At 41.1% G+C, this 144179-nt stretch overlaps 5 protein-coding genes and 4 pseudogenes across 5 annotated transcripts; 1 reads left to right on the top strand and 8 right to left on the bottom strand.

Annotated features, from left to right (window-relative positions):
- Positions 1-23118: 23118 nt before the first annotated feature.
- On the top strand, positions 23119-81173 carry IFNE (interferon epsilon). Its single transcript, XM_060411002.1, has 2 exons — positions 23119-68964; positions 79618-81173. The coding sequence occupies exon 1, from the start codon at positions 53883-53885 to the stop codon at positions 54462-54464; it is 582 nt and encodes a 193-aa protein (XP_060266985.1). The 5' UTR covers positions 23119-53882; the 3' UTR covers positions 54465-68964; positions 79618-81173.
- Positions 79448-80088, bottom strand: LOC121818658 (interferon tau-like; annotated as a pseudogene).
- An 8099-nt stretch (positions 81174-89272) lies between the features above and the next one.
- On the bottom strand, positions 89273-90232 carry TP-1 (trophoblast protein-1). The gene is given in 1 exon segment (NM_001123399.1): positions 89273-90232. A coding segment is annotated over 1 exon segment (588 nt). The 5' UTR covers positions 90164-90232; the 3' UTR covers positions 89273-89575.
- Positions 90233-98445: 8213 nt separating this feature from the next.
- Positions 98446-99033, bottom strand: LOC101106658 (interferon tau). Its single transcript, XM_012127113.4, is given in 1 exon segment — positions 98446-99033. A coding segment is annotated over 1 exon segment (588 nt).
- Positions 99034-103970: 4937 nt separating this feature from the next.
- On the bottom strand, positions 103971-104558 carry LOC114112850 (interferon tau-like; annotated as a pseudogene).
- A 9167-nt stretch (positions 104559-113725) lies between these two features.
- IFNT5 (ovine trophoblast protein-1 p5) lies at positions 113726-114675 on the bottom strand. Its single transcript, NM_001123401.1, is given in 1 exon segment — positions 113726-114675. A coding segment is annotated over 1 exon segment (588 nt). The 5' UTR covers positions 114620-114675; the 3' UTR covers positions 113726-114031.
- An 8215-nt stretch (positions 114676-122890) lies between these two features.
- On the bottom strand, positions 122891-123478 carry LOC121818540 (interferon tau-like; annotated as a pseudogene).
- Positions 123479-128412: 4934 nt separating this feature from the next.
- Positions 128413-129000, bottom strand: LOC114112848 (interferon tau-like; annotated as a pseudogene).
- A 9210-nt stretch (positions 129001-138210) lies between these two features.
- Positions 138211-139170, bottom strand: IFNT6 (ovine trophoblast protein-1 p12). The gene is given in 1 exon segment (NM_001101735.1): positions 138211-139170. A coding segment is annotated over 1 exon segment (588 nt). The 5' UTR covers positions 139101-139170; the 3' UTR covers positions 138211-138512.
- Between the last annotated feature and the right edge of the window lie 5009 nt (positions 139171-144179).

The raw sequence follows: 144179 nt of genomic DNA, 5'->3' as shown, positions 1-144179 counted from the left end.
GTATAGACAGTTTTTTGTGGCTGTTTTCTGAAACCATGGCCCTGGAATTGCAATATAGTTAAAACCTCTGGAACCCTGAATCCATAATAGGTGTTCAGTGAATATTGTTTGAAACAATGAATGTAGGGAATGAGTGAAAAGAAGACATTTCCTTGTCCAGGAAAGTTGTAATATGCGTTTGCGTGTTGAACTGTGGTAGACAGGTTGTGGGTAGTTTACCATTAATTGTGCAGCTGGTGCTGCACCTTCTTGAACCTCGGTTTCCTCATTTGGGAAATGGGAATAATTACATCTTCTTCAGTTATTGATGTGAACGCTAAGTAAATGATCGTTCACTCTTCTTTGTTGTTACACCTGACCTTTTGTGTGGTTACAAACCCTATAGGAGATGTGAGGATTAAGGAAAATCTGCCAGAGCCTGCCATAATTAAGGCATGAGTTTAGACCAGAGTTCCTGTAACTGAACCCACCAGAGAAGGAGTAAAGGAATGAGGTGAAAAGTGGGCTTGAGCAGTAAAGGAAGGGACTTGTGTTCCAGCGCTGCGTCTTTATAGTATTGACTTGTGGCTTTAGGTAAGCCACCTGAGCTGTCGATGTGTAAACTGCGGGCACACCTCAGAGCTGCCTAAGACTCTCTGAAGTGTGGTCCATCTTAACAGCTCTGCTTGCAAAGTTTGGAGTGCCTCCTGCCACAGTACCTCTTCTAAGGAACTTACGGGAACTCTCCTTGGGAGGACACTACCATTCCATATACACAGCCTCCACACCCTCCTCTCTTTCTCTCTCTTCCTCGCTTCGTTTTACAGGTTCGTACTACTTGGACCTAAGCTTTTCCTTTAGCACCATTCTCCATTGCCCTTGGCTTCTTCCACTGCTCTCTATGATGGCAAAAGAGATAGGGACTTGTTAATTTTTTATTTTGTAAAAGTTAAAGGTCCTGTACTCCTGAGCAGGATAATTGCAAAGGCCCCTTTCACGCCAGCAATTTGTGGTATCTGAAATTCAGTGTTGGGACTCAGGAAAAGAGCAAAAAGATCAGGCTAAAGAGTGGACTGAGTCAGTTTGCAGGCTGAACAAAACAGGGATTAAAACGCAGAGAAACAAAGACAACTTTAATTTTAAAAAAAAGAGTTCAGAGGTCAAAACAAAAATGTTAAGGACAAAATTAGACAAATTAAATTTATGTGAAAAGAAAGTAAAAATATAATGGAATTGAATGGAAACTAATGGGGAAATGACATTTAAATAGTAAAAATAATTAAAACTCTATTTTTTTTCATCAGAATTCCTCTTTTGAGACCCATTGGAACAGAGTGGTTATAATCCAGAAAAGCAGACCTTTTATGTGCATGGGAAAAAAGAGGTTATGAGGCAAATGATATAAAAAACATTCTGGGACACCGCCAAATCCAAGCATTTCAAGTGAGATTTTTGACAAAAGAAATTCTAAAGTAAAGCTATTTAAAAGTAGGAAATCATTTTCTGCTTTTGTGCCTGAAATGAAAAACAGGGACTACACACACAGATAGACAGTCACCTGAAATTTAAAGTATTAAAAAAAAAAAAAAAGCCAAAACAGACAAGTTTGTCACCAGAGATACTTCAAAAAAATCTTTGGGATCCAAAAGCTAGTGTAATAGAAACAGTATGACAAGAACAAAAGAAACTTACAGAAATAATAGCAGATGATTCTGTTTGGGTCAGTGGGAACCAACGTAGCTGCTAGAACCTGTGCTACTTTAGAAAATGATACTGCTGCTACTGCTAAGTCACTTCAGTTGTGTCCGACTCTGTGCGACCCCATAGACGGCAGCCCACCAGGCTCCCCTGGCCCTGGGCTTCTCCAGGCAAGAACACTGGAGTGGGTTGCCATTTCCTTCTCCAATGCATGAAAGTGAAAAGTGAAAGTGAAGTCGCTCAGTCATGTCCGACTCCTAGCGACCCCATGGACTGCAGCCGTATAGGTTGCATAATCATGTATGAGAGTGAACACACAGGAAATTAGTGAATGTTACTTACTAGTTACCTGCTCAATCTAGCAGTAACTTAGTTAAGTAGGTTACTGTGGATAGAAGACTCTTTACATTGGTTTTTGTTGTTTCCCTCCTCCACCCCCACTTACAAATACCACTCAGGGGAATGGACTTGGACTTTAATGTTGGGAACCTTGTGTTTGAGTCTCAGCTCAGCACTTAATTTCTGGTTCTGTGATTTGAACAGGTCTTTTAAAAGCTCTCTGCCTCACTTTTTACATTCGTTAAATTGTGCTGTGTGCTTAGTCACTTAGTCGTGTCTCTGACTCCTTTCGACCCCATGAACCATAGCCCGCCAGGCTCCTCTGTCCATGGGGATTCTTCAGGCAAGAATACTGGAGCGGGTTGCCATGCCCTCCTCCAGGAGCTCTTCCCGACCCAGGGATCGAACCTAGGTCTCCCGCATTGCAGGCAGATTCTTTATCATCTGAGCCACCAGGTTAATACTAATCTAATACCTTCCTCACGAGGCTGTGGTGAGAATCAAATGAGCTCATGTATTTTGTAAGTATGATTGGATGATTTACTATAATAGAGATCTTTCTGAAATTATTTCCAATGAGAAAGTGTAAGTTGCTCAGCTGTGTCCGACTCTTTGCGACTCCATGGACTATACAGTCCATGGAATTCTCCAGCCCAGACTACTGGATTGGGTAGCCTTTCTTTTCTCCAGGGGATCTTCCCAACCCAGGGATCGAATCCAGGTCTCCCACATTGCAGGCGGATTCTTTACCAACTGAGCCACAGGGGAAGCCCAAGGATACTGGAGTGGGGAGCCTATTCCTTCTCTAGGGGATCTTCCCAATCCAGGAATTGAACCGGTTCTCCTGCCTGCACAGTGATGAGTTTTGATAGTAGTCAAGATGCTTGTGGTGATGAAAAACATTTCGTGAGCACTCCCTGTGCCACAGGCACTGTCCTACATGCTTTACATAATAAGACTCTAATCCTCACAACAACCCCATGAAACGAGTACTGTTATTATCTCCGTTTTACAGATGAGGAGACTGAGGCCAGAGAGGCAGCTGCAGTATCGTAGTTGGGTTGCCCAGATAACCATGTCACCTGTAAACCAAGTTTTCCCAACCTTGGCGCTCTTGACATTTTGACCATATAATTTGTTGCTGTGGGTGCCTGTCCAAGCCTTGTAGGATCTGTAACAGCACCCTGTGCCTTTACTCAGTTGTGTCAACCAAAACTGTGTCTCCAGACATTGCCAAATGTTCCCTAAATTGCTTCTGGTTAGGAACCACTGTTGTAAACTTATAGCAGAAATTACTTTTTCAAATGACCTTCTTAGTAACTCTTACAGTGACTCATGATTATGATTGGGCAAATTACACATTGTAGATTTTGTGACTTTATCAAGCTGTGTACACTTGTGTGGGGGTGAATGTGAGTTAAACTTGACCCATGCTGCTCTCTCCTACTCCCTTTCTTTATACTGCCTCTGCTGCTGCTGCTAAGTCTCCTCAGCCGTGTCTGACTCTGTGCAACCCCATAGACGGCAGCCCACCAGCCTCCTCCATCCCTGGGATTCTCCAGGCAAGAACACTGGAGTGGGTTGCCATTTCCTTCTCCATAACTGCCTCTGATGAGAGCCCGAAGGCTAAAATTGTGGTTCTGCCTGTAACATCTTTTAACTGCCCTACACACCCCCAAATCATATATTGTTTCCCCTTGCACTTGACCCACATAAACACACACAGAATCTTGTTTTTTTCTCTCTGTTAGAGGACTTAACACATTTGAATTAGTCTGCAGTAAGAATTTATGTCTGAGCCAAGATTAACAGCTGCCAAGAAAAACATACCCAGCAATGAAAAACAGAGATTCAGTGAAGAAAAAATAATGTTATATGATGAAGTATATTACTAAGGTATTGGGTTTTATTTTTGCAGTATGATAACATGTTACATTCACATACTTCAAGTGGATTCAAGGCTTCTGGTCATTGTTTCTTTGTAACTTAATATACCATTTTCAGGAGTAGCTGAGGTGTAATGAAAAGAGCAATGAAATACCTTGGTTTCAGTACTGTCTCTGCCAGACACTTACTGTGTGACCTCACCTCTTTTTCTAAGACCTCACCTCTCTTGTTACTTTACCCCACAAGTAAGATGGGGTAATGCTATGAAACTGATCATATTGAAAGGTTGAAGTGAGAGCATAGATGTACTGATATCCAGCCCAGGTCCTGACCTGTCAAGTTTTCTCCTTCCTTCCAGGACCAGTTTAACAAGGAACTTTGCCATGGTTTTCAACTTTATAATCCATGGTTTTCAACTTCCAAAAAATTGGTAATTCTTTCATTGTGAACCAGTTGTCTTTGAAAGTAATAGAGATAACATCAACTAGCCTATTGCAGATTACTATTACAAGATGGGATTTGGAAAGAAGGGAGGGTACATACAGTATTCTAAACCACTGAATCATGAAAACTTTACATTTTCAAGGTTGCCAAGAGAGGGAGAGAAAAGATTCACAGAGGAACTCTTGGAGCCAAACCTTACCCTCTTAATCCTAGTGACCATTTACTGACCATTTCATCTTTTTAGGGGATATTTGTGTGCCAGTTACAAAGCAAGTACTAAGTATATGAAGAGAGCAAGTAACTAAAAGAGCTACTCTAGCTCTATACCCTGTCCGTTTGGAACTTAGATAGTGAACGTGTCATGTCTTTGTCCCAATTCCAGTTGATATTTTCTGCCTAGAACATGAGTTTGGAAAGGGTCCTGAGACTTGACTCATTGGAAAGAATGCTGTGATCCATTAATATTGTCTCCCTCGAACAAGATAAAGGCAGTGGCAGCACAGAATTTGACAGTCCTCTGGCAGAGAGGTTTTTGAAGTGCGGGCCTGACCCCTTTATGTATCATGAGATCAATTACGTGCGTCACCATAAGGATTATTCAAGAAAGGAAGTAGTGAAATAAAAAAGTGCATTGCACATAGTGATTCTAAGTATTGCTTTGTAAAACTTTTGTTTTTGTAACGTGTCATGCATTGTGTAACAGGTGGTGATGTGAAATGCATTTCCTACAGTGGGTCACATAAAAATGTAATTCTCATGGTTTCATGAACGCCTACTCCTTTTTCTCTGTGTTTCATATTATTTTATTTTTCTGAAATTACCTCATCTGTTTGATAATTTATGTCTGATTAAAAGCAGAACAACTCATAGATTCTAGTACTCATTCTTCAAAACATGGCTTATCCTTTGATTCTGCTCTTACTAGACTCTTCGTATTTTGTCTAAGGTGATTAATGATTTTATTTATAGTCAGTTCTGGTGGGACCCAAAATAGCCAAGTAGTTAGAAGCATAGGCCCTGGAATGAAGCTTGCTTAGTAATATAGATTGTGCCCCTTTGAAGCTTTGTGAACTGGAGAAGCTACTTGAATTCTGTGACCATCACACATTATACTTATTTTTTATACACATGCAGATCTTGTTTCAGAATTCTTTGGTTACTACTTAGGGAAAAAGATATATACTCTCTTATTGCATGGCCAGATCATCATATCACAGGGCAAGAATTTGTAGAAACAGCATCAGAGTTAAACTGGAGAAGTAAAAATGCTGCTATTTATCACATACTGAGAGCATGTCCACCATGAATGATCACAAACTACCAACACCATTTTGGTACTTGAGCCAGCATTGTTTGGTTCTGTTTAATTCCGAGAGTGGAGGGAGATAAATGGAAGTCTGTATGAAAGATAGCAGAATATGGAAGGAAAGTATTGGAAGCCTTGGGGGAAAAGGATTGAGAACAAGAAGGTAACAAGCAGGCTAATCTGAAAGACCACACTTTTCCTCTCTTCCAATAATAGTTTCAAGCACAAAATCATCACTTGAAAGTCCCACAGTAATGCTATAGTAAGAGAAAACCCTGCTGCATGGCTTACCTGCCTACTCCTAGAACAAGAATTAGACATTTAAAACGTGCTTTTAAAATAAGTTCATTGAAAGCACCTGAGCCGGAGCAAGACAGAACTGAGTTTGAATCCTGATTTTGCCATTTCCCAGCTCTTTGGCCCTTGGCAGATCGCTTCAGCCTCTGGAGCCTCAGTTCTATCGCATGTGAAATGGATATAATACCATATTTCACAGGGTGATGATCAAGATTAACTGAGAGTGGTTATGTAAAATTCCAAGCGTGCGATGAGTAGCCAAGAAAACGTTTTCCCCAACCTCCTACCCTCTCAGAAAAAGTCAGATTTACTCTAGTATTCTTTCTGGAAAATTCCATGTCCATGTGAATACGTAGAGATTACAGACAGGAACAGTGTTTGAGGACATAGGGCAAAATGTTCCAAAAGAAATTTTAATTGCAAACTAATAGAGCCTTTGACATCCTTCTGTGCATGGACTGCCGGCTTTGTCACAGTTGTCAGGAACAGAGGAAACAGAGTACTCAGGCTGTCCCCTCTACAGCCTGGCTTACTCTGTTGTATCTCCTAACACACACTAGATAAGCAAATCGTATCATGCACGTTTAATGTGAATTTGGCATTTCTTGTAGGTTAAGCGGTCTCACAGACGACTTCTTTTTACTTCTCTAAATTTGTTAACTAAGGAAATTAGACTATCCCCAATCTAGTCCAATAAAGGTTCCATCTAAGTTTTCACATCCTAAGAATCCTGTGATTCTTCCTTTAATTGAATCATAATCTACAGTATCCCTATTAGCTTTTCTTCTAGTTAATATCTTCAAGACTTTTCAGCTTCCAGTTGGCTCGAGTGGTAACTATACCTATGATTAGAACATTAACAAGAGAAATTATGTTGCCCTTGACTCTTCTGTGGCCCATCTCCTAAAAATTGTTCTTATATCTCAGTAATTTCTGATGGCAGGGCTTCTTTTTAAGAAGTCCGCCAAGTGACAAGACACACTTGCCTGTGAGCACTAAAAGATGGTGTATTCGTCAAAACAGGCACTGTTATGCTTGCATTTTATAAAACCTCCTGAGAAAATGCACCTCAGGGAACGGGCACTTTAAAAAGTAAGTGTTCATTCAGCTTCCTGGGAAGGAAGCACCCAGGACCTTGTTTGCCAGGGCAAAATATGCTACACCAGGATTTTTCTCACCATTCCAGGAATTTTCTACCCTCCATCCATGAATGACTTTGGTGTGTATTTTATTTTCTGCTGGCTCCTCTATAGATCGGTATTAACTTGTTGAACCTTTCATAGCTTTGCAGGACTTTTAATATGAAAATATTCTGCTTGGTTAGTTACTAGCTTGAAAGACACGGGAATACTAACTTTATGAGAAGGTTTTGCAATTACCACCCTTAGTATTGTGGAATACTTCATCATCACAGGTAAAATTCTAGTGGGACTGATGGAGGAAGAAACCCAGTGTTACTCCAGTAACACAGAAGATAGCTATTTTACCATCTTCCTGGACTGGGGAATATATTTAGTAATTAAATTCAAATCTACAATGTTTTATACTATTTAAATTTATGAATTAATTTAATTTTACTTTTTAAGGGTTGCTAATTCAGAAGCGTAATCTTTAATACAGATGATATGAAATTTTTATAGATTTACTAGTAAAATACTGCAGTTATGAGTCCTAAAGGAGTGAATGCTTTTTAAAATTTTGTTCACTTAGCCAACTTCTCTCAGATCATTACAAGCAATGTGCTTTTCACTGAATTTTGGTTTTAACTTTAGGAAATGCCTGCTTGGTACAGATGAAAGCTAAGTAAATGCTAATATACAAAAACATTATTTTCTAAGTAGACCTGAGAATTTAAAAATTTTTAAGTTTCTTTAAACCTGTTGACCATCCTTTAAAATCTTAAAAAAAAATTTTTTTTGACAGCATCAGAGTGAGAGAAGATTTAAACAGTTTGGTTTTTGCTTTTGCCAGTGGGCATTTTATGCTAATCAAGTTAGTAGATTGGAAGGCTGTCAGGAGTTTGACAAACTGAATGCAGTGAGCCATTTTCTATAGAAATCAAGCCTCGCAAGTAATTTTCTATTGATAGGTTTTCTGATGTGCTCAGTCTCAGTAATGCTCACACTTCCTCTGCCAAGGGCCCCTGACCTCCATAAACAGCTACCATGTACTCACTTTATAAATCGTATGTGTGCACACACACAAACATGAGTTGTATGAAGGCTACACAGTGCGAAGGCTTAATGTGCAGAGGTACCACCAAGAGGGCAGGCATCTAACCTCAGCGTCATCACAGTTTATAACTTCCTGCGAGGAAATCAATGGGTTCTAACTTCCTCCAAGGAAATCAATGGGTTCTTCTAAATTATTAGATTTCCACTATTAAATACACGAGGAGTTTATCTTTTGAGAGAGCATTTTTTTAAAGTCTATTAAAGTATTAAAAATTTAATTATATAATTTATCAAATGTCCACAGCCAGTCTGAATCATGGTGTTTGACACATAGAGAAAATAGGCTGAATTCTAGCACTTCGTTATTTGGGGTAACACAGATGCCGTGCTGTGGCTGGGAGGAGGGTCTGAACAGACGACACAGTCCATGTCTCCAGGTTTGGATGAATGGGAGTTGTGGCCTGTGGTCCCAGGGCCTTGAGAGTCAGAGCTGGGGCTTAAAGCTGGTCCGACTCTTCATGCGGCTTTTGGATGCAGTGGTTCTTTCACACCCAAAATAGTGCTTTCAGATGGGCTTCATGCCTGAAAGTTCTGGAGAGCAAAATGTGGTGTGAACAGTGCATTTTTATTTTGGCCTGACTTTGCATTTACTTGAAAGAAAATACAGACTATATGCTTATATCTGTACCGCCTCCTCACTTTGAGGGATATTGAACTGTGGATTAAAAAAATAATGAAGATGCACCAAAATTATAGAATGGTAGCTCCCTGTGGTTTTATTTTTAAAAAATAATTACTACTTGCGACACATTTTATCTTCAAAGTGCTTGGCAAATGTTAATTAACTTTCTAAAAGTTTAAAGGAACTCAAGTCAGCTTGCTTTTTTATAGAGAATATTCCATTGAAGTCAGGTGGCATAAGATTGAGCTATAATTGAGCTATAATAGAATTATTGAAAGATTCTTAATAGGATGCCTGGGCTTCAAAGACAGAAGATCTAAGTGGAGTAAAGTAATAAACATCTAAGAAAGTAATTTGGTTTGTACTGAAGAAAAACTGAATTTATTCTTTTGGCCAAATAAATTTATGCCCAAGTGAAATCCCCTAATAGGTGAGAGACAGACTGAACTTAGCTTGATTCGTGCATTGTCCAGGAGGCTGTAGAGTGACCCTTGACCTGATACCTATATTAAACATTTTTAGATTTTGGTCCACATAGGCATATTATTAAAGAATTACTTTTTTCATACTTAGGAAGTAGCAAAAATTAATAACCCCAGAATTAACCCATCCTCATAAAAATAAGTGGTCTAAAATGGTTAATGTTGGAAAATATTTTCAAAACAACAAATACAAGTATTTGTCAATAGTTACGATAAATTCTATAAGATCCAGAGTTCAGAACATCCTGTAGTTTTAAAAGAATTTAATTCCTTTGTTGAATTTCCTTGCTTTCATTGACAGTTTCACCTTTAAGGTGGTTATTCCAATATGGCACACATTATTTTCTGATTACTTGCTCCCCAAACTGCTTGCTTTTATGGCATGCCCCATTCCTACTTGCCCCATACACACGCGCATGCGCACACACACAGTCACGCACACACTGCCGCACCCCCATCTCTGGACAGATAAAAGCAGAGAGTTAATATTTAATTCTTGTTAGGAAGAGGGAAGTTCTGTGGTAGATAAATAAATCCAAAACCCTGGACACCATAATTCATCTTAATCCTTTCCATGTAATGAGAGCAACTGATAGAATTCAATATGAAAAAAGGGAAGGAAAGATTTCATATAAACATAACAATATAAAATTAATTAACCTTGAAGGTGTAATTTCAGAGATGTCTAAAATAGCCGTTACTTCTCTGGGCCTCAGTTTTCTTATTTGTGATGTGGTCTTGGTTGGGAGGGGAAAAAAAAAAAAACAGAACTAACTCAATTCTTGTCATATAGTATGTTTTTCATAAATGTTTATTCCCTGCCCTCAAAGTCAAGATCCTTGCAAGTTTCTATTTTAGGAGGAGCAGAGCTAATTCCCGTTAGCTCCTGACTGTTTCATGCCAGAGATCATTTGCATGAACTGTTTCTCTCCTAGAAAAGTTCTATCCTGCCTTATCTGGTGTTTGAACTGTTGTTTAGTCTTCGCAGCCCTGCTCAGTGATTACTTCCTCTGTGAAGCTCAACGTGACCTCCTTCCAGACAAAAGTCATCTCTCCTTTCCCTGCATTCTAAAATCTTCAGCTGTTTTTGTTCTTGCCTGTATTAGTGTGATATGTTATTGTTATTTTTATTTTTAGTCTGTCCACCTTCTCCACTTGATGGTTAGCTCATCAGTGCTGAGGTGGGTCAGTTCTTTAAACTGGTCTATAAAGGTTAAGCAATAAATCTTAGTTGAGATGGAATGAAGTGAAAATGTTCACCATAATCACTAAAATGGCTTTCAGATTCAATATAAAATGTAATGTTTCAAGTTTTTTTTTTTCACTGTACCCCATTTTTTAAAAGTTATTTTGTCTATAATAATTAAATTTATTTGCAAAAATTTTGGAAAAAATATTTTTAAAGAAGAAAATGAAAATAACTTATTATTCCTCTACTCATATAAACATTATTAACATTTTTTCATATATCCTCACTCTTTGTACTCTAATTTAAATGTATGTAAACACACATATTTAACCAAAATTGGAATTTTACAGCCTGTGCTATTTGTAACTGCTTTCTTTTCTCCAAGTAGTTTGTAATTATCTGCACGTATTAGTAACTGTTCTTTGAAAACATGAATCTACTATAATTTGTTGTTGGCAATATAAATTTTGTCCATTTATTTTTGGTTTGTCTGTTTGCTGTCATAATCCATTCTACAATGAACAGCATTATATATAGGACTCACGACCGTTCAGCTGGTTTGGCTATACTTGCTGAGATACTGGAATATTTCATTAGTGATGAAAAGGTAGTCACTACCCTATCCATCCTGAGTCCCCTTTCTGTTGACTCCTCATGATCCAGTTTAATGCCTCTCCTGGCCCAGTAGCAGGCCTCTGGGACACAGGTGATGTCCATTCTGATTAGTCTTGTCTCTGGTATATCTCTTCAAAATAGTTCCTGACACCCCTGAATCTTTGCATACATCTCTCATATTTCTTGAAAAACTGGAAAGTGAAAATCTATGGCCAACAAATACGTCAGGACTCTGTCTGGAAACAGATCACTCAAATTAGGGTAATTCTTGTTGGGTTCAGTAAAGGAATTGTTTAAAAAAGAGGGGGCAGAGTAAGAAGGGCTTGTAAGAACAGAGACTGTTTGTAGTCCTAGACAGGAAGGTGAGGGGTGGGAATAACTGGAACCTGCCAGAAGAGAGCCACTTTGAGAGGACCTCTGTCTTTGCACCAACCTGTGGCTTTGGGCCGAGGTGCACAGTTGATCTGTGGCAGCCTGACAGCGAGCAAGCCAGGGGAATGTACATCCCAGTTTCCCTCTCTTCCTTCCCTCTGATCTCCTTTCAGGGCCCGTCAGTGCGTCCCCAAACAGGAAATCAGAGGACAGGAAAATTGTTTGTATAGTCTGTTACAGGTCAGCCTGGGCAAGAGGGTAGGGTGGAGAGGTGATTTGGAGAGGTAAACCCAGAAGACAGCTGGAACATGTATAGCCTCTTTATTTCCATAATATACATTTGTCTCCAGAAAATAGTGATGTTTTAAGGGCCTCAAATGTAGGCTGTAATCTGAGCATGAGTTGATTACATTTACTTTAGATAATCTGAATTGGCTCATAAAGGAGTGAAATCTGGTGCAATGGTGGGAGGGAAGAACCACAGGGATATTATGTACCTGGGAGATGCAGGGAGAGGAAAGACCAGTGAGGCTGAGGGAGCATCTTGAATAAACTCCTCCTGCCCCCAGAGTTGACCTGTGTTCTGCTCTGCTTTCTGCCTCCAGTTCTGCCCCTCAGGGGACTCAGAGGATTTGCCTAACATCACCAATCATTATCAGTTCTTTGTGGAACCGTCCCTCTTTTTTTCTCCACTCAGAATCATTGGTTCACCAGCTTGTTAAGCTGACCGTGATGTAACCATCCATCTGTCTTAAAGCCTTCTGTCTGTGGTTCTCTCCCTGCCCGCACATGATAATCACATATGGAGCTTTTATAAATATACCAGTGCTCCAGCCCTATCTCTAGAAAGTCTGATTTATTCATTGTGCTCTGAGGTCCAAGAGTCAGCTTTTTCAAGTTCAAAAGATTATAGTAAACTGCAAGGGCTTGTGAACCCATGTTCTGTTGGAAGCTCTGAAATCCCTAAGATTCCCAGAAAGGAGAAGAATTTTCTTAGCATGAATTCCAGGCTTGTACTCTCACTGATCATGAAATGCGGAGGAAATGAAAAGTTAGCTTCTTCTCTGGAAGATTGGAGTCTAATGTTCTGATATAGAAATTGGGACAAAATTGCTCATAGTTATGCTGCTTTTAAGACATTTTGTAAATCAAAAGTTGAGTGATAAAGCTCTGTGTGTGTTGTGTGCTAAGTTGCTTCAGTCACATCTGACTCATTGTGACCCCATGGGCTGTATAGCCCACCAGGTTCCTCTGTCCATGTCTCAACTCTATTGAGAAGCAATTATCTGTGCTTACAAATGTGATTGGAGACAAAGAGTTGTATTTTCACAGGTTATATTCATTGATATTCTGTCGTATACTCTAAGTGGTTACTATATATGAAAAATAAATGTAGTTCTTAACATTTAAATTTATTGGGAAGATACACATTTTTCCAAGTGCTTGTGGCTTTAATGTTTCTGATATAGCTCAGTAGAATTGTCTTAAGTTACAGAGTAAATTTTTAGTAAGATTTCTAAGGCATAATGTAAATAGAATGCTATTTCTAAAAATAGACATTTCATTCAAGAAATATTATGAAGGTCTAAATGTGAAACTGTATTTATTATATGAAGACATTTTCGTTATTCATTATCTCCTGTGTTAAATGAAGACCAATGAGTTGTATTTTTGGTTCGTGTTTTCTTTTTACCAACTTTTCTTTTGAAATCCTTGTGCCCCTGGCTCTATTCTAACCATCCTATTGTGTTTAAAAAGTGCATTGTCACCTGTTTGCTTCTTTTCAGAACAGTCCAGCCTAATTCTTTGTTCTTTAAAAAGTCGTCATCCTTGCAGTAGCAGATACTTTGCAATAATAGAATAGTTTGCATTTTCTTCTGGATATCAAACACAGTAGAAACAAAGTTGAAATTACCTAGTTAAATTGTCCCTCCCTTTTAAAGTATTTATTAATTATGTCTCTGGGAAAGAAAGCTAATTGTAGATTAACAAGGCAAAGGCTCTTTTCTTTCTGTCTTAAAAGTGTAATGTGTTTATTTACCTTAGAATGCCACATACTAGTTAATAACTGTCATCAGAAAATGAAATTATTTTGATTTTGCGTTTAAGTTTCTGAGTAAACGGTCATCACAGGCTGACATCAGTTACAAGATATACATAGGTCTTTTAGTAAAAATAATTTCTGTAAATATGAGCAGAAACATAATTAGAAATATGTAAGTGGATCTTCACTGTAATAAAAGATAAATATATTTGTAGTATTATACCCAGTTCTATGAAAAACAAAAATGTCAAGGGCAAGGACTTCCTCACCTTCTGGGGGGTAAGCACTTTTTCCTGTGGTTATATCGGATTACCAAATGCTGGCAGAAAGAGCAGCATAAAAGTCTAGTGGTGACAATTAAAGTATGATGTTGCTTCTGTGGCCTAGAGGGCAGCCCCTTCAGTACACAGCCAAGTTCTTTACTGTTTGGACTTGCCTCCTCTTCACTGAAACTGGTCTTGTGTCTTTGGTTCTCCAGGTTTTCTTTTGTTCTCCTTTTTTTTTTTTTTCTTTTTTCTTGACTTATTTGAGTTTTTTATAGACATTTACTGGGAAAATAACATACACTTTAATAAGCATTTCCAGAACACCTCGAGTTGTTTAGAGGAAATGTCTGAAAATATACATATTTACTCTGATTCTTGTTTAACACCTATTAATATTTATCTTCCCTAGGTAGGTGTTTATGGGAAAGTAGGTATTCGGAGAAGGCGATGGCACCCCACTCCAGTACTCTTGCCTGGAAAATCCCGTGGACGGGGGAGCCTGGTAGGCTGCAGTCCATAGGGTGGCTAAGAGTCGGACACGACTGAGCGACTTCCCTTTCACTTTTCACTTTCATGCATTGGAGAAGGAAATGGCAGCCCACTCCAGTGTTCTTGACTGGAGAATCCCAGGGACGGGGGAGCCTGGTGGGCTGCTGTCTATGGGGTTGCACAGAGTCGGACACGACTGAAGCGACTTAGTAGCAGCAGCAAGTAGGTATTAAAATGAAAATTTTAACCCTAAACAAGAAACAGGAGATACATTTAGCAAAAGGGCAGTACAGCTGGAAAAAGTACAAAGGAAAAACATATTATATTGTCTTATTCAAAACAGAACTCCTTTTCATGAATTAGAGTTAGGTTAGAAGGCATCAGTATTATGTATTCTCTGTAAAGAGAATGAAAAGGGAATGTTGATGTTACCTTGCAGGGCTTTTAGGAGGATTGGAAATAATCCAATGACATATATAAAAGCTGAGCATGGTGTCCGAATAGAGCAGAAGCAAATGACAAGCACGGTTGTTGTTATCACTGCTGTTCTTCCCTACGACTGATCACCTTGCCACCCACTACCCCACATTACTTGTGGCCCATGCTGTATGAGCTTCACTCCAGTCTCCCTGATGTTCATTTCAGTTCAGTCACTCAGTCGTGTCCGACTCTGCGACTCCATGGACTGCACCATCCCAGGCTTCCCTGTCCATCACCAACTCCTGGAGCTTGTTCAAACTCATGTCCATTGAGTCGGTGATGCCGACCAACCATCTCCTCCTCTGTCGTCCTGTTTTCCTCCTGCCTTCAATCTTTTCCAGCATCAGGATCTTTTCCAAGGAGTCAGTTCTTTGCATCAGGTGGCCAAAGTATTGGAGTTTTAAGCTTCAGTGTCAGTCCTTCCAATGAGTATTCAGGACTGATTTCCTTTAGGATTAACTGGTTTGATCTCCTTGCAATCCAGGGGACTGTCAAGAGTCTTCTCCAACACCACAGTTCAAAAACATCAATTCTTTGGCACTCAGCTTTCTTTATAGTCCAACTCTCACATCCATACATGACCACTGGAAAAACCATAGCCTTGACTAGACGGACCTTTGTTGGCAAAGTAATGTCTGCTTTTTAAAATGCTGTCTAGGTTGGACATAGCTTTTCTTCCAAGGAGCAAGCGTCTTTTAATTTCATGGCTGCAGTCACCATCTGTAGTGATTTTGGAGCCCAAGAAAATCAAGTCTGTCACAGTCTCCATTGTTTCCCATCTATTTGCCATGAAGTGATGGGACCGGATGCAATGACTCCATGATGTACTCAGGCCACATTCCTTCCTAAAGCCCCCTTCTGGAATCCAGCTCTTCTTGGAGCCTTGGTAATCTCTGGATCTGAAAACTTCCCTGTCATCCTTAGTGGTTTAGGGCATTGGATTTTAATTACAGCAGAAGTATACACAGATTGGGCCCAGTTTGTCAACCTTCCAGTAGCACCAAAATCACCTGCAAGAGACCGTTAAAAACAAAAACAAAGGAACCCTCCGGTGAATATGTGTAACTTGGCATTCCTTAGTCTATTCCTTTGTTAGAATAGGGCATTTATCGTGACACGCAGCAGCAGCAGCAGTATGGCACTACCTAAGCAGTCTTAAGGATGAATTCTGGTTTTCCAGGTAAACCAAGAGGCGAGTTAGGAGGGTGCAAAGAGCTGGAGACTTAGCATCTAAGGCTCAGCATTCTCCAACACTTATAGATGACGGAGATACTTAAGAGCCCTTGGTTTTTGGTTTACTTGGAAGAGTTTCCTGTAATGTGTTCTTTATGTCTGAATTTGGTGGTAGTTGGCTCACAGGTAACCATCTAGCATATTTTATATTTTTATTATATTTAGCTGGTATCCCAAAGATGACTGACAAGAAGACTGAGTCATTTGTAGATACGCTGTGAATCAACTTGGTGGATCATTTCTTTGAGTTCAGAGTGCTCCCTTTTGGGTGGATCCTTTTTTAACTGTGAAGCAGAATGATCATTTAGAAGAATATTTCAGAGACAGATGAAATAGTATGAGCACAGTGGCGCTGGAGGTGTCTCTGACATGCTAGGGAGATAGTGAGATAAATCTAGCTGCAAAAGGAGAGCCATGCTGGTAGGTGGGAAATAAAGCTGGTGAAGTTGGAATTCAGTATGGGAGCACAGATACAGTGCATGGGGGAAGACTTGCTGATTCTGGCTATAACATTTACTGGCAATGTGATTATAAACTAGTTACTTAACCTTTCTGAGGTTTGGTTTCCTCATACATAAAATGGAGATAACTTACTCAACTATTCTTCAGTTTGGAGTTAGGATTGAATCACAGAATAGATGTAAAGTATTTGATACTTAGTATACTCGGGATTGGGGGCAGGAGGAGAAGGGGACAACAGAGGATGAGATGGCTGGATGGCATCACTGACTCAATGGACATGAGTCTGAGTGAACTCCGGGAGTTGGTGATGGACGGGGAGGCCTGGCATGCTGCGATTTATGGGGTCGCAAAGAGTTGGACACGACTGAGTGACTGAACTGAACTGAACTGAACTGAACTGATACTCTAAATTCATCCTCCCTTTGGGAAACTCAACATTATAAAGATTTTTTAATTGATTTACAATAGTATATTGATTTCAGGTATACAACACAATGATTCAATATTTTTGTAAGTTTTTTTTTTTTTTTAAGATATGCACTGTACCATATTTTTAAGGGTGGGGGCTATCCAGTGGTCAAAAGGTTCCCCTTGGCTGGGCTTCAGCAGGTACCCTCTGTCACTGGTAAATCACTCATCCCCACTGTAACTCAGAACAGATCCACAGTCTCTATATTTTCATATTTTCACACATGAAAATAATAGCTCACCCACCATCAAAATGCTCCAGCCTGTTTCTAGAAGTGTTGGTAGGTTTATATGGGTCTGTCCCTAGTCTCTTATAACCCCAGCCCTTGTAAGACCAACAGCACACAATTTTAGGTAGCTGGGATTGGGGTAGCAGTCCATGGCCATGAAATCAAGAAAAAGTAGAATGACTCATACTCACGTAAAGTAATGACCAGTTGTAAAAATAAACACTTTAATTTAATAAAGGACATGTTTTAAGGGCTTGGTTAAGGACTGAAATCTTTAGGAAAAGATGCCATTTATCAGTTCAAGCCAGTGGTTTTACACTGGTGTAGACCACAGTGTGGTGGCTTTTGCAGTGCTCAAAAGGATAACTGAATCATGGCCTTAAATGATTAGATTAAAAAAATAATAATTGCATTAAATGAAATTCTAGGAGTATGGAGTTTAAGGTGACTGTAAGGAAGCAAAGCAAGAGTGCCTAACTTCCTGTATGTTCTAAAGTCTCCTTCAAGTTTTAGGTCTATGGAAAATTTGTTAAGCAAGAAAGGATTCATCCTTAGTCTCTTAAAACTGATTTCAAATATGTCACATACACTCTTTACTTCCTTAAGCCTAATTTCTTTTAAAGGTTTAATGTAGTTCAGGAAATTTCTATAGCAGAGCTGTATTTTGTCCTCTAACAAAGACCCAGCATGGCCTTCCTTCAGATTGCTTTGGCCCACAGAAGGTAAATGAACTTTTCTAGTGCAACAGATAACAATTTACCATTCAAGGAACATCAGTCTTGGAGTAATTGATACCACAGATTCTTTACATTGAAGTTCCAGATGGTGGCTTTATACTGGATTAACTCATGATCTCTGTAATTAGGAGTCTACGTTTTTTAAATATTTGTCCTCTTTCAGCATTCCCAATCTCAGTGAAAGTCACCGCTTCCCATCAGGAGCACAGACTAGGACTCTGGGTTTTTCTTGGTTCTTCTATTTCCTTAGGCCCTCAAGTCCTCAAGCAAGTTTTCCCTGTTCCGCCTCCCAAATATAGCTGGGATCTATGTTCTTATTGATTGATTGATTGGATTCATTGATTATTTATTCTTATTGATTATTGGATTCATTTAATCCAATAATCTTACTGGATTATTTCTTCTAATCCAAGCTGACAACATCTCTGACTGGACAACCTTGGTGGCTCCTAGCTGGTCCCTGTGCCCCGATTCTGGCCCCTTCCATCCATTCACCATTTATGAGCAGCCAGAGGCATCTTGACAAATCACAAGTCTGGAAAATAAAGACATAAAAGGTGTTAAAACTTAGAGAAAAAAGACTTCCAATTTTAAAACAAGTCTACTACTGTTGCTTCCTTACAGCTCTTGGGCAGCTTCCCATTGATCTGATAATATTACTTATATTCTTACTATTCTCTTATTCAACAAATACTGACTGACCTTTCTGCTAAAGGCGTTTTATCACGTTGTGTTCTGGGTATGCAGAGATAAATGAGAGTTGCCTCCTACCCCCAAGGAGCCCATCATCTAGCAAAACAGTGCTCGATCAAAGTTTACTCATTTATTAATAAATATTCACTGAAATCCTACAATTGACCAGCAGAGTGCTAGAAGGAACTTGGGTGTCAGTTGACTTTGCTATGCCTTTAGTGAAATGAACCGTTCAAAGAAATGTGGCATGCACTGCTCTCAGGATAATTTTGACCCAGACACATAATCATTATTTATGTCACTTGTCATCAGACAATACTACCACCTAGCAAACAACCAAAAAAAAAAAAAACCCAGAGGAGTTCAGCAGAAGTGTTTATTTGCTGTCGTATCAGGGATGGTCACCTAAGCACCTCTGTTCATCTTGGTTGCGCATGCCCACATGTCAGGGTTGGCAGGCTGTTGGCTGATCTTAGCTGCCCTTGGCTGGAACAGCCAGGGAGGCTTTGCTCTATGTTCCTGATTTTTCAGTTGAGCAGCCTGGGTATGTTTTCATGGGGATGGCTAAGGCTCAAGAGAGAGCAAGCAAGCCTAGTCTCACAGTACTTTTTAAGCTCTATTGCATCCTATCTTGTTAACGTAGCTTGAGTCAGAATGGGGTACTGCAGAGTTACATGGCCAGGATGTGAATACAGGGAGAATTGGGGCCATGATTGTAATCTGTCACAATGCCGTGTTTTCTCTTAGTATACTCTGTGTGTAGCTTGATCATAGGACTTAGCAAACTAAGTTGAAATATATAAAGTTTTGCCCCTCCCCCAACTTCAGAAACTCACTGTGGACAAACACTCTGTCTTTAGCATATGGCTTGGCATATAATAGATGCCCAACAAATGTTTAAGTAACGGAATTACTGGTAGATTCACTTTGGGCTGTTTATTTAAGATAGTTAAACTTTCTCAGCCTCAGCTCAGTCTTTTATAGAGGTTAATAATACCCACTACAACCCACCTTTCTGAGGATTAAATAGGGGAACAATGTAAAAGTACATACCATTTCCTCAGGAGAGTTGTTTCTTTCCTCCTCCCCACACCTTCCTTTCTCACTGTGTTTATATGAATTTGGGAGAAGAGTAATTGATTTAATCTTGGCCTACTTTATACAAGAAGTTGTAGGATAATGATCCCCCTATTAAAACCATCTTCCATATCTTCTAAAAACTAATTTTGTATAATACTCATCTCCTAAAGAAGTTTGGTCCCCTTGAAAGCTTAAGCCTTTGAACCATTTGCAGTATAAGGAAGGGACAGATTTCTTCTTATTCCCACAGAGAACTTACACAAAGAGGAAAGGCAGTTTGGAGTGGATGGAGGACTATAATTGGGGGAGGTGGAGAACAAGCCTGGTAGGTGCCACAGTCTGTGTGTGTGTGGTGGGAGGGGATGGCAGAGGAGTGAATGAGATCTCCCAGCAGGAAAGCCAGAGGCTGGTGGGGAGGGCAAGCAATAAAAACCCAACAGTTTCTGCCAGTTCCTCTTTAATTTAGTGGTTACATCTTGGGGGTTGTTTCTGATGCTTGATAGAGATATTCAGTTGTGTTTTATTAATATTTCTAAATTAAAATATATGCTTTTATTTATATTTAGTTACATATTTTTATATAGTCTGGTTTTTATATATCATTATATATAATCATATATAATTAAATATATATAACTATAAATGTATATGTAATTATATATATGTATGACTTTTCCCCAGATGCAGGGCAGACACACATCTGGCTTCTATCAATTGGGGAGTAGCTTTAAGCACATCCTGTCAAGTTGTCTGTTCCCAAAAGCAATACCAACACATTCACTGAATGTTATTTTTTCTCCACAGTGATGTTCTTGATTGGACCACAAATTTTTCCATAATACTGTACTTGAAAAATAGGACATTCTAGCTCTTTATACATAATCAGCCCTCCACCTCCAGCCATTTTTAGAAAACTTTTTTTTTCTTTTAATGAAGCATTAAGTAGACTGTATTCCAGCTCTGGAAAAGAAAAAAACCACATTGAGTATTAGTTATACAATTTTCTTTTGGTTTCTGTGATTGAGTTGTTCTCATTTTTTTATATCTGAGTACTAATTGGAGCTGGTATAGCTAACTGCCTCCTGTCCCCCTCATGTCTGAGACGTGCTGGATCTGCTGCCAGAGTGCTTGTAAATCAGTTATTTACAAAATCAAATCAGATTATTCATTTAAATGAATTTAAAGTTAGTTAAAATAGTTTGAAAATTCCATAATTTAAACTTTTATTTTGTTAATTTTACTACTGAAAGGTTTAGGAGGTTTGAGGTGTTTTTAAACATTATTTTTTTTTCTTTTTTTAGGGGAAAAAATGAACAGGGCCTGCATTTTCTCCAGGGTATTTTATTGACAGTATTTTTCAGAGTTTAACCTTAACTGCTAAAGGCTATAATCAGGTACCCATGATATTTTTCCTGCTTTCCAGTTGTAACATAATACATGGTTAGGCTGTATTTTTGCAAGAAATTTGTCTAAGGTGTATGTGGTGAGGAGGTACCTGTTACCTGTGTTTGATGGAAGCCGTATTCCCTGGATACATCAGAGAAATTAGCAAAAGGACCCAACTTTTAAAAACAGCAGCTTCTTTAACAGGAGAAGGACATACCCATGTTCTGGACTTTTAAATTATAAATTGAGCAATTATTTGAGAACTTACAGAAGTAAATTTCTTCCTGTTTTAAAAAAATGCAGGTAAATAAGGAAGAGGAACTAGGACAAGTTATTATATCATCCTGTCTTTCCCTTGAAGTGATCTTCATTTAAAGCAGCCTGTATGAATTCTCAGGTATCTGCTGGATGTGACTGGTACATCAGATAGTTACTGACATTCAGTTTTCTTTTGCATGTGCAGGATGACTCTGAAGAAGTCACAGGGAATTATTGTTTTCAAATGCATTGTGTGTTCCTTCTAAAATGATTAATCTATATCTGCCTCTGAATTATGAGTATTAGGAATATTCTTTAAAAAACTAAGCTTTGGGGAGAAAATTGATTTAATTAAATCTTCTTGATTCAGTGGTACATTTTGTAACCTAATCTGTATTGTATTTACCATTAATTTTGAACTAATGTTCTGTGCTTGATGAACCAAAAATCCCTAAATACCTTTACATTAATAGATCATAGTCAACTTGAATTGTAATCTAGAATTTCAGAATTTCAGTTAGTACCTCTTCCACCAGTTCCCTAGCCCCAGGACAGTTTTTACAGGGTCTTGTGCAATAGAACCCTCATTACCTCCTGTCCTCCCACTAGAAATGCATACCACAGAGCGCACATGTGTGAGAGACCATGTGTATATATACACCTAGCTTCAGACTTAGGAAACAGTGAGCTTTGTTTCTGGCAAATGCAATAGATATTGATCAAGTTTAAGTGAGCATGGTTCTTTCTTAGCTGTACCTTGGTAGCACTGTGCAGTTGAATGTTTTATCTTTACGTGGGTGTAGCTTAGGTTCATTTTTTGGTAAATAATATTAGAAATGTATATAAAGAAGAAAACTAAATAATGCTGTCATCTGATTACTTTTAAAATAATAAACATTATTTAAAATAATAAAGCATTCATGTACCCTTCAAGAAGAAATTTATATGTACACCCCAGACTATGTATGTGATTATGCATACTTTTTCACGTACACAAAAGTTCTCATATACCGCATCATTATTTTTGCGCTATGATCTTTTGTAAGAATGATAAAATACGTGATTGTGAGACTATGTCATAATATAAGTCATAATTTAGCTAATATCAATCATGTTGATGGACATTCAGGTTGTTTCTAGTTCTTTGGCTATTTAAAACAGTGTTTCAGTGAACATCTTTGCACATAGAGTGGTGCTTTTGCAAATACACTACTGGATTACGTTCCCAGCTGGTAGTTATTGGCTCAGAGCGGCCGTTTTTCAGAGTACATAAAGCAGTAAGCTACACATCGCATGGTGACAGTTTGTTATTGTTTGAGTACATCTAAGTGGCAGGAATTGACCAATAGAGTTATTAGAGTGAAAAATAAAACTGTACTGAGAGCCACTGGAATGTACCTTGGGCTGTAGATAGAGTGGTAATCACCTATAATTAACTGTCATCAACTTTAGACTTTACTGGCTTAAAATTTTTGTCAGAATTCCTCCCCACCACCCCTGTTGTCTCATAAGCAGTCAGTAAATATTCTCAGGGCTCATTTTAGATCAAAGGCCTTGGAAAAGAAACGAGGCCACAACCTTCCTATGCTTAAACTATATCTTCAAAATTGGATGCTTTAAGACTTGTGCTGTAATATTCAGAAACCAGTTTGCATTTTCGATTAACAGGTGTGCTTTGCCTCCCTCAGGTGGAAGGGAAGATTTTGGAAAAGCAAAACGCCGAAGAGTCTTGGTGTTGCTCCTGTAACTTGGAACTGGAGAGGAGGCAAGATGCTGGCATAGCTGTTGCACTGTGAACCTGCTATGCCAACATATTGCCATCTCTCTTGTCCGAAAGCAGCCATGGCCATCTGCATGCCGCTCTCCACCCCCCAATGCAGTGCTCTGGAGGCGTGCCCTTCCCTGGATGTGGGTTGCCAGGATGCAGCCCCACTCACCTCCCTGACCCCACCTGCCATGCTCTGAGTCTCTTCATTTTAGCCTCGCTGGCCTTTCTGGCTGATCTCTGAACACATCCAGGATGTTCCTGCCTTTTCCTCTTCACTTGGGTCTTAACAAGAACATTGCTTCCTCAGGGAAGCCTGCCTTGACCACACTCTTCAACAGCTGTCACATTCCTGTTATCCAACTTGCCTGCATCCTGCCCTATGTTTTCAAAACATTGATCACTATCTGAAACACACTTGTTGGCTGGTTAAGTGTCTTTATCTCCCTCATTAGATTGTAAGCTCCTTGAGAGTTAGGGACCCTGTGTCTTGATCAACCACAGTATTCCCAGACCCTGACACATGGTAAGCCCTTAATACATATATTTGAGACTCCATCCTGACTTTCTTTGCAGGAAAGATGTTAATCTCTTCCCATTATGAATGCTTTTGGTAAAACCCTTCTGGGCTTGCAAATCTAACTCCTTTAAACAGTCCCAGCATAGAGTCAGTCCTCCATATTCAGACTGAAATTTGATCCAAAGTTGCTTAAACATGAAAATGCAGAGCACTAACTGTATTACATCATTTTATATAAGGGACTTGAGTATCCATGGAGTTTGGAATCAGTCCCTGCCCCCCATATACTGAGGGATGACTGTGTCTATCATTGGGTCCATAGACTTGTGGAAGTCAGCACATGATAGTGGGGAAAGCATGGGCTTCAGAATAAAACTTAGGTTCGAATCTCACCACTCGTGTTCTCGGACAGTCATTTAACCTTTGAATTAGAATTTTCTCAATTATAAATTGAAGATAATATTACTAACCCTTCAGGATTCCTAAGACAAAGAAATGAGATGTTTTAGCCAGATGGTTCTTTCTTTGTGTCTGAAAAGTGACTGTCTAAAACTCCTGACGTATATGTAGTAGTTGTAGTAGACACGCAACAAATTTTATTTTACTACTAAGAAAAGTTAACTTTTCTCTAGCTAGAAGCAGGTGGCCAGCCATGGGATGTGTGGAAGTGTTCTGCCAAAACCCGAGGGCTTTTCTCTTGAGAGACAGAGGTTCTGAAAAGCCAGGGAATTCATTGTCCAGTGTCTCAGATTCTTCTCCTCTCTGGTTTGGTTCTCACTCCTCTAACTTCTTGTATTTCTAGAGTTGCTCATTGGCTGTGGATCTCTTTTAAAAGCAACTTTCACAGATTCACTTAACAGAATAAAAATATGTGGTAAATGCTGCTTGGTGATCCTGTTTTTAAGCATTGAAGTTTTAGTAAAAAAAAAAAGTTCTGCTTTTAATAAACTTAATTTTATTTTGATTTTGATGCTTTTCCAAGAAATAAAATAACAGTCACTACTTGTGACTTATTTATCGTTACTCTTGGTATTATAACTACAACATCCAGAAAGTGTTTATTATACGTTTTTGTCTTGCCACCTCAAAGTATATTAATCTCAGCTGTGAATTTAACAAAAATATACAAAGTATGGCAATTTTAGTCTTCAAGTCTTGTAAAAGTTCTGTTGATACGTGAAGATGATGAGAGACATTTTATAAATTCAGTATGATAAGTAACTTAAGTAATAATATGCTGCTTTCCTAACCTGAACTATGTACGGATTTATCATCTCAGTATTGATGGTTTGTGTGTTTATCACCTCTTTTTGTTCTTTGAATTCTTCAAGTTATCAGCCAGAAATAAATGCACAGAGCAGCCAGCCCTCGAGGATCATTATGTAAGCTACTATTGCCCATGACTTATTTTACCCCCAAACTTAGAATGTTTACTTACACTGCACCTGGAATAAAAATAGATACGATGGACAACTACCCATTCATTCTTTTAAGAATCCACACAATAGCTGTAGCTAAAATCAGAGATCCACCTCACCTTATTCATTCTTTATCTTGCTAGTAAAGAAAATGGATGTAGAATCAATAGGCTAAGACATTCTGTCTATTCTAGGAACTGCTGTTGTATAATACTTTTTTCTTTTAACCCATAACTCAGTTCTCAAAACTTGTTTTGTGAGCTTGTTTGGGCTGTTTCTACCTTTCTCAGAGTTCTGTTATACTCATCTACATCCATTGAAAGATATCCACTACCCCCTTGATGTGAATACTGTTGATGAGCTGGATCTGTGATGGAAATGAACCCTAAGCTCACTGAGATGACTCCTCAACATCTTAGGGTGTTTTACTGTAATTCAATAAACACCCAAACTTGATTGATTTTAAGTGATCATGGTGGGGGCCGGGGGCGGGGGACAAAACTTGGGCTCTAGGAACATCAAAATGAGAGGCAAAAAAATTAATTTTCTGAAGTATCCAATATCTCCTCAAATCAGTGGTTTTTAAACTTTAGTGTTATATTATCAATCACTGGGAGAGCTTGTTTAAAAAAAAAAAAAAAAAAAACGGGTCCCAAACCATCCCCTGAACATTCTGATTTAATAAGTCTTCATTGAGACTCAGGAATCTTCATTTTTAACAAGCACCTTTTCTTGATGCAGTTTGACAGTGTACCATATTTCGAGAACATTTGTTTTAAATCCTGAACCACAGGGCAGATTTTTTAAAATATATGCAGTTTCCAGCATGGAACTTGGGCATGGTCATGAAAGCAGCCTGCTTTCCCACTGCATCTGTGCTTATGGAAAACTGGAGCAGTGTTTTGTAATTGTGCTTCATACCCTGAGGTTTCTTACATAAACAGGCCATATAACTGCGTACAGGAGCACCGTCGGCTGCAGATGTGCTTCTGTGGGCTTGTTTTTAACTTCAATTATTTTTTCTCCGCTGGATCTCGTTACAGTTTCCAAGATGTTTTTTTCTTTTCCAATTGACTTGATATTGACCAAAATCCTATGCCTCTAAATATACATTCTTCTCTAAGATTTCTGTTACATTGCAAATGATATGTGAGCTCCTGGAGGCTAGAGACTAAGTCTGATAATGCAGAGGGGAAATTTTCAACATTTATAGGACTTCTATGGTGGTAATCTTTCTATAAACTAAAGGATTACATCTTAATTGACCTATTGCTTAAATTTAGACTTTTGCGGACTCTTTTTTTAAAATGGAGACCTCTTTTTCTCTCTGAGACAATATGGTGTAATAGAACTTCATAATATGAGAAAAGACCTTGGTTCTAATCTCAGTTCTGTTATTTTCTAACTGTATATATGAATTTGGACAGATCATTTGATCTGTTACCTTATTTGTAAATTGGGGTAATCGTAGAAGACTATATGATACAGTAGAAAGAAAAAAGAAAAATACAGCTGTGCAAGCTAAGCATGTAGGCAAGTTGGAAGACAGTCTACAAAAAGAAAGTAGTTGATTTTCAGTAGTAATTTAGACTTCGTTAAATGTTTTGTTGCTTTATGTCATTACTGTCCAATTTAAAAATCATCTAAAAATTGTGATTTTGAGTTAAAAGGCAGAAGTTTGTTCTCATTTAGTCTGAATCACTTATTTGCTAACGAATTCCAATCAAAAAAGAAAAAAAAGGTGATATTGTAGTTAGTTTTATCTTAAAGAAAGATCCAGCTTCTCTTACTGTGTTTTAACACTGGTTTATCTTACCAACCTTCAAATAATAATAATAATAATTCTATGACTCCTATACATTTCTCTTATCTCATTGGCTTATTATGAAGTTCAAATTAAGAAACTGCTTCAGAAATGGGATGAAGTCATATGAAGTCCTAAGATACTGTTTATAAATTCTTTCCAACATTCCCTTTCTCCCTTTATCCATGTAAAAGTTTGCTTTTGAAATGATTGAAATTTTAATAAAATTGAAACATTTTGTTATAAACCTGGCTATAACATTTTAAATCATAGGGTCTCATTATTTGTCAGTATATCTATAGCAGCAAAACTAACAGCTCTGCTCACCTGGGAATGCAGAAGCAAAAAAGACAGCTAGAGCACCCACTGCAGTGGCTTTCCTGTTCTGGTCACATGTGTCTCGAAACAGACCAGAGTACTACTTTTAGTTTCACTGACACTTAGATAATGTGTTTTATTTTCATATAAACATTTTATGTACTTATTTAATGTATATTAGAAAAATACATGTTAGAGTTTCCTTTTGAAAGTAAATTTGTTTTAACATTTTAAGAATTTTAAAATGTTATATTTATGATGATAAGTGTATATAGCAAAGATTGTGGAAGAGTTGCCTGCATACCCAGATTTTGGAAAATGGAAGTGTAGGTAAGCAAATACCTGTTCTGGAGCAGCAGGGGAGAACTTTATGGATTGGGTCAGATGTTTCCTAAAGTCTCCTCAAAGCGTGGTCCAAACTGAGAAATTTGTGTATTATTCATAGATGAAGAAAATTTTAGTTTTGAGTGTTAATAGACTTTGCCAGTGCATTGCATATATGATTGTATACTTAGTTATTGTCAGGAACTACTACTGTTTCCCTGATCTAAAGATAATATATGTTGTGTCTTTGAAAGCAAAGCCCAACTGGTAACTTATTTAAATTATATGCAGAATACATCATGAGAAATACTGGGCTGGAAGAAGCACAAGCTGGAATCAAGATTTCTGGGAGAAATATCAATAACCTCAGATATGCAGATAACACAACCGTTATGGCAGAAAGCGAGGAAGAACTAAAGAGCCTCTTGATGAAAGTGAAAGAGAGTGGGAAAGTTGGCTTAAAGCTCAACATTCAGAAAATGAAGATCATGGCATCTCCTATCACTTCATGGGAAATAGATGGAGAAACAGTGGAAAGAGTGGCAGGCTTTATTTTCAGGGGCTCTAAAATCACTGCAGATGGTGACTGCAGCCATGAAATGAAAAGACACTTACTCCTTGCAAGAAAAGTTATGACCAACCTAGACAGCATATTAAAAAGCAAAGACATTACTTTGCCAACAAAAGTCAATCTAGTCAAAGCTATGGTTTTTCCAGTGGTCATGTATGGATGTGAGAGTTGGACTATAAAGAAAGCTGAGCACCGAAGAACTGATGCTCTTGAACTGTGGTGTTGGAGAAGACTCTGGAGAGTCCCTTGGACTGCAAGGAGATCCAACCAGTCCATCGTAAAGGAAATCAGTCCTGAATATTCATTAGAAGGACTGAAGCTGAAACTCCAATACTTTGGCCACCTGATGCTAAGAACTGACACATTTGAAAAAACCCTGATCCTGGGAAAGATTGAAGGCGGAAAGAGAAAAGGGGACAACAAAGGATGAGATCATTGGATGGTATCACGAACTTGATGGACATGAGTTTGAGTAAGCTCTGGGAGTTGGTGATGGACAGGGAAGCCTGGTGTGCTGCAGTCCATGAGGTCACAAAGAGTTGGACACGACTGAGTGACTGAACTGAGTTGAAGAAAGTCCATTTATATGTTGAATATCCAATTGAGCAAATATTTGAGGCTAGGTGTGTGGTCTTTTTTTCAGATAAAAGGGTTCTTAGTGCCCAAAGGTGGCAGTTTCCATTGACAGAGCAGGCACATCACCTGTGTTTATGCAACAAAAGCAGATACCCTTTCTTAAATAGTCTGGAGAGCCTTCAAAGTCTTAAATCAGAAGATGCCACTGGGAGATTTGCCTTACAGTGCCTGTGTATGTCATGAGAATTGCAAATTAGAAAATGTCAGCAAAGATAATTAGCTTAATTTGAGATTAAAATTCTAGCGGTCCAAAGAGATGTGTCCTGAGGAGATCATCAAGCGTGTGTGAGGAAACAAAACTGGGATGGCATTACAGGAAGATGATGTATTACTGGGAAGCAGGCCACCTTCATAGTTTGCATTTTTTGGAAATATGTTCTATCTAATTGCTGAAAAATGAATTACTTGACATGCTGATTCCAAATTAATTACCTGGCTGTTAAAAGAATTTCTAGAGGAGCACTTGGAATTTCTGTGACCAAGATGGTATCTGCCCGTGTTTTCTCACCTGCCTTTTCACTTGCAAATCTTTCCTGATTTCTGAAACTGTGTAAGATATCCATATAGTAGACTTCAGTGACTAGCCGTTAAAAAATATGTTGACTCTATCGCCGTATTTTGGGGAGAGAGGTGAGGAGAAAGAGCAAGGAAGTAATTTGAGGAAGATCAGTTTTTTAATCTTAGAAGAATCAGCACTTCAGAATGAAAAAGAAAAAAATGACGGTAAAAATTTAACTGGTAACAAGGCCACAGACTAAAAAATTAAACCAGTTTAAAAAGAATACAGTTCGTTTACAGTGTTCTGTTAGTTTTAGGTATATAGCAAAGTGATTCATTTTATCTGTGTATATATAATCAGTTATATATATATATATTTATCAAATTATTTCCCATTATAGGTTATTACAAGATTGTTTCCTGTGCCATATTGTAGGTCTTTTTGTTCATTATTTTATATATAGTAGTGTGTATCTGATAATCCCAAACTCCTAATTTATTCCCCACCCTCTCCCTGCTATATCATTTGGAAAAAGCAAGAAAGTTCCAGAAAGACACCTATTTCTGCTTTATTGACTATGCCAAAACCTTTGACTGTGTGGTTCACAATAAACTGTGGGAAATTCTGAAAGAGATGCGAATACAGACCACCTGACCTGCCTCTTGAGAAATTTGTGTGCAGGTCAGGAAGCAACAGTTAGAACTGGACATGGATGGAGAAGGGAATGGCAACCCACTCCAGTATTCTTGCCTGGAGAACCCCATGGACAAAGAAGGCTGGCAGGCTACAGTCTATGGGGTTGGAAAAAAAAAAAAAAAAAGAACTGGACATGGAACAACAGACTGGTTTCAAATAGGAAAAGGAGTCCATCGAGGCTGTATATTGTCACCCTGCCTATTTAACTTACATGCAGAGTACATCATGAGAAACGCTGGGCTGGAGGAAGCACAAGCTTGAATCAAGATTGAATCAATCACCTCAGATATGCAGATGACACCACCCTTATGGCAGAAAGTGAAGAAGAACTAAAGAGCCTCTTGATGAAAATGAAAGAGGAGAGTGAAAAAAGTTGGCTTAAAGCTCAATGTTCAGAAAACTAAGATCATGGTATCTGGTCCCATCACTTCATGGCAAATAGATGGGGAAACAGTGGCTGACTTTATTTTTCTGGGCTCCAAAATCACTCGAGATGGTGATGGCAGACATGAAATTAAAAGATGCTTACTCCTTGGAAGGAAAGTTATGACCAACCTAGACAGCATATTGAAAAGCAGAGACATTACTTTGCCATTAAAGGTCCATCTAGTCAAGGCTATGGTTTTTCCAGTGGTCATGTATGGATGTGAGAGTTGGTCTATAAAGAAAGCTGAGTGCAGAAGAATTGATGCTTTTGAACTGTGTTGTTGGAGAAGACTCTTGAGAGTCCCTTGGTCTGCAAGGAGATCCAACCAGTCCATCCTAAAGGAGATCAGTCCTGGGTGTTCATTGGAAGGACTGATGTTGAAGCTGAAATTCCAATACTTTGGCTACCTGATGCGAAGAGCTGACTCATTGGAAAAGACCTGATGTTGGGAAAGATAGAGGGCAGGAGGAGAAGGGGATGACAGAGGATGAGATGGTTGGATGGCATCACTGATTCGATGGACATGGTTTTGGGTGGGTTTTGGGAGTTGGTGATGGATAGGGAGGCCTGGCATGCTGCGGTTCATGGGGTCACAAAGAGTCGGACACCACTGAGCAACTGAACTGAACTGAAGCATAAATTTGTTTCCTATCTAAGTCTATTTCTGGAAAACCCATCTTTTATAATTAAAATCACTAGCATCTATAGATGAATAGTTTCCCTAAATTTAATGATTCTGCATCACTGCCTTCAGTGAGTATAAAAACTCTAGCAGTTTTTTGAGAATTACAGAAGTCTGGTACCCAACCTTCTGTGTCTTAGCCTAGACTTTCTCAGTTTTTATTCATCATTTAGTACTTATTAACCACATATCATGTACCAGATACATAGTCAGTACCTTGCCATGGCTTGGAGTTTAAGGAAAGAGATAACCTGTTACAAGTTTGATTATGATGTGTGCTTAGTCACCCAGACATGTCCTACTCTTTGTGAGCCCTTGGACTGTAGCCTGCCATCTCTGTCCATGAGGATTCTCTAGACAAAAATACTGGAGGGGTTGCCATGCCCTCCTCCAGGGGATCTTCCCAACCCAGGGATCGAACCCAGGTCTCCTGCATTGCAGGATTCTTTACTGTCTGAGCCACCAGGGAAGCGCAAGAATACTGGAGTGCCCAACCCAGGAATCGAACCAGAGTCTCCTGCATTGTTGGCAGATTCTTTACCAGCTGAGCTACCAGGGAAACTGATAGGGTAGTACTTTTTTGCATATGGAAACATGACAAGGGAACCTGATTTAGATAGAAAATGATCAAAGAATTACATTCCAAGGTAGAGGTGTTATATGTTTAGTCAGAGACTCCTAAGAGTGCTTTGTGAAGGGAGAATGCCTGTGTTACTTCGTGTATGTCTTCACATTACCTAGTACAAAACCTTACACATTTAATACGTTTGATGAATTTGCCATGATAGTTATCAATTGTTGTGTAATGTACAAAGTACTTCCAAGGGATCACGTTTTATTAAGTTATAAAACACACATATGGAAGCACTACAGTTGCTGCAGGCCGTCTGCTCAGTGAGAGCTCATTTCCTTGCCCAGGCGTTTGGGGAGTGCTTTATTATATAAGCTACTGATGTGGTTAAGCTCTACCGATTTCAAGGGTCAGAGTCTCAGGTTACCTCAGGGAGAAGGGGTCCAGTGTAAGGGTTCATGACTGCAACTAGACAATGTCAAAGAGTCAAAGCAGCTATAAGGGAATGCCGTTTTCTTCACCTGTCGTATCCTGTGTGTATTGCTCATGGCTTCCTGTTCCCTCTGAAAGTCTACTCCCATTTTCTTCTTCAGTACACTTTTCGCAGTTTAGTCAGTTCAGTCACTCAGTCATGTCTGACTCTTTGTGACCCCATGGACTGTAGCACACCAGGCCTCCCTGTCCATCACCAACTCCCGGAGCTTACCCAGACTCATGTCCATTGAGTCAGTAATGCCATCCAACCATCTCATCCTCTGTCCTCCCCTTCTCCTCCTGCCTTCAGTCTTTCCCAGCATCAGGGTCTTTTCCATTGAGTCAGTTCTTTGCATTAAATGGCCAAAGTATTGGAGTTTCATCTTCAGCATCAGTCCTTCCAATGAATAATCAGGACTGATTTCCTTTAGGATGGACTGGTTGGATCTGCTTGCAGTCCAAGGGACTCTTCAAGAGTCTGCTCCAACACTTTTCTAATTACTCATTTTTCTCTTTCTCATAGCTTTGGTTTAGAAGGGGCTGCTATGTGAGTGCCACCACCTGCTCCTACACTGTCTGCATCACAACCTTTTAGCTTCCCCTCCCACTGTTAATTGTAACAGGGTCTTCAGTATCCCAGTTCTAATTCCCAAGAGTGAGAAGCTGATGGGTTCAGCTCTTCTTGTACCTGACCACAACATAGGGTTCTAGTGGAGGCAGTTCTTGTGTCACATACCACCTCTGATCCAATCATCTCTAAATAAACACACGTGGCTACCTAGGACATAGACATTGTGGGCAGAGGGTCTCTTCATAAAGGGTGTGAGGAATGTCTGCTTATACTCACCAGATGCCAGGACTGAATATTATTAATGTATCTACATATGCTTAAAAGTTGAGAATTATTTTCCCCTACTCTAATATATCCTAATCACACTGACAGAAACACTAAAATAATTTTATTGGTTAACATATCCCTTGGCTTTCCCTTCCACTATTTCTCCTCTATGTCATAATGAACTTTGTTCATCAAACCACCCATTTATGGGACTTCTTCACACACTTGCAAGATTTAAGTATGCAGATACTCCAAAAAGTCTTAACCCTTAAAGATTCCTTGTCTTTCCTTTTCCTCATCTTTTTGTGATATAACCCACATCAATTCCCATTTTCTGGTGTTTGTCCTCTCTCTTACCATCCTTCATCATTGCTGTCAAGAATTTTGAATAAACTCTGAAGTACGTGTGAGACTGGAACTCTTCATGTTCTGCTTTAGATCAGATCTTTTAATGCTAAACTCAAAAATACTGTTCAGTGATTGAGTTAAAGAAATCATAGGAAGAAAAGGCTTTTCTAGATTAAAGAAGTCAAGTCTAATATCTTGTGAATTTCCAAAACCTTTCAACCTTGATTTAATTCTGAAGTTATGTAATACAGAGTATTACATACATATCAGCAAATGGTATGCCCCATAGAAAAATAGCCTGTTTCTAATTTAATCTCATCTTCCACTTTTCTTCATGTGCTGAAAACATCCTTTTATGGCTATAGCCAGAAAGAGTTTAGCATTCCTTTAATTTTTTTAAGCATTAATGGACTGAGTGTAATCAAGTAGTGTGCTGATACGCAAAATCTTCTATGGCATTTCTCTTGCCTTTAGCTAATATTTGTAATTCCTTGTTGATGTATGTTGGTTTGGGGGTTTAATTCTCCAGTTGCTCTTAAAAGATGGCAAAATTACAAGAGAATCTGAAAGCTAACAACTTAATTTTTCTCACAGGAAGGCCAAGAGGAGTGATGATTTAGAAAAACACTGATGTAAAAATCAAAACCAGTCTCTTAGGAATCAAGTGAAGAGTATCTAAATATCACTGCTGTTATTGACAGGCAGTCAATAAATATTTGTTAAAGTGACAATTTTCAGTAAGTAGGTCATATCAAACCCTCACTGTCTAGATTTTGAAGAAGTAACAAGTACTTTAAAAACAAGTTCCTTTTAGGAGGAACATCAAGAGTGATTAATGACAGCACTGCCTTCCAGAAAAGTCTCAAAATTAACTGTGTAGTACTTACTGATACTTCATCCTTTGAAAAGATGGCCAAGGATATCAACTTTGCCTAATGGGCCAGCCTCTTCTTTTCCACAGACAACAGCCAGAGTCCTCATTTTGTTTGAAGCACAGAAAGATGCCTGGGTACCTTTCTCTTTATTTATTTAAGCTCAATGGTCTTAGGCTATTGTTTTCTAATGTCTTTAAGGGAGAGAACATGTAGAGGAGTCATGGTGTTATTATAAGAACTTAATGAATTATTGCTATGACAACCTTAATTATACATTATGGACAAATCAGAAACCACCTTGAGATATCAAGATAAATGGCTGCCCACACTACTGGTTTAAGACCAATTTATGATGAAGATGCTTACAATTTAGAAAACTCTGTTCATTAACTTATTGTATATGCATTGAGAAATGCTTGCCATTATTTCATTTTAGCAGTAGCTCTCCTAGCTTTAACTTGCAAAATCTTTGTTCCATTGAGTCCAAGAACCAGTGGTCTTCTTTAGCTTGAAAATAAAAGTGGAAGCCACTCACTCGTGTCCAACTCTTTGCAACCCCATGGACTGCAGCCTGCCAGGCTCCTCTCTCCATGGAATTTCTCCAGGTCAGAATGTTGGAGTGGGTAGTCATTCTCTTCTCCAGGGGATCTTCCCGACCCAGGGATCGAGCCCAGGTCTCTCACGTTGCAGGCGGATTCTTTACCATCTGAGCCATCAGGGAAGTCCTTAATTATTAATAATTTTAAAATTAATAAGTCTAATATAAAATGTTTAGGCTTTCAGAAAATTGATTGCTTTTCTTATTTAGAAGAGTGGTTGTGCCTATACTTAGTGAATTACAAAATGCTTTGTACCTATTGCCCATCTTCATGCCCTTGGTCTCCTGCCTTACTTCTCCCCCACCATACATATCTGCAATTTTTCTTTTCACATCAGTGTGTGATTTTCTAATTATGGCTAAGTAGACATGAATTAGAGATGGAAAAGTTCAATTTTACTAAAATCTAAAATTAAGTACTATAGTTTTTAGCCTCATACCCTTCTCTGGGGATAAAAAAAGCAATATTTTTCGTAAACTGTGTGGGATGGTAATGTGAAAATACAAAAAATGTGGCCATGAGCTATGATACAAAATTATATGTTTTTTAAAAGTCCATGTGATGAATATAAAATAATGTGTTTCCTTGGTTTCTGAAATTCCTCCAAATAACCTCAAAGTTGTAGTAGTACAATATGTTATATTCAACTCTATCCCCGTAACAGCTGACTAGCAGTATTTCATAGTGTCCATTTTCCCCCTTCTATGATATAAGATGCTTTCTTTTAAAATGCTGTTTTCTGCCTTGTACATAGTATTATGAGTCCTGAGAAGGAAATCTAAAAGAGAGGCAATATACATATAAACATATAGCTGATTCACTTCGCTGTACAACAGAAACTAACACAACATTGCAAAGCAACTATAGTCCAATAAAATTTAATTTTAGAAAGTGAAAAAACATATTATGCATACTGATGCATACCAAAAAGAACCCCTAAGGACGTCAGGAACTGGTGTAACTGAACCATTTTGAAAGTATCAGTACACCGCCAGCAGGGGAGTCAGTTCATTTCAGGGTGATCTTAGTCTTGTTCTGACTTTCAGGATGGGTGAGATGAGCAGGAAGAGTCTCCATTTATATTCCCAAGGCTAATCAGTGGTTTCATTTTATGACCTGGCTGTATTTGCTACCCAGTCACAGTGACAAAGAGGACATTTGTTTCTGAGTCTGAAGACTTTTTATAAAACCTTTATTTCTACCCCAAAGGGGAGAACTGTCGCCACACAAGATGCTTATCAAAGACCCTGTCATTGTTCCAGTTTGCTCCACCCACGCCCCAGTTGCTACCTGTTGTTGGCTCTGTGTTGCCATTTCTAAGGGATCTCGTCTTGAATTCCAGAGGGGCCACTCTGGGGAAGCAGTCTCCCTGTTTTACATCTTTAGAATGACCTTCCTCAGCTTGCATTCACATGTGACCCAAGGCCACACAGATTCGCTTTCCTGACTTACCAGGTTGCTTCCCTGGTGGCTTGGCTGGTAAACAATCCACGTGCAATGCAATGCAGTTTGACAGTGATAGATGGATGAAACTGAGATGCCCTCAGGAAGTTGATTACGAAGATAAATTGACCCAATGTTAATAAGAACTTAAGCCTAGAAAATTGAAACTGAATTTAAGTAAATCTGTTCAGTGTTTCTGCCTCCATGTTCTAGGCATAAATTTTCAGCCTTCATAAAGAACTTTGCAAATCTACTACTACACCTTTAGTGAGATTTTTAAGTTGCAATATCTTGTCTTAGTTTTTAGTTTATTTATTTAGAGGAGCACATTGTTTACTTGAGGCAACACTTCTTATCTTAGCCTACAAAGAGTATTTTTACCTAAATTTCAGGTGAATTTGTGTTCCTGGCATGGCAGTTTATAGACCGCTTAGATACCCTACCAACTCATTGGTCTTTTGATAATACTCTCACCAATCTAAGAATTTCCTGGAACCACTTTAGGTCATAACCTCTGCACTCATCATCCTTCCAGTCCTATACCAAAAGAAATGTATGGCTAGGTGGTCAGACTACATTACTCGGCAAACTCATTGATCTCTGGGCCAGGTAGGCACCAGTCTTCATTATCTGCTTTTGGGTGGCTATATAAGGTAGTAGTATTGATTTCAGACAACTCTGTCTCTTGATAGTTGCTTAGAGCCTTGAAAAAATGTAGGCTGGGTTAAGAAGTCAAAGGGCAAATGTTCCACCTCTTTAGTATTTTATAGTCTCCTGGTTTATTTTTCTCTTTGCTCTACCAAGGAGTGAAGCCGACCAAGGTCTTCTTGAGACTCTGAGATTAATGAACCCCAAATGTGATAAAGCTCTGTGAGGTTACAGTGACTTCTCTGGTGTTTGTCTCTTTTAATCCTTCAAATGTTGCTTCAGGAAAGGAAGAATTGATAAGCCTAAACTGAGATATTTGACATCAGAGGCCAGTGATACGGAATCTTAGTTCAGTTTCGATCTGAGGAAGAATTCATAATATTAGGTAAATATGAACTGAAGGGGGAAGAGGACTTCAGAAGGGCAAGAAATAAGTAAATATTAAATTGCTAATACTAGGCAATTTATGTATGTTACCTTATTTTAACTCTTACAACTTCCATGTTATTATTAGCATGCCAGTTTAACAAAAGTGGAGACTTACTAAGGTTAACTAACTCACCACGGACTGTACCTCTAGTTTGCTGGATTTCAGAAGCAGTACTATTTCAGGGTGGGGCCTGACTCCACTATTTCTCTGTCTGACTCATTAACTCATTATTCTCCTAGGTATGGGTCAGACTATTTCCTTATATGTGCAGTATTTTTAATTGAATGCCAGACATGGTGATTTTATATTTTAGTATGCTGGATTTTTATGTATTTCTTATGTAAGCGTCTTGGCTTTTGCTCTGTCAGGCAGTCATATTGATTGCAGATGAGTTTGGCTTTTTCTAGTCTTATTCTTAAGCTCTCTTGACAGGTCTAGAGTAGTCTTTACTTTAGGACTAATTTAGTTCCACATATAAAAGTGGCTCTTTAAGGGGACTCTAATAGAATGCCTGATGTATTCTATGTGGCTGGTAGAAACTTGAATGCTTTCCAATCCTGAATATGCTCTTTAGCTTGAAAGTTCATGGTAATTATTTTCTTCTGAAGATTGTACTTGTTGTGCTTTATAAGGTTTTACCTAACATATACACCCATTAGTAACCCCCGAAGGCTCAAGAATATACCTCTCAAATTTTAGACAGTTCCACCCTGGTGGCTACTGTGCCCTGCTAATTCTAGCTCTGTTGAGCGCTACAAACTCTGATATCTCTTTCTTCAATTCAGATTGTCCAGAGAGGTTTCTCCTCCCTGCAGTCTAGTCTAGAAATTGCCTCCAAGCAAAAAGCGTCATTTGTTTCTCATCTCAAGGATCACAGTCTTCCACTACCTGTTATCCAATGACCAAAAATTGTTGTTGCCTGTGTTTTGTCTAATTTTCTAGTTGTTTCTGATGGGAGGGTAATTCTTGACCCTGTTATTTCTTCATAACAGGAAATACAAGTTCATGGGATTGGAAATGTAATTTAATTATTTAAATCAAAAGTATTTTTTCCTTTTCATTTTTAAGTGGAGATAATAAGACCTCCCTCTGAAGCATATTATAAAAATTAGAATTTTTCTTTTAAAATTATATATACTTTTTAAATTTTTTCCCATTATATATTATTATAAGATACTGAGTATAGATAGAGTTCCCTGTGCTATACAGTATGTCCGTGTTATTTACCTGTTTTGTGTAGTGTGTATATGTTAATCCCCAAATCCTAAACAAAATTTAGAAATAATATTAATGCATTTTCTTAGTGATGTACAGCATTTGTATTTAATATATCTTTGAACATCCTTGTTTGTACAGTGGGGATAATAATAATACTTCATTGAATAGTGTGGATTAAATGGATTAATATTGGTAGTTTGCCTAGAACAATGTCTCCCTCAAAGTAAGAGGTATAGTTGTTAGTTAAGTAAATGATTTTGAAAAATTGTGGTTGTGTTGCCTACTACTGGAAAGGAAATTGTCTTACCATTAATCAGCAGTGAACCCACTTGGCAGTCAGAGAAAATACAAGCCATTTCTTTACTTTTCCCTTTGAGATGCTTTTCAGTCCGTAGAGACCATCTTGGACAGCTGTCCAGGGTCCCATCCCATTCATTGCCCTCCTTCATTTTCCCTCGGGTTAAACCTCTCTTCCCTTTCCTGCCTAATTTCCTGGTTCACTTCTGGCCACAAGATGAAATGTCCTCAAGATTATGCCTCATACTTGCCTTTTTAAAGCTTTTCTCTTTGAAGAGCTTTGGGTACCTTTTACTGTTTATCTTATAAAAGCTTAGGTCATTTAATTTGTCAGAACATACACAGGACAAATTTCTCTCTTGTTATCTGGACCGCTTTTCATAACTTTGATGTGTTATAATACTGAGATTCTCTTCATATTATTTTACCAAAAAATCCTGCTGAGGTTTGAAAGGGAGAGAAAGGAAGAAGATTAAAGACTTGACTACGTAAAGCGTTTTCAGAAGTGTTTCCTAGACAGTGTATATTCAGTAAGCAGTGGCTATTATTTGGATATTGCCTTATGTATGGACACACAAGTAACAATGTTATCTAACCAAGTATTCAAACTAGAGAAAATCAGAAGTCAGTTGTGAAATAGGATCAGAGGGTTTTAGGAGAACTGTCCCACTCCTGAAGTTGATCACTTAGGTATATAGTCCGTACTCACCTATTAACAGTTCCAGGGTCCAACACTTCCACTACTCTCTTACTAATATCTTGAAATTATTTCATTATCATTCAGTGGAATATCACCTGGCAAAACCCCAATCCTGGGTGGACTGTGGACATTCTCTGCTTCTGCTCAAAGCAAGGTAAAATTGATGCCATTATTAACTTAGGTTCAGCAGTCTACCTAGTGTAATAGTCAACTAATGGGATGTGTGTATGTACACAGTGACATACACATTTGGAGGCTGGCAGATCCGAAATCTGTACAGTGGCCTGTACAAGGCAAGTTGCTGACTCAATTCAAGTCACTGTGGAATTCTTTCTTGCTTGGAGGAGATTGATTTTTTGTTTTATTTAGACCTCTGGCTGATTAGATGAGGGCCATCCACAATATGAAGGACAGTCAGTCTCACTCAGAGTCCATTGATTAACGTGTAAGTCTCATCCAGAAATTCTCTCACAGAAACGTCAAGGATAATGTTTGCCAAGTATCTAAATTCTGTTGCCCAGTGAAGTTAACACATAAATGACCGCCACACCAGGTCAGTATTACTCTCGTACCTGATCAGCCATCTCTTCCTCACATTCTTTGCTATCACAACCCTAAATCTTGTTCCTTCTCTGAAACCTAGAATAGCTCTCCTTTTTTTGAATTAAAAACACTTACACATCCAATTTTTAATTGAATCCCTACTATATTCAGAGCTAGAAATATAATGTGCCAGACTTTTTCAATGTAAGCAAAACAAAGACTTGGCTAGTGCCTTCTTAGGAGAGAAAGAAATTAATAAAATAATCACAAATCTTACAGACCATGATGAGAACAATGAATGGGGCCATAAAAGCATGTATATGGTGTGTGCATGCTCAGTCGTATCTGACTCTTTTCAACCACGTGGACTATAGCCCGCCAGTCTTCTCTGTCATTGGATTCTCCAGGCAAGTATACTAGAGTGGATTGCCATTTCCTTCAGGGCATCTTCCCAACCCAGGGATCAAATTCGTGTCTGTTGTGTCTCCTGCCTTGACAGCCAGATTCTTTATTGCTAGAGCCCTCTGGGAGGCATATAAGCCCAGAGAAGAGGGGTTGGCAAATAAGAGGAACTTTTGAAGGCAGAAGAAATAGCATGTGCCAAGGCAAATATTGATCCCAAAGATGGCCCTTCAAGTGATCTAACCTCCCACTTCACCAAGAAACCAAATTAAACCATCAGAATAAAACCCTGAACTTCCCCTTCCACACCTGCACACCTGTGTCAATGCCTATGCTTTCCTCTTTCCTTCCTGCTAAAGACCAAGCCTGCCTTGAGTTCCATTTCCTCTCTCTCTACTGACTTCTAGCCAACCACTAGTCTTTCTCACTTTAAAAGCAAGTCAAAAGTTAGAAATTAACAAAACTTTTCAAGATTTAACATCCTACTCCTGCTTGTTTGTTGGCATTGCTTACATTGTTTTTCCACTTCTTAAAAGCATTGAAATCTGGCTCCCACCCAGAATACCCTATTGAAAAATTCTGTTTATTAAAGTCACTGATGACTTCCAAGGCATTAACTCCAACATATTCTTTCCAGTACTTTATTTTGCTTATCCAGTCAGCAGCACTGGACACTGTTAGACTGTCCTTCTTTCCTGAAAAGTGGCCTTCCTTCTACCAGTGTAGTAGTCACTCTTTAGTTCCCTCGTGGTGTCCTCTTGTACTCATTTCTTAAACACTGGTTCTCTTCAGGGGTTGATCTTAGGCTGCTTGCTCTCCTCACTCTATCTACTGAGGTTCTATAAACAGGAGGTCAGTAGATGGGAACAAAAGATGCTCCCAACTGATTTTATTCTGATCTAAACTCTTAATTATTTTCTATTGTACTATATAATTTGATTATTGTTTCTCCCTCCTCAGCCATCCTAATCCAATTAAACCACATTCTGATGATCTTTATCTCTGCCTCACTGAATAATAGGTCTAAAGCAGTGATAGGAAGGCAAGCAATCAATAAAAATAAATTGAATAAATTAGTATTGTGAGGAACAGTACATGTTATGTAAGTGCTTCTAGAACATGCAACCACTTGGTCCTTCTTTGGATTAATCGACATTTACTGAAAAACCATCCATGGAAGATAGATAGCATCTTATTTGCAGCTGTGATCGATTAATAGGGGTCTACTTGGAGAGCTATATTGAAAGCAATTACCTAGGGATCAGTGGAGAAGAGTGCTATAATCTATTAATCATGTCTAATACAAATACCATATTAATATTATTAATTTAGCACAGACCATGTGCCATACATTGAGACAAACACATTAATTGGATTATATCAATTAGATCTTACAAAAGCTCCATGGGTTGTCTTTACATTAATGTAACAGACACAGAAATGCTAATAGTTTGTCCAAGACCAACAGACAAATTAGATAAAGTTGGGATTAAATCTAATATGCCACATGTTAGAGTTCATGGGCTAAAACATCATGCTATATTGATATATTTATAGTGGTGAGTATAGCCCTTTTTTACCCTGCATTTTTGCCATTCTTGGCCTAAATTAAACTATGAAGAGGTGAAGAAAGAACAGTAAAGGTGATAATAATGTGTAAAAAGAAGGGTACTCTCCCCTATGATGCCTCAGTTACCACATTTCAAAAATGGGTTATTTAAGCTGGGGCTTTCCTGATAGCTCAGTTGGTAAAGAATCTGCCTGCAGTGCAGGAGACCCCAGTTTGATTCCTGGGTTGGGAAGATATGCTGGAGAAGGAATAGGCTACCCTCTCCAGCATTCTTGGGCTTTCCTTGTAGCTCAGCTGGTAAAGAATCCACCTGCAATGCAGGAGACCTGGGTTGGGAAAGTCCTCTGGAGAAGGGAATGGCTACCCATTCCATTATTCTTGCCTGGAGAATTCCATGGGCTGTATAGCCCATGGGATCACAAAGATTTGAATACAACTGAGCAACTGAACTGAAGTTGCCAGTCTGATGCGCTAATACTCTCAAATACTTAAACGTGTATTTCCTACAAACAAGAATGTTTCTCCAATATAACCACAATACCATCATCAAAACTGAGAAATCAGCATTGTTACATTAGTACCATGTAATACTCAGCCTTCATATTTAGATTTGTCCAGTTGTACATTAAAAGATGCTTACTTCTTGGAAGAAAAGTTATGATCAACCTAGATAGCATATTCAAAAGCAGAGACATTACTTTGCTGACTTAGGTCCATCTAGTCAAGGCTATGGTTTTCCAGTGGTCGTGTATGGATGTGAGAGTTGGACTGTGAAGAAAGCTGAGTGCTGAAGAATTGATGCTTTTGAACTGTGGTGTTGGAGAAGACTCTTGAGAGTCCCTTGGAGTGCAAGGAGACCCAACCAGTCCATTCTGAAGGAGATCAGCCCTGGGATTTCTTTGGAAGGAATGATGCTAAAGCTGAAACTCCAGTACTTTGGCCACCTCATGTGAAGAGTTGACTCATTGGAAAAGACTGTGATGCTGGGAGGGATTGGGGTCAGGAGGAGAAGGGGACGACAGAGGATGAGATGGCTGGATGGCATCACTGACTCGATGGACGTGAGTCTGAGTGAACTCTGGGAGTTGGTGATGGACAGGGAGGCCTGGTGTGCTGCAATTCAAGGGGTCTCAAAGAGTCGGAAACGACTGAGCAACTGAACTGAACAATAATATTGTTAATTGCAAATAAAGACTGTTCAGAATCATGCTGCGTATTCAGTTGCGATATCCTTTCATCTCACTGAGCATTCAACAACTCATCAATAACAGTTCAGGTTTTCCTACCCTGTACTGGTTCCCACAGTGGTTTCCTCCTGTGAGTCTCTGCTCTGGTGAACTCTTATTCCTTGTATTCTCCTGTCTTTCTCCATAATTTGAGGGATAGCAATTTACCCTGTGTCTTCCCTTGTATGGCTTCTAAAAGAGTTATTGATTTATTGGTGTGTTCAGCTTTTTACTTACTATTGAGACATAATCACTACTTCCTTGCTCCTTACATGCAGAATTGAAAACTAGAAGTCCCTTTAGTTTCTTTCATTCTGTAGCAGTTCTGTGGGCTTTTTGACTTGTTTTGTTTTGTGCGGTGTTCCTCAGTTTGGTTTAAGTAATGGTGCTTCATGATTAAAGTTATTTACACTTGGCAGTAAGAGCACAAAGGGAATGTTGCATTGTTTGAGTTGCATCTTTTCTGGTCATCTATGATTTCAGTTTGTCCCATTTGGGGTTCACTTTGATCCTGTGAGTGAGGTTGTGGCTGCTGGGCTTTTCCACTGCAAAGTTATTCTTTCACTTTTTAAAACTAGTAAGTATTTACGTAATTATGTGAGGTAACGTTCATTAGCTTGAGTGTCGTAATCATTTCATGATGTACATGTGTATTAAAACCACTTAAATCTATACAACTTTTACAAATAAAGAATAAAATTTTGTAGTACAGTACTGTGAAACTTTTTCCTTTGGAAACTTTGCTTTTCTCACCCGACTCAGCCTATGGCTTTTCATAGCAGCTGCCCTGCCCACTCCCTGCAGATATTCAGTCTTCTCAGGCTCCAACATCTCATGCCAGGTAATCTCTCCATTTGAAGACATGCCCCACCCTCTTTGAACTCTGCCACCCCACCATGCGATCTGGACCACCAGCGGTCCCTGCCCCCTTCCAGCGCAATGCTTCCTTTTTTCTACCCATTTTTTGGCTTCAGAACGAGTTTTTTTCAGGAAGAGAAAGGGAAGCAGAGATTACATGCTATTTAAGGTCATTTCCAACTCTTACATTCTATGATAGATAAAGTAATATGGTTAACTTAATTTGCAAGTTTATGCTCAGAAAATAGGGGTAGAGCTCGGGTCCCCAGCCTGCAGGCCAAGGACCAATACCTGCTGCAGAGGAGCAGTGGCATTAGATTAGAAATAAAGCGTACAATTTTCCATTCTTGTGGTGAGAATGGTCCTACTAAAACCACTTAAGAATCCATTAACTATTACATTCAAATAGTACAAAATCTCTGAAAAAGCTATTTGATCCTCACAGTATTAAGCATAATAATGACTGAGTAGGTTGTGAATCCCATAACTACATGTGAAAATGAAGGTGGGGAAATAATTGTTTTTGCTTTATCACAGGATTCTCTTCATATGTGTTCATATTCTGATATTACATATGTTAAAATTTCCTTTCTTATTGCTTCACAATAAACTATTCCCAAAAATTAAAAAAAAAGAGAGCAATAAATGTAATGCACTTGAATCACCCTTAAACTATCCCCTCTACACCTGATCTATGGAAAAATTATCTTCCAGGAAATCAGTCCCTGGTTCTGAAAAGTTTGGGGACTGCTGAGAAATCACTGAGACATAGACCTTTCCTGAAATCACCACTGAAACCAGAGCAAAGTGAGCCAGTGAGTAGTCTGGATCAGGACTACATGTGTCATGTTGAGTCTGGTCAAAAGCGCAAGAACAAACTGTAGGCAGAGAAGTCAGGATGTGTTTACCCATAGTCCCCAGAAAGGTGATGGCAGTGAATAGGCAGAAAGCAATAAATGTCCATTGTAGTAATCAAGGCAAAACAGGGAAGTATTTAACACTAACCAGTAAGTATCTCAATATAAGCTTATGCATTATGGGAACAATTCAGTTGGTCAAAGCAATAATGTGTTGTTGACCATAGTTATTAGACTACTAGATGCTGCAAACTTTATTTCTCTTGAAAACAGTACAAGTTGATACTAGGCTACAAGTAATTGATCTTATACTGCCATGCTTTGGTTTAAATACCTTCCTTACTAATGAACTGTTTTGGTGTATTTTTAACTCAGAGAGGTAGTCAGGATTCTAATACAGCATAAATTTTTTCTTATTTTTTAGGCTCATTTGCATTGGAGGATAGAAGCTTTACAGTGTTGTGTGAGTTTCTACTATACAGGAAAATGAATCAGCTATACATACACATATATCCTCTCCCTTTTGGACCTCCTTCCCATTCGGGTCACCACAGTGCATTAAGTAGAGCTCCCCATGCTTTACAACATGTTCTAATTAATGATCTGTTTTATACACAGTATCAGTAATATACATGTGTCAATCCAGTCTCCCAGTTCTGCCCCCTCACTTTTCCCCTTGGTATCCATACATTTGTTCTCTGTGTCTGTGTCTCTATTTCTGCTTTGCAAATAATATCATCTATATTATTTTTCTAGATTCCACAGATATGCATTACTACACTATATTTGATTTTCTCTGACTTCACTCTGTATGACATTCTCTGTGTCCATCCACATCTCTGCGAATGAACCAATTTCATCCCTTTTTATGGCTGAGTAATATTCCATTGTATGTATGTACCACATCTTCTTTGTCCATTCCGCTGTGGATGGACATGTAGGTTGCTTCCATGTCCTGGCTATTGTAAATAACGCTGCAGTGAACACTGGGGTGCATATATCTTTTTGAATTATGGTTTTCTCTGGGTATATGGCCAGTTGTGGAATTTATGGGTTATATGGTAGTTCTATTTTTAGTTTAAGGTATGTCCATACTGTTTTCCATAGTGACTGTATCAATTTACATTCCAGCAACAGTGCATGAAGGTTCCCTTTTCTCCACACTTTCTCCAGCATGTATTGTTGGCAGGTTTTTTGATGCTGGCCATTCTGACTGATGTGAGGTGATACCTTATTGTATTTTTATTTATATTTCTCTAATAATTAGTGATGTTGAGCATCTTTTCATGTGTTTATTGGCCATCTATATGTTTTCTTTGGAGAAATGTCACATTAGATCTTTAATCTATGGAAAAAGTGAATAAACAGAAACATACATTCAGATGAAAAACTAAGAAGTCACTGACAAAGCCTATTTTTGTCACAACTACTCAAGTCTCCAGTTAGAGCATGAAAGTGTTATATGCGATACATAATTGAATGGGCACAGTTGTGCTCTAATAAAACTTTATTTATGAAAACGAGTAGCAAACTGGATTTGACCCATGGGTTGTAGTCTGCTAGCTTCTAATTTGGATCATTAATGTTGAGAGAACTTCAACTTCCAGGCATGATAGATGACTCAATGCACCCTCCCACTTTAAACTGAAAAACAAAATAAAACATATGATACAATAGCTTTCAGATACTGAGTAACAGGAAACATAGAATAATGATCCTTGAGAAAAAGGAAATAAATATAGTTAGCCCTGTTACTGCTCCTGCTTACTGTGTAGAAAATTTCTAGGCTGCAGCACGAGGAGGAGGAGGAGGAGAAAACCCAAACATGTCAGTGATCTCATTGAGTTGATTGTCAGAATTTGAAATTCAGAGAAGAAGAAAATATAGATGAACTTAAAGTTATAGCCATTGAACTATCAAAAATAAAAGAGAAAAAGACTAAAAATAAATGAACAAAACATCATTGGCCCGTATGATACTACTGAATGGTCTGACATATCTACAACAGTCCTAAAAAAAAGATGAAAAATATTGGGAAAAGTAAGGTCTAAAACTTTTCTGATTTTGATGAAAATTATAGAAGCACAGATTCAAGAAACTCCCAAGTAGAAGACACAAGAAGAAAATTACCTCAAGGCACATCATAATAAAATTGCTGAAAATAATTACAGAGAGAAAATCTTAAAAGCTGTCAGAGAACAAGGAGTAACATTATGTACAGGGAAATAAAATTAAGAATGATAGCAATCTTCTCTTCAGAAATTATACAAACTAAAAGACAGTGGGACAATACCTTTAATATAGTTCTGAAAGGAAAAAAACCTGTCATCTTAAAATTCTATACCTAGTAAAAAGTGTTTCAAAAATGAAAAAAATGTTTCAGACAAACAAAAGCCAAGAGAATTTATTGCTAGTCAAACTGAAATACAAGAAATATTAAAGGAAGTTATTCAAGAAGAAAGAAAATAATACCACATAGATTTTAGATCTGTAAGAAGGAATGAAGGACAAAAAACAAGGTCATCATGCATAGCACAGGGAACTATATTTCAGTATCCTGTGATAAACCATATTGAAAAAAATAAAAAAGATTGCATGCATGTGTACAACTTAATCATTTTGCTATACAGCAGAAGTTAACACAGCATTCTAAATCAACTATAGTTCAATATAATTTTTTTAAAAAGGAATGAAGACCACTAGGAATGGTATCTATGTAGGTAAATATGTGATAATGGTAGGTATGGTTGGTTAGATAGTGAATATGTGAGTAAATATAGAAAACAGATATCCAGAATCTCTCTACTATGTAATTGACTAATTTAAAGGACCAATATCAATGCATTTGAGGTTTAAAACATATGAAAATGTCTGACAACAATAGTACAAAGGGTGTAAGGGAGGAGATAGACATACATTGTAACATCCTTACTGCTGCTGCTAAGTCACTTCAGTCATGTCTGACTCTGTGTGACCCCATAGACGGCAGCCCACCAGGCTCTCCCATCCCTGGGATTCTCCAGGCAAGAACACCTTACAGTATACTTTAAATGGTATATAGACTATAAACTGTAGAGAAGCTATTGTAAAAATAAAATGGCTAATAAACCAATGGTAGAGATAAAGTGGAATCACTTTTTAAAAATTAATCTAAAGGAAAAAGAACATATAGGCAATTAGAAAATAAATAGCAAAATGGTAGATGTAAACCCAGACACATTGATAATCACATTAAATGAAAATGGCCCAGACACTACAATAAAAAACTAAGATTGTTAGACTGGATAAAAAGTAAGATCCAACTATATACCATATATAAGAAACTCATTTTTTTATTTATTTATTTTTTACCTTTCAATATTGTATTGGTTTTCCCATACATCAACATGAATCCATCACGGGTATACATGTCTTCCCAATCCTGAACCCTCCTCCCTCCTCCCTCTCCATACCGTCCCTCTGGGTCATCCCAGTGCACCAGCCCCAAGCATCGTATATCCTGCATTGAACGTAGACTGGCGATTTGTTTCTTATATGATATTATACATGTTTCAATGCCATTCTCTCAAATCATCCCACCCTCTCCCTCTCCCACAGAGTCCAAAACTCATTTTAAATGTGAAAAAAAAAAAGTGTATAGGTTAAAAGTAAAAGGATACAACAAGATATACTATGAAAACACTAATTTAAAAAAAGCACAAGTATATAATATACGAAGTTGATTTAAGAATAAGGAATATTACTAGGGAAAAGAGGGACATTTTAAAATAACAGTCAATTCATCAAGTGGACATGATAATTCTAAATGTGATGTACCTAACAGAAGAGTTTAAAGATATATGAAGCAAAAACTAATAGAAATAATAACAGTAGGTAGACAAGTCTCCTTTTGATTGAGATTTCAAGGTGTCACTTAATAGTTGATGGAGCAAACAATAGAGCGAGCATAGAAAATGTCAACAACACTGTCAACCAAGTTGACCTAATTACCGTTTACAGAACAGTTCAGCCAACAAAAGCAGAATATAATTATTTTGAGTTCTCATGGGACGATCGCCAAGATAGAACATATTCTGAGCTATAAAATACATCTCAATCAATTTAAATTTCTTTAACCACAAGAAATTCAAGTTAGAAATCAATAACAGAATGATACCTGGCAAATCCTCTAGCATTTGGAAATTAAACAACACAGGTTTACATTATTATAGTCAATTGGATGAAAATAATGTGAAAGTCTTGAGTGCAGATTAGCAATTTTTCTCAACTCTCCTTACAGTTTTCCTGAAGCTCTGCATTAAAGATTTATAGATTTATCTTGAGATCAGGTCAAAAATTTATTGTCTTGATGAAGTAACTGGAGTGTTATCAAAACAGGTATTATTCTTTTTATATGTTATAAATTACCATAGGTCCTTGTTGAGCGAGAGAAAGACCAAGACATAGAGATAGAGAAAGAAGGGGGAGAGGGGAGAGAAAGAAGATGAAGAGAAAGAGAAGAAGTGGGAGAAGAAGAAATTTTTTAAAAACACTAGTGGAGTTATTGCCACAATAAAAAATATTCAGATATAGTGAGATCAGACCCTTTCAGAAGCCCAGAGCAACTCAGCTCAAAAGAGCCACAAGAAGATAAAAATGTTTCACTTTTAATTCTTCTGTTCTATCTATAAAAATATTTTACCATAACTTTGAATCCCTAGGAAGAATGTGGCTGATTTAGTATTTGTTAAGTGGAAGTCCAGTACTTTGGCCACCTCATGTGAAGAGTTGACGCATTGGAAAAGACTCTGATGCTGGGAGGGATTGGGGGCAGGAGGAGAAGGGGACGACAGAGGATGAGATGGCTGGATGGCATCACTGACTCGATGGACGTGAGTCTGAGTGAACTCCGGGAGTTGGTGATGGACAGGGAGTCCTGGCGTGCTGCGATTCATGGGGTCGCAAAGAGTCAGACATGACTGAGCGACTGAACTGAACTGAACTGAGGTGGAAGTCAACAAATATGTATTAGTTATTTATCATAATTTAGGCACCATGCTGTTGCTACTGTTTGATCGCTAAGCTGTGTCTGACTCTTTTGCCACCCTGTGAACTGTAGCCTGCCAGTCTCCTCTGTCCATGGAATTTCCCAGGCAAGAATACTGGAGTGGGTTGCCATTTCCTTCTCCAGGGGCTTTTCCCAACCCAGGGATCAAACCCATGAATCCTGCATCGGCAGATGGATTTTTTACCACTAAGCCACCAGGGGAACCCTTAGGCACCATACTATATTTTTACTTATAATATTTTATCTGCTAATCCTCAAAACTGTTTTATAAATTAGAGATGAGAAAGCTGAGGCAGATAGAGATTAAGTAATTTGCACAAAGTCACACAACCAGCAGTTGGTAGAGAGAATATTCCATTCCAGGTCTTTGTGACTTCAAAATCCAAATTCCATAATTCAGCTGATAATACGTGACAGATTTCTTCTTTTTCTCTACCATTTCCTTAAGCACTTGGCTTCTGTATCAGCCAGTGGGAAGGAGCAGAGCCCTTTGGCCACTAAATCCCTTTATAAAGTTACTAGTTGCCCTGAATGTGAAAACATGAATTAAGTATTCAAACATTTGTCATCCTGATGACACCAGCAAGCAGAGAAACACAAGGTACAGATGTCAAACAACTAATAACTATAATGGAATTGGAGAAGGAAACGGCAACCCACTCCAGTGTTCTTGCCTGGAGAATCCCAGGGACGGGGGAGCCTGGTGGGCTGCCGTCTATGGGGTCGCATAGAGTTGGACATGACTGAAATGACTTAGCAGCAGCAGCACTAATGGAATTACTAGATAATTCTTGATCCCGTGAAGAGTTTAAAAACTTTTCAAAGAGAACATGCTTTACAGAACAATATTCAGTGCAAACTATACATGACTTGGATGTTAAGTTTAAAGTCATGGGCACAAAGTTTAACATGACATAACTACCTTTGAATGGTTTCTACTCTGTCCAGTTCAGTGTGAAGTTTTCTTTTCTTCCCAACTCCCACTCCTTGACATCAGCTTAAAGCCTGTTTACCTTGTTAGCTCAGATAAGAGATTTCTGTAATTTGACTCTCATGGACCTGGATCTGAAAGTTCAAATTCCACAGCACCCAAAATGTTTGAAACCTTTTGATTGATGTAGTTGAACTTTTGAACAGGAAAAGATTCCTCCATGGAGCATGTTGACTTAATTTATTAAGATCAGACTGACTAAATGACACCAACATATAATTGAGCTGGTGGATAATGAGGCCACGCATGTTTATATTCTCTTTCCAGCGTTTGTGATCTCACTCAATGACCTGCAAAAAAAAAAAAAAAAGGTCAAATATGAGATGTAACATCTTGTATTTCTTTGTGGTAGAGCACATTGTCAGTCCAAGACAACATGGGTTTATTAAGCTCCTACTATAGTTGTATAGCAGAGAAGGCAATGGCACCCCACTTTAGTACTCTCCTGGAAAATGTCATGGGCAGAGGAGCCTGTTAGGCTGTAGTCCATGGGGTTGCTAAGAGTCAGACATGACTGAGCGACTTCACTTCCACTTTTCACTTTCATGCATTGGAGAAGGAAATGGCAACCCACTCCAGTGTTCTGGCCTGGAGAATCCCAGGGACAGGGGAGCCTGGTGGGCTGCTGTCTGTGGGGCCACACAGAGTCGGACACGACTGAAGTGACTTAGCAGCAGTAGCACATAGTTGTATAGACAGTAAAAATAGGAGTGTTTATTACACATTCATAAGAGGTCTTAATGTTAGAAGGTTGTAAGACAATTAAATGAATAACCATTTATAAGACAGACCAAGAAAAGTGTCTTAAAAGGTGCAAAGTTCTGTGAGGATCCGGAGAAGAAATTATAGCTCCCTGGGAGCAGTCTAGGCCCCAAAGGAGAAGTAGTCCTAGTCCTTGGACAGACAGGTACTGGGAATGAAGGAGGCAACAAGTGATGTTTTAGGGAAAGAAAATATTACTAAACACACACACACAAGTCCAGACAATCCCATGGACAGAGGAGCCTGGCAGGCTACAACCCATAGAGTCACAAAGAGTCAGACTCGACTGAAGCAACTGAGCGTGCACAAATATACCACATTTGGAGCAACAGTGAGAGATAAGATTGGAATGGTTGATTGGGGGTTTATTCTGAAGAATTTAGAATATGGAACTGGAGACTTCCTGGTGGTACAGTGAGTGAGAATCTGCTTGTCTGCCAATGCAGGGGACACAGGTTCAACTCCTGATTGGGGAAATTCCACATGCCATGGAGCAACTAAACCCGTGCCCCACAACTACTGCGCTCACGTGCTGTGACTGCTGGACCCAGGGGCTGCAACGTGTAAAGACTGTGCACCGAGAGCCCGTGCTCTCTAACAGGAGAGTCCGCCACAGTGAGAACCCCACGCACCAACAAAGAGGAGCCCCAACTTACCTCACCTAGGGAAAGCCTGCATGTAGCAACAGAAGCCAGCACAATCAAAAAATGGATTAATTTAAAAGGGAATTATTTAAAAAAGGAATATGGGACTTGTAATTCAAGAAGCATTACTGACGTAAACTAGTCACATTGATTTTCTTTAGTTATTGGCACCCTAGGGAATATAGACTAACCAACTGCCCCCAAACTCTTTCCACATATGATGTTATTTATAATGTTTGCATGGCATTTCATTACATGGATTTCCCAACATTTATTTAACCATTCCACTGTTGTTGGACCTATATGGTGTTATGGTATATACCTATATGGTATATACTTCAGTTGCAGTAATTTTATAACAATCTTCCTTTGCTAATATTTTCCTTTTTATATTACTTCCATAGGCTAGAATCTTAGATATTGAACTGCTTGGCTAAGACACAAAGCAATTTAAGATTGCTGATACATATCTTAAGGTTAATCTGTTCAAGCATTTGTGCAAAGATACAGTTCTACTTGAGGTTTTAAATTTAGTAGTGTAAAAAGGACACAACAGACCCAAAATGGAATTACTTATGCTAAACTCCATGCCAGTAAACCAAGACTTAATATTTAACTTAATTGCAATTTCAACACCCCAGGAATGTAACCTTTAACCAGTCAACCTAGAATTACCTGGTTAGCAGTAGTGAAGTAATCTGCGTATAGGCACCTCCATCCCCCTTAGGAGGGCAACTTTGCCTGAAACAGTACTTTTTTTGTTAATAATTTTCTTTTTTCTGCCCGGTTTCTACTTTAAAAACCTTTCCTTTTCTATAGCTTGGTGGAACCAATTTGACCTTTAAATTTACTCAGTTAAATTTTTCTTGTTTAATTTTTGCCTGACTGTGTTATGGCTTCCCAGGTGGTGTTAGTGGTAAAGAACCCACCAGCTAATGCAGCAGATGTAAGGGATCTGGGTTCGATCCCTGGGTTAGGAAGGTCCCCTGGAGAAGGGCATGGCAACCCACTCCAGTATTCTTGCCTAGAGATTTCCATGGACAAGAGGAACTTGGCAGGCCCCAGTCCATAGGGTCACAAAAAGTAGGACATGGCTGAAGTGACTTAGCACACTCACACACACGCCATATAGGTGCTGTTAAGCCTCTGATAAACATAACTCCATGAAAGACCATTCCTTTAAAAAGAAAAACTTACTCTCAGTAAAAGAACTTTAATAAGCTTGACTAAATATTTAGAAAGCATATTGTGTTGAGTGAAACTTTGTGTATAATAAATAATGAGAGTAATAGAAGATCATTTTGCATGACTGGCCTATTATTGTCTCAAGGAACACATGCAAAGAAAACAAATTCTTTGGATTACTTCCTCAAATAAGCCAACACAATGGAAAGTGGAAAAAAAAAGTCCCGTAAACCTTGTGAAAAGGGAACCAGAAAGCTTAACATGTAAACTTGGAGAAATGACAACATTAGAAAACAAAACTACAAAAGAGAATACTTTCCAGAATAAGATGCACAAAACAAATAATCACTAGAGACGGAGCTTTATCCAGTCTGCACAGAGATAAGTGGAATATTTGACCTTCACCATGATTAACAAGGCTTTCTTTGAAATTGTGTTGGTTCTGTTGGCTTCTTCCACTGTTTGCTCCCAAGAGCTGAAACTGGTTCTTTGCCAGCAAAGGAGAGTGAACCAAGAGAGTTTAAAACTTTTGAATAAACTGCAGACCTCGTCAATTCAGCAGTGTCTACTGCACAGGAAAAACTTCCTGCTTCCCCAGAAGTCTGTGAATCCTCACCAGTATCAGAAAGGACAAGTACTGGCCATCCTTCATGAGATGCTTCAACAGATCTTCAACCTCTTCAGGGCAACCTCTTCTCTTGATGGTTGGGAGGAAAGTCACACAGAAAAGTTCCTTGTTGAACTTCTTCAACAGCTGGAATACCTAGAAGCACTCATGAGACTGCAAGCAAAGAAGAAAAGTGACACCTTGGGCAGTGAGAACCTTAGATTACAGGTTAAAATGTATTTCCAAAGGATCCATGATTACCTGGAAAGCCAGGACTATAGCAGCTGTGCCTGGACCATTGTCAAAGTAGAAATCAACCGGTGTCTGTTCTTGGTGTTCCGACTCACAAGAAAGCTGAGTGAACAGGGCATGGAAACTTGAACCATTTGAAGGAAGAGCCAACTGCAGGCTTTAAAAGCATAGCACGGAGGAGGAGTAGGATTTCTCCAGGCACTATTATTTCTTTTTGTTTTAAAGTAGTACTATTCTTTGTTTTTTGTTTTTTGTTTTTTGTGTGTGTGTGTGTGTGTGTATGTATATATATATATGTATGTGTGTATGTATATATATATACATATATGTATCTTTGCTTTAAAGATGATGCGCATTGACTACAGTTGTTTTTATTCTGTAATGTCACTTTGTATTTTCTGTCCATCTGAAATTTTTATGAGTTGAAGCGATTCATTAATATTTCATAATTGTTCTTCAGATTGGTATATTTTCATAAAAACTGGCCAAGTAGATATAATGAACTTTATCTTCACTGTCATACTTTGCTTATCATTGAATATTCATCCCAGTGATTTCTTTTTCTTAAATTAACTTGTATTGGAGTATAATTGCTTTAAAATGTTGTGTTAGCTTCTGCTGTACAGCAAAGTGAATCAACTATATGTATACATATATTCCCTCTTAGATTTCCTTCCCATTTAGGTCACCACAGAGCATTGAGTAGAGTTCCCTGTGCTATAGAGTAGGTTCTTATTAGTTATGTATTTTATACCTGAAAGTGAAAGTGTTAGTTGTTCAGTCATGTCCGACTCTTTTGCAACCCCATGGACTGTAGCCCACCAGGCTCCTCTGTCCATGGAATTCTCCAGGCAAGAATATTGGAGTGGGTACCCATTCCCTTCTCCAGGGGATCTTCCTGACCCAGGGATTGAACCCAGGTCTCCTGCATTGTAAGCAGATGCTTTACCATCTGATCCACCTCCCTTTCCCTATTGATATCACATCATATATTTATTCTTTACGTCTGTGTCTCTATTTCTGTTGTGCAAATAAGTTCATCTGTATCATTTTCTAGATTCCACATGTAGGTGACAATTATATAATGTTTGTTTTGTCTTTCTGACTTACTCCACTCTGTATGACAGTCTCTAGGTCCATCTATGTCTCCGCAAGTGGCACAATTTCATTCCTTTTTCTGGCTGAGTAATATTATGTAATTATATATATAATGGAATATTATCCTCTTTATCCATTCCTCTGCTGATGGACAGTTAAGTTGCTTCTATGTCCTGCTATTGTAAATAGTGCTACAGTGAACATTGGGGTGCATGTATTTTTTTGAATTATAGTTTTCTCCAGTTGTATGCCCTGGAGTGGGATTGCTGAGCCATATGGTAATTCTATTTTTAATTTTTGAAGGCACTTCCATACTGTTCTCCATAGTCCCTGTGTCAGCTTACACCCCACCAACAATGTAAAAGGTTTCTTTTTTCTCCAGACTCTGTCTAGAATTCATTATTTGTAGGTTCTTTGATAATGGTTAGTCTGACTGGTATGAGGTGATACCACACTATAGTTTTGATTCCTCTACTTAGTGAATGTTGAGCATCTTTTTGTGTGTTTGTTAGCCATCTGTATGTCTTTGTTATCCATCTGTATGTGTCTACTCATGTTTTGATTGGGTGGTTTGTTTTTTTTTATACTGAGCTGCATGAGCTGTTTGTATATTTTTGAGGTTAATGCCTTGTCATTTGCTTCATTTGTAAATATTTTTTTCCCATTCTGAGTGCTGTCCAGTGATTTCTTTGCCAGAAATTGCTAGCAACAATGAGAAATATTAGGAATAATTTATATTGCAAGTTCTGAAAATAACATCACACACTGATTATTTATTATAGGCAACACAATAGAAGTAAGGCCAAAGGACATGAATAAGCAGTTTGCAGAAGAAAAAAAAAATGCGTGAAAAGAGGTTCAACCTCACACATAATAAAAAATAGAAATTAAAAGTGAATAATATGCTATTTATAACCTATCAGATAGATTAGACTGTAGAATTCAATTTTTTAAACACTATCATGGAGATTTTGGAAGAGGGATGCTTTTATAATTTTCCAGAGCACCAGAAATTGGCACAATCACTGTGAAGGCAAATTGGTGAACTCTGTTAAAATCACAGATGCATGTATTCCTTTATTCATCAAGTGCAGGTCTGCAGTATGTCCTGTAAAAATATTTGCATCCATGTGAAGTGACTTACATACAGCATTATTCATTGCAACATTATATATGATATCAAAAGAGGAAAACACCCATATCCTTCCAGTTAGAGACAGTTAAGGCATATTCACACAAAGGAAAACTATTCAGCTGGAGGAAAGAATGAAGTGCTGTTACCATACTGGGAAAAAAAAACAAAACAAAACATAAAAATAGGCAAGAGGCAGACTTTAAAAAAATACATAAAAAATAGGCATGATACAGACTGTATATAAAATGCTGCATTTGAGATTAAAGTGTAATACAAATTTTTTATATTTGACCTTACTTATATATGAATAAATCACGAATATACAAGCAATAAATTACAATGATGTTAACGTGTATTTTGTGGAGTGGGTTGGGGAGAGAAACTAAGGGAAGAGGACAGGGTAGAAGAGGCTTTACCACATATTTTTGTATTTTGATTTTTAGTCGTTTGAAAGATACAAATTAAAAAAATATATCTAACAAGTCACAGTTATCAGAAATGTACATGGAGGAGTCCTGTTGGTGAAAGGAAGTGTTAGATGAAGGCTAGAAGAAACAGGAATGAGCCAGCCTGCCCTTGGGTTGGCCCGGAGCAAGGGCTGGGTGGGAGGAGAGCTAGAAAGAAGGGTACTAATGCCAAAGGAGAGGAGATGCTGATGAGGAAGGGGTTCTAGCTCTTCCACCCAGGAGCTCCCCAAAATCATCATGGAACAAATGTGAGGCTGGAGAAACTGAAGGTCACTAAGGCTTGGTGACTTTCCCACAGTCATCAATGTGAGACGCATAGCTGTGGCCCAGAAATTTGGTGCTCATTCTATCACTTTATGTCATTCTCTGCTTTAGGTTCATCGTATAATTCTAGTTAAAAGTCATCGCTGGCTGTAAAAGCTTGCTGAGGAGCATATTCCTTTTCAGTTTAATTCCTGTGGTCATGTATGGATGTGAGAGTTGGACTGTGAAGAAGGCTGAGCGCCGAAGAATTGATGCTTTTGAACTGTGGTGTTGGAGAGGACTATTGAGAGTCCCTTGGACTGCAAGGAGATCCAACCAGTCCATTCTGAAGGAGATCAGCCCTGGGATTTCTTTTGGAAGGAATGATGCTGAAGCTAAAACTCCGGTACTTTGGCCACCTCATGTGAAGAGTTGACTCATTGGAAAAGACTGATGCTGAGAGGGATTAGGAGTAGGAGAAGGGGACGACTGAGGATGAGATGGCTGGATGGCATCATGGACTCGATGGACGTGAGTCTGAGTGAACTCCGGGAGATGGTGATGGACTGGGAGGCCTGGTGTGCTGCGATTCATGGGGTCGCAAAGAGTTGGGCACAACTGAGCGACTGAACTGAACTGAACTGAACATGTGTTAACTGTCGGCCAGTGCATCCAGATTTGGCTTGAAAGGAACGAGGAAGGACCAAATAGGATCCTGAGACCTAGGCAGGGTGAGCTGCAGCAGTGGCAGAGGGCAAGGAAGCAGAGGCTGGGCAGTCAGGAGGAAGTCTGTCAGCTTCATATTTCAGCCCAGTTACCTTCAAGTTCATGCAGAGATAGGGAAGTGGAGAAAGAAGAAGTATTTATCAATTCAACTGTCCTTACAGGTTATTTGCTTCTCATGTCTATAGAATTTTTGTTGTTTTCTTTAATCCAGGAACTTTTTCAAAACCAAATCCATTATTTAACATGTTATTCAATTCTCCAGTTAATCTTGCAAGGTAGTTTCTGATATTATCTTCTTTCCTCAGGTGAGAACAAGACTTTAAAAGTCAAGTATATAACTGATTCAAAGTAATGTAGCAAGCCACAGAGTGAGCAAATGCCAGAGCAAAGATGGCCTCTCAAGTCTGCCTGACTCAAAAGCTTGCACTGTATTCTAGACACTACAGACCTGAACAGAATTATATAATATTACTGGCAAATATAAAGATGACAATAATGATAATAATTTTCTTTTGGATTTCCTTATTCAAGTTCCCGTACTGTCAAAATCTTGAATTACTTGATTATAGTGTATCTTCACCCCTAGACATTTCTTTCCTCAGAACTAAGGTGAACAGAACACTTCTCCATTTGGAAGCTGCCACGTGGAAACTTATAGCAGATAACATTTAGAAGCTAAAACCAATACTTTACGTACTAATGTTTCCCCAGACATTTAGCTTAAGTTGACATCCTGCTTGTATAACTGCCTTAGCTGCCTAATACAAACTAATCATGAGAAATGCTGGGCTGGAGAAAGCACAAGCTTGAATCAAGATTGCCGGGAGAATTATCAATAACTTCAGATATGCAGATGACACCACCCTTATGGCAGAAAGTGAGGAAGAACTAAAAAGCCTCTTGATGAAAGTGAAAGAGCAGAGTGAAAAAGTTGGCTTAAAGCTCAACGTTCAGAAAACTAAGATCATGGCATCTGGTCCCATCACTTCATGGGAAATAGATGGGGAAACAGTGTCAGACTTTATTTTTGTGGGCTCCAAAATCACTGCAGATGGTGATTGTAGCCATGAAATTAAAAGACGCTTGCTCCTTGGAAGGAAAGTTGTGACCAACCTAGATAGCATATTGAAAAGCAGAGACATTACTTTGCCAACAAAGGTCCGTCTAGTCAAGGCTATGGTTTTTCCTGTGGTCATGTATGGATGTGAGAGTTGGACTGTGAAGAAAGCTGAGTGCTGAAGAATTGATGCTTTTGAACTGTGGTGTTGGAGAAGACTCTTGAGAGTCCCTTGGACTACAAGGAGATCCAACCTGTCCATCCTAAAGGAGATCAGTCCTGGGTGTTCTTTGGAAGGAATGATGCTAAAGCTGAAACTCCAGTACTTTGGCCACCTCATCAAAGAGTTGACTCATTGGAAAAGACTCTGATGCTGGGAGGGATTGGGGGCAGGAGGAGAAGGGGATGACAGAGGATGAGATGGCTAGATGGCATCACGGACTCGATGGACTTGAGTTTGAGTGAACTCCGGGAGCTGGTGATGGACAGGGAGGCCTGGAGTGCTGCAGTTCATGGGGTTCCAAAGAGTCGGATACAACTGAGCGACTGAACTGAACTGAAATATGTGTACCGTTTTAAAACTTTAAATCCGAAGTTCTAAGTTTAGAGATATTGAGAAAGCAAAATACTTTTAAAAAAACTAGATACCCTTCTAGCAATACATGAGTGAGCTCAGAGTAAAGGTAAGTTCATTCATTCAGTGAGTCATCTGAATTATTGTTACATCTACATGTCCTGAGCTAAATAGATTACTAAATCAAATAAAAATTGGTTACAAAGTAATAAGTACAGTAGCATCACATTTTTAAAAAATATGTGTGAAAAATGTCTGAAAAGAAATTACACTATAATGTTCATAGCAGTGCCATCTGGGTGATAGAATTTCCATTCTCATCAGTTCAGTTCAGTCGCTCAGTTGTGTCCAACTCTTTGCGACCCCATGAATTGCAGCACGCCAACACTTTTCTAATTAAATAGTTCTCTCATAAATATGGATTCATTTTAGATCCAAGACAAATAAAGTTATTTTATTTTTGAGATTTAAACAAAGAACAAATAGGAAATTCCCAGGTTGTCCAGTGGTTAGGACTCTGCACTCCCACTGCAGAGGGGTATGAGTTCAGTCCCTAATTGGGGAACTACGGATACTAAGATCCAAAATGCCATGTGGTGTAGACAGAAGATAAGTTAATTAGTTAATTAAAATAATTAAATTTAAAAAAAGAAGTTGGCCCCTTGTAGAGATTTGGCTTAGAAAACTCATCACATGCAGTAAATTAAACACCACCTCTGGCACATCAGAATCCTGCGAAGGACTCGTTAAAACACAGATCACATGGCTCCATTCCCACTGTTTCTGATCCGATAGGTCTGTGGTGGGGACTGAGTATTGGCATTTCTAACAATTCCTAGATGAAGCTGATGCTGTTGATCCTGTGACTACACATTATTAACCACATTCCTATTTCTTGATGGCCGTGGTAGACTTTTAACAGATGAAGGCATGTTCTCCTTGAAATTCCTGACCTCACGTTTTCCTGCAGTACCTGGAGAGAAGTGAGCACCCTATAGATGGTAAGGTAGTTGTTAGATAGTAGTTGGTTTTTTTGTCATTACCTTTTCACAGCAGCAGATTAGATAGTCTTTTTCTCTCTTAAAGAAGCTGTATTTAGAGACTTCAGTACCCCAGTTACACCCCATAGTAATAACTGCCTTTTAAGGAAAATGGTCCAAACCACATTTCTTTCTGTAAGAGTTTCTGATTCTCATGCCTGTGGTTGAGTGAAATAAAAATGACAACTATAGCACTCATTACAGTTGGACAAAGTATATTCTGCAGACACAAAAGAAACCAAACTTCTAAAAGATAGAGGATTCCAAGGGGAAAGATGGCAAGTGGTTCAGTAATCTCTGTTGAGGTGTGTAGATGTTTGGTAAATAAAGAGATCAGGGGTTCATTCCTGGAATTGCTTTTGGCATTTAGCCCAAGTTTTCTCTCCCTTCCTGAGGTCTGCCTATATTCAGTGACTGGCTGATGTGGAGGTATAAAGGCTCAGACCCCTCACTCCATCTCTGAAGGGTCATCTCGCCTTCAGAGCTCCTCACTGTAATTGGCCAAGGCCACTTTGTGACTACATGGCAAGTCAGCATTCCCTGTCTCCATCCTCCTGGTTTTTCTTCCCTGAAGTGCTCCCTAGTAAACTCCTTGCATGGTAAACTGTGTCTCAAAGTCTGCCTTCTCAGCACCTGACCTCCAGTGCCATAGCATATAGAACTTCCCTTTGGGCCATAGAAAACCCAAACTCACATTCTGTTTCCTTGACTTGGTGCATATTCTTTTCCTAATATGTGTTAATGTCTCATTTTTGCTATTCATGACTCACTTAAAACTTTTTCCTTCACTGAAAGCCCTAATAGTCTGATTTCTCTGAATCTATCTGTGCCCCTCCAGATCACAACTTTTACCGTGTCCCAAACTACATTGTAGTGTAATCAGTTACTTCTCTTTCTTCCAACTGGAGTGTGAACAATTAACGCTTCACAGTAGGCAAATGAAATCTTATCTCTTTACCTGAGCACCTAACAGGGTCAATCTAAATATTGAATGGATGAAGAAATTTAAAATATAGTATTAAAAGAAAGAAGGAATATCAATACCATATTATCATGGGCATTTCTATATGTAAGGGGATTCTGTCTAGAGATAAGGCTCAGCGGTAAAGAATCTGCCTGCAGTTCAGGAGACCCAGGTTCGATCCCTGGTCAGGAAGTCCCCTGGAGGAGGAAATAGCAACCCACTCCAGTACTCTTGCCTGGGGAATCCCATGGACAGAGAAGCCTGGCAGGCTGTAGTCCATAAGGTTGCACAGAGTTGGACACAACTGAAGTGACTCAGCAGCAGCTAAGGGGTAAAGTTTTTCATTTTGGTTTTTCAATTTCTCTATTTTTCCTAGATGGGATATTGGATAAACTGCTTCTTGGAGTAAGAAGTGAAGTATCTATCTTTCTCTGATGAAAGAGTGGTTTCTGTCCTTGTATATTTAGGGCACAGTAAAATAATGGCACGATATGTAAGGCAGAAATCCAGGTCGGAGCCTCTCTTCTGGTTGCTCTGATCTTCTTAGACAATCCTTTTCTGAATTCACTCTTTCTGGGCCTTTGACCCCGTCAATCTGGTGATGGTTAGTCATGTTTTCAATTGCCAAGTAATATAGAAACCACTGGTACCAGCTTGAAATTATTGTTCAGTTTATAGAAGGCTTAATATGTTAGAAAAATTATGAAAACAATACACGCAAATGGTGTACATGGCTCAGTTTTATAGTTGTTGTGTAACACTTTTTCCCATTGTTCTTTTCAAAAGCTAGCTTGTTGTCCAAAATGGAGGGCTACTGGATCGGTTTTTCTGCCAACTATTAGTGAAGACTTGATGGCAGTTTTCCTCATCTCTTTGGATTGTATACATAAACATTATGGGTAGACAGGAAATAGCCAGCATGTAATGAGTATTTAGAGACAAATAGCCAGAGTCACATTACAGGTATGCAGGGAAAGGATCATAACGCAGAAACAGTCCCATGGATTTTCATTAAATGGAAGAGGAATCCAGTTTCTTAAAAGTATGGAAACCTGTTCAGCTAAGTTCTCATCACTGAAGGAGGAGATTATGTACTCTTGGTATGGGTGGAGCAAGGTTTGAGTAAAGCAAAAGGCAGGTTCCCTTGACTCATAAATCATGTAACTTTTTCTGTGTAAGAGAGCTAAGTGCACGTTGTTTTAGTAAAATTTATTCCAAGTTAAGTTTCAGTATAAGCATTGTACTAAACAAAGCATAGACCCCTGGGGAAATTTATTTATTTGTTCTCAATAACAGATTCATCTGGTTTCACGTCAGATGAACAAAGTGATCATAAATCTGACCAAAACAGTTAATTTGAGAGCATTAAGAACCAAAGTCTTAGCTGTGTATTATTCCATATAACTGACATTTTAAAGTAACATCTTCTAAACTATTCTCATTGCTTGGGAGGGAGAAACTGGTGGAGGAGAAAAAGGACGGATGGAACTGGGAAAGAAAGAGGCATAGTTCCAGAGCAAATTGTGTAGTTACAGGAAAAATACCTTAAAGGACCCATTTGTGTCTAGTAGAAAGACTAGAGATCTCTTCAAGAAAATTAGAGATATCAAGGGAACATTTCATGCAAAGATGGGCTCAATAAAGGACAAAAATGTTATGGACCTAACAGAAGCAGAAGATATTAAGAAGAGGTGGCAAGAATACACAGAAGAACTGTACAAAAACAATCTTCATGACCCAGATAATCACGATGGTGTGATCACTCACCTAGAGCCAGATATCCTGGAATGTGAAGTCAAGTGCACCTTAGGAAGTATCACTATGAATAAAGCTAGTGTAGGTGATGGCATTCCAATTGAGCTATTTTAAATCCTAAAAGATGATGCTATGAAAGTGCTGCACTCAATATGTCAGCAATTTTGGAAAACTCAGCAGTGGCCACAGGACTGGAAAAGGTCAGTGTTCATTCCAATCTCAAAAAAAGGCAATGCCAAAGCCTTTGACTGTGTGGATCACAATAAACTGTGGAAAATTCTGAAGGAGATGGGAATACCAGGCCACCTAACCTGCCTTTTGAGAAACCTGTATGCAGGTCAGGAAGCAACATTTAGAACTGGGCATGGAACAACAGACTGGTTCCAAATAGGAAAAGGAGCACGTCAAGGCTGTATATTGTCACCCTGCTTATTTAGCTTATATGCAGAGTACATCATGAGAAACCCTGGACTGGAAGAAACACAAGCTGGAATCAAGATTGCCGGGAGAAATATCAATAACCTCAGATAATGCAGATGACACCACCCTTATGGCAGAAAGTGAAGAAGAACTAAAGAACCTCTTGAGGAAAGTGAAAGAGGAGAGTGAAAAAGTTGGCTTAAAGTTCAACATTCAGAAAACTAAGACCATGGCATCTGTTCTCATCACTTCCTGGCAAATAGATGGGGAAACAGTGGAAACAGTGGCTGACTTTATTTTTCTGGGCTCCAAAATCACTGCAGATGGTGTTTGCCACCAAGTAATTAAAAGATGCTTACTCCTTGGAAGAAAAGTTATGATGAACCTAGACAGCATATTAAAAGCAGAGACATTACTTTGCCAACAAAGGTCCAACTAGTCAAGGCTATCATTTTTCCAGTAGTTGTATATGGATGTGAGAGTTGGACTGTGAAGAAAGCTGAGTGCCAAAGAATTGATGCTTTTGAACTGTGGTATTGGAGAAGACTCTTGAGAGTCCCTTGGACTGCGAGGAGACCCAAGCAGTCCATCCTAAAGGAGATCAGTCCTGGGTGTTCATTGGAAGGACTGATGTTGAAGCTGAGACTCCCCAATACTTTGACCACCTGATGCGAAGATCTGATTCATTTGAAAAGCCCCTAATTCTGGGAAAGATTGAAGGCAGCAGGAGAAGGGGATGACAGAGGATGAGATGGTTGGATGGCATCACAGACTCAATGGACATGAGTTTGGGTAAACTGTGGGAGTTGGTGATGGACAGGGAGGCCTGGCATGCTGCGGTTCATGGGGTCACAAAGATTTGGACACGACTGAGCAACTGAACTGAACTGAAGAAGAGGAAAGGAGAGAGAACACACTCTTGTGGGTGGGATAGCATTCAGGAGCTAAAATAAACAAGAAAAGTGTCCCCAAAATGCCTCTAGCTAGGCAGATTTCTACCATAGATTGAAGTTAGAAGGACAAAGAGATGAGTTTGGACATATCAAGGATTCAGTTGTAGCATTCTATAGGGAAAAATCTGATAAAGAACAAAATAGCTTGCTGGTGGTTGGGATAAGAGCTGACACCTATACATAGTAGAAACAAAAAATTTTTCAAATATCAGTAATTAATTTGGTAAAAATTACCAGCATTTTTGAACCACTGGACTCACCAAATGCAGTTCTAGGTACTTACATTCCCTACTCAAAAGGGAATACAAATTTATTTTTTGCAGCCCTACTTATATAAAGGGTAATTTTAGTCAAATGTGCTATTATAGAGGATTTGGTTAAGTAAATACTGACCCCATCATACTGTGGAATACTACACAGCAATTAAATTCTCTAGGTAAAGAGTATTCACCTAAATCCAAGCTCGTTCATAACATGTTGAATGATATTACAAGGATTACACTGGGGAAAACTGATGTCTCATTATTTCTAGGGAGTAGAATTTGAGGGAATGGAGGATAAGAAATGAGATCTTTAAACTCCCTTTTAATTTTTGGAACATACGTACCATTCCATTTTTTTTCTTCTTAGCTATGTGCTTAAAATTGACTCTTTTAAATTGTGTCCGGTATTTCCATTTTTCTGAAGAAAAGGAAGCTTGTCTTAGCTCAATCTCCCAGAGTTGGTACTGGAAGATGATGACTCCTGCCTTTGTATCACCAGGAACAGTATGGAGGAACCAAACACTTCACTATACTCTGTTAAAAGACAAAGATGGGACAGACAGAATTTTGGATAAAAATCATATTTTTCTGGTAATATATAAATAGAAAATTTTAATATATGTTTCTCATGATGAACGAAAACATTGATATAACTTTAAGAGTAAGTAACTGACTCCTGAATTCTAATGTCTTCTTTGCTATATGGCTTTTCATAGTAGTTTATGGATGAATAAAGTACATCCTGATTGTTTTCTCCAGCACTATTCTAGATCTTATATCTATGTATCTGCGCCTCTTGGTATAAACTTATTTTCTCTTTAGTGCAAATATTTTCACTAAAAAGGACTCCTAAGATTCAGTATCTTGCTTTAAACTTACCTTTAACACTTCCAGCAATTGTTGAATAAGTTACAGCAGAAATTTCTGTACATGTATCTAAGATTTCTCTTAGATAAAATTAACATGGAAGAAGAACTTCTAGGATGCAATTTAGGGAAGAAAGACAATTGAGAAAAGGACTTCTATACAGAATTAGCCAAGATCTCTTACCTGCAGGGAGTATGAATCTACAGTGATACTCTACTAAGGACGCATTTTGGATGGGTCAGAACAATCCCATGCCAATCCCGAAGACAATCATGATGTTGTCACACAAGCCAGGTTAAAAAAAACTCCAAAGATTATGAACTTACTTGCATTTCTAGCTTATTTATGTCTGTGTCTTTCTTACATATTTTTTAAATATGCACTTCAGTATCAAGAAGAAAATGAGAATCTTCATATTTTGTGAAACCACACTTCACAAAAGAGAATCTCCAAATGATCAATAAACTTGAAGAAAAGTGATCAACATCATGACTGCTCATGGGATGCAAATTAAAGCCAAAATGTCATACCACAGCACACACACCAGAATAGCTAAAACTAAAAATATTAAATTAAAAAAAATAAAAAGACATACAATTGTTGATGATGGAAGTATAAACTACTAAAACTTTTGGAAAGTGGTTGGTACTATCTATAAAGATAAACATATAAACACACACCTGTGACAAAGCCACTCCACCCACCCCTGGTCATATATCCACAGAAATTATTGCTTAGATCCACCAAAAGAAAAGTCCAAGTATGCTAACAGAAGCTTTCATCATAGTAGTCCCAATACCTGCCAAAGAAACAAAGCTAAACTACATTAATACTAGAACTGACACGCGTATTTTGATCTATTCTAACAACATAGTGCATAATAACAACAATGAATTATTGATACACAAAACAATATCAATGATGTCACAGACATAATATTGAACAAAAGCACTAGACATAGATATGAGTATTTTAACATTATTTTCATTTATAAGAAGTTCAGAAATTGGCAAAGCCGATCCATGGTGATAGAGGAGTGAAGAGTGGCTAGATTTATGGTGGCGTATTCATTAACAGAGTTCAAAGTTAATCATACTTTTGCCTTGGAAACTGTATTTTCTACTTGTGGTAGTAATTTTGCTTCCTTGTATTTGCTTCATATATTTTTAACTTGTTATTATTCCACCACAGTGTTAAATACTAGAAGGGAAGGTAGGCATCGTTTTTTTTTACCTAATTTTTAGCAAGAATACAGGTATATCTTCTTTTATTGTGCTTTGTAGATAATTGTATTTTTTATGAATGAAAGGTCTGTGACAACCCTGCATTGAACAAGTATATCAGCACCATTTTTCAAACTTTGTGTCTATGTCACATTTTGGTAAGTCTCATGATATTTCAGATTTTTAAATTATTATGGTATTAGTTATGGTGATCCACGATCAGTGATCTTTGATATTATGATTACCAAAAGATTATGACTCACTGAAGGCTCAGATGATGGTTAGCATGTTTTAGCAATAAAGTATTTTTTAATTCAGGTATGTGCATTATTTTTTAGCATAATGTTGGACACTTAATAGACTACAGTATAATGTAAATAGAAATTAGATGCACTGGAAAATAAAAAGTTTGTGACTCACTTTATTGCAATATTAGCTTTATTGCAGTAGTCTGAAACTGAACTTGCAAATATCTGAGGTATACCTGTATTCCACTTTATCATTTCTCCTGTTTATAAAGAAACCTGATTGATATTATTCTCATGTTTCTGTTATTTCTCACTCGTTTGGGGTTTTAAAAGATGCTGCATATATTACTAATTTCTTTTTTAATATCACATCAAAATATTTGAGGTGAAAGTTTATTTTTTTCATATTAAATACTGATGAATAGATTGTTTTGAATTGTTCCCAGTAGTTGGGTCAAAAATCCACATTACTGATTGCCTTATCGATCGTGGTAACTAACTTAGAAAAAACACTGCAAAAATCTTCCATGTACCATCCTATTGAAATAAATCAAGTATATTTACAGAAATCTAGAATAAGTAAATAATGCAAAATGAAGAGGAAAAGGTAAGGTTTAAAATGGGGATATCAGCCTAACACCAGTCCTCTGTGGTTATTTACTATCTAATCTGAAAGTATCAGACATCCAATATCATTATTTTTTAAAAGAAGTGGAACTTTTTCCATTTTGATTTTAATAACTTAGCTTTGTCCTCTGGTGTCTCTTTGCTAAGAAGCATATTTGAATGGATAACCACTGGTAAAAAATGTGTTAATTGTATTCCCTAAGGCTGAGTATAACATTGTGTTATGTTAGCTAACCAAATGCACTAAGACATGAATACTTGCAGTTAATTCATTTGTTTACATTGACTCAATGAGCAAGTGCCTTCTGTGACTAATGTTATTCTGCCCTCTACTGTTTCAAATTGAAATCATGGTTTTTTTCCCAGTGGTCATGTATGGATGTGAGAGTTGGACTGTGAAGAAGGCTGAGCGCCGAAGAATTGATGCTTTTGAACTGTGGTGTTGGAGAAGACTCTAGAGAGTCCCTTGGACTCCAAGGAGATCCAACCAGTCCACTCTGAAGGAGATCAGCCCTGGGATTTCTTTGGAAGGAATGATGCTAAAGCTGAAGCTCCAGTACTTTGGCCACTTCATGCGAAGAGTTGACTCATTGGAAAAGACTCTGATGCTGGGAGGGATTGGGGGCAGGAGGAGAAGAGGACGACAGAGGATGAGATGGCTGGATGGCATCACCGACTCGATGGACGTGAGTCTGAGTGAACTCCGGGAGTTGGTGATGGACAGGGAGGCCTGGTGTGCTGCGATTCATGGGGTCGCAAAGAGTCAGACACGACTGAGCGACTGAACTGAACTGAACTGAACTGATACATTCCAGATGGAGAAGAAAATGGCAACCCACTCCAGTATTCTTGCCTGGAGAATCCCATGGACAGAGGAGCCTGGCGGGCTACAGTCCATGGGGTCGCAAGAGTCGGACACGACTGAGCAACTAAACCACCAACAGTACATTCCAAGAAAACAGCTTCAAGGTAGAATTTTCATGAAATTTTCCTCTTAAAAAGAAAACAAGCAAAAAATAAAACAATATAGAAAACTTGATGTGTATCCATCATCAGGTAATCAGCAGAAATATTTTGACTCATATAAGATTTCAGATTTACATTGTTTAGCACATTATGTCATTTAAAAGGTTTCAAAGCTGTAACATTTCAACTCAGTTTTAAGCTTTCACAACCAATAGTTTCACCAGTAGAGTTCAATGATAGCTTCCCCATGCCGTTTTCTGAGCAGAGTAACTTATCTTCACACCTTAATAAACATTTCTCAAAGACATAAAAAATAATGGAACATACAACATATTCAGACATTAAAAATAGCTGACAAAGTCTTAATATTCTAAGTGCTCTTTATACACTGTTTCCTTGTAGACACTAGGATTTTTGCTACCGTAACCCAGTAGCTTCCAAAACACAAACAAAAACAAAGGCACACACGTGAATTCCCCAACACACACACACACACACATGTGTAACCATTCACTCATATTTGAATGATACTGACTGGCTGCTAGACCAACTAAACCAAGTTCTCCCAATACGCAAACCTGTTTCCACCCAGGTTATTTGTTGACCATCTGAATCGTCAGGTGGAGCTGACGGCGTTTCCCCCACTTTCCAGTCATTATCTCTGCAGGATGTTTTCCTGTTCTAACATTTCTACTTGGGATGGATGTGGCTATAAACACATGTGCCTTTTAATGGTGCTTTCTAAACTGCAGCTGCCTGTACATATTTCTAGCTTTCTTTCATACATATAAACAAAGGCAATATTTTAGATACAAGGCAGTATCATAACAGGATCAATATACAGTGGAGGAGCACTCCCGGGATCTGTGACTCAAGCACTACTGTTTTATTATTGCAGTCTCCTTTCTTAGTTCTTGTCTATAAGAGCATGTCCAGCTCTTTATTGGTCCATATCCTCAAATTTGTTACCTAAATGTGTGGACTTAATCATTCTTTGACTTACGTCATGTGTCCAGAGATTCTCCCTCATCCCAAGAATTTAATATGTCGATGCGTCATGACCAAAGATACCTCACTGAGATTCAGCCCAAAATCAACTAGGGAAATACAGGTATTCCTTGTTTCTAGCGTAGATCTCACACAGAAAAACATCAACTTGATTGCAGTTTTTGTGTGCATTAAAAACTGAATACATGAGCACATTACATTTGAGAAATTGCATGTATGTTTACAAAGTAAAATTTTATACATGGTAATGAAAACACTTTGTTCCATAAGATATAAATACCATATACAAAATAAACACATGGTAACTGATTTAAACCTGTCAGGCTTAAATCACTGAGTATAATTCATATTTCTCTGCTTTTAAGGTCACCATTGCTGATTCTAGACTTCAGTTTTCAACTGGTAAAGCAACTTCTAAAATACATGAAAACCTGAACTTTGTAAGAATCATTTTGCCACTGTTTTGTGAAAGCTTAGTTCTCTTTCTTTTTTTCCCCTTGATTTTACAAATTTGTTTATGAAGAGAAAGTATCTGTTGATTTCCACTGCGTTAATTTCTTAAACATAGAGCTCTGTATCCTTCCCCCTTTACAGAAAGGTTCATTCCTTCAAAGTAGATCTTCACAACCAGTTTTGAATCCTCACTTCTAACAAGTTCTCTTCTAAATTGCTCTCTTGTCTCAAACACATCTCCAGCTGTTCCAGCTACTGATGATGTTCAATGTGGAATTTCTCCAAGAGGGTCTTATCTCAAACATCCTGGGCCTCTGTATTGAAGATGCTGCAGAGACATCTCAGGGAAGACAGCAGGGTGTGGGCTTTCCTGAAACTGCCCAGCATCCACTGGATGCCAAATATAAGTCAGGCCTGTTTTCCAGAAATTAACGATGCAAAGCACTTTTTTTTTTTTGCTGTTGGAGAAACATTAAAATATGCCACTTGTCCCTACTACGACGTGCAACACCTCACTACTCAGGCAAAATTTGGGGCCGTTTTTGTGTAGACTTGTAGGCTATGTTGGTGTTGCACCTGCCTGTATTTACTGCATTTCTGTGTGTTGCTGAATTTCAGGAGCGTCTTGATCTCTGCAGAAGCAGACATGGCAGATAGGGAGGACTGAGTTGTGGCCACGTTCCTAATGGCACACCTGCCTCTCCCTGACAGTGCCCCGTGATCCCCCACTGAAGCTCATGGTCAGCCTAGCTGCAACCCTGTCTTCCTTCATCCTTTCCACATTTGACCACGTGTGTCTTGAGCTGCTGAAGTCCTGAGCGTGGGCAGGACCTGTGCACAGCTGGCTGGCAGCTCAGCACAGGCAGCCGCTCAGTCACCCCTAGTTCTGCTTTAACAACCCAGCTTCTTGGTTCTCCAAAAATTTAGAACCTACAAGTTAATAACATCTGACCATTAAATAGGGTATGACTACAGAGGTTTTAGGGCCAGGTGACAGTACTAAATTAACTGGGAGAAGTTTTTCACATTAAATAGAATTTAAAATTTTAAAAAGAAAAGTATACATATATATGCATACCAACCAGCCAAATGGGTGGGTCATTTGTGAGGTATGTATGACTCTTTAAGTCTCAGACTATGAATTTCTGCCATCATTTCTTAAATTTGAATTTATGTGACCACTAAACTCTCTTGCTCTGTTGTTTCCTGGCTAATGTTATAACTTTCCCATATATTATTTAATAAAAGTTCTTAGCCTTAGGTTTTGGGAGAAAGAATCTTTGATTCCGTTTCTTTCTTTCATTTTTATTGAATGTCTCTTCTTTGTTAGTTCAGTTCAGTCACTCAGTCAGGTCCTGACTCTTTGTGACCCCACGGACTGCTGCACACCAGGTTTCCCTGTCTATCACCAGCTCCCGGAGCTTGCTGAAACTCATGTCCATTGAGTCGGTGATGCCATCCAACCATCTCATCCTCTGTCCCCTTCTCCTCCCACCTTCAATCTTTCCCAGTATCAGGGTCTTTTCCAATGAGTCACTTCTTCACATCAGGTGGCCAAATATTGGAGTTTCAACTTCAGCATCAGTCCTTCGAATGAATATTCAGGACTGATTTCCTTTAGGATGGACTGGTTGGATCTCCTTGCAGTCCAAGGGACTCTCAAAAGTCTTCTCCAACACCATAGTTCTAAAAGCATCAATTCTTTGGCGCTCAGCTTTCTTCCGGCGCTCAGCTTTCGGCACTCAATTAGCCATTTGGGGATCCACAAATGTTTGTGATTCTCATTAAGTCAATGTTCTTAACCTTAGAACAATTCTAAAACTAATCAAGAAATAATGCAAGCAACAATATTTAAAAACAGAAATGAGTTTTAAAGTAGCTGCAATAAAACCGTGTAGCAGTGAGTAAAGTTCAGTAACCATATTGCTAAGTCTCTTCAGTCGTGTCCAACTCTGTGCGACCCCATGGACGGCAGCCCACCAGGCTCCTCTGCCCATGGGATTTTCCAGGCAAGAGTACTGGAGTGGGTTGCCATTGCCTTCTCCGAAGTATTAATAAAGCAAAAAAAAAAAAAATCTCAAAAATTGCCATATTAGCAGAATTAATTAGATGCTGATCATTAGCTAAAGATTTATGCAAAAGATATACCTCTTGTTAATGAGGAAAGAAATGATATTTCAATAAAATATTCCAGGAAACTTGCCTGACACTCAAACAAAAAGCAATTTAGATTCTCATATCATAGATCAAAAAAGAAAAAAAAAGTTAATGAAATACTGAATTTAATGTAAAAACAGATGCACAAGAAAGGGCACCAAATACATACAAGTCCAAAAGAGGAATGAATGTGACTAGGGAGAGGCTTGATTCTATGTCCTAAACAGCGCTTGGCAAAATATACAAGAGACTGTCTAGCTCTGTGTACACAGGAGAAATGAAAAACACATATCCATCAGAAGAAGGTGGCTATAACATAGAGAAAATGTGTATGTCAATGATTAGAGATTATAAAATGATAAATAATGTAAATTACCAATATAAAACGAAAGGAAGTAGCAGATAAAATGAAGCTTGACTGTAAAACTTGACTGAACGAAGAGTTTAAATCAGCAGCCAAATGGATTACTGTTGAAATTCACTACAAAATGACTAATTAGAACAATGCTAAATCAATTTTTAGCCAAAAAAAGCAATGTGTCAAATCGAGTATCTAAATAAGCAATTGTTTAAATCAAATAAGTCATACATTTAAAATGTTTTTGGCAATTCATCCATCCTTTGAAAATTATTATTAGAAAACATGAGAAAAATGTGCACAGGCATTTTAACCCATAATCTCCTCAATGTGCCATCTTGTTTCACTGCTCCACTTCACAAAATTTAATTTTCTATACAGTGTTCCTAATTCTCATTCTTGTGTTTCCTTTTCAGCCTACTCCAATCTGGTTTCTGCCCCGTTAATTCTGCTAAACCAGATCCTGCTACGGTCACTGGTGGCGTATGTTTCAGGGCTGCTGGCACAGCTCAGTCCTCACCCACCCTGCAGGCCCCACTGTGTCTCTGAAGCACACGCCTTCCCTTCAGTAGTCTCTCCCCGTTCATCCTTGTGTCCTTCTCCCTGCCCTGCCCCCTGCCTCAGTGCCTGTTGCAGGTCACTCCTCTGCCTGACCCTTAGTACTGAGCATCCTCTTCTCATTGTCCATTCTATTTATAAGTGACCACATCATCCCCATGCCCTCATTACAAGACACACAGTAAACAATTTAAAACTAATAACAACTTTAAAACTAATAAAACTTTAAAACTTTGTGGGAAGCCCCACAAAGACAGCCAGATGAGTCCAAAAATTACCTATGTAGTCTTGCCCCAAAGTATTGATGGAAGAAAGAAAAACAAGAAACAAAACTTATGTAACATACAGGAGAAGGAAATGACAGATCACTCCAGTTTCCTTCCCCGGAGAATTCCATGGAACGAGGAGCCTGGCGGGTACAGTCCATTTCAGTTCAGTTGCTCAGTCATGTCTGACTCTGCGACCCCATGGACTACAGCACGCCAGGCCTCCCTGTCCATCACCCACTCCCAGAATTTACTCAAACTCATGTCCATTGAATTGGTGATGCCATCCAACCATCTCATCCCCTTCTCCTCCTGCCTTCAGTATATCCCAGCATCAGGGTCTTTTCCAAGGAGTCAGTTCTTCGCAGCAGGTGGCCAAAGTATTGGAGTCTCAGCTGCAGCATCAGTCCTTCCAGTGAGTATTCAGGACTGATTTCCTTTAGGTTGGACTGGCTGGATCTCCTTGCAGTGCAAGGGACTCTGAAGAATCTTCTCCAACAGCCCAGATCAAAAGCATCAATTCTTGGGCGCTCAGCTTTCTTTATGGTCTAACTCTCACATCCATATATGACTACTGGAAAAGCCATAGCCTTGACTAGACAGATTTTGTTGCCCTGCTTTTTGATATGCTGTCTAGGTTGGTCATAAGTGACTAAATGTTGTCCACTGGAGAAGGGCGTGGCAAACCACTTCAGTATTCTTGCCTTGAGAACCCCGTGAACACTATACAAAGGGTATAGTCCACGGAGTCGCAAAAGAGTCATACTCAAATGAGCAACTGACATGTGTTTCACCTAGAAATTAGAGATCTCTGAGCGTGTCAATTCCCAGGCAGGTTGATAAGAAGTCTGGAGGTCCCCAAGGACGAGAGAGGGGTCTGGCACTATCCAGGAGGAGATAGGGTTCTGGAGTTCTCAAGGAGGAGAAAAGAACAATTTTTTTTTCTACATTGCTTTGTCTTAGTCAATAGAACAATGTATCTTGCTCGAGGTCATGTTTCTTCTTAACAAGACCTTGTGACTTATCTTAAGATGTATATTATTGGAGTGGGTCTGGTAAGATCTTTCTATTGTTAGTTCTAATCTCATTATCTTAAAATGTATTCGGTGGGAGTGGGTCTAGTAAGCTCTTTAAACTTTGAGACATTCTTTTGATTTATTCTAATAACCAATTTAAAAAGTATATAGCTCTCTCGCTAAGGCTACGAGCGGGGCACTGTCCATCCCCCTTCTGATGTCTATGTCAGAAGCTTTCTCTGTCTCTTTTTATACTTTAATAAAACTCTGCTATACAAAAGTTCTTGAGTGATCAAGCATGGTCCCTGCTCCCGGAGCCAAATCTTCGGAGATCACGAATCCGATATTGTTCACCATAGGCTATTAGCCCTCTCATTCCTTAATTGGAGAGAAGCAATCTAAAGATGCAGTCTGTAACCTGAAGCAGAGATTTGCAAGATCTAGTCTATAGTGAAGCCCTTCCCTGCTTAGTTGATCAGTAAACACACACACACACACACACACACACACACACACACACACACTCGCTCGCTCGCTTGCTCTTCCTGATTTACTCAGTTACTGTAGTTCATTACCTTACTAGTTCTCAATTCTACCCAAGTAGGTACACCCAGGTTATTGGTGGCCAACAATTGTATTTTCTGAAATACCCTTATTTGTGTCTCTGTTCTCTCTTACTACTGAGTCAAGGTGGAAGGTGGATGCAAGTGCAGTTATTATTCAAAGGGACATTGGGAGTTTTCTCCTGAAGTCAAGCAGCGAGCAACGTACTTACTGTTTAGGAAAGAGGTAATGCACCTTCAAACAGGAGCTATTTCCTCTGATTCCCCGCGCATTTCCCTACCCAGCATGCCATGGTGAAGGCTCCAAGGGTGTTAAAGTAGGGAAAGCAAATGATGAATGTGCCGCCTTGGCTGGATGAGCAGCCTGGAAACAAAAGACACATCCTGACCTTTCTCTCCACGCAGCTTCCTTAGGCCAAGACATGTCCTGCCTGAAGCTGGGAGTATTTTCCTCTTTAAAATACGAAAGCTAAGGAAGCAGGCTTTTTCAAGTTATTGGTGTCAGTTCTTTCCAGGAAAGATCCTCCCCTAGCTCTGAAGAAAATGCTAATAAGAAGACAGACTTCTGCCTAGAAGAGCAAGAAGCCTGTTCTACAGACTCGATCAATGTTCTAGTCCATCTTGGCCAGTAGGTGGCACGCTTCTTCCATAATTATTTTTAAAGCCTCCAGAGGAAAAGGGATCCTGCTTTCTAGGTCATTTTGGCCAAGGCTGTTGTTACAGTATTGTAACAACGACATTCTCTCATTCCCAAAGTATTCATCTCAAGAAAAACAATAACCCCTTACATACATTTCTAAAAAGCCTGGAATTTTGACTCAAACTTATAAGAGGTGGCTTTGCACTGTCAGGGCTTCCCTGTGGCTCAGAGAGTAAAGAATCTGCCTCCAATGTGGGAGACCCAGGTTTGATCCCTGGGTGGGGAAGATCCCCTAGAGAAGGAAATGACAATCCACTCCAGTGTTCTCTCTGGAGAATCCCAAGACAGAGGACCCTGGTGGGCTATGGTTCACGGGTGCCAAAGAGTCGGCACAGCTGAGTGACTATGCTTTGCACTCTTAAGGGCAAATCGGTAGCCAGAAGCACAAAGAAACAGGAAAGAGCTGTATGAATGGGTTGTGCAGGGGAAGGACGAGTGAATCTGGAGAGCATACTGGGAATTGCTACATTGTGAAAAAGAACTGCAGTGTTGGAGGAGACTCTTGAGAGTCCCTTGGACTGCAAAGAGATCCAACCAGTCCATTCTGAAGAGATCAGTCCTGGGATTTCTTTGGAGGGAATGATGCTGAAGCTGAAACTCCGGTACTTTGGCCACCTCATGCAAAGAGTTGACTCATTGGAAAAGACTCTGATGCTGGGAGGGATTGGGGCAGGAGGAGAAGGGGACGACCAAGGATGAGATGGTTGGATGGCATCACGGACTCGATGCACATGAGTCTGGGTGAACTCCAGGAGTTGGTGATGGACAGGAAGGCCTGGCGTGCTGCGATTCATGGGGTCGAAAAGAGTTGAACACGACTGAGTGACTGAACTGAACTGAGGAAGTACGGACATACTTTGTTTTATCCCATTTCCGAGATAATTGCATTTTTTACACATTGGAGGTTTGTGACAACCCCGGGTCAGGCAAATCTATCAACTGCATTTTAAACAGCCCTGGCGCACTCCGTGTCTCTGTGTCCCACTGCAGTAATTCTCAGGATAGTTCAAACCTTCACTGGCAAAAAACTCTGATGGCCCAGATGATCACTGGTCATTTTTCGCAATAAAGTCTGTTTGGTCAGGCCAAACAGGATGGCTGTTCTCTTATCTCTGTACAAACCCTGCCCCACCAGTTCACCCTATGCACCCTATACACCCTATGACTGGCTTTTCTCTGTACTTGTTCCAGGCCCCAGATTTCATCTTTTTTTTTTATCAAACAGTTGATGAGGGGCGTGTCCCTCTACTGCTTTCCATGATAATTAATGAGCCCACCTGATCTCACTCCCTCAATGACCAACAATCTCTCCCCCATCTTCCTCTCCCCTCTTCCCCATTCCCCGCTTCCCCATTCTCTACTCGCCACCCCTCCATTGCTCTCAGCATGAAGCCTGTCACCATGTATTAATACTTCCCACCCCCAGTGAACTCCAGGACCTTGCTTCAGACAGGTAAGCGCCTCCCGTCCATTAAACCATCCATGCCTCTTCTTGACGGCACATTCTTTCTTTGGTCTTGAAGCTGGGCAAACATAGGTCTTGTAAGCCTGCAGGGTACAACCCAGTGATCCATGGCAGCCAGGAGGTGGAAGAAACACCTGTGAGAGCCAAGAGACACATGGGGAAAGGAAAGTTATTGGGGGCATCCACTAGCATGTGGGGCCCAAAAGTTGCTGGCTGATCCTGAGGTGGCTGTCCACTAACCCAGGAGGCCCAAAAGTTGCTGGCTCCAATCCAAAAACTGTAGGGTATTCCTGAGGTGGCCATCTGCTACTATATGGTGCCCAAGAATTGCTGGAGGAATCCCAGAAGCAACAGGGAAATCCCTCGTGGCTGTCCACTAGGACATGGGGACTTTGGGTGGCTGTCCTTGTTGAATGGGGCTGCCCAGAGGTCAGGAGAACAATGGCCTCTGCTAGCTCAGCCACTGCATCAAAGTGAGCCTTTTGAAATTGATTAAGCCAGCTTTCTGGAAGAAATTGTTATTTCTCTTGTGCCTTTGCCATGTAAATGATCTACCTGGCTCTCTGGAACTTTAATGTTCTCTGATTTCTAAGAGTAAGGAGAAAAAAGAGCTTTTAGGTAAACTCTATAGAAATAATTATGTTTAGGTAACGTCTATCTAAACTTCTAAACGTCTAAACTTCCCTGGTGGCTCAGATGGTAAAGTGTCTGTCTATAATGCAGGAGACCTGGGTTCGATCCCTATGTTGAGAAGATCCTCTGGAGAAGGAAATGGCAATCCCATCCAGGACTAATGCCTAGAAAATCCCATGGACAGAGGAGCCTGGTAGGCTACAGCCCATGGGGTCGCAAAGAGTCGGACACGACTGAGTAACTTCATTTCACTTAACGTCAACGTCTATCTAAAATAGTCTCCCCGAATTTTGGTAATTTGAAACTAGGTTAAGAATTCATTGACTTTCTGTGCTATGTGCTTCTTTCTGGTGGCCTCTTTGGGACCCCATGAGCTATAGCCCTCCAGGCTCCTCTGTCCATTGGGATTCTCTAGACAAGAATACTGGAGTGAGTACCCAGCCCTCCTCCAGGGGATCTCCTAACGCAGGTCTCCTGCATTGCAGGGAGATTCTTTAGCAACTGAACCACCAGGAAAGCCCAAGAATACTTCAGTGGGTAGGTAGACTATCCTTTCTTCAGGGGATCTTCCTGACCCAGGAACTGAACCAGCATCTCCTGCTCTGCAGGTGGATTCTTTACAGGTAGAGCTACCAGGGAAGCCCGACAGGTAGCTTAGAAATTATATATAATATTATTTGTATCCAGCATCATATGTACCTACAGCTCCCATGTGAGAACATTCTTTTCCTTTACTTCTATTTGCAGTCTTTAGTATAATTGAAATAAAATAATACTGTTTTTATGTCCTCTTCTCTGTAAGACGGAGAGTTTCTATGCAGTAGGAACTGCATTTGCTTTACTCACTTGTATTCCTCGGTGACAGTCACACAGTCTGTCACGTAGGTACTCAACGTATGTGTATAATATGAATGGAATGAATGAGTAAACAAATGTAATCACCCATTCTTTAATAATATATTAAATGGAGGTTTGGATTTAATTTTTGAGTAAAGAAACTGATCTTCTTTCATAAGAATTTAATAAAAGTACAAATTTAATAATACAAAATGATAAACATGTTTTTAAAAGTTTAATGTATAAATGAATTATAATTTTACAAATATTTTAAGTATGTTAGGTGCAGGAAAGAGTAAGCAAATCAGCAACGGATAACATCACGGCTGGCATGACTTTAGGACTCATGCCCCTAGAGCTGAATACTTTTATATCTACTTGCTTATTACTGCTGACAAAGTATCGGATAAAGTAATTCAATGAATTTGGTGGCTAAAGCAGAAATCAGTCAACTGAAATGAACACAGGTGAGTGTACAAGGGTGATGTGGCATCTTAGTCAGTGAGAGTCATCTCAAGGTGAGTTCAGATCTCCATCCATCTTTCTGAACCGTTTGTACAAGCTGCTTGATGAAGAGAGGGCTCTCATCATCTCCACTGTGACGATTTCCCAGGCACAGTCACTGTATTCTTTCTCTTTCAGGTAGACATGGATTCCATGGAAGTACCTCTTCAAAGCCAGAGTGGGGCCCATCCTTCCCAGGGCAGAGGCTTCCTCTCCCATCACCTGCCCCAGGCAGGCATGGAAGTCCTCCATCTGCTCATGGAGTCCAGTGCGGAGCTGCTCCAGGAGGGTGGTGTCCAGGGCAGCAAAGGAACACTCTGTGTGGAAGAGGTGGAAGCTCTGCTGGAGCATCTCGTGGAGCATCTCGTGGAGCACAGAGATGGCCTGGACCTCCTGGAGCTGGTCACCCTCTGCCATCTGCTAGGGAAAACCGATGCCTTTTCTGTCCTACCGACAGGAGTGAGGGGAGAGTCTGTTCTTTCGGGCCAGGAGCCTGAGGTTCTGCGTGCCAACCAGCACGTGGTTCTGAGACAGATCACAGGCCAGAGATCCTCCCAGGCTCTAGCTGACCAGCACCGGGCCCAACAGTAGTGGGAGCACCAAATCCATGGGGAAGATGAGGCTGCTGCAGGGCTGGCTGAGATGGCATCTGGTGGAACCTTGGATGTAGGGTGTCTGATGATGATCTTTCTAAGCAAGGCTTAGTAGGGAAGATGGTACTCATTGTCTGAAAATTTCTGTCTCACTTCCCCTGTGTGTTTTCATTTAGATATTTTCTATTTGACCTAGAAAATGTGATCAATCTAAACTCTTAATTTTTACGGTAGAAGGTTAATCTTCCCAATAAAGTTTGGATTTGTCAATGCAAATGTGTATCAGTTAAATGAGAAAGTAAAGAAAGGCTGAAAGTATGTAAGTATGTAAAGACTTACAAAGGTGTACATACTTATGTACACATTTAAGTATAATATATATAAACATTCCTTGTGTTCGTGCTATGTCAAAACAAAATTTTTCCTTGATTCTTGACTGCATTTCCCCCCTCCTTATCTTACGCATAGGAATTCAGAGTCGCTCAGGCCATATTGATTTCTGTAGTTTGTTTTCTGTTTCAAAGAGCAGAGGCTTGTGATTAAGAGTGAATGAACTACTCCGTAGTTTCTGTTCTTTTGAGAACATTCATTCAGGTGCCTGAGATTACATTGCACTGGGGCCACAAGATCATGAGGAGTGGAGTATCTCCTGCCATATCAGTCAACTAGGATGACACAGTCATCAAGAGTTTCCAGCCCTCCAGGGTGCTCAGGAAGGGGGAATACACCTGTGGCTAACAGCTGCCAAATTGCAGCTGCTCCCTAAGGTGAGCCCAAGGCAACTCGGGAAGTGAAAAAATGCAAGAGGCAAGAAAATGCAAGGAAAAATGCCCCAGGAGAGCTGAGGTTCAGGAATGGAATGTTTCCACTGAGCCCAGGCACTTGCCTCTTCCCATACAAAGGAAAAGTGCTAAATTCCTTAACTTGAGATACCTGGTTTTCTTAAATTCTCAAAAATATTTTGATGTTCACACTACATCCTCTTTCTTGCAAATTCCTATATAACCTGACTCTGTCCCTCTCTTCCTTGGAGCAATCACTCAGGGTGAATTGATTTACTGCCTCCCGAATTCCCACCAAATAAAACATAACTTCAACTTTTACGTTATCATTATTTCTTTATTTTTTAAATTATTTAATTTAATTGGAAGCTAATTAAAATATTGTAGTGGGTTTTGCATAACATTGACGTGAATCACCCTTGGTTGTACATGTGTCCCCATCCTGAACGCCCCGCCCACCTCCCTCCCTGTCCCATCCCTCAGTGTGGCCCCAGCGCACCAACCCTCAGAGCCCTGTCACATTCATCGCACCCGGACTGGCGATCTACTTCACATATGATAAATTACATATTTCAATGGTAGTCTCTCAAATCATCTCACCCTCACGTTCTCACACAGAGTCCAAAATTCTGTTCTTTACATCTGTGTCTCTTTTGCTGTCTCACATATAGGGTCATCGTTACCATGTTTCTAAATTCGGTATGTACGCATTAATATACTGTATTGCTGTTTTTCTTTCTGACTTACTCCACTGTGTATGATAGGCTCCAGATCAACAGTCAGGAACTATATACAAGACATGACAGTTCTTTCCACCTGCTTTTTATGGTAGATCTATTGGAGAAGGAAATGACAACCCACTCCAGTATTCTAGCCTGGACAATCCCATGGATGGAGGAGCACAGTAGGCTACAGTTCATGGGGTGGCCAAGAGTCGGACACGACTGAGAGACTTCACTTTCAATTTCATAGTCTTCCACAGGCTGTGCCACTATCCTCACCGAGAATCCTGCTTCTTTTCTGGTGCATGTAGTTCTGAAGATTCTAATTCCAAAAAAAATTGTCTTTCGAGCACCACCTTATTCAGAAGGTGGTGCTCCACCACCTCACTCAGAAGGTGGTGCTCCACCACCTCCAGTTGCACTTTTCCTCTGGAATGAGAGTGTCCTCAACCCAACCTCTCAGGGCCTCACCAGCAAGGGCACACTAACCACATCCCGAGAACTTCAGATTTCTACTGCGGAGGGGCTTGTCTCCTTGTGTGCAAAATCATTCATCTTCCAGCATCTCCACCCTCTCCTGTGCAGTGTTTGTGTGAAGGAGGGGAGTTCTCAGTGATGACCTCCTCTTCTCCTGATCCATGTCCCCAATATCAAGGGTCAGCAGCCCTCAGATGCTGAGAGCTAAAGTGTGAAGAGCTAAGTAGGTGGAGGCATTATGCAATGGCAATTGTTACACCTTTGGTAGACAATTTTTATTTAGCCACTACAGCTTTTATCGTTCAAGTCTTTTACAGAAAGTGTTCAATATTTGTTTTGCTCAGGATTTCTGCGTCGGGTACAGGGAATTCAGTGAGGGTGTGATGTACTGTTTAAAGCCTGTGTCACAGGATCAGCCCTGCAGTTGTTCATTCAGGCCACACCCTTCTGTTGGGCTGACTTGTCGATCCATCTCTGTCTCGTGCTCAGAAGGCAGAGCAGTGAGGCCCAGGCTGTGACAGGGGGAAATAGCCTTGTTTCTTTACTTACTCATGATGTTTTGTTTTAAATTTAAAGAACAGCAAAAAAATATTTAAGAGGTTATTTTTTGCATATTGATTTACTGGCCAGTTTGTCTCTCTCCTGCTGCGTTCCTAAACATTTCATCCTAGGGTTCATACAAAGGGAAGGAACAGAATGGCAAGGGGTGTCACCATATTTTCTGTGATTTTCAACACTACAGATTTTTTGTTTCTCATGTCAACTTTCCTGGAATGCAAAAGTTGATAGTTGTTTGTGGACAAAAATAAATATAATTTTCAATGTCATGAAAGAGAATATAGACAAATGTCTTTTTGCTGACACTATGGTAATGTAAGTTGAAGAAAGGTCAGTGAAAAAATGGAAGGAATCATAATATTTGAAAGTTGTCAAACAGTCTCAAAGACAGCCATGTGCACATGCTAAGTCGCTTCAGTCATGTCTGACTCTTTGTGACCCTGTGGACAGGCTCCCCTGACCATGGGATTCTCCAGGTAAGAATACCTGAGTGGGTTGCTATTTCCTCCTCCAGGGAATCTTCCTGACCCAGGGATTAAACCATGGACTCATGTCTCCTGGAATGGCAGGCGAGTTCTTTACCACTGGAGTCACCTGGGAAGTCTCCACAAAGATGGCCAGGTGAGACCAAAAATTGTATATATATGCTTGACCCCAAGTGGCCCCAAAGTGTTGAAGGAAGAAAGAAAAGGAACAAAACTTATTCAAGAAACGAATTAGAGAGCCCTCTCATTTGTCATTTGGAGAGAAGCAAACTGAAGACAAGCCTGTCAATTGAGGCACAGTTTTGAAAGACCTAGGCTAAATTGAAGCCCTTCCCCACTCACTGGGCAAACACACGTGCACACACGCAGGCATTCCCACACACACATGCACGCACACACTCATGGGCACATCCTTGTTAATTTCCGAATTACAACTGGATTACCTTAATAGTTCTCAACTCTACCCAGATAGGCACACCCCAGGCTATTGGTTGGGCACAGTTGTCTTCTCTGAAATCCCTTTATTGTGGCTCTGTTCTGTGTTAGTCCTGGGTCAAGGTGGAAGGGATGCAAGTGTAGTTATTATTTAAAGGGAATAATAAATCTAAAGCAAGGCTTTAAAATGGGAAGACAGTACTCACTGTCATAAATTTTCTCTCACATCCATTTTGTGTTCTCATTTAGACATTTTCTATTTGACCCAGAAAATGTAATCAATCTATTCTTAAAAATTTAACAATAAGTTTTTTCTTTCCCACTAAACTTGGATTTGTCACACCAAATGGATATCAAATAAATGAAAAACTAATTAAAGGCTGAGGTTATATAGGGATTTCAAGAATTATACACATGTATATACTTATGTACACATTTTAATACACATAAAGATTCCTTTTCTTTGTATCAAGAACAAAATTTTTCCTTGAGTCTGAACTGCATTTTTCTCTCCTTACATTATACATAGGAGGTCAGAGTCCCTCAGCCCATATGGGTTTCTGTAGTTTGTTTTGTTTTAATCAGAGCTGCTGCTGCTAAGTCACTTCAGTCGTGTCCAACCCTGTGCAACCCCATAGACGGCAGCCCACCACGCTCCCCCGTCCCTGGGATTCTCCAGTCAAGAACACTGGAGTGGGTTGCCATTTCCTTCTCCAATGCATGACAGTGAAAAGTGAAAGTGAAGTCGCTCAGTCGTGTCTGACTCATAGCAACCCCATGGACTGCAGCCCACCAGGCTCCTCTGTCCATGGGATTTTCTAGGCAAGAGGACTGGTCTGGGGTGCCATTGCAGAGGCTTGTAATTATGAGTGCATGAGCTAATCATTTGTTTCTGCTCTTTTGAGAACATTCATTCGGGTGACTGAGGTTACATTTCAGTGGACCACAGGTCATGAAGAATGGAGTATTTCCTGCCATAGCAGTAAACCAAGATGATAAAGTCATCAGTTTCCAGCCCTCCAGGGTGCTCAGAAAGGAGGAATAGACCCCTGGTCTGACAGCTATCAGATTGCAGCCACTCCCTAAGGTGAGCCCAAGGGAACTCAGGATGTGAAAAAGTGCAAGGCGCATGGCCCCAGGATAGGTGAGATGCATGAAAAGAATGATTTCGGTGAGCCCAGACTCTTGCATCTTCCCATACAGAGCAAAGTGCTAAATTCCTTTACTTGAGAGATCTGGTTTTCTCTACTTCACAAAAATACTTTTGAGGTTCAGACTACCTGCCCGTACTTGCAAACTTCTATTACAACCTGGCTCCCCGTCTCCCCTGCCAACCTCCTTGGAGCACTTCTCTCAGGGTGACTTGAAATACTGTCTCCTGAATTCCCACCCGATAAAATGTAACTCTCACCATTTAGGTTGTGACACTTTTCTTCAAGTCGACAGTCAGGAATGATGCGCTAGACGTGGCTGTTTCTTTCCACCGGTGTTTTATGGTCGATCTACAGTCCTCTGCAGGCTGTGCTCACACCCCCGCCAGGAAGCCTGTTTCTTTCCCGTGCACTTAAGTGTGAAGATTCTAAACCAGGATAATTAATTATATTTCCAACACTGCCTCACTCACAAGGTAGTTTTCACCCCTGATAGCACTATTTGTCTGGAATGACAGTGTCCTTCGCCCAAACTCTCTGGCACTCACTCGTGAGGGCAGGCTTACCACATCCTCAGAAGTTCAGGATCTACTGTGGAGGGGCTTGTCTCTTTCTCTGCAAAATCATTCACCTTCCAGGATCCCCACCCTCTCCCTGGAGTGTTTCTGTGAAGGACCCGAGTTCTCCGTGATGACTTCCTCTTCTGACCTGTGTCCGCAGGTATCAAGGGTCAGCAGCCAAGATGCTGAGAGCTAAAGTGTGTTTCTGTCTACGTGTGTGTGTGTCAGTCACTCCGTCATGTGCGATTAGTTGTGTCCCTATGGACTGAGCCCGCCAGACTCTTGTGTCTATGGGATTTTCCAGGTGAGACTACTACCCAGGTGGTGGCATTATCCAGTTGCAGTAGTTACACTTTAGTAGGCAATTTTTATTTTGTCCTTGCAGCTTCTTTCATTGAAACCTTTTATTTAAACTATTGAACACTTGTTTTCCTCAGAATTTCTGAGTTGGCTATAGGGAGTTCAGTGGTGGTATTACATATTCTTAGAAGCCTGTGTCACAGGAATCAGTGACCTTTAGTATTCATGCGGTACATCCGAATGTTGGGCTGACTTCTCTTTCCATCTCTGTTTTGTGCTGAGAATGTGGAGCCATGAGGCCAGGCTGTGTCAGGGAGATATAGCCTTCTTTCTTTACTTTCTCATGATGTTTCTTTTAAAATTTAAAAAACAATGAAAGATTTAGGAACTTATAATTAATTATATAGTGATTCACTGGTCGAAGTTTGTCTCTCTCCTGGGTTATGTTCCATTTCATTCTAGGGTTAATACAAAGGGAAATAAAAGAATGGCAGAGGGGCTTCACCTCATTTTCTATTATTTTCAAGGATTTGGATATTTAGTCACTCATTTGAACTTTCCTAGAAAGCAAATGAGTAGATATTTGTGGGCAAAAATAAAACATACGTATATCTAAATGTGATGAAAGTGAAGAAAGATAAGTGACATTTCTGCTGACTAAATGGCAAAGTGCAAGTTAAATCTGAAAAATACTCATCCAAACAGTGGAAGAATCGTAATATTTAAAGGATGTTAAACCGTCACAAACACAAGCATGTGTGCGTGTGAAGTCACTTCAGTCATGTCTGACAGGCTCCCTTGTCCATGGGATTCTCCAGGCAAGAATACTGGAGTGGGTTGCCATTTCCTCCTCCAGGGGATCTTCCCGACCCAGGGATCAAACCCAGGTCTCTTATGACTCCTGCAGTGGCAGGTGGGTTCTTTAGCACCAGTGGCACCTGGGGAGCCCCCAGAAAGACAGCCAGATGAGTCCAAAAATTATCCACGTACTCTTGCCCCCCAAAGTTTCCCTGAAGTGTTGCAGGAAGAGAAAAAAAAGAAAACCCCAAAACTTACTTAATATACAGGAGAAGGAAATGACAACCCACTCCAGTTTCCTTGCCTGGAGAATTCCGTGGACCTGGAGCCTGGGGGTACAGTCCATTTCAGTTCAGTCGCTCACGTGTCTGAGTCTTGTGACCCCATGGGCTGCAGCACACCAGGCCTCCCTGTCCATCACCAACTCCCTGAGCTTATTCAAACTCAGGTACATTGAGTCGCTGATTTCATCCAGCCATCTCATCTTGTCACCCCCTTCTCCTCCCGCCTTCCATGTTTCCCAACATCAGCATGAGTTCTTCACATCAGGTAGCCAAAGTATTGGAGTTTCAGCTTCAGCATCAGTCCTTCCAGTGAATATTCAGGACGGATTTCCTTTAGCATGGACTGGTTGGATCTCTTTGCATTCAGTGGGACTCTCAAGAGTCTTCTCCAACACCACAGTTGAAAAGCATCAATTCTTCAGCACTCAGCTTTCTTTATGGTCCAACTCTCACATCCATATGTGACTATTGGAAAAAGCATAGCCTTGACTTGATGGACCTTTAGTTGGCATAGTGATGTCTCTGCTTTTTAATATGCTGTCTAGGTTGGTTGTAAGTGACAAATGTGGTCCACTGCAGAAGGGAATGGCCAACCACTTCAGCATTCTTGCCTTGAGAATCCCATGAACAGTATGAAAAGGATACAGTCCACGGAGTTGCAAACATGTTGTACTCAACTGAGCAACTGACATGTATTTAACCTAGGAATCAGAGATCTCTGAAAGTGTCAGTTCCTAGGCAAATTGATAAGAAGCCTGGGGACCCCAAGGAGGAGAGGGGGGTCTGGGGCCCTCCAGGAGGATATAGGGTTTGGAGTTCTCAAGGAGGAGAAGAAAAACACACTTTTTTTTCAACATTGGTTTGTCTTAGTCAATAGAACAGTGTATCTTGCTTATCTTAAGATGTTTATTATGGCAGTGATTGTGGTGAGATCTTTCTATTGTTAGTTCTAATCCCATTATCTTAAAATGTCAAAGGGGTGGGGAGAGGCCTGTCCCTCTACTGCTTTCCATGATAACTAATGAGCCCACCTGATCTCACTCCCACTAGGACTAGCAATCTCCTCCCCCACCCCCTCTCCCTCCTTCCCCATTCCCCACTTCCCCACCCTCTATTCCCCATCCCTCCATTGCTCTCAGAATGAAGCCTGTCATCATGTATTAATACTTCCCACCCCCAATGCACCACACACGGTGGGCTGTTGCAACAGGACCTTGCTTCAGACATGTAAGCGCCTCCCATCCTTTAAACCATCCATGCCTCTGTTCTTGACGGCAGATTCTTTCTTTGTTCTTGGAGCTGGGCAAAGGGTCTTGTAAGCCTGAAGGGTACAACCCAACTATTGGTGGCAGGCAGGAGATGGCAGAAACTCCTGTGAGTGCCAAGATATAGGATGGGGGATGGGAAGTTATTGGGGTCATCTACCAGCATGTGGGGCCCCAAAGTTGCTGGGTGACCCTGAGGTGGCTCTCCACTAACCCAGGGGGCCCAAAAGTTGGTGACTGTAATCCCCAAATTGTAGGGTATTCCTGAGGTCGCCATCCACTACCATAGGGTTCCCAAGAATTGCAGGGTGGAATCCCAGAAGCAACAGGGAAATCCCTGGGTGCCTGTCCACTAGGACATGGGGCCTTTGGGTGGCTGTCCTTGTTGAATGGGGACTGCCCGGAGATCAGGAGAACAATGGCCTCTGCTAGCTCTGCTACTGTATCAAAGTGAGGCTTGTGTAATTGATAAAGCAAGCTTGCTGGAAGGAATGGATATTTCTCTTGTGCCTTTGCCATGTAAATGATCTACCTGGGCCCTCTGGAACTATGGTCTGTGATTCTAAGAGTAAGGAGAAAAAAGTGCTTTTTGGTCAACTCTATAGACATAATTGTGTTTAGGTAACGTCTATCTAAGAACGTCTCCCTGGATTTTGGTAACTTGAAACTAAGTGAAGAGAATTCATGGACTTTCTGTGCCATGTGCTTAGTGGTGTTGCACTCTTTGGGACCCGTGGGCTACAGCCCACCAGGCTCCTCTGTCCATGGGGATTCTCCAGACAAGAATACTGGAGTGGGCTGCTTAACTCTCCTCCAGGGGATCTTGCCAACCCAGGTCTCCAGCCTTGCAGGCATTTTCTTTTCCAACTGAACCACCAGGGAAGCCCAAGAATACTGTAGTGAGTAGGTAGCCTATCCCACTCAAAGAGATCTTCCTGACCCAGGAATCGAACAGGGGTCTTTAGCTCTGCACTCGCACACTTTACCAGCTGAGCTACCAGGGAAGCCCTGCAGGCAGCTTAGTAAGATAGATAACATTATTTGTCTTTCCAGCATCATTTGGACCTAAGGCTTCCCATGTGAGGACATTCTTTTCCTTTATTTCTCTTTGCAGCCCCTACTATAATTAAAATAAAATAATACTGTTTTTATGTCCTTTTCTGTATAAGACTGAGAGTTTCCATGCAGTAGGAGCTACATTTGCTTTATTCACTTGTATTCCTTGGTGAGAATATAACGAATGAATAAACAAATGTAACCACCCATTCTTTAATAAAATTTTAAAATGGGGGGGTAGATTTTCATTTTTGAGTAAAGAAATTCATTTTCTATGATTTAATAAATCGATCAAGTACAAATTTAATAACACAAAATCATAAACATGTTTTAGAAATTTTAATATGATGTACAGATGAAATGTAACTTAACAAATTTCCTAATATTTTAAGTATGTTAAATGCTAGAAGGTATAAATAAATCAGCAACAGATAACATCAGGGAAGGCATCATTTCAGGACTCATGCCCCTACAGCTGAATACTTTTATATCTACTTGCTTTTTACTACTGACAAAGTATCAGCTAAAGTAATTCAATGAATTTGGTGGCTGGAGCAGAAATCAGAGTCTTCTGAAATGAACACAGGCGGGTGTAGGAGGCTGATGTGGCATCTTAGTCGGCAAGAGTCATCAAGGTGAGTTCAGATCTCCACCCATCTTTGTTAACCTTTTTTGCAAGGTGGTTGATACAGTGAGGGCTCTCATCATCTCGACTCTGACGATTTCCCAGGCGCAGTCGCTGTATCCCTTCTCTTGCAGGTAGTCATAGATGCCCTGGAAGTACTTCTTCACGGTCACAATGGGGTCCATGTTACCCAGTTCAGAGTCTTCCTCTCCCATCACTTGACCCCTGCAGGTGTCCAGGTGGTCCAGCTGCTGTTGGAGTCCAGTGCAGAGCTGGTCCAGGAGGGTGGTGTCCCAGGCAGCAGAGGAGTGCTCTGTGTAGAAGAGGTTGAAGCTCTGCTGGAGCATCTCGTAGAGCACAGGGAAGGCCTGGTCCTTCTGGAGCTGGTCGCCCTCCACCATCTCCTGGGGAAGACCAAAGTCTTTTCTGTCCTGCAGACAGGAATGAGGGGAGAGTCTGTTCATTCGGTCCAGGAGCTTGAGGTTCTCCCTGGCATCCAGCATGAGTCTCTGAGATAGGTAACAACCCAGAGATCCTCCTGGGCCATAGCTGACCAGCACCAGGGCCATCAGTAGAGAGAGCACGAAGGCCATGGGGAAGATGCGGCTGCTGCTGGGCTGGCTGAGATGGGGTCAGGGGAATCTTCAGGTAGGTTCTCTGATGACGATGGTTCTAAGCAAGGCTTTAAATAGGGAAGACGGTACTCATTATCCAAAATTCCTCCCTCACTTCCTGTTTGTTTTCATTTAGATATTTTCTACTTGACCTAGAAAATGTAGCCAATCTAAACTCTTAATTTTTATAGTAGAAGTTTACTTTTCCCAATAAAATTTGGATTTGTCAATATAAATGTATATCAATTAAATGAGAAACTAAATAAAGGCTGAAGTGATGTACGTATGGAAAGACTTATAGACGTGTACATAGTTATTAGGCACAAATTTAGGTATAATACATATAAGCATTCCTTTTGTTTATCTTATATCAGGAACATAATTTTCCCTTGATTCTTAACTGCATTTTTCCCTCCTTATCTTACACATAGGAATGCACAGTCACTCAGGCCATATTGATTTTTTTATTGTTTTATGTCTCACAGAGGATAAGCTTGTAATTAAGGGTGAATGAACTACTCAGGTGTTTCTGTTCTTTTGAGAATATTCATTCAGGTTCCTGAGATTACGTTGCACTGGGGCCACCAGGTCATGTGAGTGAAGTATCTCCTGCCATATCAGTAAACCAGGATGACACATTCATCAAGAGTTTCCAGCCCTCCAGGGTGCTCGGGAAGGGGGAATACACCTGTGGGCTCAGTTCAGTTCAGTTGCTCAGTGGTGTCTGACTCTTTGCGAGCCCATGAATTGCAGCACACCCGGCCTCCCTGTCCATCACCAACTCCCAGAGTTCACCCAAACTCACGTCCATCGAGTCGGTGATGCCATCCAGCCATCTCATCGTCTGTCGTCTCCTGTTCCTCCTGACCCCAATCCCTCCCAGCATCAGAGTCTTTTCCAATGTGTCAACTCTTCGCATGAGGTGGCCAAAGTGTTGGAGTTTCAGCTTCAGCATCAGTTCTTCCAAAGATCACCCAAGATTGATCTCCTTTAGGTTGGACTGGTTGGATCTCCTTGTAGTCCAAGGGACTCTCAAGAGTCTTCTCCAACACCACAGTTCAAAAGCATCAATTCTGCAGCGCTCAGCTTTCTTCACAGTCCAACTCTCACATCCATACATGACCACTGGAAAAACCATAGCCTTGACTCGACGGACCTTTGCTGGCAAAGTAATGTCTCTGCTTTTCAATATGCTATCTAGGTTGGTCACAACTTTCCTTCCAAGGAGTAAGCATCCTTAAATTTCATGGCTGCAGTCACCATCTGCAGTGATTTTGGAGCCCCCAAAAATAAAGTCTGACACTGTCTCCCCAACTATTTCCCATGAAGGGATGGGACCAGATGCCGTGATCTTCATTTTCTGAATGCTGAGCATTAAGCCAACTTTTTCACTCCTCTTTCACTGTCATCAAGAGGCTTTTAGTTCCTCTTCACTTTCTGCCATAAGGGTGATGTCATCTGCATATCTGAGGTTATTGATAGTTCTCCCGGCAATCTGGATTCCAGCTTGTGGTTCGTCCAGCCCAGCATTTCTCATGCTGTACCCTGGGTATAAGTTAAATAAGCAGGGTGACAATATATAGCCTTGACGGACTTCTTTTCCTATTTGGAACCAGTCTGTTGTTCCATGTCCAGTTATAACTGTTGCTTCCTGTCTTGCATATAGGTTTCTCAAGAGGCAGGTCAGGTGGTCTGCTGTTCCCATCTTTTTCAGAATTTGCCACAGTTTATTGTGATTCACACAGTAAAGACTTTGGCATAGTCAATAAAGCAGAAATAGATGTTTTTCTGGAACTCTCTTCCTTTTTCCATGATGGCAGTTTGTTTGTTGGCAATTTGATCTCTGGTTCCTCTGCCTTTTCAACAACTACCAAATTGCAGCTACTCCCTAAGGTGGACCCAGGGCAATTCAGGATGTGAGAAAAGTGCAAGATGCTAGAAAATGCAAGGAAAACTGCCCCAGGAGAGCTGAGATGCAGAAAGGAATGTTTTCAGTGAGCCCAGACACTTGCGTCTTCCCATACAAAGGAAAAGTGCTAAATTCCTTAACTTGAGATAGCAGGTTTTCTTAAATTCTCAAAAATACTTTGATGTTCACACTAGGTCCCCTTTCTTGGAAATTCCTACATAACCTGACTTTTCCCCTCTCCTCCTTGGAGCTATCTCTCAGGGTGAATTGATATACTGCCTCCCGAATTCCCACCAACTAAAACATAACTTTCAACTTTTAAGTTGTCATTATTTCTTTATTTTTTTAAATTAACCTGTTTATTTTAGTTGGATGCTAATTACTTTACAATATTGTAGTGGGTTTGCCATACATTGACATGAATCACCCATGGGTGGACATGTCTCCCCCATCCTGAAACCCCTCCCGCCTCCCTCCTTGTCCCATCCCTCAGTGTGGTTCCAGCACACCAGCCCTCAGATCCGTGTCACCTTCATCACACCCGGACTGGTGATCTACTTCACATACAGCAAATTACATATTTCAGTGCTATTCTCTTAAATCATCCCACCCTCACCTTCTCACACGGAGTCCAAAATTCGGTTCCTTGCATCTGTATCTCTTTTGCTGTCTTTCTTTCTGACTTATTTATTTCACTGTGTATAATAGGCTCCCGATCAACTGTCAGGAACAGTATACGAGAGAGGATGGTTTCTTTCAACCTGACTTTTATGGTAAATCTAGAGTCTTCCACAGGCTGTGCCAATACCCCCACCAGGAATCCTGCTTCTTTTCTGATGCATGTATGTGTGAATATTCTAATCCAAGATAATTAATTGCCTCTCCAGCACCACCTCACTCACAAGGTGGTTATCACCTCCAGTTGCACTTTTCCTCTGGAATGACAGTGTCCTCAACCAAACTCTCTGGGCCTCATCCATGAGGGCAGGCTAACCACATCCCGAGAACTTCAGAATTCTACTGCCGAGAATCATTCATCTTCCAGTATCCCCACCCTCTCCAGTGCAGTGTTTGTGTGAAGGAGGGGAATTCTCAGTGATGACCTCCTCTTCTCCTGATCCATGTCCCCAGATATCTCGTGTCAGCAGCCCTCAGATGCTGAGAGCTAAAGTGTGAAGAGCTAAGTAGGTGGAGGCATTATGCAATGGCAATTGTTACACCTTTGGTAGACAATTTTTATTTAGCCACTATAGCTTTTATTGTTCAAGTCTTTTACTTAAAGTGTTCAAGATTTGTTTTGCTCAGAATTTCTGCGTCGGGCATAGGGAATTCAGTGATGGTGTGATGTATTGTTGAAAGCCTGTGTCACAGGATCGGTGCCCTGCAGTTGTTCATTCAGGCCACACCCTTCTGTTGGGCTGACTTGTCGATCCATCTCTGTCTCGTGCTCAGAAGGCAGAGCAGTGAGGCCCAGGCTGTGACAGGGGGAAATAGCCTTGTTTCTTTACTTACTCATGATGTTTTGTTTTAAATTTAAAGAACAGCAAAACAACATTTAAGAACTTATTTTTTGCTTACTGATTTACTGGCCTGTTTGTCTCTCTCCTGCTGCGTTCCTAAACATTTCATCCTAGGGTTCATACAAAAGGAAGGAACAGAATGGCAGAGGGCGTCAGCATATTGTCTGTGATTTTTAAGACGAGAAATTATTTGTTTCTCATTTCAACTTTTGAAAGGCAGAACTTTAGTGCTATTTGTGGGCAAAAATAAAACAAATGTAATTTTGAAGTTCATGAGAGAGAATATAGACAAATGTCTTTTTTGCTGACGCTATGGCAAAGTGTAAGTTAAATCTAAAGAAGGGCTACCAAAAAATGGAAGAAATCATATTATTTGAAAGTTGTGAAACAGTCTCAAAGACAGCCACGTGCACATGCTAAGTCGCTTCAATCATGTCTGACTCTTTGTGACCCTGTGGACAGGCTCCCCTGTCCATGGGATTCTCCAGGAAAGAATACCAGAGTGGGGTACCATTTCCTCCTCCAGGGAATCTTCCTGACGCAGGGATCAAACCCTGGTGTTTATGTCTCCTGGATTGGCAGGCAGGTTCTTTACCACCGGTGTCACCTGGGAAGCCTCCACAAAGATGGCCAGGTGAGACCAAAAATTGTACATGTAGTCTTGCCCCCAGAAGGGGCCCCAAAGTGTTGAAGGAAGAAGAAAAGGAAGAAAACTTATTTAACGTATGAATTAGAGAGCCCTCTCCTTTGTCAGTTGGAGAGAAGCAATCTAAAGACAAGTCTGTAAATGGAGGCAGAGATTTGATAGATCTAGGCGGGATGGGAATATCAGACCACCTGACCTGCCTCTTGAGAAATCTGTATGCAGGTCAGGAAGCAACAGTTAGAACTGGACATGAAACAACACACTGGTTCCAAATAGGAAAAGGAGTACGTGAAGGGTGTATATTGTCACCCTGCTTATTTAACTTCTATGCAGAGTACATCATGAGAAACGCTGGACTGGAAGAAACACAAGCTGGAATCAAGATTGCCGGGAGAAATAACAATAACCTCAGATATGCAGATGACACCACCCTTATGGCAGAAAGTGAAGAGGAACTACAAAGCCTCTTGATGAAAGTGAAAGAGGAGAGTGAAAATGTTGGCCTAAAGCTCAAGATTCAGAAAGCGCAGATCATGGCATCCGGTCCCATCACTTCGTGGGAAATTGATGGGGAAACAGTGGAAACAGTGTCAGACTTTATCTTTTTGGGCTCCAAAATCACTGCAGATGATGACTGCAGCCATGAAATTAAAAGACGCTCACTCCTTGGAAGAAAAGTTATGACCAACCTAGATAGTATATTCAAAAGCAGAGACATACATCACTTTGCTGACTAAGGTTCATCTTGTCAAGGCTATGGTTTTCCTGTGGTCATGTATGGATGTGAGAGTTGGACTGTGAAGAAGGCTGGGTGCCAAAGAATTGATGCTTTTGAACTGTGGTGTTGGAGAAGACTCTAGAGAGTCCCTTGGATTGCAAGGAGACCCAACCAGTCCATTCCTAAGGAGATCAGCCCTGGGATTTCTTTGGAAGGAATGATGCTAAAGCTGAAACTCCAATACTTTGGCCACCTCATGCGAAGAGGTGGCTCATTGGAAAAGACTCTGATGCTGGGAGGGATTGAGGGCAGGAGGAGAAGGGGACGACAGAGGATGAGATGGCTGGATGGCATCATGGACTCGATGGACGTGAATCTGAGTGATCTCCGGGAGTTGGTGATGGACAGGGAGGCCTGGCGTGCTGCGATTCATGGGGTCGCAAGGAGTCGGACACGACTGAGCTACTGAACAGAACTGAACTGAAGGCTAAACTGAAACCCTTCCCCACTCTCTGAGCAAACGCACGCACACACACACACATGCACACACACTCACATACACATCATGGTAAATTCCTGAATTACAATTAGATTTGTTTAGTACTTCTCAATTCTACCTGAATAGACACATCCCAGGCTATTGGTTGGCCACAGTTGTGTTCTCTGAAATCCCTTTATTTGTGTCTGTGTTCTCTCTCACTCCTGAGAAAAGTGGAAGGGATACAAGTGCAGTTATTATTTAAGGAGAACAGTAAATTTAAAGCAAGGCTTTCAATAGGGAAGACAGTACTCATTTTCAGAAGTTTTCTCTCTCGCACCCATTTTGTGTTTTCATTTAGACATTTTCTATTTGGCCCAGAAAATGTAATGAATCTATTATGGTTTTAATTTTTACAATAGAAGTTCAGTTTTCCCACTAAACCTTGGATTCGTCACTCCAAATGGATATCAAATAAATGAGAAACTAATTAAATACTGACATTATATAGGGATGTAAAGACTTATACACAGGTACATACTTATGTACATGTTTTAATATATGTAAAGATTCCTTTTCTTTGTGTCAGGAACAAAATATTTCCTTGACTCTGAACTGCGTTTTTTCTCTCCTTACCTTATACATAGGAGGTCAGAGTCCCTCAGTCCCTATAGGTTTCTGTATTTTGTTTTCTGTTTTAATCAGAGCAGAGGCTTGTGAGTATTAGTGCATAAGCTAATCAGGTGTTCCTGCTCTTTTGGGAACATTCATTCAGGTTCATGAAGTTTCATTTCACGGGACCACAGGTCATGAGGAATGGTATGTTTCCTGCCATATCAGTCGACCAGGATGACACAGTCCTCAGAGTTTGCAGCCGCACTGGCAACCCACTTCAGTACTCTTGCCTGGAAAATCCCAGGGATGGAGGAGCCTTATGGGCTGCAGTCCATGGGGTCGCTCACAGTCAGACAGGACTGAGCCACATCACTTTCCCTTTTCACTTTCATGCATTGGAGATGGAAATGGCAACCCACCCCAGGGTTCTTGCCTAGAGAATCCCAGGGACAGGGAAGCCTGATGGGCTGCTGTCTATGGGGTCACACAGAGTTGGACATGACTGAAGCGACTTAGCAGGGTGCTCAGGGAGGAGGAATATACTCCTGGTCTGACAGCTACCAGATTGCTGCCACTCCCTAAGGTGAGCCCAAGGGAGCTCAGGATATGACAAAATGCAAGGTGCGTGGTCCCAGGATAGGTGAGATGCATGAAAAAAATTATTTCAGTGAGCTCAGACTCTTGCATCTTCCCATATATAGCAAAGTGCTAAATTCCTTAACTTGAGATATCTGGTTTTCTCTACTTCACAAAAATACCTTTGAGGTTCAAACTACCTGCCCTTTCTTGCAAACTTCTATATAACGTGGCCTCTACCCCCTACCTCCTTGGAGCACTTCTCTCAGGGTGACTTGAAATACAGTCTCCTGAGTTCCTACCAAATAAAACATAACTCTCAACTTTTAGGTTGTGACTTTTTTCTTCAAGTCGACACTCAGGAAGAATACACTAGACATCACCATTTCATTCCACTGTCCCCCCCCCCGCCCAGTAGATCTATAGTGCTCTACAGGCTGTGCCAATACCCCCACCAAATAAGACATAACTCTCAACTTTTGGGTTGTGACTTTTTTCTTCAAGGTGATAGTCAGGAATAATATACTAGACATCACTGTTTCTTTCCACCAGTTTTTTACTGTCTGTATGGGTGGAGGCATGATCCGCTTGCAATAGTTACACCTTTCGTAGACAGTTTTTATTTTGCCACTACATCTTTTATCGCTCAGCTCTTTTACTTAGAGTGTTGAACCTTTGTTTATCTCAGAATTTCTGAGTTGGCTATAGGGAATTCAGGGATGGTGTTATGTACTAATAGAAGCGTATATCATGGAAAAAAGTGACCTTTCCTTGTCCATGTGGTACACCCGTCTGTTGGGCTGACTTGTCTATCCATCTCTGTCTCACGCTCAGAATGCAGAGCCATGAGGCCCAGGCTGTGTCAGGGAGAAATAGCCTTGTTTCTTTACTTACTCATGATGTTTCATTTTAGATTTAAATAACAACAAAAGATTTAGGACTTATATTTTACATAGTGATTTGCTGGTCAGAGTTTGTCTGTCTCCTCCTGGGTTGCATTTCTCCTGACCCAGGAATCGAACCAGCATCTCCTGCTCTGCAGGTGGATTCTTTACCAGCTGAGCTACCAGGGAAGCCCCACAGGCAGCTTAGAAAGATATATAATATTATTTGTATCCAGCATCATATGTACCTAAGGCTTCCCATGTGAGAACATTCTTTTCCTTCACTTCTCTTGGCAGTCTTTAGTATAAATTGAAATAAAATAATACTTTTTTTTTTTGTCCTCTTCTCTGTAAGACGGAGAGTTTCCATGCAGTAGGAACTGCATTTGCTTTACTCACTTGTATTCCTTGGTGACAGTTACACAGTCTGTCATGTAGGTACTCAATGTATGTGTATAATATGAATGGAATGAAGGAATAAACAAATGTAAACACCCCTTCTTTAATAATACATTAAATGGAGGTTTGGATTTAGTTTTTGAGCAAGGAACCTCATCTTTGTTCATAAGAGTTAATAAATAGAACAAAGTACAAATTTAATAATACGAAATGGTAATCATGTTTTAGAAAGGTTAATATGATGTACAGATGAATTGTAATTTTACAAATATTTTAAGTATGTTAGGTGCAGGAAGGAATAAGCAAATCAGCAACAGATAACATGACGGCCAGCATGACTTTAGGACTCATGCCCCTAGAGCTGAATACTTTTATATCTACTTGCTTATTACTGCTGACAAAGTATCGGCTAAAGTAATTCAATGAATTTGGTGGCTAAAGCAGAAATCAGTCAACTGAAATGAACACAGGTGAGTGTACAAGGGTGATGTGGCATCTTAGTCGGTGAGAGTCATGTCAAGGTGAGTTCAGATCTCCATCCGTCTTTTTTAACCGTTTGTACAAGCTGCTTGATGAAGAGAGGGCTCTTATTATCTCCACTCTGATGATATCCCAGGCGCAGTCACTGTATTCTTCCTCTTTCAGGTAGACATGGATTCCATGGAAGTACTTGTTCAAGGCCAGAGTGGGGCCCATCCTTCCCAGGGCAGAGGCTTCCTCTCCCATCACCTGCCCCAGGCAGGCATGGAAGTCCTCCATCTGCTCATGGAGTCCAGTGCGGAGCTGCTCCACGAGGGTGGGGTCCAAGGCAGCAAAGGAGCACTCTGTGTGGAAGAGGCTGAAGCTCTGCTGGAGCATCTCGTGGAGCACAGAGATGGTCTGGACCTCCTGGAGCTGGTCACCCTCTGCCATCTGCTGGGGGAAACCGAAGCCTTTTCTGTCCTACCGACAGGAGTGAGGGGAGAGTCTGTTCTTTCGGGCCAGGAGCCTGAGGTTCTGGCTGCCAACCAGCACGTGGTTCTGAGACAGATCACAGGCCAGAGATCCTCCCGGGCTGTAGCTGACCAGCACCAGGGCCGTCAGTACAGAGAGCACCAAATCCATGGGGAAGATGAGGCTGCTGCAGGGCTGGCTGAGATGGCATCTGGTGGAACCTTGGAGGTAGGGTGTCTGATGATGATCTTTCTAAGCAAGGCTTAGTAGGGAAGATGGTACTCACTGTCTGAAAATTTCTGTCTCACTTCCCCTGTGTGTTTTCATTTAGATATTTTCTATTTGACCTAAAACATGTGGTCAATCTAAACTCTTAATTTTTATGGTGGAAGGTTAATTTTCCCAATAAAGTTTGGATTTGTCAATGCAAATGTATATCAGTTAAATGAGAAAGTAAAGAAAGGCTGAAAGTATGTAAGTATGTAAAGACTTACAGAGGTGTATATACTTATTATGTACACATTTAAGTATAATATATATAAGCATTCCTTGTGTTCGTGCTATGTCAAAACAAAAGTTTTCCTTGATTCTTAACTGCATTTCCCCCCTCTTTACCTTACGCATAGGAATTCAGAGTCGCTCAGGCCATATTGGTTTCTGTAGTGTGTTTTCTGTTCCACAGAGCAGAGGCTTGTGATTAAGAGTGAATGAACTACTCCGTAGTTTCTGTTCTTTTGAGAACATTCATTCAGGTTCCTGAGATTACATTGCACTGGGGCCACAAGATCATGAGGAGTGGAGTATCTCCTGCCATATCAGTCAACTAGAATGACACAGTCATCAAGAGTTTCCAGCCCTCCAGGGTGCTCAGGAAAGGGGAAAACACCTGTGGGCTAACAGCTACCAAATTGCAGCTGCTCCCTAAGGTGAGCCCAAGGCAACTCGGGAAGTGAAAAAAATGCAAGAGGCAAGAAAATGCAAGGAAAAATGCCCCAGGAGAGCTGAGGTTCAGGAATGGAATGTTTTCACTGAGCCCAGGCACTTGCCTCTTCCCATACTAAGGAAAAGTGCTAAATTCCTTAACTTGAGATAGCTGGTTTTCTTTAATTCACAAAAATACTTTGATGTTCACTACCTCCTATTTCTTGCAAACTCCTATATAACCTGACTCTTCCCCTCAGCTCCTTGGAGCAATTCCCTCAGGGTGACTTGAGATACTGTCTTCTGAATTCCCACTAAAGAAAGCATAACCATGAACTTTTCCGTTGTCACTATTTCTTTATTTTTTAAATTAACCTATTTATTTTAATTGGAAGCTAATTACTTTACAATATTGTAGTGGGTTTTGCCATACACTGACATGAATCACCCTTGGGTGTGCATGTGTCCCCATCCTGAATACCCCTCCCACCTCCCTCCCTGTCCCATCCCTCAGTGTGGTCCCAGCACACCAGCCCTGAGCGCCGTGCCACATTCATCACACCCGGACTGGCGATCTACTTCACATACAGTAAATTACATATTTCAATGGTATTCTCTCAAATCATCCCACCCTCACCTTCTTGCACGGAGTCCAAAATTCTGTTCTTTACATCTGTGTCTCTTCTGCTGTCTCACATATAGGGTCATCGTTACCATGTTTCTAAATTCCAAATATATGCGTTAATATACTGAATTGGTATTTTTCTTTCTGACTTACTTCACTGTGTATGATAGGCTCCAGATCAAGTGTCAGGAGCAATATACATGATATGGCAGTTTGTTTCAACCTGCTTTTATGATAGATCTATTGGAAAAGGAAATGGCAACCCACTCCAGTATCCTTGCCTGGAAAATCCCATGGATGGAGAAACCTAGTAAGCTGTCGTCCATGGGGTTGCAAAAATGTGGGACACGACTGGGAGACTTCACTTTTACTTTCATAGTTTTCCACAGGCTGTGCCAATTACCGCACCAGGAATCCTGCTGCTTTTCTGGTACATGTAGGTCTGAAAACTGTAATTGCAAGATAATTAATTGTCTTTAGAGCATCACCTCACTCACAAGGTGGTTATCACCTCTAGTAGCACTTTTCCCCTGGAATGACAGTGTCCTCAACCCAACCTCTCGGGTCTCACCTGTGAGGGCAGGCTAACCACATCCCGAGAACTTTAGATTTCTACTGTGGAGGGCCTTGTCACTTAGTTTGCAAAATCATTCATCTTCCAGTATCCCCACCCTCTCCCAGTGCATGTTTGTGTGAAGGAGGGGAGTTCTCAGTGATGACCTCCTCTTCTCCTGATCCATGTCCCCAATATCAAGGGTCAGCAGCCCTCAGATGCTGAGAGCTAAAGTGTGAAGAGCTAAGTAGGTGGAGGCATTATCCAAAGGCAATTGTTATACCTTTGGTAGACAATTTTTATTTTGCCACTACAGCTTTTATCGTTCAAGTCTTTTACAGAAAGTGTTCAAGATTTGTTTTGCTCAGAATTTCTTCGTCGGGTATAGGGAATTCAGGGAGGGTGTGATGTGTTGTTGAAAGCCTGTGTCACAGAATCGGTGCCCTGCAGTTGTTCATTCAGGCCACATCCTTCTGTTGGGTTGACTTGTCGATCCATCTCTGTCTCGTGCTCAGAAGGCAGAGCAGTGAGGCCCAGGCTGTGACAGGGGGAAATAGCCTTGTTTCTTTACTTACTCATGATGTTTTGTTTTAAATTTAAAGAACAGCAAAAAAACATTTAACAACTTATTTTTTGCATATTGATTTACTGGCCAGTTTGTCTCTCCTGCTGCTGCGTTCCTAAACATTTCATCCTAGGGTTCATACAAAGGGAAGGAACAGAATGGCAAGGGGTGTCACCATATTTTCTGTGATTTTTAACACTAGAGATTGTTTTGTTTCTCATGTCCACTTTTCCTGGAAGGCAAAACTTGAGAGTTGTTTGTGGATAAGAATAAAACAAATATAATTTTGAATGTCATGAAAGAGAATAGAGACAAATATCTTTTTTGCTGACGGTATGGTAATGTAAGTTGAAGAAAGGTCAATGAAAAAATGGAAGGAATGAGACTATTTGAAAGTTGTCAAACAGTCTCAAAGACAGCCACGTGCACATGCTAAGTCGCTTCAGTCATGTCTGACTCTTTGTGACCCTGTGGACAGGCTCCCCTGACCATGGGATTCTCAAGGCAAGAATACCTGAGTGGGTTGCTATTTCCTCCTCCAGGGAATCTTCCGGGCCCAGGGATTAAACGGTGGACTCATGTTTCCTGGATTGGCAGGCGAGTTCTTTACCACTGGTGTCACCTGAGAAGCCTCCACAGAGATGGACAGGTGAGACCAAAAATTATTTATGTATTCGTGCCCCCAAAAGGGGCCCCAAAGTGTTGAAGGAAGAAAGAAAGGGAACAAAACTTATTCAAGAAATGAACTAGAGAGCCCTCTCATTTGTCATTTGGAGAGAAGCAAACTGAAAACAAGCTTGTCAATTGAGGCACAGATTTGAAAGACCTAGGCTAAATTGAGGCCCTTCCCCACTCACTGAGCAAACACACGTGCACACACGCAGGCATACCCACACACACATGCACACACACACTCATGGGCACATCCTTGTTAATTCCTGAATTAAAACTGGATTACCTTGATAGTTCTCAACTCTACCCAAATAGGCACACCCCACAGTTGTCTTCTCTGGAATCCCTTTATTTGTGCCTCTGTTCTGTGTTACTACTGAGTCAAGTTGGAAGGGATGCAAGTGCAGTTATTATTCAAAGGGAATAATAAATCTAAAGCAAGGCTTTAAATAGGAAATAGGTCCTTTGCCATGTAAATGATGTACCTGGGCTCTCTGGAACTATGGTCTGTGATTCTAAGAGTAAGGAGAAGAAAGTGCTTTTAGGTCAACTCTATAGACATAATTGTGTTTAGGTAACGTCTATCTAAGAACATCTCCCTGGATTTTGGTAACTTGAAACTAAGTGAAGAGAATTCATGGACTTTCTGTGCCGTGTGCTTAGTGGTGTTGCACTCTTTGGGACCCCGTGGGCTACAGCCCTCCATGCTCCTCTGTCCACGGGGATTCTCCAAACAGGAATACTGGAGTGGGTTGCTTAACCCTCCTGCAGGGGATCTTGCCAACCCAGATCTCCAACATTGCAGGCAGATACTTTAGCAACTGAACCAACAGGAAAGCCCAAGAAAACTGCAGTGGGTAGGTAGCCTATCGTTTCTTCAGGGGATCTTCCTGACCCAGGAATCAAACCGGCGTCTCCTGCTCTGCAGGTGAATTCTTTACCAGCTGAGCTACCAGAGAAGTCCCACAGGTACTTAGGAAGATATGCAATATCATTTGTATCCAGACTCATATGTACCTAAAGATTCCCACGTGAGAACATTCTTTTCCTTTCCTTCTGTTAGCTTAGAAAGATATATAATATTATTTGTATCCAGCATCATATGTACGTAAGGCTTCTCATGTGAGAACATTCTTTTCCTTCATTTCTCTTGGCAGTCTTTAGTATAATTGAAATAAAATAATACTGTGTTTATGTCCTCTTCTCTGTAAGACTGGAAGTTTCCATGCGGTAGGAACTGCATTTGCTTTCTTCACTTGTATTCCTCGGTGACAATCACACAGTCTGTCACGTAGGTACTCAACGTATGTGTATAATATGAATGGAACGAATGAGTAAACAAAAGTAAACACCCATTCTTTAATAATACATTAAATGGAGGTTTGGATTTAGTTTTTGAGCAAGGAAACTCATTTTTGTTCATAAGAATTAATAAATAGAACAAAGTACAAATTTAATAATACGAAATGGTAATCATGTTTTAGAAAGGTTAATATGATGTACAGATGAATTGTAATTTTACAAATATTTTAAGTATGTTAGGTGCAGGAAGGAATAAGCAAATCAGCAACAGATAACATGACGGCCAGCATGACTTTAGGACTCATGCCCCTAGAGCTGAATACTTTTATATCTACTTGCTTATTACTGCTGACAAAGTATCGGCTAAAGTAATTCAATGAATTTGGTGGCTAAAGCAGAAATCAGTCAACTGAAATGAACACAGGTGAGTGTACAAGGGTGATGTGGCATCTTAGTCGGTGAGAGTCATGTCAAGGTGAGTTCAGATCTCCATCCGTCTTTTTTAACCGTTTGTACAAGCTGCTTGATGAAGAGAGGGCTCTTATTATCTCCACTCTGATGATATCCCAGGCGCAGTCACTGTATTCTTCCTCTTTCAGGTAGACATGGATTCCATGGAAGTACCTGTTCAAGGCCAGAGTGGGGCCCATCCTTCCCAGGGCAGAGGCTTCCTCTCCCATCACCTGCCCCAGGCAGGCATGGAAGTCCTCCATCTGCTCATGGAGTCCAGTGCGGAGCTGCTCCACGAGGGTGGTGTCCAAGGCAGCAAAGGAGCACTCTGTGTGGAAGAGGCTGAAGCTCTACTGGAGCATCTCATGGAGCACAGAGATGGTCCGGACCTCCTGGAGCTGGTCACCCTCTGCCATCTGCTGGGGGAAACCGAAGCCTTTTCTGTCCTACCGACAGGAGTGAGGGGAGAGTCTGTTCTTTCGGGCCAGGAGCCTGAGGTTCTGGCTGCCAACCAGCACGTGGTTCCGAGACAGATCACAGGCCAGAGATCCTCCCGGGCTGTAGCTGACCAGCACCAGGGCCGTCAGTACAGAGAGCACCAAATCCATGGGGAAGATGAGGCTGCTGCAGGGCTGGCTGAGATGGCATCTGGTGGAACCTTGGAGGTAGGGTGTCTGATGATGATCTTTCTAAGCAAGGCTTAGTAGGGAAGATGGTACTCACTGTCTGAAAATTTCTGTCTCACTTCCCCTGTGTGTTTTCATTTAGATATTTTCTATTTGACCTAAAACATGTGGTCAATCTAAACTCTTAATTTTTATGGTGGAAGGTTAATTTTCCCAATAAAGGTTGGATTTGTCAATGCAAATGTATATCAGTTAAATGAGAAAGTAAAGAAAGGCTGAAAGTATGTAAGTATGTAAAGACTTACAGAGGTGTATATACTTATTATGTACACATTGAAGTATAATATATATAAGCATTCCTTGTGTTCGTGCTATGTCAAAACAAAAGTTTTCCTTGATTCTTAACTGCATTTCCCCCCTCTTTATCTTACGCATAGGAATTCAGAGTCGCTCTGGCCATATTGGTTTCTGTAGTGTGTTTTCTGTTCCACAGAGCAGAGGCTTGTGATTAAGAGTGAATGAACTACTCCGTAGTTTCTGTTCTTTTGAGAACATTCATTCAGGTGCCTGAGATTACATTGCACTGGGGCCACAAGATCATGAGGAGTGGAGTATCTCCTGCCATATCAGTCAACTAGGATGACACAGTCATCAAGAGTTTCCAGCCCTCCAGGGTGCTCAGGAAGGGGGAATACACCTGTGGCTAACAGCTACCAAATTGCAGCTGCTTCCTATGGTGAGCCCAAGGCAACTCGGGAAGTGAAAAAATGCAAGAGGCAAGAAAATGCAAGGAAAAATGCCCCAGGAGAGCTGAGGTTCAGGAATGGAATGTTTCCACTGAGCCCAGACACTTGCCTCTTCCCATACAAAGGAAAAGTGCTAAATTCCTTAACTTGAGATACCTAGTTTTCTTAAATTCTCAAAAATATTTTGATGTTCACACTACATCCCCTTTCTTGCAAATTCCTATATAACCTGACTCTGTCCCTCTCCTCCTTGGAGCAATCACTCAGAGTGAATTGATGTACTGCCTCCCGAATTCCCACCAAATAAAACATAACTTCAACTTTTAAGTTGTCATTATTTCTTTATTTTTTAAATTAACTTATATCATTTAATTGGAAGCTAATTAAAATATTGTAGTGGTTTTTGCATAACATTGACGTGAATCACCCTTGGTTGTACATGTGTCCCATCCTGAACGCCCCGCCCACCTCCCTCCCTGTCCCATCCCTCAGTGTGGCCCCAGCGCACCAACCCTCAGAGCCCTGTCACATTCATCGCACCCGGACTGGCGATCTACTTCACATATGATAAATTACATATTTCAATGGTAGTCTCTCAAATCATCTCACCCTCACGTTCTCACACAGAGTCCAAAATTCTGTTCTTTACATCTGTGTCTCTTTTGCTGTCTCACATATAGGGTCATCGTTACCATGTTTCTAAATTCGGTATGTACGCATTAATATACTGTATTGCTGTTTTTCTTTCTGACTTACTCCACTGTGTATGATAGGCTCCAGATCAGCAGTCAGGAACTATATACAAGATATGACAGTTCTTTCCACCTGCTTTTTATGGTAGATCTATTGGAGAAGGAAATGACAGCCCACTCCAGTATTCTAGCCTGGACAATCCCATGGATGGAGGAGCACAGTAGGCTACAGTCCATGGGGTTGCCAAGAGTCGGACACGACTGAGAGACTTCACTTTCAATTTCATAGTCTTCCACAGGCTGTGCCAATATCCTCACCGGGAATCCTGCTTCTTTTCTGGTGCATGTAGTTCTGAAGATTCTAATTCCAAAAAAAATTGTCTTTCGAGTACCCCCTCACTCAGAAGGTGTTGCTCCACCACCTCCAGTTGCACTTTTCCTCTGGAATGAGAGTGTCCTCAACCCAACCTCTCAGGGCTTCACCAGCAAGGGCATGCTAACCACATCCCGAGAACTTCAGATTTCTACTGCGGAGGGGCTTGTCTCTTTGTGTGCAAAATCATTCATCTTCCAGCATCTCAACCCTCTCCCGTGCAGTGTTTGTGTGAAGGAGGGGAGTTCTCAGTGATGACCTCCTCTTCTCCTGATCCATGTCCCCAATATCAAGGGTCAGCAGCCCTCAGATGCTGAGAGCTAAAGTGTGAAGAGCTAAGTAGGTGGAGGCATTATGCAATGGCAATTGTTACACCTTTGGTAGACAATTTTTATTTTGCCACTACAGCTTTTATCGTTCAAGTCTTTTGCAGAAAGTGTTCAAGGTTTGTTTTGCTCAGGAATCTGCGTCGGGTACAGGGAATTCAGTGAGGGTGTGATGTACTGTTGAAAGCCTGTGTCACAGGATCGGTGCCCTGCAGTTGTTCATTCAGTCCACATCCTTCTGTTGGGCTGACTTGTCGATCCATCTCTGTCTCGTGCTCAGAAGGCAGAGCAGTGAGGCCCAGGCTGTGACAGGGTGAAATAGCCTTGTTTCTTTACTTACTCATGATGTTTTGTTTTAAATTTAAAGAACAGCAAAAAAACATTTAAGAACTTATTTTTTGCATATTGATTTACTGGCCAGTTTGTCTCTCCTGCTGCTGCATTCCTAAACATTTCATCCTAGGGTTCATACAAAAGGAAGGAACGGAATGGCAAGGGGTGTCACCATATTTTCTGTGATTTTCAACACTACAGATTTTTTGTTTCTCATGTCAACTTTCCTGGAATGCAAAAGTTGATAGTTGTTTGTGGACAAAAATAAATATAATTTTCAATGTCATGAAAGAAAATATAGACAAATGTCTTTTTGCTGACACTATGGTAATGTAAGTTGAAGAAAGGTCAATGAAAAAATGGAAGGAATCATAATATTTGAAAGTTGTCAAACAGTCTCAAAGACAGCCATGTGCACATGCTAAGTCGCTTCAGTCATGTCTGACTCTTTGTGACCCTGTGGACAGGCTCCCCTGACCATGGGATTCTCCAGGTAAGAATACCTGAGTGGGTTGCTATTTCCTCCTCCAGGGAATCTTCCTGACCCAGGGATTAAACCATGGACTCATGTCTCCTGGAATGGCAGGCGAGTTCTTTACCACTGGAGTCACCTGGGAAGTCTCCACAAAGATGGCCAGGTGAGACCAAAAATTGTATATATATGCTTGACCCCAAAAGTGGCCCCAAAGTGTTGAAGGAAGAAAGAAAAGGAACAAAACTTATTCAAGAAACGAATTAGAGAGCCCTCTCATTTTCATTTGGAGAGAAGCAAACTGAAGACAAGCCTGTCAATAAGGCACAGATTTGAAAGACCTAGGCTAAATTGAAGCCCTTCCCCACTCACTGGGCAAACACACGTACACACACGCAGGCATACCCACACACACATGCACGCACACACTCATGGGCACATCCTTGTTAATTTCCGAATTACAACTGGATTACCTTAATAGTTCTCAACTCTACCCAGATAGGCACACCCCAGGCTATTGGTTGGGCACAGTTGTCTTCTCTGAAATCCCTTTATTGTGGCTCTGTTCTGTGTTACTCCTGGGTCAAGGTGGAAGGGATGCAAGTGTAGTTATTATTTAAAGGGAATAATAAATCTAAAGCAAGGCTTTAAAATGGGAAGACAGTACTCACTGTCATAAATTTTCTCTCACATCCATTTTGTGTTCTCATTTAGACATTTTCTATTTGACCCAGAAAATGTAATCAATCTATTCTTAAAAATTTAACAATAAGTTTTTTCTTTCCCACTAAACTTTGGATTTGTCACACCAAATGGATATCAAATAAATGAAAAACTAATTAAAGGCTGAGGTTATATAGGGATTTCAAGAATTATACACATGTATATACTTATGTACACATTTTAATACACATAAAGATTCCTTTTCTTTGTATCAAGAACAAAATTTTTCCTTGAGTCTGAACTGCATTTTTCTCTCCTTACATTATACATAGGAGGTCAGAGTCCCTCAGCCCATATGGGTTTCTGTATTTTGTTTTGTTTTAATCAGAGCTGCTGCTGCTAAGTCACTTCAGTCGTGTCCAACTCTGTGCAACCCCATAGACGGCAGCCCACCATGCTCCCCCGTCCCTGGGATTCTCCAGTCAAGAACACTGGAGTGGGTTGCCATTTCCTTCTCCAATGCATGACAGTGAAAAGTGAAAGTGAAGTCGCTCAGTCGTGTCCGACTCTTAGCAACCCCATGGACTGCAGCCCACCAGGCTCCTCTGTCCATGGGATTTTCTAGGCAAGAGTACTGGTCTGGGGTGCCACTGCAGAGGCTTGTAATTATGAGTGCATGAGCTAATCATTTGTTTCTGCTCTTTTGAGAACATTCATTCGGGTGACTGAGGTTACATTTCAGTGGACCACAGGTCATGAAGAATGGAGTATTTCCTGCCATAGCAGTAAACCAAGATGATAAAGTCATCAGTTTCCAGCCCTCCAGGGTGCTCAGAAAGGAGGAATAGACCCCTGGTCTGACAGCTATCAGATTGCAGCCACTCCCTAAGGTGAGCCCAAGGGAACTCAGGATGTGAAAAAGTGCAAGGCGCATGGCCCCAGGATAGGTGAGATGCATGAAAAGAATGATTTCGGTGAGCCCAGACTCTCGCATCTTCCCATACAGAGCAAAGTGCTAAATTCCTTTACTTGAGAGATCTGGTTTTCTCTACTTCACAAAAATACTTTTGAGGTTCAGACTACCTGCCCGTACTTGCAAACTTCTATTACAACCTGGCTCCCCGTCTCCCCTGCCAACCTCCTTGGAGCACTTCTCTCAGGGTGACTTGAAATACTGTCTCCTGAATTCCCACCCAATAAAACGTAACTCTCACCATTTAGGTTGTGACACTTTTCTTCAAGTCGACAGTCAGGAATGATGCGCTAGACGTGGCTGTTTCTTTCCACCGGTGTTTTATGGTCGATCTACAGTCCTCTGCAGGCTGTGCTCACACCCCCGCCAGGAAGCCTGTTTCTTTCCCGTGCACTTAAGTGTGAAGATTCTAAACCAGGATAATTAATTATATTTCCAACACTGCCTCACTCACAAGGTAGTTTTCACCCCTGATAGCACTATTCGTCTGGAATGACAGTGTCCTTCGCCCAAACTCTCTGGCACTCACTCGTGAGGGCAGGCTTACCACATCCTCAGAAGTTCAGGATCTACTGTGGAGGGGCTTGTCTCTTTCTCTGCAAAATCATTCACCTTCCAGGATCCCCACCCTCTCCCTGGAGTGTTTCTGTGAAGGACCCGAGTTCTCCGTGATGACTTCCTCTTCTGACCTGTGTCCGCAGGTATCAAGGGTCAGCAGCCAAGATGCTGAGAGCTAAAGTGTGTTTCTGTCTACGTGTGTGTGTGTCAGTCACTCCGTCATGTGCGATTAGTTGTGTCCCTATGGACTGAGCCCGCCAGACTCTTGTGTCTATGGGATTTTCCAGGTGAGACTACTACCCAGGTGGTGGCATTATCCAGTTGCAGTAGTTACACTTTAGTAGGCAATTTTTATTGTGTCCTTGCAGCTTCTTTCATTGAAACCTTATATTTAAACTGCTGAACACTTGTTTTCCTCAGAATTTCTGAGCTGGCTATAGGGAGTTCAGTGGTGGTATTACATATTCTTAGAAGCCTGTGTCACAGGAATCAGTGACCTTTAGTATTCATGCGGTACATCCGAATGTTGGGCTGACTTCTCTTTCCATCTCTGTTTTGTGCTGAGAATGTGGAGCCATGAGGCCAGGCTGTGTCAGGGAGATATAGCCTTCTTTCTTTACTTTCTCATGATGTTTCTTTTAAAATTTAAAAAACAATGAAAGATTTAGGAACTTATAATTAATTATATAGTGATTCACTGGTCGAAGTTTGTCTCTCTCCTGGGTTATGTTCCATTTCATTCTAGGGTTAATACAAAGGGAAATAAAAGAATGGCAGAGGGGCTTCACCTCATTTTCTATTATTTTCAAGGATTTGGATATTTAGTCACTCATTTGAACTTTCCTAGAAAGCAAATGAGTAGATATTTGTGGGCAAAAATAAAACATACGTATATCTAAATGTGATGAAAGTGAAGAAAGATAAGTGACATTTCTGCTGACTAAATGGCAAAGTGCAAGTTAAATCTGAAAAATACTCATCCAAACAGTGGAAGAATCGTAATATTTAAAGGATGTTAAACCGTCACAAACACAAGCATGTGTGCGTGCGAAGTCACTTCAGTCATGTCTGACAGGCTCCCTTGTCCATGGGATTCTCCAGGCAAGAATACTGGAGTGGGTTGCCATTTCCTCCTCCAGGGGATCTTCCCGACCCAGGGATCAAACCCAGGTCTCTTATGACTCCTGCAGTGGCAGGTGGGTTCTTTAGCACCAGTGGCACCTGGGGAGCCCCCAGAAAGACAGCCAGATGAGTCCAAAAATTATCCACGTACTCTTGCCCCCCAAAGTTTCCCTGAAGTGTTGCAGGAAGAGAAAAAAAAGAAAACCCCAAAACTTACTTAATATACAGGAGAAGGAAATGACAACCCACTCCAGTTTCCTTGCCTGGAGAATTCCGTGGACCTGGAGCCTGGGGGTACAGTCCATTTCAGTTCAGTCGCTCAGACGTGTCTGAGTCTTGTGACCCCATGGGCTGCAGCACACCAGGCCTCCCTGTCCATCACCAACTCCCTGAGCTTATTCAAACTCAGGTACATTGAGTCGCTGATTTCATCCAGCCATCTCATCTTGTCACCCCCTTCTCCTCCCGCCTTCCATGTTTCCCAACATCAGCATGAGTTCTTCACATCAGGTAGCCAAAGTATTGGAGTTTCAGCTTCAGCATCAGTCCTTCCAGTGAATATTCAGGACGGATTTCCTTTAGGATGGACTGGTTGGATCTCTTTGCATTCAGTGGGACTCTCAAGAGTCTTCTCCAACACCACAGTTGAAAAGCATCAATTCTTCAGCACTCAGCTTTCTTTATGGTCCAACTCTCACATCCATATGTGACTATTGGAAAAAGCATAGCCTTGACTTGATGGACCTTTAGTTGGCATAGTGATGTCTCTGCTTTTTAATATGCTGTCTAGGTTGGTTGTAAGTGACAAATGTGGTCCACTGCAGAAGGGAATGGCCAACCACTTCAGCATTCTTGCCTTGAGAATCCCATGAACAGTATGAAAAGGATACAGTCCACGGAGTTGCAAACATGTTGTACTCAACTGAGCAACTGACATGTATTTAACCTAGGAATCAGAGATCTCTGAAAGTGTCAGTTCCTAGGCAAATTGATAAGAAGCCTGGGGACCCCAAGGAGGAGAGGGGGGTCTGGGGCCCTCCAGGAGGATATAGGGTTTGGAGTTCTCAAGGAGGAGAAGAAAAACACACTTTTTTTTCAACATTGGTTTGTCTTAGTCAATAGAACAGTGTATCTTGCTTATCTTAAGATGTTTATTATGGCAGTGATTGTGGTGAGATCTTTCTATTGTTAGTTCTAATCCCATTATCTTAAAATGTCAAAGGGGTGGGGAGAGGCCTGTCCCTCTACTGCTTTCCATGATAACTAATGAGCCCACCTGATCTCACTCCCACTAGGACTAGCAATCTCCTCCCCCACCCCCTCTCCCTCCTTCCCCATTCCCCACTTCCCCACCCTCTATTCCCCATCCCTCCATTGCTCTCAGAATGAAGCCTGTCATCATGTATTAATACTTCCCACCCCCAATGCACCACACACGGTGGGCTGTTGCAACAGGACCTTGCTTCAGACATGTAAGCGCCTCCCATCCTTTAAACCATCCATGCCTCTGTTCTTGACGGCAGATTCTTTCTTTGTTCTTGGAGCTGGGCAAAGGGTCTTGTAAGCCTGAAGGGTACAACCCAACTATTGGTGGCAGGCAGGAGATGGCAGAAACTCCTGTGAGTGCCAAGATATAGGACGGGGGATGGGAAGTTATTGGGGTCATCTACCAGCATGTGGGGCCCCAAAGTTGCTGGGTGACCCTGAGGTGGCTCTCCACTAACCCAGGGGGCCCAAAAGTTGGTGACTGTAATCCCCAAATTGTAGGGTATTCCTGAGGTCGCCATCCACTACCATAGGGTTCCCAAGAATTGCAGGGTGGAATCCCAGAAGCAACAGGGAAATCCCTGGGTGCCTGTCCACTAGGACATGGGGCCTTTGGGTGGCTGTCCTTGTTGAATGGGGGCTGCCCGGAGATCAGGAGAACAATGGCCTCTGCTAGCTCTGCTACTGTATCAAAGTGAGGCTTGTGTAATTGATAAAGCAAGCTTGCTGGAAGGAATGGATATTTCTCTTGTGCCTTTGCCATGTAAATGATCTACCTGGGCCCTCTGGAACTATGGTCTGTGATTCTAAGAGTAAGGAGAAAAAAGTGCTTTTTGGTCAACTCTATAGACATAATTGTGTTTAGGTAACGTCTATCTAAGAACGTCTCCCTGGATTTTGGTAACTTGAAACTAAGTGAAGAGAATTCATGGACTTTCTGTGCCATGTGCTTAGTGGTGTTGCACTCTTTGGGACCCGTGGGCTACAGCCCACCAGGCTCCTCTGTCCATGGGGATTCTCCAGACAAGAATACTGGAGTGGGCTGCTTAACTCTCCTCCAGGGGATCTTGCCAACCCAGGTCTCCAGCCTTGCAGGCATTTTCTTTTCCAACTGAACCACCAGGGAAGCCCAAGAATACTGTAGTGAGTAGGTAGCCTATCCCACTCAAAGAGATCTTCCTGACCCAGGAATCGAACAGGGGTCTTTAGCTCTGCACTCGCACACTTTACCAGCTGAGCTACCAGGGAAGCCCTGCAGGCAGCTTAGTAAGATAGATAACATTATTTGTCTTTCCAGCATCATTTGGACCTAAGGCTTCCCATGTGAGGACATTCTTTTCCTTTATTTCTCTTTGCAGCCCCTACTATAATTAAAATAAAATAATACTGTTTTTATGTCCTTTTCTGTATAAGACTGAGAGTTTCCATGCAGTAGGAGCTACATTTGCTTTATTCACTTGTATTCCTTGGTGAGAATGGAACGAATGAATAAACAAATGTAACCACCCATTCTTTAATAAAATTTTAAAATGGGGGGGGTAGATTTTCATTTTTGAGTAAAGAAATTCATTTTCTATGATTTAATAAATCGATCAAGTACAAATTTAATAACACAAAATCATAAACATGTTTTAGAAATTTTAATATGATGTACAGATGAAATGTAACTTAACAAATTTCCTAATATTTTAAGTATGTTAAATGCAAGAAGGTATAAATAAATCAGCAACAGATAACATCAGGGAAGGCATCATTTCAGGACTCATGCCCCTACAGCTGAATACTTTTATATCTACTTGCTTTTTACTACTGACAAAGTATCAGCTAAAGTAATTCAATGAATTTGGTGGCTGGAGCAGAAATCAGAGTCTTCTGAAATGAACACAGGCGGGTGTAGGAGGCTGATGTGGCATCTTAGTCGGCAAGAGTCATCAAGGTGAGTTCAGATCTCCACCCATCTTTGTTAACCTTTTTTGCAAGGTGGTTGATACAGTGAGGGCTCTCATCATCTCGACTCTGACGATTTCCCAGGCGCAGTCGCTGTATCCCTTCTCTTGCAGGTAGTCATAGATGCCCTGGAAGTACTTCTTCACGGTCACAATGGGGTCCATGTTACCCAGTTCAGAGTCTTCCTCTCCCATCACTTGACCCCTGCAGGTGTCCAGGTGGTCCAGCTGCTGTTGGAGTCCAGTGCAGAGCTGGTCCAGGAGGGTGGTGTCCCAGGCAGCAGAGGAGTGCTCTGTGTAGAAGAGGTTGAAGCTCTGCTGGAGCATCTCGTAGAGCACAGGGAAGGCCTGGTCCTTCTGGAGCTGGTCGCCCTCCACCATCTCCTGGGGAAGACCAAAGTCTTTTCTGTCCTGCAGACAGGAATGAGGGGAGAGTCTGTTCATTCGGTCCAGGAGCTTGAGGTTCTCCCTGGCATCCAGCATGAGTCTCTGAGATAGGTAACAACCCAGAGATCCTCCTGGGCCATAGCTGACCAGCACCAGGGCCATCAGTAGAGAGAGCACGAAGGCCATGGGGAAGATGCGGCTGCTGCTGGGCTGGCTGAGATGGGGTCAGGGGAATCTTCAGGTAGGTTCTCTGATGACGATGGTTCTAAGCAAGGCTTTAAATAGGGAAGACGGTACTCATTATCCAAAATTCCTCCCTCACTTCCTGTTTGTTTTCATTTAGATATTTTCTACTTGACCTAGAAAATGTAGCCAATCTAAACTCTTAATTTTTATAGTAGAAGTTTACTTTTCCCAATAAAATTTGGATTTGTCAATATAAATGTATATCAATTAAATGAGAAACTAAATAAAGGCTGAAGTGATGTACGTATGGAAAGACTTATAGACGTGTACATAGTTATTAGGCACAAATTTAGGTATAATACATATAAGCATTCCTTTTGTTTATCTTATATCAGGAACATAATTTTCCCTTGATTCTTAACTGCATTTTTCCCTCCTTATCTTACACATAGGAATGCACAGTCACTCAGGCCATATTGATTTTTTTATTGTTTTATGTCTCACAGAGGATAAGCTTGTAATTAAGGGTGAATGAACTACTCAGGTGTTTCTGTTCTTTTGAGAATATTCATTCAGGTTCCTGAGATTACGTTGCACTGGGGCCACCAGGTCATGTGAGTGAAGTATCTCCTGCCATATCAGTAAACCAGGATGACACATTCATCAAGAGTTTCCAGCCCTCCAGGGTGCTCGGGAAGGGGGAATACACCTGTGGGCTCAGTTCAGTTCAGTTGCTCAGTGGTGTCTGACTCTTTGCGAGCCCATGAATTGCAGCACACCCGGCCTCCCTGTCCATCACCAACTCCCAGAGTTCACCCAAACTCACGTCCATCGAGTCGGTGATGCCATCCAGCCATCTCATCGTCTGTCGTCTCCTGTTCCTCCTGACCCCAATCCCTCCCAGCATCAGAGTCTTTTCCAATGTGTCAACTCTTCGCATGAGGTGGCCAAAGTGTTGGAGTTTCAGCTTCAGCATCAGTTCTTCCAAAGATCACCCAAGATTGATCTCCTTTAGGTTGGACTGGTTGGATCTCCTTGTAGTCCAAGGGACTCTCAAGAGTCTTCTCCAACACCACAGTTCAAAAGCATCAATTCTGCAGCGCTCAGCTTTCTTCACAGTCCAACTCTCACATCCATACATGACCACTGGAAAAACCATAGCCTTGACTCGACGGACCTTTGCTGGCAAAGTAATGTCTCTGCTTTTCAATATGCTATCTAGGTTGGTCACAACTTTCCTTCCAAGGAGTAAGCATCCTTAAATTTCATGGCTGCAGTCACCATCTGCAGTGATTTTGGAGCCCCCCAAAATAAAGTCTGACACTGTCTCCCCAACTATTTCCCATGAAGGGATGGGACCAGATGCTGTGATCTTCATTTTCTGAATGCTGAGCATTAAGCCAAGTTTTTCACTCCTCTTTCACTGTCATCAAGAGGCTTTTTAGTTCCTCTTCACTTTCTGCCATAAGGGTGATGTCATCTGCATATCTGAGGTTATTGATAGTTCTCCCGGCAATCTGGATTCCAGCTTGTGGTTCGTCCAGCCCAGCATTTCTCATGCTGTACCCTGGGTATAAGTTAAATAAGCAGGTGACAATATATAGCCTTGACGGACTTCTTTTCCTATTTGGAACCAGTCTGTTGTTCCATGTCCAGTTATAACTGTTGCTTCCTGTCTTGCATATAGGTTTCTCAAGAGGCAGGTCAGGTGGTCTGCTGTTCCCATCTTTTTCAGAATTTGCCACAGTTTATTGTGATTCACACAGTAAAGACTTTGGCATAGTCAATAAAGCAGAAATAGATGTTTTTCTGGAACTCTCTTCCTTTTTCCATGATGGCAGTTTGTTTGTTGGCAATTTGATCTCTGGTTCCTCTGCCTTTTCAACAACTACCAAATTGCAGCTACTCCCTAAGGTGGACCCAGGGCAATTCAGGATGTGAGAAAAGTGCAAGATGCTAGAAAATGCAAGGAAAACTGCCCCAGGAGAGCTGAGATGCAGAAAGGAATGTTTTCAGTGAGCCCAGACACTTGCGTCTTCCCATACAAAGGAAAAGTGCTAAATTCCTTAACTTGAGATAGCAGGTTTTCTTAAATTCTCAAAAATACTTTGATGTTCACACTAGGTCCCCTTTCTTGGAAATTCCTACATAACCTGACTTTTCCCCTCTCCTCCTTGGAGCTATCTCTCAGGGTGAATTGATATACTGCCTCCCGAATTCCCACCAACTAAAACATAACTTTCAACTTTTAAGTTGTCATTATTTCTTTATGTTTTTAAATTAACCTGTTTATTTTAGTTGGATGCTAATTACTTTACAATATTGTAGTGGGTTTGCCATACATTGACATGAATCACCCATGGGTGGACATGTGTCCCCCATGCTGAAACCCCTCCCGCCTCCCTCCTTGTCCCATCCCTCAGTGTGGTTCCAGCACACCAGCCCTCAGATCCGTGTCACCTTCATCACACCCGGACTGGTGATCTACTTCACATACAGCAAATTACATATTTCAGTGCTATTCTCTTAAATCATCCCACCCTCACCTTCTCACACGGAGTCCAAAATTCGGTTCCTTACATCTGTATCTCTTTTGCTGTCTTTCTTTCTGACTTATTTATTTCACTGTGTATAATAGGCTCCCGATCAACTGTCAGGAACAGTATACGAGAGAGGATGGTTTCTTTCAACCTGACTTTTATGGTAAATCTAGAGTCTTCCACAGGCTGTGCCAATACCCCTACCAGGAATCCTGCTTCTTTTCTGATGCATGTATGTGTGAATATTCTAATCCAAGATAATTAATTGCCTCTCCAGCACCACCTCACTCACAAGGTGGTTATCACCTCCAGTTGCACTTTTCCTCTGGAATGACAGTGTCCTCAACCAAACTCTCTGGGCCTCATCCATGAGGGCAGGCTAACCACATCCCGAGAACTTCAGAATTCTACTGCCGAGAATCATTCATCTTCCAGTATCCCCACCCTCTCCTGTGCAGTGTTTGTGTGAAGGAGGGGAATTCTCAGTGATGACCTCCTCTTCTCCTGATCCATGTCCCCAGATATCACGTGTCAGCAGCCCTCAGATGCTGAGAGCTAAAGTGTGAAGAGCTAAGTAGGTGGAGGCATTATGCAATGGCAATTGTTACACCTTTGGTAGACAATTTTTATTTAGCCACTATAGCTTTTATTGTTCAAGTCTTTTACTTAAAGTGTTCAAGATTTGTTTTGCTCAGAATTTCTGCGTCGGGCATAGGGAATTCAGTGATGGTGTGATGTATTGTTGAAAGCCTGTGTCACAGGATCGGTGCCCTGCAGTTGTTCATTCAGGCCACACCCTTCTGTTGGGCTGACTTGTCGATCCATCTCTGTCTCGTGCTCAGAAGGCAGAGCAGTGAGGCCCAGGCTGTGACAGGGGGAAATAGCCTTGTTTCTTTACTTACTCATGATGTTTTGTTTTAAATTTAAAGAACAGCAAAACAACATTTAAGAACTTATTTTTTGCTTACTGATTTACTGGCCAGTTTGTCTCTCTCCTGCTGCGTTCCTAAACATTTCATCCTAGGGTTCATACAAATGGCAGAGGGCGTCAGCATATTGTCTGTGATTTTTAAGACGAGAAATTATTTGTTTCTCATTTCAACTTTTGAAAGGCAGAACTTTAGTGCTATTTGTGGGCAAAAATAAAACAAATGTAATTTTGAAGTTCATGAGAGAGAATATAGACAAATGTCTTTTTTGCTGACGCTATGGCAAAGTGTAAGTTAAATCTAAAGAAGGGCTACCAAAAAATGGAAGAAATCATATTATTTGAAAGTTGTGAAACAGTCTCAAAGACAGCCACGTGCACATGCTAAGTCGCTTCAATCATGTCTGACTCTTTGTGACCCTGTGGACAGGCTCCCCTGTCCATGGGATTCTCCAGGAAAGAATACCAGAGTGGGGTACCATTTCCCCCTCCAGGGAATCTCCCTGACGCAGGGATCAAACCCTGGTGTTTATGTCTCCTGGATTGGCAGGCAGGTTCTTTACCACCGGTGTCACCTGGGAAGCCTCCACAAAGATGGCCAGGTGAGACCAAAAATTGTACATGTAGTCTTGCCCCCAGAAGGGGCCCCAAAGTGTTGAAGGAAGAAGAAAAGGAAGAAAACTTATTTAATGTATGAATTAGAGAGCCCTCTCCTTTGTCAGTTGGAGAGAAGCAATCTAAAGACAAGTCTGTAAATGGAGGCAGAGATTTGATAGATCTAGGCGGGATGGGAATATCAGACCACCTGACCTGCCTCTTGAGAAATCTGTATGCAGGTCAGGAAGCAACAGTTAGAACTGGACATGAAACAACACACTGGTTCCAAATAGGAAAAAGAGTACGTGAAGGGTGTATATTGTCACCCTGCTTATTTAACTTCTATGCAGAGTACATCATGAGAAACGCTGGACTGGAAGAAACACAAGCTGGAATCAAGATTGCCGGGAGAAATATCAATAACCTCAGATATGCAGATGACACCACCCTTATGGCAGAAAGTGAAGAGGAACTAAAAGCCTCTTGATGAAAGTGAAAGAGGAGAGTGAAAATGTTGGCCTAAAGCTCAAGATTCAGAAAGCGCAGATCATGGCATCCGGTCCCATCACTTCATGGGAAATTGATGGGGAAACAGTGGAAACAGTGTCAGACTTTATCTTTTTGGGCTCCAAAATCACTGCAGATGATGACTGCAGCCATGAAATTAAAAGACGCTCACTCCTTGGAAGAAAAATTATGACCAACCTAGATCGTATATTCAAAAGCAGAGACATACATCACTTTGCTGACTAAGGTTCATCTTGTCAAGGCTATGGTTTTTCCTGTGGTCATGTATGGATGTGAGAGTTGGACTGTGAAGAAGGCTGGGTGCCAAAGAATTGATGCTTTTGAACTGTGGTGTTGGAGAAGACTCTAGAGAGTCCCTTGGATTGCAAGGAGACCCAACCAGTCCATTCCTAAGGAGATCAGCCCTGGGATTTCTTTGGAAGGAATGATGCTAAAGCTGAAACTCCAGTACTTTGGCCACCTCATGCGAAGAGGTGACTCATTGGAAAAGACTCTGATGCTGGGAGGGATTGAGGGCAGGAGGAGAAGGGGACGACAGAGGATGAGATGGCTGGATGGCAGCACGGACTCGATGGACGTGAATCTGAGTGAACTCCGGGAGTTGGTGATGGACAGGGAGGCTTGGTGTGCTGCGATTCATGGGGTCGCAAGGAGTCGGACACGACTGAGCTACTGAACAGAACTGAACTGAAGGCTAAACTGAAACCCTTCCCCACTCTCTGAGCAAACGCGCGCACACACACACGCATGCACACACACTCACATACACATCATGGTAAATTCCTGAATTACAATTAGATTTGTTTAGTACTTCTCAATTCTACCTGAATAGACACATCCCAGGCTATTGGTTGGCCACAGTTGTGTTCTCTGAAATCCCTTTATTTGTGTCTGTGTTCTCTCTCACTCCTGAGAAAAGTGGAAGGGATACAAGTGCAGTTATTATTTAAGGAGAACAGTAAATTTAAAGCAAGGCTTTCAATAGGGAAGACAGTACTCATTTTCAGAAGTTTTCCCTCTCGCACCCATTTTGTGTTTTCATTTAGACATTTTCTATTTGGCCCAGAAAATGTAATGAATCTATTATGGTTTTAATTTTTACAATAGAAGTTCAGTTTTCCCACTAAACCTTGGATTCGTCACTCCAAATGGATATCAAATAAATGAGAAACTAATTAAATGCTGACATTATATAGGGATGTAAAGACTTATACACAGGTACATACTTATGTACATGTTTTAATATATGTAAAGATTCCTTTTCTTTGTGTCAGGAACAAAATATTTCCTTGACTCTGAACTGCGTTTTTTCTCTCCTTACCTTATACATAGGAGGTCAGAGTCCCTCAGTCCCTATAGGTTTCTGTATTTTGTTTTCTGTTTTAATCAGAGCAGAGGCTTGTGAGTATTAGTGCATAAGCTAATCAGGTGTTTCTGCTCTGTTGGGAACATTCATTCAGGTTCATGAGGTTTCATTTCACGGGACCACAGGTCATGAGGAATGGTGTGTTTCCTGCCATATCAGTCGACCAGGATGACACGGTCCTCAGAGTTTGCAGCCGCACTGGCAACCCACTTCAGTACTCTTGCCTGGAAAATCCCAGGGATGGAGGAGCCTTATGGGCTGCAGTCCATGGGGTCGCTCACAGTCAGACAGGACTGAGCCACGTCACTTTCCCTTTTCACTTTCATGCATTGGAGATGGAAATGGCAACCCACCCCAGGGTTCTTGCCTAGAGAATCCCAGGGACAGGGAAGCCTGATGGGCTGCTGTCTATGGGGTCACACAGAGTTGGACATGACTGAAGCGACTTAGCAGGGTGCTCAGGAAGGAGGAATATACTCCTGGTCTGACAGCTACCAGATTGCTGCCACTCCCTAAGGTGAACCCAAGGGAGCTCAGGATATGACAAAATGCAAGGTGCGTGGTCCCAGGATAGGTGAGATGCATGAAAAAAATTATTTCAGTGAGCTCAGACTCTTGCATCTTCCCATATATAGCAAAGTGCTAAATTCCTTAACTTGAGATATCTGGTTTTCTCTACTTCACAAAAATACCTTTGAGGTTCAAACTACCTGCCCTTTCTTGCAAACTTCTATATAACGTGGCCTCTACCCCCTACCTCCTTGGAGCACTTCTCTCAGGGTGACTTGAAATACAGTCTCCTGAGTTCCTACCAAATAAAACATAACTCTCAACTTTTAGGTTGTGACTTTTTTCTTCAAGTCGACACTCAGGAAGAATACACTAGACATCACCATTTCATTCCACTGTCCCCCCCCCCCCCCCCAGTAGATCTATAGTGCTCTACAGGCTGTGCCAATACCCCCACCAAATAAGACATAACTCTCAACTTTTGGGTTGTGACTTTTTTCTTCAAGGTGATAGTCAGGAATAATATACTAGACATCACTGTTTCTTTCCACGAGTTTTTTACTGTCTGTATGGGTGGAGGCATGATCCGCTTGCAATAGTTACACCTTTCGTAGACAGTTTTTATTTTGCCACTACATCTTTTATCGCTCAGCTCTTTTACTTAGAGTGTTGAACCTTTGTTTATCTCAGAATTTCTGAGTTGGCTATAGGGAATTCAGGGATGGTGTTATGTACTAATAGAAGCGTATATCATGGAAAAAAGTGACCTTTCCTTGTTCATGTGGTACACCCGTCTGTTGGGCTGACTTGTCTATCCATCTCTGTCTCACGCTCAGAATGCAGAGCCATGAGGCCCAGGCTGTGTCAGGGAGAAATAGCCTTGTTTCTTTACTTACTCATGATGTTTCATTTTAGATTTAAATAACAACAAAAGATTTAGGACTTATATTTTACATAGTGATTTGCTGGTCAGAGTTTGTCTATCTCCTCCTGGGTTGCATTTCTCCTGACCCAGGAATCGAACCAGCATCTCCTGCTCTGCAGGTGGATTCTTTACCAGCTGAGCTACCAGGGAAGCCCCACAGGCAGCTTAGAAATATATATAATATTATTTGTATCCAGCATCATATGTACCTAAGGCTTCCCATGTGAGAACATTCTTTTCCTTCACTTCTCTTGGCAGTCTTTAGTATAAATTGAAATAAAATAATACTTTTTTTTTTTTGTCCTCTTCTCTGTAAGACGGAGAGTTTCCATGCAGTAGGAACTGCATTTGTTTTACTCACTTGTATTCCTTGGTGACAGTTACATAGTCTGTCATGTAGGTACTCAATGTACGTGTATAATATGAATGGAATGAAGGAATAAACAAATGTAAACACCCCTTCTTTAATAATACATTAAATGGAGGTTTGGATTTAGTTTTTGAGCAAGGAACCTCATCTTTGTTCATAAGAGTTAATAAATAGAACAAAGTACAAATTTAATAATACGAAATGGTAATCATGTTTTAGAAAGGTTAATATGATGTACAGATGAATTGTAATTTTACAAATATTTTAAGTATGTTAGGTGCTGGAAGGAATAAGCAAATCAGCAACAGATAACATGACGGCCAGCATGACTTTAGGACTCATGCCCCTAGAGCTGAATACTTTTATATCTACTTGCTTATTACTGCTGACAAAGTATCGGCTAAAGTAATTCAATGAATTTGGTGGCTAAAGCAGAAATCAGTCAACTGAAATGAACACAGGTGAGTGTACAAGGGTGATGTGGCATCTTAGTCGGTGAGAGTCATGTCAAGGTGAGTTCAGATCTCCATCCGTCTTTTTTAACCGTTTGTACAAGCTGCTTGATGAAGAGAGGGCTCTTATTATCTCCACTCTGATGATATCCCAGGCGCAGTCACTGTATTCTTCCTCTTTCAGGTAGACATGGATTCCATGGAAGTACCTGTTCAAGGCCAGAGTGGGGCCCATCCTTCCCAGGGCAGAGGCTTCCTCTCCCATCACCTGCCCCAGGCAGGCATGGAAGTCCTCCATCTGCTCATGGAGTCCAGTGCGGAGCTGCTCCAGGAGGGTGGGGTCCAAGGCAGCAAAGGAGCACTCTGTGTGGAAGAGGCTGAAGCTCTGCTGGAGCATCTCGTGGAGCACAGAGATGGTCTGGACCTCCTGGAGCTGGTCACCCTCTGCCATCTGCTGGGGGAAACCGAAGCCTTTTCTGTCCTACCGACAGGAGTGAGGGGAGAGTCTGTTCTTTCGGGCCAGGAGCCTGAGGTTCTGGCTGCCAACCAGCACGTGGTTCTGAGACAGATCACAGGCCAGAGATCCTCCCGGGCTGTAGCTGACCAGCACCAGGGCCGTCAGTACAGAGAGCACCAAATCCATGGGGAAGATGAGGCTGCTGCAGGGCTGGCTGAGATGGCATCTGGTGGAACCTTGGAGGTAGGGTGTCTGATGATGATCTTACTAAGCAAGGCTTAGTAGGGATGATGGTACTCATTGTCTGAAAATTTCTGTCTCACTTCCCCTGTGTGTTTTCATTTAGATATTTTCTATTTGACCTAAAACATGTGGTCAATCTAAACTCTTAATTTTTATGGTGGAAGGTTAATTTTCCCAATAAAGTTTGGATTTGTCAATGCCAATGTATATCAGTTAAATGAGAAAGTAAAGAAAGGCTGAAAGTATGTAAGTATGTAAAGACTTACAGAGGTGTATATACTTATTATGTACACATTTAAGTATAATATATATAAGCATTCCTTGTGTTCGTGCTATGTCAAAACAAAAGTTTTCCTTGATTCTTAACTGCATTTCCCCCCTCTTTATCTTACGCATAGGAATTCAGAGTCGCTCAGGCCATATTGGTTTCTGTAGTGTGTTTTCTGTTCCACAGAGCAGAGGCTTGTGATTAAGAGTGAATGAACTACTCCGTAGTTTCTGTTCTTTTGAGAACATTCATTCAGGTTCCTGAGATTACATTGCACTGGGGCCACAAGATCATGAGGAGTGGAGTATCTCCTGCCATATCAGTCAACTAGGATGACACAGTCATCAAGAGTTTCCAGCCCTCCAGGGTGCTCAGGAAGGGGGAAAACACCTGTGGGCTAACAGCTACCAAATTGCAGCTGCTCCCTAAGGTGAGCCCAAGGCAACTCGGGAAGTGAAAAAAATGCAAGAGGCAAGAAAATGCAAGGAAAAATGCCCCAGGAGAGCTGAGGTTCAGGAATGGAATGTTTCCACTGAGCCCAGGCACTTGCCTCTTCCCATACAAAGGAAAAGTGCTAAATTCCTTAACTTGAGATAGCTGGTTTTCTTTAATTCACAAAAATACTTTGATGTTCACTACCTCCCATTTCTTGCAAACTCCTATATAACCTGACTCTTCCCCTCAGCTCCTTGGAGCAATTCCCTCAGGGTGACTTGAGATACTGTCTTCTGAATTCCCACTAAAGAAAGCATAACCGTGAACTTTTCGGTTGTCACTATTTCTTTATTTTTTAAATTAACCTATTTATTTTAATTGGAAGCTAATTACTTTACAATATTGTAGTGGGTTTTGCCATACACTGACATGAATCACCCTTGGGTGTGCATGTGTCCCCATCCTGAATACCCCTCCCACCTCCCTCCCTGTCCCATCCCTCAGTGTGGTCCCAGCACACCAGCCCTGAGCGCCGTGTCACATTCATCCCACCCGGACTGGCGATCTACTTCACATACAGTAAATTACATATTTCAATGGTATTCTCTCAAATCATCCCACCCTCACCTTGCACGGAGTCCAAAATTCTGTTCTTTACATCTGTGTCTCTTCTGCTGTCTCACATATAGGGTCATCATTACCATGTTTATAAATTCCAAATATATGAGTTAATATACTGAATTGGTGTTTTTCTTTCTGACTTACTTCACTGTGTATGATAGGCTCCAGATCAAGTGTCAGGAGCAATATACATGATATGGCAGTTTGTTTCAACTTGCTTTTATGATAGATCTATTGGAAAAGGAAATGGCAACCTACTCCAGTATCCTTGCCTGGAAAATCCCTTGGATGGAGAAACCTAGTAAGCTGTCGTCCATGGGGTTGCAAAAATGTCGGACACGACTGGGAGACTTCACTTTCAATTTCATAGTTTTCCACAGGCTGTGCCAATTACCGCACCAGGAATCCTGCTGCTTTTCTGGTGCATGTAGGTCTGAAAACTGTAATTGCAAGATAATTAATTGTCTTTAGAGCATCACCTCACTCACAAGGTGGTTATCACCTCTAGTAGCACTTTTCCCCTGGAATGACAGTGTCCTCAACCCAAACCCTCGGGTCTCACCTGTGAGGGCAGGCTAACCACATCCCGAGAACTTTAGATTTCTACTGTGGAGGGCCTTGTCACTTAGTTTGCAAAATCATTCATCTTCCAGTATCCCCACCCTCTCCCAGTGCATGTTTGTGTGAAGGAGGGGAGTTCTCAGTGATGACCTCCTCTTCTCCTGATCCATGTCCCCAATATCAAGGGTCAGCAGCCCTCAGATGCTGAGAGCTAAAGTGTGAAGAGCTAAGTAGGTGGAGGCATTATCCAAAGGCAATTGTTATACCTTTGGTAGACAATTTTTATTTTGCCACTACAGCTTTTATCGTTCAAGTCTTTTGCAGAAAGTGTTCAAGATTTGTTTTGCTCAGGATTTCTGCATCAGGTACAGGGAATTCAGGGAGGGTGTGATGTGTTGTTGAAAGCCTGTGTCACAGGATCGGTGCCCTGCAGTTGTTCATTCAGGCCACACCCTTCTGTTGGGTTGACTTGTCGATCCATCTCTGTCTCGTGCTCAGAAGGCAGAGCAGTGAGGCCCAGGCTGTGACAGGGGGAAATAGCCTTGTTTCTTTACTTACTCATGATGTTTTGTTTTAAATTTAAAGAACAGCAAAAAAACATTTAAGAACTTATTTTTTGCATATTGATTTACTGGCCAGTTTGTCTCTCCTGCTGCTGCGTTCCTAAACATTTCATCCTAGGGTTCATACAAAAGGAAGGAACAGAATGGCAAGGGGTGTCACCATATTTTCTGTGATTTTTAACACTAGAGATTGTTTCGTTTCTCATGTCAAGTTTTCCTGGAAGTCAAAACTTGAGAGTTGTTTGTGGATAAGAATAAAACAAATATAATTTTGAATGTCATGAAAGAGAATAGAGACAAATATCTTTTTTGCTGACGGTATGGTAATGTAAGTTGAAGAAAGGTCAATGAAAAAATGGAAGGAATGAGACTATTTGAAAGTTGTCAAACAGTCTCAAAGACAGCCACGTGCACATGCTAAGTCGCTTCAGTCATGTCTGACTCTTTGTGACCCTGTGGACAGGCTCCCCTGACCATGGGATTCTCAAGGCAAGAATACCTGAGTGGGTTGCTATTTCCTCCTCCAGGGAATCTTCCGGGCCCAGGGATTAAACGGTGGACTCATGTTTCCTGGATTGGCAGGCGAGTTCTTTACCACTGGTGTCACCTGAGAAGCCTCCACAGAGATGGACAGGTGAGACCAAAAATTATTTATGTATTCTTGCCCCCAAAAGGGGCCCCAAAGTGTTGAAGGAAGAAAGAAAGGGAACAAAACTTATTCAAGAAATGAACTAGAGAGCCCTCTCATTTGTCATTTGGAGAGAAGGAAACTGAAGACAAGCCTGTCAATTGAGGCAGAGGTTTGATAGACATAGGCTAAATTGAAGCCCTTCCCCACTCACTGAGCAAACACACGTGCACACACGCAGGCATTCCCACGCACACATGCACACACACACTCATGGGCACATCCTTGTTAATTCCTGAATTAAAACTGGATTACCTTGATAGTTCTCAACTCTACCCAGATAGGCACACCCCACAGTTGTCTTCTCTGGAATCCCTTTATTTGTGCCTCTGTTCTGTGTTACTACTGAGTCAAGTTGGAAGGGATGCAAGTGCAGTTATTATTCAAAGGGAATAATAAACCTAAAGCAAGGCTTTAAATAGGAAATAGGTCCTTTGCCATGTAAATGATGTACCTGGGCTCTCTGGAACTATGGTCTGTGATTCTAAGAGTAAGGAGAAGAAAGTGCTTTTAGGTCAACTCTATAGACATAATTGTGTTTAGGTAACGTCTATCTAAGAACGTCTCCCTGGATTTTGGTAACTTGAAACTAAGTGAAGAGAATTCATGGACTTTCTGTGCCGTGTGCTTAGTGGTGTTGCACTCTTTGGGACCCCATGGGCTACAGCCCATCAGGCTCCTCTGTCCACGGGGATTCTCCAAACAGGAATACTGGAGTGGGTTGCGTAACCCTCCTGCAGGGGATCTTGCCAACCCAGGTCTCCAACATTGCAGGCAGATACTTTAGCAACTGAACCAACAGGAAAGCCCAAGAAAACTGCAGTGGGTAGGTAGCCTATCGTTTCTTCAGGGGATCTTCCTGACCCAGGAATCAAACCGGCGTCTCCTGCTCTGCAGGTCAATTCTTTACCAGCTGAGCTACCAGAGAAGTCCCACAGGTACTTAGGAAGATATGCAATATCATTTGTATCCAGACTCATATGTACCTAAAGATTCCCATGTGAGAACATTCTTTTCCTTTCCTTCTGTTAGCTTAGAAAGATATATAATATTATTTGTATCCAGCATCATATGTACCTAAGGCTTCTCATGTGAGAACATTCTTTTCCTTCACTTCTCTTTGCAGTCTTTAGTATAATTGAAATAAAATAATACTGTGTTTATGTCCTCTTCTCTGTAAGACTGGAAGTTTCCATGCGGTAGGAACTGCATTTGCTTTCTTCACTTGTATTCCTCGGTGACAATCACACAGTCTGTCACGTAGGTACTCAACGTATGTGTATAATATGAATGGAACGAATGAGTAAACAATAGTAAACACCCATTCTTAAATAATACATTAAATGGAGGTTTGGATTTAGTTTTTGAGCAAGGAAACTCATTTTTGTTCATAAGAATTAATAAATAGAACAAAGTACAAATTTAATAATACGAAATGGTAATCATGTCGTAGAAAGTTTAATATGATGTACAGATGAATTGTAATTTTACAAATATTTTAAGTATGTTAGGTGCAGGAAGGAATAAGCAAATCAGCAACAGATAACATGACGGCCAGCATGACTTTAGGACTCATGCCCCTAGAGCTGAATACTTTTATATCTACTTGCTTATTACTGCTGACAAAGTATTGGCTAAAGTAATTCAATGAATTTGGTGGCTAAAGCAGAAATCAGTCAACTGAAATGAACACAGGTGAGTGTACAAGGGTGATGTGGCATCTTAGTCGGTGAGAGTCATGTCAAGGTGAGTTCAGATCTCCATCCATCTTTTTTAACCGTTTGTACAAGCTGCTTGATGAAGAGAGGGCTCTTATTATCTCCACTCTGATGATATCCCAGGCGCAGTCACTGTATTCTTCCTCTTTCAGGTAGACATGGATTCCATGGAAGTACCTGTTCAAGGCCAGAGTGGGGCCCATCCTTCCCAGGGCAGAGGCTTCCTCTCCCATCACCTGCCCCAGGCAGGCATGGAAGTCCTCCATCTGCTCATGGAGTCCAGTGCGGAGCTGCTCCAGGAGGGTGGTGTCCAAGGCAGCAAAGGAGCACTCTGTGTGGAAGAGGTTGAAGCTCTGCTGGAGCATCTCGTGGAGCACAGAGATGGTCTGGACCTCCTGGAGCTGGTCACCCTCTGCCATCTGCTGGGGAAAACCGAAGCCTTTTGTGTCCTACCGACAGGAGTGAGGGGAGAGTCTGTTCTTTCGGGCCAGGAGCCTGAGGTTCTGGCTGCCAACCAGCACGTGGTTCTGAGACAGATCACAGGCCAGAGATCCTCCCGGGCTGTAGCTGACCAGCACCAGGGCCGTCAGTACAGAGAGCACCAAATCCATGGGGAAGATGAGGCTGCTGCAGGGCTGGCTGAGATGGCATCTGGTGGAACCTTGGAGGTAGGGTGTCTGATGATGATCTTTCTAAGCAAGGCTTAGTAGGGAAGATGGTACTCACTGTCTGAAAATTTCTGTCTCACTTCCCCTGTGCATTTTCATTTAGATATTTTCTATTTGACCTAGAAAATGTGGTCAATCTAAATTCTTAATTTTTACGATGGAAGGTTAATTTTCCCAATAAAGTTTGGATTTGTCAATGCAAATGTATATCAGTTAAATGAGAAAGTAAAGAAAGGCTGAAAGTATGTAAGTATGTAAAGACTTACAGAGGTGTATATACTTATTATGTACACATTTAAGTATAATATATATAAGCATTCCTTGTGTTCGTGCTATGTCAAAACAAAAGTTTTCCTTGATTCTTAACTGCATTTCCCCCCTCTTTATCTTACGCATAGGAATTCAGAGTCGCTCAGGCCATATTGATTTCTGTAGTTTGTTTTCTGTTTCACAGAGCAGAGGCTTGTGATTAAGAGTGAATGAACTACTCTGTAGTTTCTGTTCTTTTGAGAACATTCATTCAGGTTCCTGAGATTACATTGCACTGGGGCCACAAGATCATGAGGAGTGGAGTCTCTCCTGCCATATCAGTCAACTAGGATGACACAGTCATCAAGAGTTTCCAGCCCTCCAGGGTGCTCAGGAAGGGGGAAAACACCTGTGGGCTAACAGTTACCAAATTGCAGCTGCTCCCTAAGGTGAGCCCAAGGCAACTTGGGAAGTGAAAAAATGCAAGAGGCAAGAAAATGCAAGGAAAAATGCCCCAGGAGAGCTGAGGTTCAGGAATGGAATGTTTTCACTGACCCAGGCATTTGCCTCTTCCTATACAAAGAAAAAGTGCTAAATTCCTTAACTTGAGATACCTGGTTTTCTTAAATTCTCAAAAATATTTTGATGTTCACACTACATCCCCTTTCTTGCAAATTCCTATATAACCTGACTCTTCCCTCTCCTCCTTGGAGGAATTGCTCAGGGTGAATAGATTTACTGCCTCCCGAATTCCCACCAAAGAAAACTTAACTTTCAACTTTTACGTTATCATTATTTCTTTATTTTTTTAGTTAAGTTATTTAATTTAATTAGAAGCTAATTAAAATATTGTAGTGGTTTTTGCCATACATTGACGTGAATCACCCTTGGTTGTACATGTGTCCCCATCCTGAATGCCCCTCCCACCTCCCTCCCTGTCCCATCCCTCAGTGTGGTCCGAGCACACCAGCCCTGAGGGCCGTGTAACATTCATCGCACCCGGACTGGTGATCTACTTCACATATGGTAAATTACATATTTCAGTGGTATTCTCTCAAATCATCTCACCCTCACCTTCTCACACAGAGTCCAAAATTCTGTTCTTTACATCTGTGTCTCTTTTGCTGTCTCACATGTAGGGTCATCGTTACCATGTTTCTAAATTCCAAATATATGCATTAATATACTGTATTGCTGTTTTTCTTTCTGACTTACTCCACTGTGTATAATAGGCTCCAGATCAACAGTCAGGAACTATATACAAGACATGACAGTTCTTTCCACCTGCTTTTTATGGTAGATCTATTGGAGAAGGAAATGACAGCCCACTCCAGTATTCTAGCCTGGACAATCCCATGGATGGAGGAGCACAGTAGGCTACAGTCCATGGGGTTGCCAAGAGTCGGACACGACTGAGAGACTTCACTTTCAATTTCATAGTCTTCCACAGGCTGTGCCAATATCCTCACCGGGAATCCTGCTTCTTTTCTGGTGCATGTAGTTCTGAAGATTCTAATTCCAAAAAAAATTGTCTTTCGAGCACCACCTTATTCAGAAGGTGGTGCTCCACCACCTCCAGTTGCACTTTTCCTCTGGAATGAGATTGTCCTCAACCCAGCCTCTCAGGGCCTCACCAGCGAGGGCAGGCTAATCACATCCCAAGAACTTCAGATTTCTACTGTGGAGGGTCTTGTCTCTTTGTTTGCAAAATCATTCATCTTCAAGCATCTCCACCCTCTCCCAGTACGTGTTTGTGTAAAGGAGGGGAGTTTTCAGTACGACCTCCTCTTCTCCTGATCCATGTCCCCAATATCAAGGGTCAGCAGCTAAAGTGTGAAGAGCTAAGTAGGTGCAGGCATTATCCAATGGCAATTGTTATACCTTTGGTACACAAATTTTTTTGGCCACTACAGCTTCTATCGTTCAAGTCATTTACTGAAAGAGTTTAGGATTGGTTTTGCTCAGAATTTCTGCGTCGGGTATAGGGAATTCAGGGAGGGTGTGATGTGTTGTTGAAAGCCTGTGTCACAGGATCGGTGCCCTGCAGTTGTTCATTCAGGCCACACCCTTCTGTTGGGCTGACTTGTCGATCCATCTCTGTCTCGTGCTCAGAAGGCAGAGCAGTGAGGCCCAGGCTGTGACAGGGGGAAATAGCCTTGTTTCTTTACTTACTCATGATGTTTTGTTTTAAATTTAAAGAACAGCAAAAAACATTTACGAACTTATTTTTTGCATATTGATTTACTGGCCAGTTTGTCTCTCCTACTGCTGCGTTCCAAAACATTTCATCCTAGGGTTCATACAAAAGGAAGGGACAGAATGGCAAGGGGCCCACCGTATTTTCTGTGATTTTCAACATTAGAGATTTTTTGTTTCTCGTGTCAACTTTCCTGGAATGCAAAACTTGAGAGTTGTTTGTGGACAAAAATAAAACAAATATAATTTTCAATGTCATGAAAGAGAATATAGACAAATGTCTTTTTGCTGACACTATGGTAATGTAAGTTGAAGAAAGGTCAATGAAAAAATGGAAGGAATCATAATATTTGAAAGTTGTCAAACAGTCTCCAAGACAGCCACGTGCACGTGCTAAGTCGCTTCAGTCATGTCTGACTCTTTGTGACCCTGTGGACAGGCTCCCCTGACCATGGGATTCTCCAAGCAAGAATACCTGAGTGGGTTGCTATTTCCTCCTCCAGGGAATCTTTCTGACCCAGGGATTAAACCACGGACTCTTATGTCTCCTGGAATGGCAGGCGAGTTCTTTACCACTGGAGTCACCTGGGAAGCCTCCACAAATATGGCCAGGTGAGACCAAAATTGTATATATATGCTTGACCCCAAAGGGGCCCCAAAGTGTTGAAGAAAGAATGAAAGGGAACAAAACTTATTCAAGAAACAAATTAGAGAGCCCTCTCATTTGTCATTTGGAGAGAAGCAAACTGAAGACAAGCCTGTCAATTGAGGCACAGATTTGATAGACCTAGGCTAAATTGAGGCCCTTCACCACTCACTGGGCAAACACACGTGCACACACGCAGGCATTCCCACACACACATGCACAAACACACTCATGGGTACATCCTTGTTAATTCCTGAATTACAACTGGATTACCTTAATAGTTCTCAATTCTACCCAGATAGGCACACCCCAGGCTATTGGTTGGGCACAGTTGTCTTCTCTGGAATCCCTTTACTGTGGTTCTGTTCTGTGTTACTACTGAGTCAAGGTGGAAGGGATGCAAGTGTAGTTATTATTTAAAGGGAATAATAAATCTAAAGCAAAGCTTTAAAATGGGAAGACAGTACTCACTGTCATAAATTTTCTCTCACATCCATTTTGTGTTCTCATTTAGACATTTTCTATTTGACCCAGAAAATGTAATCAATCTATTCTTAAAAATTTAACAATGAGTTTTTTCTTTCCCACTAAACTTTGGATTTGTCACACCAAATGGATATCAAATAAATGAAAAACTAATTAAAGGCTGAGGTTATATAGGGATTTCAAGAATTATACACATGTATATACTTATGTACACATTTTAATACACATAAAGATTCCTTTTCTTTGTATCAAGAACAAAATTTTTCCTTGAGTCTGAACTGCATTTTTCTCTCCTTACATTATACATAGGAGGTCAGAGTCCCTCAGCCCATATGGGTTTCTGTAGTTTGTTTTGTTTTAATCAGAGCTGCTGCTGCTAAGTCACTTCAGTCGTGTCCAACCCTGTGCAACCCCATAGACGGCAGCCCACCATGCTCCCCCGTCCCTGGGATTCTCCAGTCAAGAACACTGGAGTGGGTTGCCATTTCCTTCTCCAATGCATGAAAGTGAGAAGTGAAAGTGAAGTCGCTCAGTCGTGTCCGACTCTTAGCAACCCCATGGACTGCAGCCCACCAGGCTCCTCCGTCCATGGGATTTTCTAGGCAAGAGTACTGGTCTGGGGTGCCATTGCAGAGGCTTGTAATTATGAGTGCATGAGCTAATCAGTTGTTTCTGCTCTTTTGAGAACATTCATTCGGGTGACTGAGGTTACATTTCAGTGGACCACAGGTCATGAAGAATGGAGTATTTCCTGCCATAGCAGTAAACCAAGATGATAAAGTCATCAGTTTCCAGCCCTCCAGGGTGCTCAGAAAGGAGGAATAGACCCCTGGTCTGACAGCTATCAGATTGCAGCCACTCCCTAAGGTGAGCCCAAGGGAACTCAGGATGTGAAAAAGTGCAAGGCGCATGGCCCCAGGATAGGTGAGATGCATGAAAAGAATGATTTCGGTGAGCCCAGACTCTTGCATCTTCCCATACAGAGCAAAGTGCTAAATTCCTTTACTTGAGAGATCTGGTTTTCTCTACTTCACAAAAATACTTTTGAGGTTCAGACTACCTGCCCGTACTTGCAAACTTCTATTACAACCTGGCTCCCCCTCTCCCCTGCCAACCTCCTCGGAGCACTTCTCTCAGGATGACTAGAAATACTGTCTCCTGAATTCCCACCCGATAAAATGTAACTCTCACCATTTAGGTTGTGACACTTTTCTTCAAGTCGACAGTCAGGAATGATGCGCTAGACGTGGCTGTTTCTTTCCACCGGTGTTTTATGGTCGATCTACAGTCCTCTGCACGCTGTGCTAACAACCCCGCCAGGAAGCCTGTTTCTTTCCCGTGCACTTAAGTGTGAAGATTCTAAACCAGGATAATTAATTATATTTCCAACAGTGCCTCACTCACAAGGTAGTTTTCAGCCCTGACAGCACTATTCGTCTGGAATGACAGTGTCCTTCGCCCAAACTCTCTGGCACTCACTCGTGAGGGCAGGCTTACCACATCCTCAGAAGTTCAGGATCTACTGTGGAGGGGCTTGTCTCTTTCTCTGCAAAATCATTCACCTTCCAGGATCCCCACCCTCACCCTGGAGTGTTTCTGTGAAGGACCCGAGTTCTCCGTGATGACTTCCTCTTCTGACCTGTGTCTGCAGGTATCAAGGGTCAGCAGCCAAGATGCTGAGAGCTAAAGTGTGTTTTTGTCTACGTGTGTGTGTGTCAGTCACTCAGTCATGTCCGGTTCGTTGTGTCCCTATGGACTGAGCCCGCCAGACTCTTGTGTCTATGGGATTTTCCAGGTGAGACTACTACCCAGGTGGTGGCATTATCCAGTTGCAGTAGTTACACTTTAGTAGGCAATTTTTATTTTGTCCTTGCAGCTTCTTTCATTGAAACCTTTTATTTAAACTGCTGAACACTTGTTTTCCTCAGAATTTCTGAGCTGGCTATAGGGAGTTCAGAGGTGGTATTGCATATTCTTAGAAGCCTGTGTCACAGGAATCAGTGACCTTTAGTATTCATGCGGTACATCCGAATGTTGGGCTGACTTCTCTTTCCATCTCTGTTTTGTGCTGAGAATGTGGAGCCATGAGGCCAGGCTGTGTCAGGGAGATATAGCCTTCTTTCTTTACTTTCTCATGATGTTTCTTTTAAAATTTAAAAAACAATTAAAGATTTAGGAACTTATAATTAATTATATAGTGATTCACTGGTCAAAGTTTGTCTCTGTCCTCCTGGGTTATGTTCCATTTCATTCTAGGGTTAATACAAAGGGAAATAAAAGAATGGCAGAGGGGCTTCACCTCATTTTCTATTATTTTCAAGGATTTGGATATTAGTCACTCATTTGAACTTTACTAGAAATTAAAAGAGTAGATGTTTGTGGGCAAAAATAAAACATATGTATATCTGAATGTGATGAAAGTGAAGAAAGATAAGTGACATTTCTGCTGACTAAATGGCAAAATGCAAGTTAAATCTAAAAAAAAACTCAGCCAAACAGTGGAAGAATCGTAACATTTAAAGGACGTTAAACAGTCACAAACACAAGCATGTGTGTGTGCGAAGTCACTTCAGTCAAGTCTGACAGGCTCCCTTGTCCATGGGATTCTCCAGGCAAGAATACTGGAGTGGGTTGCCATTTCCTCCTCCAGGGGATCTTCCCGACCCAGGGATCAAACCCAGGTCTCTTATGACTCCTGCAGTGGCAGGTGGGTTCTTTAGCACCAGTGGCACCTGGGGAGGCCCCAGAAAGACAGCCAGATGAGTCCAAAAATTATCCACGTACTCTTGCCCCCCAAAGTTTCCCTGAAGTGTTGAAGGAAGAGAAAAAAAAGAAAAACCCAAAACTTACTTAATATACAGGAGAAGGAAATGACAACCCACTCGAGTTTCCTTGCCTGGAGATTGCATGGACCTGGAGCCTGGGGGTACAGTCCATTTCAGTTCAGTCACTCAGATGTGTCTGAGTCTTGTGACCCCATGGGCTGCAGCACCCCAGGCCTCCCTGTCCATCACCAACTCCCCGAGCTTACTCAAACTCATGTCCATTGAGTCGCTGATGTCATCCAGCCATCTCATCTTCTGTCACCCCCTTCTCCTCCCGCCTTCCATGTTTCCCAATATCAGGATGTTTTCAAAAAATGAGTTCTTCACATCAGGTAGCCAAAGTATTGGAGTTTCAGCTTCAGCATCAGTCCTTCCAAAGAATATTCAGGACGGATTTCCTTTAGGATGGACTGGTTGGATCTCTTTGCATTCAGTGGGACTCTCAAGAGTCTTCTCCAACACCACAGTTGAAAAGCATCAATTCTTCAGCACTCAGCTTTCTTTATGGTCCAACTCTCACATCCATACGTGACTATTGGAAAAACCATAGCCTTGACTTGATGGACCTTTGTTGGCATAGTGATGTCTCTGCTTTTTAATATGCTGTCTAGGTTGGTTGTAAGTGACAAATGTGGTCCACGGGAGAAGGGAATGGCCAACCACTTCAGCATTCTTGCCTTGAGAATCACATGAACAGTATGAAAAGGATACAGTCCACAGAGTTGCAAATAGGTTGTACTCAGCTGAGCAACTGACATGTATTTAACCTAGGAATCAGAGATCTCTGAGAGTGTTTGTTCCTAGGCAGATTGATAAGCCTGTGGACCCCAAGGAGGAGAGGGGGGTCTGGGGCCCTCCAGGAGGATATAGGGTTTGGAGTTCTCAAGGAGAAGAAACACACACTTTTTTTTCAACATTGGTTTGTCTTAGTCAACAGAACAGTGTATCTTGCTTAAGATGTTTATTATGACAGTGATTGTGGTGAGATTTTTCTATTGTTAGTTCTAATCCCATTATCTTAAAATGTCAAAGGGGTGGGGAGAGGCCTGTCCCTCTACTGCTTTCCATGATAATTAATGAGCCCACCTGATCTCAGTCCCACTAGAACTAGCAATCTCCTCCCCCATACTCCTCTCCCTCCTTCCCAATTCCCCACTTCCCCACCCTCTACTCCCCACCCCTCCATTGCTCTCAGAATGAAGCCTGTCATCAAGTATTAATACTTCCCATCCCCAGTGCACCACACATGGTGGGCTGTTGCAACAGGACCTTGCTTCAGACACGTAAGCGCCTCCCATCCATTATACCATCCATGCCTTTGTTCTTGACGGCACATTCTTTCTTTGGTCTTGAAGCTGGGCAAAGTGTCTTGTAAGCCTGAAGGGTACAACCCAACTATTGGTGGCAGGCAGGAGATGGCAGAAACTCCTGTGAGTGCCAAGATAAAGGATGAGGGATGGGAAGTTATTGGGGGCATCCACTAGCATGTGGAGCCCCAAAGTTGCTGGGTGACCCTGAGGTGGCTCTCCACTAACCCAGGGGGCCCAAAAGTTGGTGACTGTAATCCCCAAATTGTAGGGTATTCCTGAGGTCACCATCCACTACCATAGGGTTCCCAAGAATTGCAGGGTGGAATCCCAGAAGCAACAGGGAAATCCCTGGGTGCCTGTCCACTAGGACATGGGGCCTTTGGGTGGCTGTCCTTGTTGAATGTGGGCTGCCCGGAAATTAGGAGAACAATGGCCTCTGCTAGCTCTACTACTGTATCAAAGTGAGCCTTTTGTAATTGATAAAGCAAGCTTGCTGGAAGGAATGGATATTTCTCTTGTGCCTTTGCCACATAAATGATCTACCTGGCTCTCTGGAACTATGGTCTGTGATTCTAAGAGTAAGGAGAAAAAAGTGCTTTTTGGTCAACTCTATAGAAATAATTGTGTTTAGGTAACGTCTATCTAAGAACATCTCCCTGGATTTTGGTAACTTGAAACTAAGTGAAGAGAATTCATGGACTTTCTGTGCCGTGTGCTTAGTGGTGTTGCACTCTTTGGGACCCCGTGGGCTACAGCCCTCTAGGCTCCTCTGGCCACGGGGATTCTCCAGACAGGAATACTAGAGTGGGTTGCGTAACCCTCCTGCAGGGGATCTTGCCAACCCAGGTCTCCAGCCTTACAGGCATTTTCTTTTCCAACTGAACCATCAGGGAAGCCCAAGAATACTGCAGTGGGTAGGTAGCCTATCCCTTCTCAAAGGGATCTTCCTGACCCAGGAATCGAACAGGGGTCTTCAGCTCTGCACGCGCACACTTTACCAGCTGAGCTACCAGGGAAGCTCTGTAGGCAGCTTAGTAAGGTAGATAATATTATTTGTCTTTCCAGCATCATTTTGACCTATGGCTTCCCGTGTGAGGACATTCTTTTCCTTTACTTCTCTTTGCAATCCCTACTATAATTAAAATAAAATAATACTGTTTTTATGTCCTTTTCTGTGTAAGACTGAGAGTTTCCATGCAGTAGGAGCTACATTTGCTTTATTCACTTGTATTCCTTGGTGAGAATTACACATTGACAACGTAGGTACTCAGTGTATTTGTATAATATGAATGGAACGAAGGAATAAACAAATGTAACCACCCATTCTTCAATAAAGTTTTAATATGGGGGTGTCGTTTTTCATTTTTGAGTAACGAAACTCATTTTCTATGATTTAATAAATAGAACAAAGTACAAATTTAATAACACAAAATCATAAACATGTTTTAGAAATTTTAATATGATGTACAGATGAAATGTAACAACAAATTTCCTAATATTTTAAGTATGTTAAATGCAAGAAGGTATAAATAAATCAGCAACAGATAACATCAGGGAAGGCATCATTTCAGGACTCATGCCCCTACAGCTGAATACTTTTATATCTACTTGCTTTTTACTACTGACAAAGTATCAGCTAAAGTAATTCAATGAATTTGGTGGCTGGAGCAGAAATCAGAGTCTTCTGAAATGAACACAGGCGGGTGTACGAGGGTGATGTGGCATCTTAGTCGGCAAGAGTCATCAAGGTGAGTTCAGATCTCCACCCATCTTTGTTAACCTTTTTTGCAAGGTGGTTGATGAAGTGAGGGCTCTCATCATCTCGACTCTGACGATTTCCCAGGCGCAGTCGCTGTATCCCTTCTCTTGCAGGTAGTCATGGATGCCCTGGAAGTACTTCTTCACGGTCACAATGGGGTCCATCTTTCCCAGTTCAGAGTCTTTCTCTCCCATCACGGGACCTCTGCAGGTGTCCAGGTGGTCCAGCTGCTGTTGGAGTCCAGTGCAGAGCTGCTCCAGGAGGGTGGTGTTCCAGGCAGCAGAGGAGTGCTCTGTGTGGAAGACGTTGAAGCTCTGCTGGAGCATCTCGTAGAGCACAGAGAAGGCCTGGTCCTTCTGGAGCTGGTCGCCCTCCACCATCTCCTGGGGAAGACCAAAGTCTTTTCTGTCCTGCAGACAGGAATGAGGTGACAGTCTGTTCATTCGGTCCAGGAGCCTGAGGTTCTCCCTGGCATCCAGCATGAGTTTCCGAGATAGGTAACAACCCAGAGATCCTCCTGGGCCATAGCTGACCAGCACCAGGGCCATCAGTAGAGAGAGCAAGAAGGCCATGGGGAAGATGCGGCTGCTGCTGGGCTGGCTGAGATGGGGTCAGGGGGAACCTTCAGGTAGGTTCTCTGATGACGATGGTTCTAAGCAAGGCTTTAAATAGGGAAGACGGTACTCATCATCCGAAAATTCCTCCCTCACTTCCTGTTTCTTTTCATTTAGATATTTTCTACTTGACCTAGAAAATGTAGCCAATCTAAATTCTTAATTTTTACAGAGGAAATTTAATTTTCCCAATAAAATTTGGATTTGTCAATATAAATGTATATCAATTAAATGAGAAACTAAATAAAGGTTCAAGATATGTACGTATGGAAAGACTTATAGACGTGTACATAGTTATTAGGCACAAATTTAGGTATAATATATATAAACATTCTTTTTGTTTATCTTATGTCAGGAATATAATTTTCCCTTGATTCTTAACTGCATTTTTCCCTCCTTATCTTACACATAGGAATGCACAGTCACTCAGGCCATATTGAGTGCTCAGGATATGACAAAATGCAAGGTGCGTGGTCCCAGGATAGGTGAGATGCATGAAAAAAATTATTTCAGTGAGCTCAGCCTCTTGCATCTTCCCATATATAGCAAAGTGCTAAATTCCTTAACTTGAGATATCTGGTTTTCTCTACTTCACAAAAATACCTTTGAGGTTCAAACTACCTGCCCTTTCTTGCAAACTGCTATATAACGTGGCCTCTACCCCCCACCTCCTTGGAGCACTTCTCTCAGGGTGACTTGAAATACAGTCTCCTGAGTTCCTACCAAATAAAACATAACTCTCAACTTTTAGGTTGTGACTTTTTTCTTCAAGTCGACACTCAGGAAGAATACACTAGACATCACCATTTCATTCCACTTCCCCCCCCCCCCCCCGCCCCAGTAGATCTATAGTGCTCTACAGGCTGTGCCAATACCCCCACCAAATAAGACATAACTCTCAACTTTTGGGTTGTGACTTTTTTCTTCAAGGTGATAGTCAGGAATAATATACTAGACATCACTGTTTCTTTCCACGAGTTTTTTACTGTCTGTATGGGTGGAGGCATGATCCGCTTGCAATAGTTACACCTTTCGTAGACAGTTTTTATTTTGCTACTACATCTTTTATCGCTCAGCTCTTTTACTTAGAGTGTTGAACCTTTGTTTATCTCAGAATTTCTAAGTTGGCTATAGGGAATTCAGGGATGCTGTTATGTACTAATAGAAGCGTATATCATGGAAAAAAGTGACCTTTCCTTGTCCATGTGGTACACCCGTCTGTTGGGCTGACTTGTCTATCCATCTCTGTCTCATGCTCAGAATGCAGAGCCATGAGGCCCAGGCTGTGTCAGGGAGAAATAGCCTTGTTTCTTTACTTACTCATGATGTTTCATTTTAGATTTAAATAACAACGAAGATTTAGGACTTATATTTTACATAGTGATTTGCTGGTCGGAGTTTGTCTGTCTCCTCCTGGGTTGCATCCTATTTCATCCTAGGGTTAATACAAAGGGAAATAAAAGAATGGCAAAGGGGCTTCACCTCATTTTCTGTGATTTTTCAAGGCTTGAGATATTTTGTTTCTCCTTTCCACTTACTTAGAAAGCTAAACGATAGTTGTTTGCTGAGAAAATAAAACATATGTATATCTGAACGTCATGAAAGTGAAGAAAGATAAGTGACTTTTCAGCTGACAAAATAGCAAAGTGTAAGTAAAATCTAAAAAAAGCTCAGCCAAACAGCGGAAGAATCATAATATTTGAAGGATGTTAAACAGTCACAAGACAGACATGTGTGCATGCTGAGTTGCTTCAGTCATGTCTGACTCTTTGAGACCCAGTGGACAACCTCCCCCATCCATGGGATTCTTCAGGCAAGAGTACTGGAGTGGGTTGCCATTTCCTCCTCCAGAGGATCTTCCTGACCCACGGATCAAACCCAGGTCTCTTATGTCTCCTGCAGTGGCAGGTGGGTTCTTAGCACCAGTGCCACCTGGGGAGGCCCCAGAAAGACAGCCAGATGAGTCCAAAAATTATCCTCGCAGTCTTTCCCCAAAAGTGTCCCCAAAGAGTTAAAGAAAGAAAAAAAAATAATAACAAAACTTACTTAATATACAGGAGAAGGAAATGACAAATCACTCCAGTTTTCTTCCCTGGAGAATTCCATGGAACGAGGAGCCTGGGGGGTACAGTCCATTTCAGTTCAGTCGCTCGGTCGTGTCTGACTCTTTGCGACCCCATGGACTACAGCACGCCAGGCCTCCCTGTCCATCACCAGCTCCCAGAATTTATTCAAACTCTTGTCCATTGAATCGATGATGCCTCCAACTATCTCAACCTCTGTCATCCCCTTTTCCTCCCACCTTCAATCTTTCCCAGCATCAGGTTCTTTTCCAAGGAGTCAGTTCTTCCCATCAGGTGGCCAAAGTATTGGAGTTTCAGCTTCAGCATCATCCTTCCAATGATTATTCAGGACTGATTTCTTTAGGTTAGACTGGCTGGATCTCCTTGCAGTCCAAGGAACTCTCAAGAGTTTTCTCCAATAGCCCAGTTCAAAAGCATCAATTCTTCGGCACTCAGCTTTCTTTATGGTCAAACTATCACATCCATACTTGACCTCTGGAAAAACCATAGCCTGACTAGATGGACTTCTGTTGCCCAAGTAATGTTTCCTGCTTTTTGATATGCTGTCTAGGTTGGTTATAAGTGACTAAATGTCCACTGGAGAAGGGAGTGGCAAACCACTTCAGTATTCTTGCCTTGAGAACCCCATGAACAGTATACAAAGGGTATAGTCCATGGAGTCGCAAAAGAGTCATACTCAAATGAGCAACTGACATGTGTTTCACCTAGAAATTAGAGATCTCTGAGCATGTCAATTCGCAGGCACATTGATAAGAAGTTGGGGTCCCCAAGGATAAGAGAGGGGTTTGGGGCTCTCCAAGTTGAGATAGGTTCTGGAGTTCTCAAGGAGGAGAAAAGAACAATCTTTTTTTCTACATTGCTTTGTCTTAGTCAACAGAACAATGTGTCTTGCTCAAGGACATGTTTCTCCTTAACAGAACCTTGTGACTTATCTTAAGATGTATATTATTGGAGTGGGTCTGGTAAGATCTTTCTATTGTTAGTTCTAATCTCATTATCTTAAAATGTATTTGGTGAGAGTGGGTCTAGTAAGATCTTTAAACCTTGAGTCTTTCTTTTGATTTATTCTAATGACCAATTTAAAAAGTATATAGCTCTCTCGCTTAGGCTAGTGAATGGGGCACTGTCTGTCCCCCTTCTGATGTCTATGTCAGAAGCTTTCTCTGTCTCTTTTTATACTTTAATAAAACTCTGCTATACAAAAGTTCTTGAGTGATCAAGCATGATCCCTGCCCCCGGAGCTAAATCTTCGGAGATCAGGAGTCCAACATTGGTCACCATAAGCTATTGGCCCTCTCATCAATTAACTGGAGAGAAGCAATCTAAAGACTGTAACCTGAAGTGGAGATTTGAGAGATCTTGTCTATATTGAAGCATTTCCCTGCTCCTTAATCAGTATATGGACACACACAGACACACACTCTCTAGCTCTCTCTTCCTGGTTTACTTCCTCAATTACTGTAGTTCATTACCTTACTAGTTCTCAATTCTACCCAAGTAGGTACACCCAGGTTATTGGTGGCCAACAATTGTATTTTCTGAAATACCCTTATTTGTGTCTCTGTTCTCTCTTACTACTGAGTCAAGGTGGAAGGTGGATGCAAGTGCAGTTATTATTCAAAGGGACATTGGGAGTTTTCTCCTGAAGTCAAGCAGCGAGCAACGTACTTACTGTTTAGGAAAGAGGTAATGCACCTTCAAACAGGAGCTATTTCCTCTGATTCCCCGCGCATTTCCCTACCCAGCATGCCATGGTGAAGGCTCCAAGGGTGTTAAAGTAGGGAAAGCAAATGATGAATGTGCCGCCTTGGCTGGATGAGCAGCCTGGAAACAAAAGACACATCCTGACCTTTCTCTCCACGCAGCTTCCTTAGGCCAAGACATGTCCTGCCTGAAGCTAGGAGTATTTTCCTCTTTAAAATACGAAAGCTAAGGAAGCAGGCTTTTTCAAGTTATTGGTGTCAGTTCTTTCCAGGAAAGATCCTCCCCTAGCTCTGAAGAAAATGCTAATAAGAAGACAGACTTCTGCCTAGAAGAGCAAGAAGCCTGTTCTACAGACTCCATCAATGTTCTAGTCCATCTTGGCCAGTAGATAGTACGCTTCCTCTGTAATAATTTTTAAAGCCTCCAGAGGAAAAGGGATCCTGCTTTCTAGGTCATTTTGGCCAAGGCTGTTGTTACAGTATTGTAACAACGACATTCTCTCATTCCCAAAAGTATTCGTCTCAAGAAAAACAATAACCTCTTACATAAGAGTTTCTGAGAAGCCTAGAATTTTGACTCAAACTTATAAGAGGTGGCTTTGCACTGTCAGGGCTTCCCTTGTGGCTCAGACAGTAAAGAATCTGCCTCCAATGTGGGAGACCCAGGTTTGATCCTTGGGTAGGGAAGATCCCCTGGAGAAGAAAAGGGCAATCCACTCCAGTGTTCTGCCTGGAGAATCCCATGGAAAGAGGAGCCTAGTGGGCTATGTTTCACAGGTGCCGAAGAGTCAGCACAACTGAGTGACTTTGCTTTGCACTCTTAAGGAGAATTCCATAGCCAGAACCACAGAGAAACAGGAAAGAGCTGTATGAATATGTTGTGCAGGGGAAGGTCGAGTGGCTCTGGAGAGCATACTGGGAATTGCTACATTGTGAGGAAGTCCCGGCATATTTTGTTTTATCCCATTTCCCAGATAATTGCATTTTTTACACACTGGAGGTTTGTGACAACCCCGGGTCAGGCAAATCTATCAACTGCATTTTAAACAGCCCTGGCACACTCCGTGTCTCTGTGTCCCACTGCAGTAATTCTCAGGATAGTTCAAACCTTCACCGGCAAAAAACTCTGATGGCCCAGATGATCACTGGTCATTTTTCGCAATAAAGTCTGTTTGGTCAGGCCAAACAGGATGGCTGTTCTCTTATCTCTGTACAAACCCTGCCCCACCAGTTCACCCTATGCACCCTAT

Source organism: Ovis aries, chromosome 2 (assembly GCF_016772045.2).
Source record: "Ovis aries strain OAR_USU_Benz2616 breed Rambouillet chromosome 2, ARS-UI_Ramb_v3.0, whole genome shotgun sequence".
In the NCBI taxonomy this organism is placed as follows: domain Eukaryota; kingdom Metazoa; phylum Chordata; class Mammalia; order Artiodactyla; family Bovidae; genus Ovis; species Ovis aries.
The sequence above is the reverse complement of the archived record's forward strand: the minus strand, read 5'-3'. Positions and strand labels throughout refer to the sequence as shown.

Excerpts from the sequence above, each read along its gene's own strand:
- IFNE (XM_060411002.1), top strand. The coding sequence starts at position 53,883 with ATGATTAACAAGGCTTTCTTTGAAATTGTGTTGGTTCTGTTGGCTTCT.